This window comes from Bufo bufo, chromosome 10 (genome assembly GCF_905171765.1).
Source record: "Bufo bufo chromosome 10, aBufBuf1.1, whole genome shotgun sequence".
NCBI lineage: Eukaryota > Metazoa > Chordata > Amphibia > Anura > Bufonidae > Bufo > Bufo bufo.
Window position 1 is genome coordinate 24833653 of NC_053398.1, and position 144179 is coordinate 24977831.

Below are 144179 nucleotides of genomic sequence, written 5' to 3' on the forward strand. Positions count from 1 at the left end.
CACCAACTTGTGACTGGGTACATTTAGTAGTTTATCACAAAGTAGGGGACGGGATTAATGCAGTAGACTGCAGGATCAGACTACATAAGTTTAGTTTGTAGTCTGTTACCATGGAGACACTTAGGTCTGCATAGTGACTGTAAACACAAAATGATAGGAGTGTTTTTTTGTAAAGTGAGACAAGTTGTTTCAGTTTACATTTCTGATGCAACTAGAGCAATAAAAAATTGGTTTCCAAGGTATATCGCCCATTTAACTGTATTCTCAGGATTTGGAGCTCTGGATCGGAAAAATTGAGCTGCGAGTTGTAAAAGAAAAAAAGACTAATTAAGAAATAACTAAATATTGCTCAAGGGATCACAGAACGCAACAGACCGTAATGGAGTACATTCTGATGCACTCCGTTCTGGATATCGAAACCGGGAAAAAAAACTGCATATGTGAAAGTAGCCTTAGATCAATGGGGGTCACTCTCCTGATCAGACTGAAGAGGCCATGGCACTGGGTTCCCTTAAAGGGGTTATCCCATGATTAATGTAAAAAACTGAAAATTAGACATCATATAGTACACAACAGTTTTTTTTATAACAAAGCTCATTTATTGCTCTGCTAAATTTATTTCAGGCTGGCAGCTCAGGGGGGCATGTCCTTTCTGCTGCAGTTCTCTCCCTATCACAGCTGGGGGTTTGTGCTTTCTGCTGCAGTTCTCTCCCTATCACAGCTGGGGGTTTGTGCTTTCTGACGCAGTTCTCTCCCTATCACAGCTGGGGGTTTGTGCTTTCTGCTGCAGTTCTCTCCCTATCACAGCTAGGGGGGGGTGCTTTCTGCTGCAGTTCTCTCCCTATCACAGCTGCGGGTTTGTGCTTTCTGACGCAGTTCTCTCCCTATCACAGCTAGGGGGGGGGGGTGCTTTCTGCTGCAGTTCTCTCCCTATCATAGCTGGGGGGGGGGGGGGGGGGTTTGTGCTTTCTGCTGCAGTTCTCTCCCTATCATAGCTGGGGGGGGGGGTGCTTTCTGCTGCAGTTCTCTCCCTATCACAGCTGGGGGTTTGTGCTTTCTGCTGCAGTTCTCTCCCTATCACAGCTGGGGGTTTGTGCTTTCTGCTGCAGTTCTCTTCCTATCACAGCTGGGGGTGTGTGCTTTCTGCTGCAATTCTCTCCCTATCACAGCTCAGGGGGCGTGTCCTTTCTCCTGCAGTTCTCTCCCCATCACAGCTGGGGGGGGGGGTGCTTTCTGCTGCAATTCTCTCCCTATCACAGCTGGGGGGGGGGGGGTGCTTTCTGCTGCAGTTCTCTCCCTATCACAGCTCTGGGGGGCGTGTCCTTTCTCCTGCAGTTCTCTCAATATCACAGCTAGGGGGGGGGTGCTTTCTGCTGCAGTTCTCTCCCTATCACAGCTGGGGGTGTCCTTTCAGCAGCAGCTCTCTCCCTGTAACTGTCAGTCACAGCCTCTAGTAGTACATACAGTGGCAGTTGAAGATTTAAACTGAGCATCTGCGTCCACCTTAGTGAGCTGGACATAGAAATAAGGAAAATAGCAAACAGCAGGTGGCGCCATACATACAGGTTTTAGGTTTTACTGAATAACTCACCAGCTATACAAAATTTCTAATCACATTCAATTACAAAAGTATTCAGACCCAGGTGCTGGTTTTAAAAATGTGAAATATTTTTTGCGGGACAACCCCTTTAAATACATTGCTCACAACAGCCACCAAACGCATGGAGCTGTGCCCGTCAAACACTGAATGACAGGCAGCACTTGCCATGGCCACTTCAGTCACCTGATCACAGTGCCACCTTGAGTCAGACCTCATCGATCCGATATCAATATTATATAATAGGCCCAGAAAACTTTTCAAGTGTTAGTAACCAGATTTGTCACCACTAATAGATCACTTACACAAGTTTGTATTCTCTTAGGATGACATCATTATGAATGACATCATCACACTGGAGTGGCAGGGGTTCACAGAGACTGTTGCCAGGGTCCTGAACGGGTCAGGATTCAGTGCGGGTGCTATGCGGTCACTTCACGCATTGCACCCGCGTGGAAAACTCACTCATATGAAAGGGGCCTAATGGAGCTAAGCTGCCAAAACGGACACAAACCATGGGCCCACGGAAGAAAGCAGCCATGGGGGCTGATTATTATTTTTATTAAAGCCTTATTAATTCCATGGCGCTGTACATATGAATTAAGGGTAAAAAAAAATAAAAAATGCATTAAAAAAAAACACATTTTTGCAAATTTTCAATAAAAAGTGGTTTCTCTTTAATGTGTTCAGTTACAGCAAATTATAATACAAAAACAGTTATTTACATACTATTGATATGAATAACGTAAAATGGTTTAAATCTATCTCTGCACAGGAGAGCTGCAACCTCTGATACCCCAAGGAAAAACGGACACGTAGATGAGGGTGATAAAGAATAAATTAGGTTCCCTGATGACACGAAGAAGGGCAAAAAAATTACGTTGAGAGATTCAGAAAGCTGTACAAATTTTTCCATAAAACTGAATGTGCCAAGTAATATGTCTTAAAGGGGATGCACGTGAGCAGATTAACATGGCTGCTTTTTTTCTTTTCCAGCAGCAATCACGTCCATGGGCTATGTCTGGTAGTCACCTGAAGATGGATGGGGCTCAGCTGCCATACCAGACACAGTCCAAAGACAAGACTGGAGCCATTTTCTAGAAGAAAGCAGCCATGTTTTTTCAACCCCCCATACCCTTAATAACAGGATACAATACATTTGTTCAAACAGATTCGTCCAAATCCCATGCATAGACATGGAGTTAAAATAACATGTGTACTGCCTGCATCCACCACTAGAGGGGGCTTAGAAATGTGCTGTATACTGTGTTATGATTGGGCTCAGTATAACAGTATGCAGTAATGACCTAAGCTCCCCCTAGTGGTGGCTGCTGGCAGCTAGAATATTATCTTTTAAGGGTCTGTTTATGCAGGGTGTTTGGGGCGGTTTCGGACACTCGAGAGATTTTAAAAATAAATTTAAAACGTATTTATTATACTTGCCTATTTTCGCAAGTCCCAAAGAAATGAATGGAGAGCGCACTGTTTGGGGGCTTCATTCTACAGATAGGTGGGACCTGCACCTATCTGACATGGGTGGCTAATCTGGTGTCAGACGTGAAACCACCCCTTTAAGGGTATGTGTGCGTCGGTCTATCACGTAGATGGCACACAAGGAGCAGATAAGACCAGTAGAAAACATCTTACGAAGCCTTAATCTGCGGAGGAAAATCCATTAAAACAACATACTAAAATTTCTATTCTGGCACGGACAAGTGTGTATCACATTCACCACTCCAGTCCGCAGCCTTCGCTGTCCTCTCACCTGTGCAATACAGTCTGCTCCACCTGTGAACACTACGTCAATAAGCAGCAAAAACAAGCAGGACCAGGAACGTGAATGGCTGGAGGTCATGTTTTTTTACGATATTGATATGAAAAGGGCTCCATTGTCTCATATTTTAGGTTACCAAATGAATGGAACGTCTTGACTCCTTCTTCACGAGGAGTGATTGCCGTAGGTTTGGCACAGCTTTCTTGCTGTAGTAAATCTACAGTCTAAAGGAGCCAAAAAGTGATCTCTACAGTAGGGTATTGTAGTCTCCTCCAGCGATGGAGGAATTGTGGCACCAAAAAGACCAGAAAAGGAAAGAGCAGGGGGATAAGACGAGATCCAGACAAACCCTCCACAAGACAAAGGCTGCATTGACCAGACTTACTGACGTTCTTACTCTCCGATGAGCTCTGGATCTTGTGAAATAAGACTCTGCGAGTTGTGTGCGGTGCGGAAAGTGTGTGATCAACGACGGCCGGTGGTTCAAATCTGGACAGAGTTTAAAAAAAGGGATCAGCAACCTTCAGCTGCTGTGAAACTACAACTCCCACCATGTACACTTAATCAGCTGCACTTAGAAGGGAGTTGAGGATTCTGGGAATTGTAGTTTCAGAACAGCTGGCGTGCCGGAGGTTGCTGATCCCTGGTCTAGAAGGTTGGTCTCTAGCAAACCAGTAATGAAGATGGGCATCCTACAACTGGCACAGACACTGCCCCTGGCGCCATGCTACTAGATAAAGGTCGTCATGTGGGAAAAAACATAAGTGACAACTACATTATTACCATTCATGGTCGTCATTTGCCTTGCCTCACAGACAGAAGTACTTATGGAGAAACCCTGTCCATGTGTCCTCCACGTAGGACACCTCGTTTAGTATAGAACTGCTGCAAAGAGAAGCTCCTGCTCTGGAGGACTCAACACGACCATGTATTACATGGTTACTAATTCATTATGTAATATCACATGCCGCCTGTAGTGGTCACTGCTGGAGAAATGCGTGGCTCTCTGTAGCTTCCCTTGCAGATCACAGCTGATTGCAAGAGAGTCCTCCATTAAGAAAGACTTTATGACCATGGTGTCCCCTTTCCTCCAAGACCAGCAGCTGCACCTTTCCTCCAAACAGCAGGAGGAGGCGATGTGAACTTTTGCCCAGTATATGTTCAGTTTTAGAAGCAATTAACAGAAAAGTGGCCCTATAGATAATACTTAACTTTTAATCATTAAATTAAAAAAAAGCCCAACTAAGTAATTAATAAACAAAAATCACAGCAAGTAAACCCTGCGCAATCTAACAGAAGGAACGGTCTTACCGCTTTGTAGATTATCGGTAACAGGGGGTCTTCCAACATCGAGCCGGGAGTCTTGCCCTGAAATGCCCCTACTTGGCCTGAGCTAGGCTTTATGCTCAGGCAGCGGAGCACTCGTACTGATAAGGGCGACCCCTCCGAGCCGTCCCTGAAATCTAACTAGGGCCTCCTGCTGTACCCTAAGTAGAAAAGTTTCCCGGATCTGTGGAATGGAGAAGTGGGAAAGACCGCAGGCTAGTCCCAACGCGTTTCATCCTAAATAAGGGTTAAGATATAGTTGTCTCCTAAGCCTCACTCTGTGCTGGTGCAGATATGAGCAGGAGCACGTATGGCACTGACCACTATATCCTAACCCTTATTTAGGACAGTTAGGCTTAGGAGACCACTATATCCTGACCCTTATCATTTACAAGTCTCCTGATGAGTTGGCATATAGCCAATGAAACGCGTTGGGACATTTTTTAATCATTATCTGGGACTTCCCTGCGGTCTTTACCATTTCTCCATTCCACAGAGTCGGGAAACTATTCTACTTAGGGTACAGCAGGAGGCCCTAGTTAGATTTGAGGGACGGCTCAGAGGGGGGTCACCCTTATCAGGGCGAGTGCTCCGCTAACTGAGCATAAAGCCTAGCTCAGGCCAAGTAGGGGCATTTCAGGGCAAGACACCCGGCTCGACGTTGGGGGCGACCGCCTGTTACCGATAATCTACAAAGCGGTAAGACCGTTCCTTCCGTTAAATTGCGCAGGGTTTACTTGCACTACTTGCTGTGATATTTGTTTATTAAATTTTTTTTATTGAGCGATTAAAAGTTAGGTATTATAGATGGGGCCACTTTTTTGTTAATTGCTTTTGACTATAGGATGCCCGATCTTTGTATCCCATTAACCATATTTGACTTTGGTTGTGTTACAATCTATGTTCAGTTTTACCAGTAAGACTGAATTCAGGGCTTTGCCACCCGACCAATGCCTTTATACAGCAGCACACAAGCGGATCAACAATAGGAACCGGATGCAATAGGGAAAACTCGTTTGGCCGGCGGCCAGAGCTTCAGTCCTGGCAATGAGCCCCTGCCCTGGGAATGAGCACACCTCGTCATGTTTTGTGGTGAGCTGTGAAGCATTCAAGTGCTTCTATCGACCTAGAGCGCATGATATTTGGATACTGGAAAATATTTTGGGCCTCAGAGATGGTTGTAGTAGACACGTAGCCTCTGTTCTCTGAAAATGACTAACTAGTGGCTGGGGAGGGGGAATTTATCAGGTAGGTATAGTTTATTTTTGCTATTTTATGTTATTTCCGTCATTTTTCCCTTTTTGAACAATCCTTTTCTGTCGAAGTGTCCATTAAGGTGGTAACGGACCTGCCGTGATCAACTGTAATCTAAAGAGGAACCTGTCAGCAAGTGTTCAGTTCCCAGACAGCACCACCACAGGCAGGGTTGGGCATTACACAGTTCTCATTAAAATCATGTAATGTACATGATTAGCCAAGAACACTTTTTTTTTTGTAAGTTTTTCCCCATATTCACAGCATGTTAGCAGTAAGAAAACTCAAAAGGTACGTTCACATCTGCGCCATCCCAGATCTGGCAGAGAATTACCTGCCAGAGTTCTCCGGATCTGGCATAGTCGCATAGTGACGCACACCGCCAGACCCCATAGACCAGGGATCAGCAACCTTCGGCACTCCAACTGTTGTGAAACTACAACTCCCAGCATGCTCCTTCCACTTGTGTGGGAGTTTAGAGAAAAGGCAAGCAGCTGTGCATGATGGGAGATGTAGTTTCACAGCACCTGGAGGTTGCTGACCCCTGCCATAGACCAAAGGAATCTGGCCGTTTTCTCGTGAAATGCCGAAATTTGGCCAGACCAAAAAAAATGTTGAATGTAACGTTTTTTTTGTCCGTCCGAATTCAGACACTCATGCCGGAAAGCAGACGAATTATAGTCTATGGGGTCCGGTGGTGCGCGGCCCTATCTGGCAATGCTCTGATCTGGATACACTAAGCTGCAGCTTTCCTAAACCAGTGGGCAGGTACAGTAGACATTCGTCATACCCCAAATACCCTGCAATTTGGTAAAAAGGAAAAATACTAAATATCAAAGCATAAAAATTCAGGACCTTGACTTAAAAAAAATTAAAAGAATAATTCATATTTATTTTTTTGCTTACTGTTCCTCTGTTATTCCTCCTGGAAATGTATGAATACATTTACTGTTCCTCATCAAGCAGTGTTCCTCTATAAACAGTCTGACATTGTCCAGTTGGGGCTTACATTGTATGTAGGGACATGGGAAACACCACGTTTTCAATTTATACATACTTTCTCTGGAGGACTAAGAGAGGAATAATAGAGCAAGATGGTTTTATGGAGAACAAATGTATCTACTAAAACAGAGATGTCAGGGTGGTCCTCTACATTCTAAACTTACATTTCTTCACGATTTCCCCTCCTCTAGATTTATCACACAGGATGCCGATACGCGGTATAGTTAATATTTGATCATTTCTCTAAAATGCATCTTCATAGAAATGGATTTGCGCCATTGCAGCATCTTTTCTTCTCGACAAGCACTCCCTGGAGGATTGGACCCCCTTCCCAGGAGAGACATTACCTGCGGCTGTAGCCCTGTGGGATTGGATTTTACTCCATTCATATCTACAATAAAGTTGTGCCCATCTGGAGCACAACTCAATAAGGGGAGCCTTGCTCTTTTTCAATAATTTAATTTATTTGAACGTACTATCCTATTGTGCGCCCCTTTCTCTCTCTCCCATCACCCCACTTGTGGTTCGAGGGGAGGTTAGAGACGTCCCCTTCTACAAATACAGATATATAAAGACAGAGTATGTAGGAATTTACCATTATCATCTATGGGCGCAGCAAGGATCTATACTAAATTTATAGGATCTTCAGGTTTGGTCGTTCCCCGGCCAAACGTCTGAATTGTGAAATCATTTATAAGGACCCGTCTGTGGGTATAATATTACGACACGTGGTATATAAAAATATCAGCAGTCACAGACTACCACCCCTAAAACATAGCCTTTATTATATACCATTAAAAAAAAAGACCCCAAATAATGACAAAGAAAAAAGTTAAGAAAATATAATATAAATGAGTCAATACTCTGCACTTAGGGAAGGGCCAAATATATTTTACTATGGGCTCTGTCCCTATATCTATCATGTCCTGCCTATAAACGGACTGGCCGCCCCGATAGGGGCGATCCCGTATCGGGAACCTCCTGAGCGCCCTAGGATGGCCCTGAATAGGGGGATAGAGCTACCAGCTGATATATGCCGACCAAAAGAATCGTCACTACAATGATTAGTAGCACAATATATTCTCAAAAAAGAAAACAAAAACATACGCAAAAAAATAAAGAAACTAAAAATCCAGGTTAGTATAAACCGATCCCGATTACAGATAGATGGAAAATTGATATTATAGCAAAGTAGTGTATATTTAATATTTTTTCTTTGGGTCACTTTTTGTGTTTCGTGGTTTTGTTTTGCGGACAAGGATAGAACATTTCTAAAGAGGTTTAAAAATAAATGATAAATGGAGGCATGCACTCAGCCAGGATCTGCAATTTGCGGACCACCAAACACTTACGGCCACGTGGCATGAGCTCTAAAGCCAATTTCACACGAGTGTACACGCTCTGTGGGTCAGAGGTATTACCAGTCGTGAATACTGCTCCTATGATATGGACCCATTATTTATAATGCTGTGTATTCCTGCCCGATCCTAATGTCAGTACAAATCATTAGAGTTGAGATCGGGCAGGAACACACAGCATTACAAATCATGGGTCCACGTCATAGGAGCAGCATTCAAGACGGAAATATCTCACTTCACTTTTTACACTGGACAGGTCATCATTATCTGATCAGTGGGAGGATAGGTAATCAATTAGAAATTCTCTGAACAGACTACTTATTCGGCACAGCCAGATACCGCCGCATCCCCAAAGACTAATGGGATCTGGTGGCTTTATGGCATAAATGCCAGCTTTCAGCCAAACACTGGTGGCTTTCAACTGTTCTACTGGAACAGACAGCTGCTTTCAGACGAGTGAGTGTCACGCTCCGGACTCGCAGCGCAGCACCCATCCTGACCTCCCAGCACTGCCGGGGTCGCATAGCATTATATTGACTTATGATGCTATGTAACTCATACAGTTCTGGAATGTATTGGATGACACGGACAGCATTATGTCTGTGTCATCCAATACATTCCAGAACTGTAAGGGTTACGAAGCATCATAAGTCAATATAATGCTATGCGACCCTGGCAGTGCTGGGAGGTCAGGATGGGTGCTGCGCTGCGAGTCCGGAGCGTGACACTCGCTCATCTGAAAGCGGCCATATACAGCATGTCTATTGACTTGATGGGAACCCAATGTGGCTGATATGGATCTGCAGTGGGATTCACTATTCAGGGGGAGTTGACTGTGTTGCCCATAGCAACCAGATTTACTTCTTAGCAACATTTACAAGCAAAAATATCTGTTGCTAAGGGCAACATCACTCTTACTTTATTTTTGATGATATGTGCACCATCCACTGGATGAATGACTATAAAATTTGTACATTGTATTTTATGGCTATCCTTTGGGTATGGTCACGCTTACTGGCTTTGGCTGCATATTCCAAGACAAATGCACTTGTATTACATGTGGATTTTGTGTAGCAGATTTCACCCAGCTACATTGAGAGGGATGAAAATCTGCAGTAAGAACAGACATGCTACAGCTACAGATCAATTTCTCTGCAGTATATGAAGGACATTTGTTAGTCTCAACCTTTTTGCTGCAGATATTTCACTGCGGATTTTCTGCCTGCAAATCCAGACAAAACCTGCAGCATTTCTGCTACATGTGAATGTACACTGTAACCATAGACTGCAGAAACAATTGTTTGTGGAACCTGTAAAAGGATCTAAAATTATGTAAGAAGCAGAAGGAAACTGCCACAGCAAAGGAAAAAATTGAAGGGAGTCTGTCAGCAGTTTTGACAATACTAAACTGCTGACAGCACTAGGTAGGGGCTGGAAAGAGCAAGACAAACTTGCCTTTTGTAGAGCTTTTATGAAGAGGAGTAATGTGAATAAAGTTTTATTCTGACAGATTCGGCTCCTGCAAGTGCCCAGGAGGCGGAAATTCACTGTGAAGTGCTCTCTGCAATGAAAGGCTCCGAGGCCCTTCTCCTCTGCTTGAGTCACAGCTGTAGTGGTCTCCTGATTGGATGCTACAGCCGTCGGTCACAGCAGAAGGGAGGGGCTATGAAGCAGCTGAATGCAGAAAGCACTTCACAGTGAAGCTCCGCCTCCTGGGCACTTGCAAGAGTAGAATGTGGCAGCATAAAACTTCATATTCACTTTACTCCTGATAATAAAGGCCCCACAAATGGTATGCTTGTACTACTTTCCCCAGCTGCTGCTGACAGACTAAGTGAGTTCTAACTTGAAAGGCATTTACAAGATCACCTAGGGGTGTATTCCGGTTGTTTGAAGTTAGGGGATAACTAACTCCCTACCGCTGGGAGCACCACCAATCACAAGAACGGAGCAGCCAGTCACACATGCGCACAGCCCCTCCATTCATTTCTATGAGATTTCTGGAAATAGCCAAGCGTTGAACTCCCCCATCTCTGGAACTTGAATAAAAATGAATGGAGAGGACATGTGCATTTCAGGGGGGCTGCAGGGGTACGGGGCTCCCTATCCCCAATCCTGTGGATAGGGGATAACTTCAAACAACTAATTCCTGGAAAGCCCCCTTTAGGGTCCATTCACACGTCCGTTGTTTCTTTCCTGATCTGTTCCGTTTTTTTTTGCAGGAACAGATCTGTACCCATTCATTCTCAATGGGTCCTGAAAAAAAAAAATCAGACATTGAGCTGTCCGATTTTTTTCAGGACCCATTGAAAATGAATGGGTACAGACCTGGTCCAGATCTGTTCCGCAAAAAACGGAACAGATCAGGAAAGAAACAACGGACGTGTGAATGGACCCTAAAGGCTATGACAAGATAGAGCAGAGATTTTCCATCGCGCGTCCACTGTAAATACATGGTAAAGTATGTAAATGGCGAAAATCTGAATGGACATGATGCAGCCTCCCCAATTTCCACTCAGTGACCGTGGTTCAGAAAAACATATTGTATCATAAACTGTGGTTGATTTTGAGCCTGGAGTCCTACAATCCTGTTACGTCTGAACACGTCCTTACTCAGCATATGACACACGGTAATTCACAGTACAAAGTGGATACACCGCATTTCAGACATATTAATCCTGTGAACGTTGTGGCTGCCTCCAAGGTCAACATTGCCCCAACATATCAGCACTCCACGACCAAATTTTAAAGGAGTGCTCTAACAATTAACGCCTATGGAATAACCTAAAGCAGGCATGCTCAACCTGCAGCCCTCCAGCTGTTGTAAAACTACAACTCCCACAATGCCCTGCTGTAGGCTGTTCGGGCATGCTGGGAGGGCCGCCGGTTGAGCATGCTTGACCTAAAGTGATGCTATAAATTTGCATGGTTGGACTACCCCTTTGAAACAATACATTAGACTTTTGGAGCAGTGTATGTACTCTGTTATTTAAAGGGTAACTCATCAGGACAGATCCTTTCATCTACCGCTGCCAAATAAGTAAAACACGGTAACCGCGTGCCTCCTAGCAATCAGATCAGAACGGATTCTAAAATTTACTCTTACTCAAAGATTCTACTTAAAATGGGTTGTCTAACATATGAAAAATATGGCTGCTTTCTTCCAAGAACAGTGCCACACCTGTACAGAGGTTGCTCGCGGTATTGCACCTCACCTCAAAGCACTTTAATGAAGATGCAATAACAGAAACAACATACACCCTAGAAGTGTCAATTAAGACACGCTACCTAAAATGATCCCTTACCAGATTCTGGTCTATGTTAACGGCACGACCTGTAGGGAGCAGCAGTGTAGCTTTGGATGAGTATCTCCGGAACATGTCCATCAAGAAAATGGCTCTGCTGTAACATCTCTCCTCTGATGGGAACAAGATATGGTCTTTCTTATCTACGCAAAGGGTGCAAGGTGGTAAGACTGGGGCGGGAAGTATATTTAAAGGGTCACCGAGTTTCCAGCAAAGTTTTGATATGTCGTAGAGACATCTAAAGTTTTGATTGCTAGACGAAGCACTTGCATATCATGCTCTCCTTGCCGCAGGGCTGTGGAGTTAGTAAGCCAAAGTTCACATTTTATCACACTCATTTTGTAATACTACATTTCCTGCAGTAAAATGGCGACATTGGGATTTTTCTCACTAATCATGCGAATTAGATGGAACTTAAACCATATTTATTAGACAATACAATATCTGAAATTCCTGACATTTTCTAAATTCCTGGAAGTAAATATGTAACGCACTGTACATTTATTAACTGGAAAATACTATTATACACTTCATAATGGGAAGAAATCTATGAATTTGGCCTCAGGAACAGTTAGAAAAGCTCTGTGTGTGTGTTCTGGAAAATGCAGAGAACCCTGTGCAAGTCTGAATGAGAATAAAAGAAACATGTAAAAGGTAGAGCTGCCATATTCAGTGCTTGCCTTAGGCCTCTTTCAGAGGGGAGTTGCGGGAAAATGTGCGGGTGCGTTACGGGAACACCCGCGATTTTTCCGCGCGAGCGCAAAACATTGTAATGCGTTTTGCACTCGCGTGAAAAATATCGCGCATGTTTGGTACCCAAACCCGAACTTCTTCACAGAAGTTCGGGCTTGGGATCGGTGTTCTGTAGATTGGATTATTTTCCCTTATAACATGGTTATAAGGGAAAATAATAGCATTCTGAATACAGAATGCATAGTAAAATAGCGCTGGAGGGGTTAAAAAAAAAGAAGAAAAAAAAAGAATTCAACTCACCATAATCCACTTGCTGGCGCTGCCGGCATCTCGTCTGTCTCCTTTGCGGAACAGGACCTGTGGTGAGCATTCATTCCAGGACCTGTGGTGACGTCACTCCGGTCATCACATGATCCATCACATGACCCATCACCATGGTAAAAGATCATGTGATGGATCATGTGATGACCGGAGTGACGTCACCACAGGTCCTGGAATGAATGCTCACCACAGGTCCTGTTCACTAAAGAAGGAGACAGACGAGATGCCGGCAGCGCGAACAAGAGGATTATGGTGAGTTCAATTTTTTTATTTTTTTTTTAACCCCTCCAGCGCTGTTTTACTATGCATTCTGTATTAAGAATGCTATTATTTTTCCCTTATAACCATGTTATAAGGGAAGAAAATAATGATCGGGTCTCCATCCCGATCGTCTCCTAGCAACCGTGCGTGAAAATCGCACCGCATCCGCACTTGCTTGCGGATGCTTGCGATTTTCACGCAACCCCATTCACTTCTATGGGGCATGCGTTGCGTGTAAAACGCAGAATATAGAGCATGCTGCTATTTTCACGCAACGCACGCATCCGCGCAGAATTCTTGCCCGTGTGAAAGGGGCCTTAAAGGGCTTATCTGTGTATAAATAACTTTCCAGCTTGCCTCCCTAAGGGAGCATTCACACAACCGTGTTTTTCTTCCGCGTCCGTTACGCAATTTTTGCGGACAATGCACGGACCCATTCATTTCTATGGGTCCGCAAAAATTGCGGAATGCCTTGCATTGTCATCTGTGTGCTGTCCGTTCCCTGTGTCAGTTTCTTTTATTTTAGAACATGTCCTATACTTGGCCGCAAATTGCGGTCCGTGGCCACATTAAAGTCAATGGGTCCGTAAAAAACGGATAGCACACGGAAATGCATCCGTATGTCATCCGTTTTTTGCGGACCCCTGGACAGAAAACATTCTAGGAAACCCCATTTCAGTTCTTTTGCGGACCGCGAAAAACTGATGACACACGGAAGCACCACGTATTATACGGACTTACGGAACGGAAAGATAACTGAAGACATACGGAACACACGGATTCGTGATTTGCGGACCGCAAAACCAACACGGTCATGTGAATGCTCCCTAATGGAAAGATTTATACTTAGCTGCTATCTGCAGCTCCAGTCCTGTGCACTGGATGTAGTGTGTATTTTCCAGTCCGCAGCTTGCTTACTTCCTCTCCACCGTGGCAATGATCATTTGTTCCGCTGCAGCCAATGACTACTGTCCACAAGAGACACATCACTGCTGAGGCCAGTTATTGGCTGCAGCGGAGCAGATGATTATGTCCTTGCCAGGGACAAATGAAAGGGGTTTTCCGGGATTTTAATATTGACAACCTATCCTCAGGATAGGTCATCAATATCAAATCGGCAGGGACCGACGCCCAATAGCCCTGCTGATCAGCTGCTTGAAGAGAAGGCTTCACTCGTGTCAGCACAACCTTCCATTTATTGTTTACCTGCAGTTAACATTAAAGTGGTGAGCAGGTGTAATAACAAACTGTCCCATTCACTTCTATGGGACGGCTTTGTAATATTCAAGTATATAGGAACAAGCGGTCCCATTGAAGTGAATGAGACTGCTTATTGTATTAAAGCTGCTTGCCGCTACGGTGTCGACCAGGTAAACAATGAAGGAAAAAGTAGTGCTCCCACAAGTGCAGCCTTCTCTTCAAACAGCTGATCGGCGGGGGTGCTGGGTGTCGGATCCCCGCCGATCTGAAATTGATGGTATAGCCTGAGGATAGGTCATAAATAGTGAACTTCCTGGTCTTCAATACTGAGCATGTGCAGCACAGTTTCAGGCATTGTAACTAAGGATCTTGGTGCAGCATAAGGATACCAAGTATAAAGACAGGAGAGAACAGAACTGATTTTCTATCACCACTAGAACATCCTGCTGATTACGGTTTACAGTATAAGGGACAGGAGAGAACAAAGGAGAGGTGAGAACTGATTTTCTATTAACACTAGAACACCCTGCTTATCACTGTTTATAGTTTAAGGACAGAAGAGAACACAGGAGAAGAGAGAACCGATTATGTATCACCACTAGAACACCCTGCTTATCACTGTATATAGTATAAAGAACAGGGGAGAACACAGGAGAGGCGAGACCTGAGTATTAACACCCTGCTGATCACTGACTACAGTATAAGGGACATGAGAGGTGATAACTGATTATCTGTCACCAATAGTACATCCTTCTTATTACTGTTTATTGTATAAGGACGGGGAGGAACACAGGAGAGGTGAGAACTGATTATGTATCATCACCAGAACACTCTCTGTATCACTGTTTATATAGTACAAGGAAAGAAGAGAACATAGAAAATCTGTTTTCACCTATCCTATCACTACTAGAACACCCTGCTTGTCACTAGTATAAGGGACAGGAAAGAACACAGGAGAGGTGAGAACTGATGATCTATCACCAGTAGAACACACTGTTTATTGTATAAGGGACAGGAGAGAACACAGGAGAGGTGAGACCTGAGTATCATCAATAGAAACACCCTGCTGATCATTGTTTACAGTATAAGTCTACATGCAAACAAACATTTTTTTTTTTTCCGTGCCCGTTCCGTTTTTTTGCAGATAGGATGCGGACCCATTTATTTCAACGTGTCCGCAAAAATTGCGAACAGCACACAGTGTGCTGTCCGCATCAGTATGTCCGTTCTGTAGCCTCGCAAAAAAAATATATAAAAGAACATGTCCTATAGTTGTCCGTTTTGCGGACAAGGATAGGCATTGTTACAATAGATCCGCAAAAAAAATAAAAAAACCCGGATCACATACGGATGCGTGCATGTAGCCTAAAGGACAGGAGAGGTGAGAACTGATTATCTATCACCACTAGAACACCCTGCTTATCACTGTTTACAGTATAAAGGACAGGAGAGAACACAGGAGGTGTGAGAACTGATTATCTATCACCACTAGAGCACCCTGCTGATCACTGTTTATAGTATAAAGGACACGAGAAAACACAGGAGAGGTGAGAACGGATTCTATAAGGGGCTTAGATTTACAAAACATAAAATATATTTATGATTGACATTTCAAAACTTATCTAAATTTCTATGAAAGTTAATAAATTAATTAAAAAATTATCTGCTAATATTGTATAAGTTGGAGTCAGTACATCTCTACCATCTTCACAGCCTTGGGAGACTGAATTGGGACAGGCCCATAGACTTTCTATAGAGTCCGTATCATTTCCTTTCCTGCAGTGAGGAGAGAGTGATATGCAGGTACTTCTCTCTCCCCGTTCTAGCATTCAATGGGGGTCTCAGCACTCAGACCCCCACAGATTAAATCTTTCGATATATCTGACATATCAAAAGTATGCTGAAAGCTCAGTGACCCTTTAAGGGGAGCAACCAAATGTACATCATTCTAAGACCAAATCAACAATTTTCTAAGTTGTTTAGCCTCCTACATTCAGTACATGGAAGGGGAAAGGAAGAAAATAAAAACTTGAACTTTTTGGCAATCAAGGCTCCATTAATCAAATACATGTTAAGTAAGTCATTTATTTCCAAGGATCAGAAAATTGGTTGCATTGTCTACATTGTAAAAACTATAGTAACCCGCTATACATTTTGCCGGTTAAAACTGCCGCTAATATCTAGGTGGGGGAGGAGGAGGAGGGAGGGGATAGAAGCATTGCTTAAGATATATTGCATACAATGTGAAATCAACATGTAAATGAAGGGGTTTACTGAAAAGGAAGGACAAAAAAAAAAATAAAAGTAAAAAAATAAAAATAAAAACACAACGGGAAGAAGTGTATTATTACAAAGACCCAGGAAACAGAATTAGAACCACAATATTTTCTCTGTGAAAAATACAACTATTCGTGAGATAAAATGTACAATTGTTTTGTTTTTTTTCCTTAAAGAAAAAACACAGTATAAAGGAAAATAGTTTTCTTCAAAACAGGGAAAATAGTTAGTCATTTTTATCCATTATAATATAATTTGACACAAAAAGCAGTCAAAGGATTGCACCAACTCCGCGTTCAGTCACCTGAACCAAAAGAAACTTGTAAAAGGAGTCCGTAAAGCATAACGATTTTTTTCTACCATTTTTCTTTTTTTTTTAATCATGGTGGCTATCATAAAGTGATGTATCGCAAAACTCTGTTTTACAAAATGTACAATATTCTAAATGTTGTGGCCTGTAAATTAAAAATGCAGAGATTGTTCCTGTAACTCCACCTTATAAGTTCTTGTCTTTGTTTTTTTTTTGTTTTTTTTTTAAGCATGGGAGAAAAATCGGGTGAGGGAGAGGAGTGAATGGGGTCTTTTACATTTTTTTTTGCTTTTAATTTTTGGTGGAGAAAGAAAAAAAAATGTAGTAAAGCAGTTTTAGGTGTTAACGCTATAGGTAATAAAGTAATTTATTCTATAGTTTAGTGCATGCTGTATCATTTTGTCTTGGGAGGGGGGAATATGCAACAGGGAACAGTTTACAAAATGAATGGGGGACAAACGTGCTGCTCGTCTCCCAGGCGTTCATTCCCGACGTACTCTCCATCAGCAATCTCTGCAGTCATGTAAAGGTGGCAACCAGAGTCTCTTGTCTCCGCTTTCAATATGTTAGGCTGTTTGATGAGGGGGGGGGGGGGGGGGGGGGGATATACAACAAGGAGAACTGTGAGAGACGGGAATAAGATGGTCGTGAGGGTCCCAAAAAAAAAAAAAAAAAAAAAAGCCAGGCTTTAAGAGCAAGTCTGTTGCACCCGGCTCAAAAGTTCACCAAATTTTTCAAAGAGATCCTCCACCCACTTCATGTTTTTCAGACAGTGGTTAACGAGGTCTGCTTGCTGTAGGTCCCGGTTTGATTTCTGAACAGAGGTAACCTGAAACGGGAGGGGGAAAAAAAAATTGCAAACGGCCAGAAGGTGACTTAATCAAGATACATAAAGGAAATATTACGTAAGCTCAACGCTGCCTCCTAATGCACAAAGGTAAAACTGCATATATGTATTAGGCCTCCTGCACACGACCGTATGGCTTTTTCAGTGTTTTGCGGTCCGTTTTTCACGGATCTGTTGTTCCGTTTTTTGTTTCCGTTGTGTTTCCGTTTCTGTTCTGTTTTTCCGTATGGCATATACAGTAATTACATCGATAAAATTGGGCTGGGCATAACATTTTTAATAGATGGTTCTGCAAAAACGGAACGGAAACGGAAGACATACGGATGCATTTCCGTATGTGTTCCGTTTTTTTGCGAACCCATTGACTTGAATGGAGCCACGGAACGTGATTTGCGAGCAATAATAGGACATGTTCTATCTTTAAACGGAACGGAAATACGGAAACGGAATGCATACGGAGTACATTCCATTTTTTGCGGAACCATTGAAATGAATAGTTCCGTATATGGACCGCCTACGGAACGCAAAAAACGGCCAGTAAACGGGGGGGGAAAAAACGATTGTGTGCAGGAGGCCTTAAAGGGATTCTGTCACCAGATTTAACCCTATTAAACTAGCTGACATTAGCAATGTGCCAATGTCAGCTGAACCCAACTAGCCTATTCCTACTTTTATCTATGCCCCCGTTACTCCAGAAAGATAACTTTTATAATATGCCAATTAGCCTCTAGGAGCAGGGGGGGAGGGTGTTGTTCCTGCTCCTAGAGGCTCCGTTCTCCCACCTCTGGCCACGGCCAGCTACACTAGATTGACAGGGCCACGCAGCGTTCACCTCCAACGGACGGCCCTGTGCACTGGGGAAATTTTGCGCAGGTGCAGTGAGGAAGCCAGCGAGCGCCCTTCACTCACTGCGCCGAATACTGAACGGGATGGCGCAGGCTTGAGATTTACACGGCAGACAGTCGGCAGTAGGAGACCAACGCTGCCTGGCCCTGTCAATCTAGTGTAGCAGGCCATAGCCAGAGGTGGGAGAACGGAGCCTCTAGGAGCAGGAACAACGCCCCCCCCCTGGAGTAACGGGGGCATAGATAAAAGTAGGAATAGGCTAGTTAGGTTCAGCTGACCTTTGCACATCGCTAATGTCAGCTAGCTTAATAGGGTTAATTCTGGTGAAAGAAACCCTTTAAAAGGACAGACCAACAATATCAAAATCCCAGAAAACACCTTTAAATTAGATACAGATCAACGAAGGTTAGTGTATTCCAGAACTGGTATGTGTAGATGTTTAAAGGGGTTATCTGAGTCTTGGTAACCAATGACCTATCCTATGGATAGAAGAAAAAAAAAAAACACTAGTCGAGAGCATCCTTGACCCCAGATCCCCAGTGGTCATTAGATCAGTATTCCAATCAAAGTTGACGGCAGCATATCCATTAAAAGTTCTTTATTCATAATGGGTCCATAGAAAAGTGTACAAAAAAGCCAAAGAAAGTGCAAGCTTGAAAAAGAACACTGTGTAGTCAAAACGTTGCACTTCCTTTGGCTTTTTTGTACACTTTTCTATGGACCCATTATGAATAAAGAACTTTTAATGGATATGCTGCCGTCAACTTTGATTGGAATACTATCCCATGAATAGGTCATCAGTAACTGATCAGTGGGGGTCTGACACCCAAGACCCCTGTCGATCAGCTCTTTGTTCAGATGAATGGTTAAAAATAAAAAGCAATAAACTGCAAATTAAGCACTTACCGCATCTTTGCATAAAAGGTATATGTGGTACTTGTAATGGTGGAGTGCATGATAGAGTGAACACAACTGGGATTTTTCTGGATCTACCGGGAATTCCTGTTTAAAAAAAAAAGGGAACAGTCAAAAAAAAGACTTGAAATATTCTGCAGGTCAGTGTGATTACAGCGATACTGAATTCATATATTCATTTTTCAATTAATTTATTATGTTTCACCACTTTTTTTGCATCGGCATATTCTGACATCCATTACTATATATATATATATATATATATATATATATATATATATATATTTTTTTTTTTTTTTTTTTTTTTTTTTTCTACAGAGCTGGGTGAGGGCTTGATTTTTGCAGGGCGAGCTGCATTTTTTGCTGATAGGATCCTGGGGAACATACAACTTTTTAATAATTTTTGACAAATAATTTTTGGGTGGGTTGAAGTGGCCAAAACAAAAATGGTGGTCCGGTCATTTAGATTTTTACCGTGCAGTGTAAATACTTTTATATTTAAATAGTCTGAATCTTCTCGAACACAGTAATACCAATGACATCTATTTTTGAATTTTTATATGTAAATTTGGAAAGGGTGGCTTGAATTTTTTATACTTTTCCATATTTTTTAAAACATTTTTCTCTTACTTTTTAGTTCCCCTAGGGGGACTTGCACATGCAATCATTCGACTGCTTATACCATAGACTGCAATAGGTAACTTTTGCAGTCTATGGGCATTCTCTGTACTGCCTATTAAGCCCTGTTGCTGGCAGTTTACTACAGCAGGTCTGGGAACCTTTACAAGACACTAGGCTGCCATAGCAAAACAATCGCCATCCTGCGATTTTACTGTAGGGTGATCCAATCTGAGGTCAAAGAGAACCCCTTCCCTCAGATGCCATGGCTGCTATTGACCAGGGTTACATGACCGGGATCTGAGTGATTTCTGATCCCGATCACTGCGAGCAGGAGTCGGCTGGGAAACACCGTTTATTACATACCTGTGATTGCTTTGAAGCGGTTTTAGTGGGTCGCATGGTTTTCTTGTTGTACCATTTGCCGTGTACTTTTATTTTACACACAGGTGCCCCTCCTGATTTTCCTTTTGCATCACGAGTAATCGTGGTTATATCTGGATAATTTTCCAAGGCATTCTAAAAATCCAAAAGCAGAATGAGTTAGATGTGGTCAGTACAAAATCACAGCAGATTAATATTTGATTTAACTTTTCTAAGGTTCCAAAATAACTGTCCCATTGCAAAGCCCCCCTAGAAACTCTTCATGTGGATACCTTCAATGGCTGATCCATCTGTAGTTTTGTGAGCAGTCGCCTCCTGTTCTCATTTAACATCCCTTCGATCTTCCTCATGTGTGGCAGAAGAACTTCATCTGGGAAGCCAAAAAATACCAGCAATATAAAGTGAAGGCACCCCAACATTTCAGAGCAGATAGTCCATGTATAGTCGGGTATTTGAGCGCACAACTAAGGACTCTCACACATGGACAGGCCCACTTATGTTATCTCGCCTCAGGTGGCGACCAAACTGCCTCTGAGGGGGTTGGAAGTTTATGGCGGGCACAGGATCCCTGCTGTTCAGCCTCATAGGCTTCTAGGCACTAAGGGAGTGGGGAGGACACTATATATATGGGGGGATTACACTCTAGGGTGGGGGAATTTATATATGTGGGCATCATACTACTTTGTGGGTCGGGGGGGGGGGGGGGTCGAGCATTATATATACAGGGACATAGCATTTTATATATGGGGGCATTATACTACAGGGGGAGAGCATTATATATACTTCGCCTACAGGGGGTCATTATACTGTGGGGATAGCGGTGAGAGCATTATACATTACAGGCCATACAACTACAGGGGGAACTATAATACAGGAAGCACTACAGCGAGGGATGGCTTCAGGGGGCACTACAGGTGTGGCATAATACAGGCTAGAGCACTATACATATGGGCACTACAGGGGGCAATATACATACTGGTACTAAAGGGGGCATTATAATACAAGTGTCATTTAGGTGGCGCCATTTCAATTTTGGCCTCAGGCAGCAAAAAGACTAGAATCAGCCCTGTACATGGACTGTGTACAGCGGCACACCACAGCATCCCTATGTGTCCGCATTATGGGCCCTGAGGCACACAGTATGCCTCCACAAACCACTATATTCACCTCTGGAATACGGCATGTAATGGCGTTTTCACAGATTTTTTTTCACAGATTCATTGGCAATCCATGACAAAGTTTCTGTAAATATTGGGAGGCACACAGAGGTACCAAAGCAGGTAAGGAGCCATACTACAGGTCTCGATGATCTGTAATAAGGGGTGTGCAACTATTTTTCGGACAGAAAATAAAATAAAAGCTAAAAAATAAAAGTAAAATAAAAACTAAAGAGTTTACCATTATCTTTCTCCAGGTTTTGCATCACATCGGCATCCAACGCAACTCCTACAAGCAGCTCAATGTATCCCTTGAAGGTCTCTTTCATGGCCCTTGTGTTCAAGAAGCGAGTAACAACTGGGGGAGGCGGGGGCTCAAACTCTGAAAGAAAACAATATAATAAGATAGAAACCACGGTGGAGCCCCATAATAAGTCAATGGTGTCCACCAGGCGGCATCTGCATTTGTCGCAAGCCTGAGCCGGTATATTGGCACGTTTCTAGTTATGAGCAGAGCCTATGCGGAATTACCTACAGAGAAAGTCTGTGGCAAATGCATTAGGTTTAATTCCCCAATATATGGCTCTCCGGCAGCTGTGGGAGAAGTCACATTTCAATCAAACGCCCATAAGGAAACTACAAAAAGGATATAAAAGCGTTTTCTGCAGTGAACGTGCCGTGAGACTGATGGCTCATTAAAACATTAAAGGACTTGTCCAGGATTTCAATAACTTGGCAGCTTTCTGTCAGAAACAGCGTCACTGCTGTCCATGGCATGCCTCTGCTACTGCAGCTCAGCTTCACTGATGTGAATGGGGCCGAGCTGCAATACCGCTCACCACCTGCGGACAGGGCTGGTGCTGTTTTAAAAAAAAAAAAAAAGCAGCAATGTTTTTCTAATTTTGTGCAATCCCTTTAGGGTCCATTCACACATTACAAATGGCAATGACTATGGAGCAAGCGCCTGCACATTCTATTCCAGTTTTGAAACAATTACTGGTTTTAGAAAAAAAATGTTCCCAGAACTCCCAGCATGTCCAATGCAAGTATTGGGTATTTCGACAACGTGGATGTGTTAATAGGTATCTGAGATTGTTAATGAGCTATGCTATCAAGCCGCATATATAAAGCCATAATAACGATAAATCAACAGCAGCTAGCCTGCTTGTTGACAGTTTCCCAGTTTTTTTTATGTGGCAAAAACACAGTGAATTATACAAATCCTTTATATAGCTGGAAGGAGTATACAATCTAACTGGAGGAAGGTATACGATGTATACAGAGAAAGGACTGGAGGGGTATACAATGTATACAGAGGAAAGACTGGAGGGGGGTATACAATGTATATAGCGGAAGGTATACAATGTATCCAGAGGAAGGACTGGAGGGTGCATACAATGTATACAGAGGGAGGATTGCATTAGAGTATCCAATGTATATAGAGAGTATCAGATATACTGATGTCCTGGTTCTCAGCAGCCATGTGCAGACCCAGACTCCATGCTCCCATCTTGCTCAGGGAACTGGTAGGGACTGAAGCAGTGCACTCTACCACCCGCCTGAGGGGGCGTTACAGCGGGACCCTGGCTACTGTCAGTGCCTGCTCCCGCTGTGATCTGGAGCGCTGTATCAGTGCAGCATGTGTGGCTCTCTGCAACCAGCACCTGGATTAATAGGACGGGTAGCAGGGACCTAAAAGACCTGCAGGTACTGCACCGATTCAGCGCTCCAGAAGAAAAACCAAAAATTATATATAAGTGCATCTGACGACAGAAGGAACCCTCAGAGCTGGAACGCATTCTGGGCAATATCTGATTTGAACCTGGGGGTCAGAACGTCCCTTTGAGGTCTTCACGGTTCTTCTTTCCTTACCTTCCTCATCACTCTGCATGTCCGGCGAGGAGTCCGACTGAGAAGATGAGAACTCCTCCTTCCACTGTTTCCTCTTCTTTGGTGGAGGTTCAGCCTTGGTCTTTGGCTGTTTGGCTTTTGGTTTTGCAGACACGACTTTTGGCGGCGCGGTTTTCTGCGGAGGAGTCTCGGTGGTTGCCTTGTTACTCACGTTGACCTTTGTATGAGTGCTTCGACTGAAACGACAAGGATTAGCGAGTAAATGTCAGCTCCAATGATATACTGCCAGCCTGAAAATTATTCTGAAGGATTAAAGAGAACCTGTCAGGTCTAGCCGCGTGTCCTAACAGACTTCTATCAGAGGTTCCACTCATGCCCACAGCTCATGGCGTAGTGCAGCTGTGTATGCCACCTGACCCTTTTCAAAACTGTGGCCGATAGGAATCATGTGATACACCATGTGATGCCACCAAAACAGGAAGTGCTTTCTTTACAGCCCCTTTTTGGTCTTTGGAGGGGAGGGGGGTGCGGTGGTTCTGATTAGTGGATGCAACCATACTCTTATACTCTAAGGGATCCTCTCCTACAAAATCACATACATGCAAGTCATCAGTGGGATGCATCTGCTGCAGAATGTGGCACGTATCAGTCATCTCTGATCGTGGGGGCACAACAGTTGTACCTGAGCGATTAGTACCGGAGTGAGTGACAGCCACAATTCTGCAATAAATGGATGGGACAGGTCAAAACTTAAATCCTGGTTGTTTAACCTCTTAAAGGGGTTGTTACCCCTCCCCAACCACGCGGCCAAGGCCAGACCTGCGGAGGTAATCATACTTACCTGAACCCTGCCGCTGGGTTTCGGCTCCTTCGCTTCCCAGTCTCCCTGTTAACATCCAGTTTGACGTGGGTCACGTGGCCGCTGCAGACAATGACTGGCTGCAGCTGGTGAAGTGTCCCCCATGCATCACGAGACCCAGTGATGACACGTCACCGCTGAGGCCAGCCACACCAGATGTTAAAAGCAGGAAGACAGAGGCTTTCGCAGCGGCTGTGGGGGAGCAGGAACCAAGCGCAAGTAGGATTCCCTCCGCAGGCCTTGCCATCCTGGAGGGTCTGCCCGTTACGTCACAATCAGCACTGATCGCAGTGTGGAGAAAGGGTAGGTGTGGATTTCTATTTCTGCCAGTAGACGGCAATCGCAGAGAATACAGACACGACATAGGAAGATTTAAGCGCGTCCCCCTTTTTAGTGGCACACAGTGCTTGGATTTGTGTTTCATCCTTAAGAAATAATTAGGACAAGGTTCCCAGACAGGCAAATTTCCGTTTCAAAATATCTATAAAGGGAATTCTCGAGTAACGTCTTCAGCTGCCACCAATCGCAGCGCTCCATGGTCTTCTAGAAGATGTTTTAATCATTTAGTCAGTAGAGAAAAATAATGACTCTGGTTCTGTCCATGTAAAATATTCTAAGGGTCCATTCACACATCCGTGTGTGTTTTGCGGATCCACGGATCCACAAAGCACAGACACCAGCAATGTGCGTTCCGCATTTTGCGGACCGCACAACGCCGGCACTTAATAGGAAGTGCCTAATCTTGTCCGCAATTGCGGAGAAGAATAGGACATGTTCTATTTTTTTCGGGATCAGAATTGCGGACCCGCATTTCCGGATCCGGGCAGCACATCGTGCGGCACCATAGAAATGAATGGGTCCGCAATTCTGTTCCGCAAAATGCGGAACAGAATTGCGGAAGTGTGAATGAAGCCTAAACCTGTAGTGTGCGGGGGAAAGTCTACACCTGGTAGAGAATTCTAGCTAAAATAAAGTCCTGGAGTGTTGTTAACCCCCTGCCGACCGCCCATTGACTATATCTGTCCGGGCGGTCGGCATAGATGTCTGCACGGGTGTTTTAAAATGTCCTTGCAGAAAAAGCAGCTGCGGGAGAGGGGGTCCGGCTGTTAGCGACAGCGGGCTCCCCATAGAGAAGGCAGGAATGGGTTTGCAGAAAATGACGGTTTGGAAAAGGGACATAAAAATAAAGTTTTTTATTTGCACATTGTGCTATTAAAAAAAAATAAAAAATTTTCAGGTTACAATAATAAAAAAAAATAATAATAAAATAAAGCCCCGCATAACTGATAAATATTGCAAATAGTATTCACATAACTGAACAGAAAAGAAGTTATAGCTTTCAAAGTTGCATGTACTGCAAAAACAGAAGATGCGCCTGGTCAGGAAGTGGGTCACTATTCCCACCACCAAGGCCAACATTACGGCACTACAGGAGATTGTCACCCGGTTTTTGAAGTTTCCTACATTGCAAACTTTCATATTCATGCGGAGATATCGGATGACAACTCCTGTGGCGACATGATGATAAATTCTGTACGTGTACACGGCGCCTACTTCTCTATATTTGTACTTTCATTTATTTATGCCGCTATTATGACCCTGCCGTATCATCTTACTTTATCGGACTGGGCGAGGGGTTGTTTGCTTTATCTATTCTTTATATGAGTTACACAAGATTGTAAAATGTTCAATAAAAATAGCTTCACCTTATTCCGAAGTAAGCTGCCAAATTTCCACCCCGTACCCCACCGTACAGCTTACATAACCTACAAAGCACCATGACGGTCACTCATCACAGCAGAGGCCAGTACCTGGGAACGGGAGCAGCCTTGCTCTTGGGTTTCTTTGAGCACACTCTCACGTACTCCTTTTTGTTTGCGTTCTCCACGAATTTCACATATACGCGCTTATATTTTGTTTTGGCATCTCCAAAGTAGCCAAGGTACTGTATGAGAGAATAGAACACAAGTGTCAGCATGAACTGAATGCATCTGTCAATTATATTTCTCTGAGCTTCAACCAGAACTAATTCTTCTTGAATTCTAAGAGACCTGCTTTTCTGCTCTGCTGATCTATACGTCTCAGTATACGTACATACAATGGAGCTGCCCCCCTCCTTTTAGTAACTTGCATTCCCCGTGTAATAATTCTGGAGCCTCTATTCTTATGACTTATGTTGCGTCACCCCTTTATTATTCCTGCTAGAAGTTGTGAATGAATTACTAGCAGGTCCAGATGGGTGCTACAAGTTGGGGGGCGGGGCGGGGGTGTCCCTGCATAGTCTGACATTATCCTATTAGTGCTGCCAGTGTTGGACTGTGCAGGGTACATAGGATTTTTGGTTGCTCTATATTACACGTTTTGTGAGGCAATGTAACAAGAAATAGCTGTTTTGGCACCGTTTTTTTATTTATTTGTTATTTACAAAATTCATCTGAGAGGTTAGATCATGTGGTATTTTTATAGACCAGGTTGTCACGGACGCGGTGATACCTAATATGTATACTATTTTTTTATTTATGTAAGTTTTACACAATGATTTCATTTTTGAAACCAAAAAAATGTTTGTGTCTCCATAGTCTCAGAGCCATAGTTTTTTCAGTTTTTGGGCGATTATCTTAGGTAGGGTCTCATTTTTTGCGGGATGAGTTGACAGTTTGACCGCGCAGCCGCAGTGGAAAAGGAGAGAGGAGGAGAGTAAACGGGTGGGCAGAGGCACACGGAGGTCGGGGTTATGAGCCGTTGAGGAGGTGCTGCCTGGGCCTCGGACGATTGAGACGCCGCCCTGGGCACTTGAGAGGGCGCATTTACAGAATCTTAAAAGTTCATTTTTGGCTGAAAGAAAACTCCACTAGATACAACAAAGGTACCGTTTTTAAGTTCTGGGTGGCACATATAACGCTATTTGATCAGTCTAATATGCTCAAATGTGGTGACAGACTCACTTTAAAGGGGTATTCCCATCTCAATCATTTATACCCTATCCACAGAATAGGCCATCAATATTGAATCGATGCGAGTCCATCTCAGCCCCCGCCAAGCCCTCTCCCATCTGAAAGAGGTGACCAGAACTATGAAACAACTGAGTGAGATGTGCTATGCTATTTCTGCAGTCCCAACCACCTCAGGCTGCTGCATCCAGTCAGGAGGATGTCCATACTGAAATGGGAATAGGTTTTAGGCCGCCCGTGAGCCACAGAACAATTCAGCGCGAGCACCCAATGCCGCAGTTTTACAGCGAGTTGCAGGTCACTCCAAGTAGCTATGGAGCCCTAGCTGCTGCTTCCAATACCCCAATGCTATTATTCTCTGGTGAAGCCCTTTGAACCTCAAGAACATTGCCTTCTATGATGTTTCTAGACATCATGGAAGGCAGTATATTTTATCTAAAGGAAAAACTGGTATGCACAGAACCTGATGGCAGCGGGATTCATAGTAGGAATATTGGGATTTTGACACCCGGCCAAAAATGATTACACAACTTACACTGTTTGTGGCAGCAAACAACCTCTGTCCTTCTCGAATCTCAGGGATAAACTTCTGGAGCAAGGCCTTTTGGACTTTCCAAATGGCTGGAGGTTCCTTGCCAGTACGCAATGCTTCCTAATGTTAAAAACAAAAAACAAAATTAAAAATGGAGGTAAGGTAGATTAAAGGGGTTCTGCAGTTATTTTAAACTGATGATTTATCCTCTGGATAGATCATAAGCATCTGATCGGCGGGGGTCCAACACCCGGGACCCCCACCGATCAGCTGTTTGAGAAGGCAGCGGCACTGGCAGTAGTGCTGCGGCCTTCTCGTTGTTTACCGCAGGCCCACTGACATTACAACTAGTATAACTGGCCTGGGCACGGCTAAGCCCCATTCAAGTGAACAGAGATTAGCCCCGCCCAGGCCATTGACACTAGTCGTGACGTAAAAGGGCCTGCGGTAAACAGCGAGAAGGCCGCGGCACTACTGCCAGCGCCGCTGCCTTCTCAAACAGCTGATCGGCAGGGGTCCGACACCCGGGACCCCCCGCCGATCAGATGCTGATGATCTATCATCAGTTTAAAATAACAGTAGAACCCCTTTAATATATGTTAACAAAAGGAGCATCAGGTTAAAGAAGTACTATGGCATTTTGTTATGGTGGCACCAGTTAGCAAACTACATGAGGGACAGGGTACTGCAATGGATAACATTACCAGCCACATCATCAGACCTGCAGCCTGACCACTGAATCAAAAGGGTTGTCTCGGAAAACGTACTGGTCACACATTACTAAAGAGAGGGTCCCGCTGTGATGAACACCCCAATCGCTAAAACTACGTTCACAGGAAGGAGTCATGCCACTTCCTTTCCGGTCCACTAAGCTTTTTTTTCGGATGGTGCTTGGTCATGCCACTAGATGCAAAGATCAAAAGGTCCAAGTGATTGGACCATGTCTTCCCATCTAGGTCTTCACTTACAGAACCACCTTTAGGAGTTTTATGACCAGTATTTAGTGTTCAGTGAACTCCACAGTAAAAGTAAAAGTCTACCCACGTATCAATAAGGCTAAGCACTCATGCAGCCGAAACCATGCCCACCAGGCCAGTCTTCAAACACCATTAAAGGGGTTGTGCCTAGAGAGGAGCCAATTTCATGTTATGAAATTCGTTCACGCTTGGTTTGGTGGTAAAAGCAGAATTGCGTTATGGATTCTGTTACCATGGACCATAACGCAAGTCTATAACGGAATGCATAACAGAAGACTCCCCTGCATAACGGAAACGGGACGGATCTGTTATGCAGCCCATAGACTTATGACTTTAGAGGCATTCAGTTATGCATTCCGTCATAGAATTGCGTTATGGTCCGTGGTAACGAAATCCATAACGTAATTCTGCTTTTACCACCAAACGAAGCGTGAACTAATTTCAAAATATGAAATTGGCTCATCTCTAGTTGTGCCAAACTACTTTTCACCCTAAATTGTATTTTCATTAATTACTATAGCCCCTATTCCTCCTTGGACTGTTTTTTTTTTTGTTCCCCTTCAATTTGACCTCATTTGCAGCTCTCTCTTACCCCCCATGCTTGACAAACCAGGAAGTAGGATTCATGTGTCTGCTGTCCCATCACGCCTTAGGGCAGTGAGATGTGTCCTGACATCAGCAGATCATGTGACACTAACCACGCCCCTTGTTCTAACCAGTGACGCTTCCTACGTCATACAGTACATGGCTCCAATGCAGGACTTAACCTACAGCAACTGATTATCCAGATTTGCCGCAGGATGTAATGGTAGGCTAATAACTTTAAAATAAGGGCTCATGCACACAAACGTATTTTCTTTCGGTGTCAGTTTTTTTGGCGCACCAAATGCTGAACCATTCATTTCAAAAGGTTCGCAAAAAAAAAAAGTTACTCCATGTACATTCTGTTTACGTATTTCCGTTCTGGAAAAAAAATAGAACATGTCCTATTATTGTCCGCATTACGGACAAGGATAGTACTGTTCTATTAGGGGCCAGCTGTTCCATTCTGCAAAATACGGAAGGCATGCGGATGTCATCCATATTTTTTTGCGGACCGCAAAATACTTAGGTTCGTGTGCATGAGCCCTAAGGTAGGTTTGGTGTTGCTTAGAGAAAGTGACATAACAGTGATTTCTGGCGGCATACATATACATTAATGGGACAACTCCTTTAATTGGCCACATGATTTTGCCGGCAATAACATTGATGGCATATTGCTAGGATATGCCATCAATGAAAGATTGGAGCGGGTCCCAGAGGGGGGGACCCGCTCCCATCTCTAGAACGGACCCCCGAAGTGAACGAGAGCCCATCAAGCGATCGCAACCAACCTCTATTCACTGCTATGGGCGTTCCATAGATAGCCGAGCGCTGGCACAGCCATTTCCAGCACTCCCATAGCGAAAAATGGAGAGGTGGGCGTCCCCCATTCACCGCTAATAGGATCCTATTCGGCTATTTTCTGACTTCCCATAGCAGTGAATGTACAGCACGCCTCGCATGCACAGTGCGCTCTCCTTCACTTCTGAGGCCCCTTCTGGAGATACCCGCACCTATCCCACATTTACGTCATATCTTAGTAAATCGTTCTAAGTGTTGCCAATTGCAACTATTTGAAAACCTCAGAGCGGTTTAGGCTGCAGTGTGAACACCCGGCCTCATCAATGCAATTCGTGCATTTCCTTACCATTCCGATACCATTACAATTTATCGGTATACCGTAATTATTTAACCTTCATTGTTTATGTATTACTTTAAAAATATTCACATTTCTTAATGTTTTTAAATTTGTACATATACAAATTGCAAAAAAAAAAAAAAATTGCATTGGAAAAGTCATATGCAAATATTTTGTCCCCAAAGATCTTAGGATTTTATGGGTTTTGTAAGCCTAGTTTCAGGGGGTACTGGTTCTCATTGAGGAGACCCAGAGGGGTTAAGAAGAAATATTTTCAAGACCATGATCCATGGGGGGAAAAAAAAGTATGCAAATTAAGCTCAGCGGCCATACTAGAAACTCCTCCCAAAAGGAAGAATGACCTGACTGTAAACTTACTTTCAGCATTTCTATGTCTTCAATCTTGACCACATACTCGTCACGTTCCCTGTAGATCCCCTCTCCACCGCTTTCCGTGCCCTCGTCATCCGTGCCGCCTTCGATTGCAATGGCGTCGTGCGGCTTGGCCAGCTGCTCGGTCTGCGTGAGCTCATTTTGGGTGCTCTTCTGTGTCTCGGTCACTTTTGGCTTCTCCTGAGTGGTTCTTGGGGAAGAGACTGGAGGAGATTCCTGCTTTCCTGAAGTTGGTGCCTTTTCACCTTTTCATAAAAAAAATTAAATAAAATAAAAAATAAATAGAGTAAAATCACTCAAGTTCCTGCATGTAGAGCAGCAGTGCTAGTATTTTCTTGGCTCTGTTCCCTGGAAGATTTAACCTCATAGCTTACACTTCATTTACGGATACCACTGACAAGTGAGAGAAGTTATTACCAGTTTTAGTTTAATGCTGCAGCGGTAATTAAACAACGCAGACAACCCAAGCTGTCAAAAAGTGATGCACACGCGAGCACGAACATTCGTCATGTAAGTGTATTGCTGCCATAAATCAAGACCACTGCAGTCCTGGAGGTAAAGGAATCTTCTCCAATCGCCAAGTCACGGGCGGCCTGTGAAAATTGTGGAAAAGCATATTCCAGTACAACACCACAGATGGCGAATGCATCTGGACACAAAAGTAATACGGATTTCCTGTTGACTATACAGGCGCATCTCAATAAATTAGAATATCATCGAAAAGTTATTTTATTTCACTAATTCAGAAAGTGAACATCCCATATTCTATAGACTCATTACGCACAGAGTGATCCATTTCAAGCGTTTCTTTCTTTTAATGTTGATGATCACGGCTTACAGCGAATGAAAACCCAGAAGTCTGGATTTTTAATCCAGAAATGTTAGCCTACTGAGAAGTCTGTCCAGAACATGCAGTCAGTACTTTGTCGGGGCTCCGTTTACATGAATTAATGGCGTGGCATGGAGGCGATCAGCCTGTGGCACTGCTGAGGTGTTATGGAGGCCCAGGTTTCTTTGATAGAGGTCTTCAGGTCGTCTGTATTGTTGGGTCTGGCGTCTCATCTTCCTATAGATTCTCCATGGGGTTTAGGTCAGGAGAGTTTGCTGGACAATCTAGCACAGTGACACCGTGGGTATTACACCAGGTATTGGCACTTTTGGCAGTGTGGGCAGGTGCCAAGTCCTGCTGGAACATGAAATCACCATCTCCATAAAGCTTGTCAGCGGAGGGAAGCATGAAGCGCTCTAAGATATCCCGGTAGACGGCTGCGCTGACTTTGGACTTGATATAACACAGAGGACCAACACCAGCAGATGACACGGCTCCTCAAACCATCACTGACTGTGGAAACCTCACCCAACTTGGATTGTGCGCCTCGCCACTCATCCTCTAGACTTTGGTTTCCAAATGAAATGCAAAATTTACAATAGAAAATGGGCCGGTGCTAAAAACAAATATCGATAGGTGCTCCAAACAAAAAACGTTTTGAGCACCGGCCCATTATTATCTATTGTAAGTTTTCTCTATATCTGTAGGCACCAGATAGGTGCAGGAGCTCGGCAATATAGTGTCGATATATATGTGGTATATTAAATTTGTGTTTTTTTAGGATCTTTATCCATTTTTTGGATTTAGGTGAGCCATCTACTTCTCTTTTTTGAAATGCAAAATTTACTTTTAATCTGAAAAATTTTGGACCATTGAGAACAGTCCAGTCCTTTCTCTCCTTAGCCCAGGTAAGACGCTTCTGACATGGAATGGCTTGACACAAGGAATGTGACAGTTGTAGCCCATGTCCTGGATACGTCTGTGTGCGGTGGCTCTAGAAGAACTGACTCCAGATGCTGTCCACTCCTTGTGAATCTCCCCCAAATTCTTTATTGGCCTTTTCTTGATAAACTTTCCAAGGCTGCAGTTATCCCTGTTGCTTGTGCACTTTTTTTTCTACCACACTTTCCTCCCCGTTCAACTTTCCATTAATATGCTTGGACACAGCACTCTGAACAGCCAGCTGCTTTAGCAATGGCCTTTTGTGGCTTCTCCTCCTTGTGGAGGGTGTCAGTGACTGTCTTCTGGACAACTGTCAGCAGTCTTCCCCATGATTGTGTAGCCTACCGAACCAGACTGAGGAACCATTTAAAGGCTTAGGAAACCTTTACAGGTGTTTGTGTGGATTGGCTGACTAGAGCGTGACACCATGAGTCTACAATACAGAACTTTTTCACAATATTCTAAATTTTCTGTGATACTGACTTTTGGGTTTTCATTAGCTGTAAGCCATAATCATCAACATTAAAAGAAAAACCACGAAGTAGATCACTCTGTGTGTGACAAATCTATAGAATATTGGGAGTTTTGCTTTTTGAATTGAATTACTGAAATAAAATTAAAGGGAGTCTGTCACCTCCATATGGCCATATACAGTGCTTACATGGCTCTGTAGCACACCTACACAGGATTGTAACGGTACCTTTGTTCTTTCCTTTAGACTTGCACAAGCAGGAAAAACTGAGTTTAATTCATATTCAAGTGAGCACTCGCAAGTGCCCAGGGGCGGCGTTCAGTGTGTAGGTGCCCAGGGGCGGCGTTCAGTGTGTAGGTGCCCAGGGGCGGCGTTCAGTGTGTAGGTGCCCAGAGGGAAAGTTCAGTGTGTAGGTGCCCAGGGGGAAAGTTCAGTGTGTAGGTGCCCAGGGGGAAAGTTCAGTGTGTAGGTGCCCAGGGGGAAAGTTCAGTGTGTAGGTGCCCAGGGGGAAAGTTCAGTGTGTAGGTGCCCAGGGGGAAAGTTCAGTGTGTAGGTGCCCAGGGGGAAAGTTCAGTGTGTAGGTGCCCAGGGGCGGCGTTCAGTGTGTAGGTGCCCAGGGGGAAAGTTCAGTGTGTAGGTGCCCAGGGGGAAAGTTCAGTGTGTAGGTGCCCAGGGGGAAAGTTCAGTGTGTAGGTGCCCAGGGGGAAAGTTCAGTGTGTAGGTGCCCAGGGGGAAAGTTCAGTGTGTAGGTGCCCAGGGGGAAAGTTCAGTGTGTAGGTGCCCAGGGGGGGGTGTTCAGTGTGTAGGTGCCCAGGCTGCTCTGCCTTATTTTTACTTTACTCCTCCCCAGCCTCTTCCTTTGCCCGCCCTCCAAGTCTCTTGCCTCATCAATAGGTCTGGCCGAGGGCATGCGCACTAGGTGAGGCGATGCAGTGCCCACAATAGGCATCACCGTGCACATGCCCCAGCGAAGCAGTGCACAGGCGTGGGATCTTGGCCGGACCTAGCGATGACGTAAAGGACTTGGAGGGCGGGCAAAGAAAGAGGCTGGGGAGGAGTAAAGTGAAAAGAAGGCAGAGCAGCCTGGGCACCTACACACTGAACGCCGCCCCTGGGCACCTACACACTGAACGCCGCCCCTGGGCACCTACACACTGAACGCCGCCCCTGGGCACCTACACACTGAACGCCGCCCCTGGGCACTTGCGAGTGCTCATTTGCATATGAATTAAACTCTGTTTTTTCCTGCTTGTGCAAGTCTAAAGAAAGGAACAAAAGTACCGTTACAATCCAGTATAGGTGTGCTACAGAGCCATGTAAGCGCTGTATATGGCCATATGGAGGTGACAGACTCCCTTTAACTTTTCAATGATATTCTAACTCACTGAGAGGCACCTGTATAGCCGTACAGATACTGTAATCCCTATGGTTCTCATCCAATTTCCCCGTCTCAGACACATACACCAGGATGAAATAGCTTCCTATCAGTTGATGAAAAACCATGCAAACTCCATACAGAAATCAAACCCACAAATCTCAGTGCTGTAAGGAATCGGTGCTAACCCTCAAGCTGCCCAAAATACTATGACCAAATCATACTAGTTAAACAGGATGGTTTGGTTACAATCAGCTAAATGTGGGGTCAGCATATAAGGTGGATATAGAACCTTTCTGCCCGATCAGCCTAAACAGGACATAAACTGGTAATGATGGTGCCACGGACACCTATGCACTGAATAGTATTGTTCACTTCCTTTCAACAAGCCATATTCAAGCAGTATTACAAGTTACCCCCTATCCGCCGCACTGGAGAAATGACTTATCAGTGGGGGTCCCGTTCCTCTGTGTGAATGGAGTGACAAGTCAGGCATGGGCCCTGCCATTACATACATTCTCTACAGGACTGGCAGACAGTCGAGTACAGCACTCGGCTTTCATCGACAGCGACTGGAGTGGCAGTGCACATACCCGACCTCTGCTCCATTCACACAGGGGACAATGGGACAGACACCGGTCCTTGTGAATGGTGGAGGTCCCAACAGTTGGTCCCTAAGCACTGAGACACTGGTCACTTATCCTATGGATAGTGGAAAAGTGGTTATGGTGGCAGAAACTCTTTAATTACTTTACGATCATCGGTCAGCAGGATCAACCCTATGAAACCTGGTAGGTCTAACCCTGCTGATTAAAAGCATACCTTTCTAAGAGCTCATGCACACAGACGTAGCAGTTTCTGTGGTCTGCAGATCCACAAAACCGCATCCAGCCCATAATCCAGCAGTCCTATCCTTGTCCATAATGCGGACAAGAATAGGACACGTTCTACATTTTTGTGGATGCCACGGAATGGACAAACAGATGCGGACAGCGCATGGAATGCTGTCCACATCTTTTGCGGCCCCATAGAAGCGAATGGGTCTGTATCCAACTCGCAAAAAATGAGGATCGGATGCGGACAAATATGTTCATGAGCCCTTATGCTGATCCACTGCACAGTTCGAGGAATCAGCGTTTCATGTCGCACACAGATGGGCTTAAAGGGTCCCCGAGTTTTCAGAAAACGTTGACGTCATAGAGAGATATCAAAAGTCTTCATCAGTGGGGGTCCGAATGCTGAGGCTCCCACGGATCGCTAGAACGAGGAGAGAGAAGTGCTCACATACCATGACCTCTCACTCCACTGCAGGGGACCGAACAGAGACGGGCTCATAGACTGTCTACTGAGTCTTGCAGCGAGGAGAGAGAACATGATATGTGAGCGCTTCTCTCTCGTCAGGTTACTGATCACTAGGGATGTCAGAGCTCTGACGCCCACCGATCAAAACCTTTGATAGGTCTGTACTCTGTGACCCTGTAAGTGCACCGAGAGCAGTGTAACCACCTAGTGCACCTTTGCTCCTCCGCTCTGGGCACCCCCCTTAGTTTGATCGATAGGGCCAGGCATCAGCAGTCATCTTGGCTGTCCCTGTAATCTTGCTCTAGGACCTTACAGTTCACACTTGGTACACGTAAAGTACATCTGATTCTCCTCGCCCCACTGGAGAGATGACTACCCCACCAACGGCAAGGGATTGCGGGGCCAGATGAGATGACGTTGCTGATGCCTGGCCCTATCCATAAAACTAAGGGGAGGTCTAGTGCTGCAGAGGGGATAAGCTGAGGGGCACCTAATAGTTCTTATCTACTCATCCACTTAAGCAACCCCAGCAGCTTTTTCTAATAGAGACCTTAAAAACAGTAAGGGACTGACACTTCAACTCTGGACTTTTTGATTGCACAATGTTAAAAATCCCAATAAAAAATAAATAAAAAAAAATTGTGATTCAAAGTGAACATGGAATTAAAATAAAAACTACAGCTGCACTTTTTTTAGTCACTGTACTATCTGATCACCATCGCTTTAGTTCCTTGTGGTCCATTACTCATTATATTCCTTCATCAGAAATGAGCAATGGACTCATCATACCCTGGGGAGCTTGTGCTGAAGCACAGAAGTCAGCCTGAACAAGCAGAGCTTCAGAAAGTGGACACAGTGGCCGCCTGACGGGACACAAGATTTATTACAATCCATCTTAGGACAATTCAGCTAAAATGAAGTTGGTACTTTAAAGGGGTTACCCAGGTAAAGATAATGATGACCTATCCTGAGACCTCCACTGATGTGATGATGACCTATCCTGAGTCCGGGCAACCCCACCGATCAGCTGTTTCAGGGGCTCCTGGCAGCTTTCCCAGAACAGTGCCGTACATCGTATAGTGGCAGTGCTTGGTATTGCAGCTCAGCCCCATGGACTTAAATGGGGCTGAGCTGCAACTAGGCCATGTGACCACTGCACAGTGACATCACTGGCCTAGGAAGTGGCCGCAGTGCTCACAGAGCACCCGGCCTCTTCTAACAGGAGATCGGCGGGAGTCGGGACCCCATCGATTTGATATTGATTGCATATCCTGAGGACAGGTCATCAATAGTAATTCCCAGATAACCCCTTTAACATATATACTCCAGTGTATGCTGAAGACCAAATGTAGACCCAAAAACAGAAAGCCTTGTTGACACCACAGAGCAGTGGCTCCAGCGTTCCTGAGCACGAGCACAGTCCCCGAATGACTAGAATGAAATTCCTGCAACCTACAGGTTGTCCAAGGCAATTAATAACCTAACAGCAGGGAATGCAATTAATCTACACAGCAGGCCACGAAGGGAATAGTAATCTAGGGTTAAGAAATATCAAAAAATCTCCTAATGATGGGCTTCCAGCATATGGATTTGAACTGAGACCCCAACCTATCGGTTACCAAGTGGATCCTGAGACCCCACAGCCGGTACCTGTCTATTACAGTCTATGAAATATACCAAAAACGAAAACCCATTGTCATCTACTAAGAGGGGCAGAAAGCCCCTTTAAATAAAACAAATACATTTCCAGATTTTCCACAATCACCCTTAATTGGAAATGTGTTACATCCATGGAACATACTGCAATATGAATGGAGACTAACGCTGGCCAAGTAGGTGTCTGCCTTTTAGATTGCTGCCTACTCTCTTCACACAGCATGAAAGTAATTGCACTTTGATATCGATGACGTATCCTCAGGACAGGTCATCAGTATCAGATCGGTAGGGGGTCCGACTCCATGCGCCCCCACATTGTACAGCTCCGTACACTGCATAGTTGCCCTGTGGGATTACTGGAGCGCTGCTCGTGAGAACTACGTCTTAGAAGAAACACAGCACATCGAGCTCTTCGGGACATGTGAAACACTCACCTGCTTTATTCTTTTTCTCGCCGTTCTCATCTAAGGCGGACAACGCTGTGGTGATGCTCTTCTGAAGATCATTATTGCCTCCAACAGAATCATCATCATCAGAAGAAAAAGAAGGCAACGCTTCCAGGTTCTTCTTAAACTCCTCCTCGGTCTTTTTAGGAGAGCCACCCATCTCAGAACCTGCCGACTGCGGCCGAGGTGGTGGGCCAGGACAAGGGCTCTTTATGACTGGGGTACACGGCCTCCTGATTCGATTAGGTACACGCACTGCAGGGGCTGAAAACTGCTGTTTTGGTCCAGTCTTTAAAAAGTCCAAGAAGGAGGCAATAAAACCAGTTTTTACTTCCGGTTGCTTCTCCTCCACTTCCTTTATCTTCTGCCTCATCCTTTCTTGGTGCTGGTAACTATCATAGTAACCCTCAGAAACGTGTGATGAATACTGCATCCCCGCGTCGGGGCCTTTAGACAAGGGCCGTTTCATTTGCACATTTCGTTTAGCTTGCTTGACGTTTGCATTTTCGTCTTCTGTAAAATGTTTCATTGGCATTTTATCTTTTCCCTTGAGTTTTTGAAGGCCGTCTTGGGCTAGATCTTGGCAGTCTTCGTCCATTTGGCCACCAGAGCTGCTGCCTGCTTGAGGATCATTTTTTGACATGTGCTGGACTTGGACCTGTCCAGCAACAGCTGCAGGGTCATCCGTGTTCATAAGAAAGTCTCTATCAGATGCGCCATTGTCCTCATTGAGGCTTTTTGCACTGCCCAAAAATTCTGAATCTCCGATATCCCCCGCCACGTCATTAGTGTCCTTAGAGTCATTCTTCTTGCTCATTTCAGAATTCTTCTCATGGTCATCCTGACTGGTCCCTAGCACCGGTGAACCCATACCGCTTGGCAGGTCTTGCTCCAAAGGCTGGATCTGGTTTTGATCAAGACTCGGGTTTTTGGAATGAGTCGTAGAAACAGTAGAAAGGTTTATTGCTGTTTGGCCACCATTTAATGAAAGCGTGTTTAGATTCTGCTGCTGTTTTGAGGGAGTAAAGTTTGTAGGTGTATTCCTTATATTTAGGGACTGGAAGCGGGACTTTGGGTCATCTGGTTTGACAGACAAGTTATCCTCGCTCGAAGACTTGGCAAATTCTTGGGCTGCGGTTGCTGCTAAAATGTCATCAACATGAGACAAAAAGTTCCTTTCATCGCTGAGCAACATGGACTCTGTAAAACACATGGGGTTCAAAGACTCAAACTGATTCTTTGAGTCTAGCCGTGGTCTCTGGCCAAAATCTTTTGGCTGCAAGTGTTGCTGCAGATGCTTCCCGTCGGAGGTGTCCATTTTTATCACGTCGGAGCTTTGAGAGTGCAGCGATGGCTGAGGCTGCCCTCCGTTGCTCTGGATAATGTGTCCGTCCATCTGAAGGAACTGTGGCGCTACTTGTTGAGGACTCTGAATGCGCTGCATTGATGCAGGTGCCTTTGCTTGGCCCAAGCCGGACTGTAAAATGGACTGCTGAAACATTTGCAAATCTGAATCCAGAAGTACCTGCGTACCTTGCAGCTGAAGGTGCTGAGGATGCCTTAAAACCGCTTGGAGCTGCGGGGACGTGCTTGGCTGCTCCGGATGCTTTGTTTCGTGCACTTTGTGTAACATGTTATGCTGGCTCAAGTCCTTAGCACTAACCTGTGTGGGCTGTATCAAGTCAGTGGAATTTTTAGCATCGTGGCCAGCCGAACTGTTCATATGACCAACATGCTGAGACATATGACCAACAGGGCTCATCATTGGCTCATCTTTTTTTGGCCCTTGAAGGCCGAGAACTTGGTCTTCCAGACGAGAATTGCTTTTGATAACACTTTGAGAATATCGGTCATCCGCCTTGGAAACACTGTAAGCCGTCTCTTGTGTGCTCATCTCCCTGTCGTTTAGTCCTTGAGCAGAAGACTCAATATTGGCTTGCTGTTGTAACGCCTGCAAATCAGACATCTGGAATTTCTCCTCTTGCTTTACACCTGCATACAGGTTGGTCTCGGACTTCCTCTTGACGTAGGATTTGGAGTCTGCAGTCGTTCTACTGTTTTGCAACGCTTGCGAGTTAGGAGGGGATGAAAAGGAGGACGAGGGGACGGTTGGCAAAAACTTTTGGGACTGTGGGGAAGTAGAGTCTTGATTAGCCTGTGATGAATGCATAGAAATGTAATTTTGGGTAGGACTCGAAGCAGGCAAATTCTGCCCGCGAGAGGAAGCCGAAAATGGAAGAGATGGGGATGACAGTGGTAGGTTCGATCCTGAATTATAACTTTCTGAAGGACTGACTGGTGACATCACCTGGGACTGAGATGAATAGCTAACTTGTGATTGACTGACTGGAGTTAAACCCTGAGTGTTACTGGAAGAATAACTTTGAGTCTGGTTAGCTGAAGACAAATCTCGCGTTTGATCGGAGTAGTTCTCGCTCGTAACTGAAGACAGCGCAAGCGACTGACCCGTCGAGTAACTTAGTGTCTGGCTGCCGGAGGTTATGGTTTGTGATTGGCTAGAGAAAGCAGTCAGTGGTTTGTATAAAGGAGGCAGCTTTTCCGATTTGATTGTTGAAAACACTTGCGATTGACTAGCAGATGGTAGGTTGGGGGACTGTGTCGAGACATAGCTGGGGGACTGGCTTACAGGTAAAAGGCTACTAAGCTGTGCTGAGGAGAAGGCTTGTGCTTGGCTTGAAATGACAGAACTCTGATTCTGAGAAGACTTTATATAACTTTGGGTGTGCCCAGGAGACGCTACACTCTGAGATTTGGGGGTCTTTGAGGACCTCGGGGGTGCCTTTGTGGGACAGTTCTTTGATTTCGTAGAAGAGGGAGGGAAACCAGGGGATGGTATGACAGATGGGTAAGATTGAGATAATTCCACAGAAACTTGAGTAGTTTTCTGTACCGGTCCACCATTGCTCACCTGAGTAAGAGCTCCGAGAGGAGCACATAGCAGAGCGGACTGTCTTGATGTGTCCTGCAAGGCAGCCCCAGTTACACTTGTTAAATAATTCGGTAAGGAATGCTGAGTACCAGATAGCTGTGCCTGTACAGACTGCGTACTAGAAGGCCTCTGATGGTGTTTTATAACACTACATTCCCTCTGAAGTGCTCTTTCTATGGAGGCGGTAGAACCAGTAAACACTGATGTACTGTATGGCTGACCGGTCTGTTGGGTCCCACCGAGGGCCGACGGCAACAAACTGAACTGAGGCTGTAAGAGATGAGGCGCAGATTCCTGGGCAGACCGATATGTTGAGGACTGGGGTATGCCAGTACTAAGCACAGCGCTGCCAAGACGTTCAAATGTCAAGGCGGTAGGAGTCTGTGATGTCTTGAGTTGCAGCAAAGAGTCGTGAGGAGAAAGCAGACCATTCGTCGTAGCGCTGAAAGTCCCATCTTGAAGAGTTAAAGATGGAGTTGTGGCAAAGTTTCTAGAGCTGAATGTGTTTGGGTGTTGATAAGCTGAGAGCGCAGATGTTGGAAATGTTCCAGAGGTTTGCAAAGCTCCAGTAACAAACAGTTCTGTCGCTGTCGAGGAATGCATGCCTGGAAACAAGAGACAGAGTAAGACGGATGGTACAACTGTGCAAAGCAACAAGAAAAAAAGGTCCTTACTACTGAATGTATATAGACAAACCAAAAAGAACATCCAAACCGACTTAATTTGCAAAATCAAAATCAAAATCGGGTGCACGCTCAATGGGGACAAGCTTACCCAATATATAAACTGTAAAAGCGAGCAGCACTCCAACACGTAATAAAGTGTTGGAGTACTGCTCGCTTTTACAGTGTGTGTGTGTGTGTGTGTACATATAATATATATAAGAAAGTCCACGGCACTCCTCTGTAGATGGTGAAAAAAAAGTGTATTTATCCACACATATCTCACAGCGATGTTTCAGTCCCCTCACGGAACTGAAACGTCACTGTGAGATAGATGTGTGTGAATAAATACACTTTTTCACCATCTACAGAGGAGTGCCGTGGACAGTTATATATACATACATGTTTCATCAAAAGGTGGGTAATCAAATTCCCTAATATGCATATTTTGGGGGATTTAAATAATGATGACGTAATAATGGACGTGACATCACAGGCCGAGGAAGAGACCGCAGCAACGGCCTTGGTGCAGCAGGCTTTTCTAACAGCTGATCTGCGGGGTGCTGGAAGTCAGACCTCACCAACCAGATGTTGGAGACTTACCCAGAGGATAGGGACATCAGTATTTAAGGCCAAAAACTCTGAAAAACCAATGATTGAACAGAGTCAGAGTACACAGGGACAAACCTCCATCCGGTAACACCCGGATATCCATCTGACTCTTATTCTTCCTAGAAATTTATGAACAACGTCATAACACTTCTAAGAGAAAGTGCTCCAGAGCTGTAATTCCATGGGGAATTTAGGCATCTACAGTACTAACATATACATGTCAGGAGTGGTGACAGGTCTTCTTTAAGTAAATAACCTAAAAGTCCCATGTACAAAGTCCAGTAGTGATAAGGTTATGAGTTGCTATTACCAGTTTGCCATGATGGAGCCCTGAACTGTGGCAGGAGGGTGGTGCCCGACGACGCTGCCTGAGCTGTCCGAGACTCTATTGCAGATAGAAAGTTCATCACGGACGTTTCTGTAGTGTTCCCACCGGCCACGTGGAGGCTGGTGTCAAAAATGCCAGATAAACCTGCAAAGAGCAAAAAAAATAAAAAATATATTTTTATCTTAGATGTTTATTTTAATATACGCCCAATGATAACATGAAGGATACAGTCTCATTCCATAGGAAACTGGGAACAGTATAAAAAGACACAAGACACGTAAAAGGGGTTTTCTCGACACTTTTATACTGATGACCTATCCCCTGGATAGGTCATCAGTATCTGATCGTTGCTAGTCCAAGACTTGGGACCGCTGCCAATCAGCTGTTTGAGAAGGCACCGGCACATGTAGTAGCGCAGCAGCCTTCTTGCAGCTTCGCCCTGCCAGTGACATCACGTTCAACGGTCACATTGCCTAGGCGCAGCTCAGTCCCATTGAAGTGAATGGGGCTGAACCGTGATACCATATATATCTAAACACCTAGCCACTATCAAATGCACAGCGCTGTGCCCGGTGAGCTGAGAGAAAGCTGTGGCACTACTGTGAGCGCCGGTGCCTTCTCATACAGCTGATTGGCGGGGGTCCTGGGTGTTGCAGCCCCACCGATCAGATACCGGTATAAAAGTCTTGGAAAACCCCTTTAAAAGGGTTCTCCACTTTGGACAACCCCTACTTGTCAGAAGGCTCTACTGATATAAAGCTGATCACAAAGGGGGTCATTTATTATGGGAAGTACGCCGCTATTGGGCGTACTTTTGTCGCACATTTGGTAGCAAAGGGGATTGCAGCCAAATCTGCAACTTTTCCTCTCTCACGCCATTTTTCCAAGGTGGCGGGGAAAGGAGCATGCCCGTCTGATTCATCATTTTCTACACCTGTTTTGGCGTAGAAAATGGCTTAAGGGAGCTGGCGTAGATTTAAGCAAGTCGCATGGCCGCCGGCAAAGCGATTAAGTTATGTAGAGGCAGGTGCACCTAAGTTATGTAGAGGCAGCGGGCATGGACTAAGACGGACGTCTAAATCGCCAGTCTTAGTAAATATCCCCCCAAAGTGTCTACCAGAGATCAGCTGTTTTCTGTAGGGAAAACTTGCAGTAACTCTTCAATTTCACTGCAGCCCCACCACGGAAAAATGAAGCATTACCTAGGGGAAATCTGATCAAGCGGGCTGTCTGTGTAATGCAGAACAGGACAGGTCCTCCAGACATGCTCTTTGTAACCGCTCTCAACTCCAGCGTTTTCTCAAGTGGACAAGTCCTTTAAAATGTGTTTGCATCTCAAAAGAACCTTCTGAGAACCTCCCTACTGTTACAGCAGATCTGTCAGGTCTCCTACTCCACACTGCTAAGAGTTATAGAAGACAGAGGAGGAGACGCTGTGCTCAGGGATAAATGACAAGTAACTTATGGACATCACGGGTCTGACCTGTAGGATGGTGCGTGGTGGCATATCCAGGGAGCTGATGAGTGGCTGCATAGGTCTGTCGGTGTAGGAGCTCGGTTTCTGAATGAGACGGATGCCCACCTCCATAGCTCAGACTGTAGGGACAAAACAAATGATAGTAGTTAGAATCCAGGACTGTCAAAACGTCGAGCTGCTGCATCTCTTCAAACAAGTTAAATCGCTACTGACATCTCAATGATCTCTGCATAACAGCTCGTGTACGTGACCGCTGCCCGTTTTGCTGTCTGCAAAATACGAATACCAGCAGCGTATTTTGTGGAACACACCGTTCGGCCATCTATAGAACTGTCCTCTCCTGGTCAGTAAAACGGACAAGAATAGGGCATGTTCTATATTTTTTCTAGGCCACGGAATGGCGGTGTGCCCTCTGCATCTTTTGCGGCGCCAATGAAGTGAATGGGTCTGCATGTGACCCCCCAAAAAAATTATGCGGATAGGATGCGGACCAAAAATACATTTGTGTGCATAAGCCCTAAATCAACATAAAAATCCAATAGAAGAAAACTTTGTAATAAATCATATTAGAGAAAAATGCCTCTCTCTCCTTCTCCTGCAGTGATTACCGACTCTGAATCGATCTTGTGAGGGGCATAGACAAAACAGATTGTCGGCTTCGCTGGGAGATCAGGTTACAGCTGCCGCCCTCAGAAGTCCATAGAAAAGGGAGGAGGAAGGAGCAGCTTCAGTGAGAGAGGACATGCCTCTGCCTTTACTTCTCCTGTTACCCTCCGCAGTGACCACTCTTTCTTAGACTACTTTAACACTAGCGGTTCTATTTTCCGGTACTGAGATCCGTCATAGGGTCTTAATACTGGGGGAAAAAAACACTTCCGTTTTGTCCCCATTCATTGTCAGCGGAGACTAAACGTAACTGAACAGAACAGAACGCTCCAAAATGCATTCCCTTCAGTTTGGTTGCGTTCTCATACCGGAGGGCAAACAACAGCATGCTGCGGTTTTCTTTCCGTCATGGGATGTGGAGCAAAACGGATCATGACCCACAATGCAAGTCAAGGGGGCCGGATCCGTTTTCTCTGACACAATAGAAAACAGATCCGTCCACCATTGACTTTCAATGGAGTTAATGACGGATCCGTCTTGGGAATGTTAAAGATAATACAACCGGATCCGTTCATAAACGGATGCGGGCGGTTGTATTATCAGTAACGGAAGCGTTTTTGCTAGACCCTGCCGAATCCAGAAAAAACGCTAGTGTGAAAGTAGCCCTTATCCGGGCATCGACAAAACCGTTTTTTAGCTTCACTGGGAGATCAGGTTACAGCTGCTGCCCCCAGAAGTATATGGAAAGGGGAGGGGGGAGGAACAGCTGCAGTGAGCGAGAGACACAGATGTTGCTGGTTTCACCGCGAGAGAAAGGGGAGCAGGATCTCCTCTTGTGTGTGTGCTGTGTATGGGAGACCTCGTAGCAGCTACTCTACTACCTCAGGGAATGCTGACAATTAGAGATGGAGCCTGCAGAGAGGCAGTGATAAATGCAGGATACCAGTCATACAGTGGTCAGATATAGTACTCCTCCTCATTAACCCTTATACAACAACTTAGTCTGAAACAATAGGTATGCTTTAAAAGCAGGGATGCCCAACCTGCGGCCCTTCGGCTGCTGCAAAACTACAACTTCCAGCATGTCCTGATAGCTGTAGGCTGCCCAGGCATGATGGATGCTGTAGTTTTGCAACAGGTTGGGCATCCCTGCTTTAAAGTATCAGCCAACTATATTTGCCAAATGACTTGACATCTACAATATAAAGTTATTTTCTATTCAAAAATAAGGAAGGCAGTAGCAACGGCGTGAATAGCTTTGCTTAGACATCCAACCTAGGGGCCGCGCACGGTACAGACAATGATTCTGCGAACTGCTGAGCGGAAGACGTAACTGGTTTCTGAAGACCTCCATCTGGAAGAGATGAGGCATAAAACACTGAAAATAGCACCGGCGCACAGTTCTGGCTGGGCTTGAAATGCGCCTGCACAATAAAACTGTAAAGTATTGCTCGTTATAGTCAATAAAGAAGAAATCCCCGGCTGCTGATGACAGTCAATGTGGATGCTCACGAGCTCATACCGCGTGGCACACTTCCAAGGCTTATAAAATACCGAGAGTCATTCTCGCGGGAAGCCCTTCACCAGCCTGAGCTTCGCAATGATTCACAAAGGCAGCGAGGCACTTGTATACAGGGAATATATCGTCTAAATGGTCTTTTACAGATTTAACCAGGGCCATTACTTTATTATAGAGCGATTGCTTTCAGAACATGGACGTTTCAGATGCTAGACAGATAGGCGAACCCGTTCCCTTGGTAAAGGAAGAGAAATGGAGATCTGTAATTGAAAGCTCACGCATTTTGCAGTCGGATAGGAAAAAGAGTTGGGGGGAGGGTTCTGGTATGTGGAATCATCTCTAGAACGATGCAAAATGTAGCCTCCAAATTGACATGCGGACCATTTTATATGCTGGATACAAACACGGCCAGGACGTTACGCAACCAGTAAATATCCTTAGTCTTTAAAAAGGGTTTTCCAAGACTTTTATACTGAGGATCTATCCTCTGGACAGCTGATCGGCAGGGGGTCTCAGGTGCTGGACCCCCACCGATCAGATACTGATGACCCATCCAGAGGATAGGTCCATCAGTATTAAAAAGTCTCAGAAAACCGCACAACAGCCCATGTTAAAGTCAACGGGGTCCAACAGTATCCATTTGGATTAGTTAGTAATGAACCCACCGGCAGGCATACCTCCATTATAAATTGGCGCCATGATGCTAGTCTGTACATAGCCTATGTCATCGGCAGCTACACCTCCAGAACATGCACGCTTGACCGAGAATGCATGTGCACTGAATGGGGAGAGAGGGGTAAGCGGCGGCCATACACCTCTGAAAGGTGGTTTATCGCCCTGGAGAACACAAACGATTGAGCATGTAAAATTCAAGATGGCCGATGCCTCTTCCCCACGACAATCATGTGTCAAGAGAGAGTCAGACCCTCCCCCCACACACATAAAATAGTCGGTAAATTTAACGCGTAAGGCCGCCCTAATACAAGTCTGATAAATCTACCAACTAAGGCCCGTTTCACATATGTGTTTTGGTTTCTGGTTTTGAGGTCCAGCAGAGGATCTCCCAACCGGACCCAAACTGTTCCTTTTCATGTTAAAAACATCCGGATGCAGCCGTTCCATTAGGATGCGGTTGTGTTACAAAGAAACGGAGTAAACCGGTTTCGGCATTAAAATCTCATAGTCAATGGGTGACAAATTTTTTTTTTTTTTCAGATCTGATTTTAAAAAAAACAGATCCGGCATTATTGTTGACTTGGGGTACTTTCACACTTGCGGCAGAGTGATCCGGCAAGCAGTTCCGTTGCCGGAACTTACTGCCGGATCTGGCAATCTGCCGGATGCGGATCCATCTCACAAATGCATTGCAAGAACGGATCCGTCTGACTGTTTGTCATACGGACAAACGGATCAGTTTCTATATTTTATTTTTATTTTTTTTTTAAAGGAGGACGGATCCGGCACTAATACATTTCAATGTAAATTAATGCATTCCTGCAAGTGTTCCGGAATTTTGGACGGAGATAAAACCGTAGTATGCTGCGGTATTATCTCCATTCTGAAAAGTCAAAAAGGCTGAACTGAAGACATCCTGATGCATCCTGGACGGATTGCTTTCCATTCAGAATGCATTAGGATCAAACTGATCAGTTCTTTTCCGGTATTGAGCCCCTAGGACGGAACTCAACACCGGAAAAAAGAAAACCGCAAGTGTTAAAAGTACCCTTACATTGATTTTGCTGCTGGATCCAGTTAGTTCTGTTTCGCAGACCGGACACAAAACCACAGCTTGCAGCGGTTGTGTGTGCGCTCAAAAAAAAAACAAAACACCACAACAAAATTGTACGGGATGCATCCTGATCAGTTTTGTCCCCATTGACAATGAGTGGGGACAAAACGGAACCGGTTTGGAGATCCTCTGCTCGATCTCAAAACCAGAATGCCTCAACGCAAGTGTGTAACAGCCCTAAGGGAAAAACCTCAGAGGACGTTATTTTAACACCAATGATAATGGTTTTGCTTACTCTTAATTGGGTGAATCATCAGAAACAAGAAGGGAGGATGCCATCGAAGACAAGACATTAAAAAGATAAAGAGATACCGGAAAATAAATAAAAAAAATGGTAAAAAAAAAATCACTAGTCAGATGGTCCCCACTTCTAAGAACGGATGGACGTAATCTTTAGGCAGGCCAGGGACCATCGGGAGGACTCAGACGTACAGATTCTAGCAGACCGGAGAACATGGCCAACAGCTACAACGGCACAACCTAATCCTTACAGATGATGGGAGAAGACCCAATGTTCTTACATCACTAGGACACACTATGGGGGAAAGGGGGGTCCCCGCGGTATCCTTCACTATACCACATGTAGAGAGAATTACCAGTACAGGACCAAGTATAGCAGGATAATTATAGAATGTGGATCAGACTGGAAATCCATAAGGCGGAGAAAGGGAAATTCTCAGCGGCAGTGATCTAAACCTATAGCTACATTGTCTGAACGTCTTGGTCAACAAGGCATTCTGTTTTTCAAAAGGAACCTAAAATTCATATACGAGAAGGAGGAGATAAAAATGGAACGACGTGTGTCCACCCTTAGGACGTCAATTTTGCACAACACAAAATTAAAAGGGGTTCTCAGAGACTGGGAATCCATGTTTAGGGGGCCGTGGATTCCCAGTCTCTTCCACTTCCAGTCCCTGCAGGACTGAAAGTGTGACATGCATCGATCTGCGCGTCACTACTGATGGCCAACCAAAAGCTTCAACAGTGATGTGACCCGTGTATAGTCACCAATGTACCCACCGACTGGCTGGTCACACTGCCCGTCTGCCAGGTACCAGAAGTGGTGGAGATGGGAGCCAGGCGCCGAACCTAGAGCGCCGGTGACAGGTGAAGTTTTTTTTATTTAAACTTTGGCACCCTGCCTCCTGGTCTCGGAGAACCCCTTGTCCATTCACACGTCCGTAGTGTATTGCGGATCCACAATACACCCGGCCGGCACCCCCCATAGAACTGCCTATTCTTGTCCGCAATTGCAAACAAGAATAGGACATGTTCTATTTTTTTGCGGAGCCGCGGCCCAGAAGTTCGGGGCCACGCTTTGGAAATGCTCTCCACATCTCTTCCGGCCCCATAGAGAATGAATGGGTCCGCACCCGTTCCCGATATTGCGGACAGTATACCCCCCGGCCAGGGTCGCTTGAAATCGCTTAAGGAAAAAGGCAAATCTTGTATGTCAGTTGTTACTCACTTCACTGGGGGGTTGTCAAACAGGTATAGTGTATAACACCTGAGACAGTACCCCCCCCCCCTCCCCCCGGCCGAGTCTGCCTATCGTGCCAGGGACGATACTGACTTTTTCCTTAAGCGATTTCAAGCGACCCTGGCCGGGGGGTATACTGTCCTAGGTATTTGTGACCACTGACCTGTGTGACAGCCCCCCCAGTGAAGTGAGTAATTTTGTTCACTTCAGTATACAGCTACCGACTTTTGTATTTGTTTTTTTTCCTTGGCAACCTTGGTTGGGGGGTCACAGGTGCATTTATACCTGTTCGACAGCCCCCCAGTGAAGTAAGTTACTATTTATGGTTATTGCTGATCATTCGGTTGATCATCCTTTTTTACAAATTGTCACATCGCTTTGTGCATATACATTTGGTTAGTTTTATGTTTATGGGGATCAGGCGCTTTTTATGTGTATGTAGAAGTTTCAAAGGTCATTAACACTATAGACCAAATCCTACACATACCTTCTCTTTATTAAGACAGGCCGGTCTGAATAAATGTGCCCCAAGTGTAGGAGATTGTATTAGGTCTCGGGCACACGACCGTGTGCCGGCTGTGCCCGTATTGCGGCCCGCAATATACGGGCACCGGCCGTGTGTGCACCATTTCACAGATGCGGACCCATTCACTTGAATGGGTCTGCAATCTGGAAGATACGGTGCAGAGGCACAGAAGCACTACGGGACATTTCCGTGGCATTTCGGTGCGGGTAGCCTAGAGGTTAAGTCATTTCTTACCACACAGTGGACACCGTAAAAATTGCTTTTTTTATTTTCCACCACGTTCATTTATTCCAGTTTCTCAATAGTGATCGTGTCGACTGGCCCTGTCACTTTTGCGCCTGCGCCGTTGCTATGAGAATCTGCTTCTGCTGCCTGAGGGGCACAGACACCGACTGCGCATGCGCCGCCGACATCTGGGCACACCTGGAAGAGGAGCAGTGCATGAACAGTCGGCATCTGCGCTGCTCAGGTAGCAGCAGAAACTCCTCTGCGCCGCTACTTTGAGCGATGGTGCAAGCGCGAGACTGACAGGATCAGGAAAGATGTCTGCCCCCGTCAACCCTGGGGGAATCTCTTGAGCGGCGGGGCTGGCCTCCGGCACATTTTTAAACAGTCGCTCATTTTTAATCTTGATGCAAGATTGTGTATGAAGTTTGCAACGTTCACGAGGAGACACCTTTACAGCTGGTGTTCGGCTGAGTCCATTACCGCAGCTCCGGATCCTCGCCAAAGGTAGATAAACACTCCGGGTCAAAACAGAAGATGACTCAGGCTTTTAGAAGGACAGCTGTATTGTTAAGCCACCCTGATCTGATCACACCCAAATATTTTCCGTTATGTTGGAAAACTGCACAATGACCCAACCTTTCTTTGTTATAGGCCAATGAAGGGGAACCGAATTCTCACAGCCTGTACAGGGGACTCCTCAAGCCTCGCACCAAACACGTCCTCAAATGCAAGGAGCAATTAACAGAAGAAGCAACTTTGCACTTGGTCTGCAACCATAGGTCCACATAAGAGCTGTAGACACTAAGACTGCCGCGCCCTGCGTTGGCGCTTGATGCGCGTAAAGTTATGTAGAGGCGCTGGCCATGCAACTTGTTTAAATCTACGCCAGCTCCCTTTAAGTACTTTTCTACGCCAAAAACTTAGAAAATGATAAATGAGAAGGGACGGCCAGCCCCCTTCCCTGCACCTTGGAAAAGTGTTGGGAGTGGAGAAAAGTGGCAGATTCTGTCACAAATCCCCTTGTGATGTACTTTATCATAAATGACCCCCTAAATGTTAGGAAATTTTACTGCTCCCCGTTGCTGGCTCCCTGCACCTTCGCCTCCAGGCCTGCGATGCTCCGCTGGGCTCCCTCGCTGAAAACCTGCAGCCAATCACTGACCACAGCAGTGACCAGCTTCGTTTGCATCATGTGACCATTGGTCATGATCTAAGGGGAGCCATTGGTTGGCTATAGGTGGCATCAAACCAGATGTGTTCAGCGAGGGAACCCAGCGGAGCATCGCAGGACGGGAGGAGAAGGAGCGGGGAGCCAGCGCCAGGAACCAGGTAAGGGCTCTTTCACACGAGCGGATCCAGTGCTGGTAATCCTAAAAGTGCGCACTTCTCTGTGGAGTTCATTCAACCCAAACACCTTGTTACAAAGAATGGTGAGACAATTGAAAAGCCGAAGACGCTCCCTGATGGAAAGCACAGGCCGTTCTCATGAAGGGGTGCTGGACGGCAGCCAACGTTTCTCACACACACACACCGGCAGCGCTGCCAGCTCTCAAGCCGACGTGTCAACCGGCAAGCCACTAAGTGTCACTAGGATGTCAACGACAACCACGGGCTGGCTTGATATGAAAACCCCAGGCTTCCTCCCGAGTTGTGCACACGGAGCTGTCAATGGCAGACACTAGGAGAAGACTAGACTAGAAAACAAGGCTGCGCTCAAGATTTCTCTCTCCTTCATATGGACTATAGAATGGCGGCAACTTAACGTAAAGTTATATTAAAGGGGTATTCCAAGACTTTGTAACTGATGACCTATCCTCCGGACAGGTCATCAGTATGAGATCAGTGGGGGTCCGGCACCCGGGACTCCCACCGATCAACTGTTTGAGAAGGCACTGACACTCGCAATAGCGCCACGGTCTTCTTGCAGCTTCCACTAGGCCAGCAATGGCTTGTTAAAAGGTCACGTGTTTAAGGCGCAGCTTAGACCTATTCAAGTGAACAGGGTTGAGCTGCGATACCAAGTACCGCCACTATACGATGTACGGCGCTGTGCTTGGTGAACAGAGAAGGCGGCAGCCCTTACAACAGCTCTGTGTACCTTCTCAAACAGCTGATTTGGCGGGGGTCCCCAATGTCAGACCCCGACCGATCAGATACTGATGACCTACCCAGAGGATAGATCATCAGTTAAAAAGACTCTGAACGCCCTTTTTTGTCTAGGTTCACATCTGCGGTTTTGTCTCCAGCAGAGGAACAGACTGCTGGAGTTTACCATATCCGGCCCAGCCGGATACCACTGCGCACCGCCGGATCCCCATTATGTGCCCGCTTCCATGTATGTAGCATTTATTTGTCCCCCCAACGGAACAGACTGCCGGAATTAAGGACGCAGACGTGAACCCAGTCTTAAAGGGGTATTCCAGCCACTGGATAGGTGACAGATGCTAAACTGGTTGGGTGCAGGTTGACTGCTGGGACACGCACAGACTGCCAGAGAACAGCCATGGTGCCATTTTTCCTAGTGGGGTCCCAGTGGTCGATCCTGGGAGAAAGGGACCTCCAGCGGTTTCTATCAGATCAGTCATTTGAACGTAACCTCGAGACGGTTTGCTTTTCCTGTCCCTGTAGACGAGAAAGATGCAAATGTCAAACGTACCATGAGAATCGGCGCTCTCCATGTTTATTTAATGACAGATGTCTCCGTATATGCAAATAGGGAAACGTCTGGCATCAGCCCACATTACTCACACCGAGGTGGTGGCACCAGTCAGGGCTGCCGATTTATGGGTCCTGGTAATGGAGAGGTGTCAAAAGTTAAAAACTAAGGGTCACGCAGACGGAAAAGCCTTTGGGGTATTGCTGGGTGCTTCCGTACAGGATCGCAGAATGAGATGTGAACAAAGCCGAATAATAATCCTCATTTAGCCAGCACCGACATAGTCCGCAGCTCTTCACAATTGGGGAAGTAAACAAGAAGAGGGGGAAATAATCAGACATTTCCAGGCACGGACAGGGGTCATGCTCGTCGCTGCAGTGGTTGTGTGTCCCCCAACTTGCAGGACACTGGTTCACATAAAAAGCTGGACAACCCCTTTAAGACAAAGAGTTTGCTGCCTAGAAGAGCTTACAATCTAATGGGATGGGAGGAGTCACACAATTGGTACATGGCGCCGTTTGCCCAGGAGAATATAAAGAAAGCTGGATACTCCAGCCAGTCACGTTAGATCAGCGATGGCCGAACTCGCCATTTTCGGCCAACCATCTAATGTGTATGGTGACCTCACAACTTCCCCCTGATGCCTGGAGAAGTTAAAGGGGTTTTCCAAGATACTGGATAGATCATCAGTATCTGATCGGTGGGGGCCCGATGCTGGGACATAGAAGTGAATGGGGCTGAGCGCGATGCCAAGTACAGCCACTATACAGAGGACGGCGCTGTGCTTGGTGAGATGAGAGAAGACCACAGGAGCTTAGGAGCCTTCTCAAACAGCTGATCGGCGGGGGTCCCGGTGTCGGACCCCCACTGATGAGATACTGATGATTACCTATCCTGAAGATAGGGCATCGGTGCAAAGATTTCAGAAAACCCTTTTAAGGATTGGGCATGTTGAATTTCAATCACTACATACACATGCTCGAGGGTGATAACCATCAGCCGTCCGTTATCTTTAAACCTCACGCACACGGCTGTATTACAGTTGCTTACAACCTTCAAGGCATAGGTGGGGTGTGGGGCACCCATATATTTCTGAGGCTCCACTGTACCCCCACATGCCTCTGATGGAGGCATACATACGTTTTTTGTTCTGCCAGACTCCATAGAATTCTGACATTCATTCAACTGAGGAAGGACTGACGGTATACACAGCAACAAAACTGAACAAGCAGAGCTGCAGTGTAAAGCACAGAATTACAGAGCAGCAGCCTGAGCTGAATACAGACAATGGATCTAACCTACAGACTAAGGAAACTAGATCACAGCTACATATCCCATCATACGCAATGGGTATTCTTGCTTCATTAGCGGACGCATCTCTAGCACCCTTATTACTAGTTGCACACGAGCAGAAGGCATATGAAAAACTTTTACAGTAGAAAAACTGCACAAAAAAAAATTAAATCTCTCTCTATTTCTTGAGTTGCTTACTGAGGCAGCGATGCCAGTGCCGAGCCTCACCTGCTTCCAGGCCGTCTATTCTGCCTACGATAGATGGAGAAAGTCCCAGCGGTGGCCGGCTCAGCTGGACAGAAGGAGCCTTCTCCATGAGGAACATCTGGGGTGTGGAGAAATGAGCGCGTCGGCACATTTCACTATCCACTTCACAATGTGAAAATTGTGTAACGTCAGAGCACAGAGCTGAATGGTGCCAGGGGGCACAGGGCACCTGATCCATCAAGTAAAAGACATCCAGATCTCCGGATTATATGGATTAGACTGCCCAATGGCGGTCTACTAGAGTAAAAATCGGAATTAGTCTAACCGGTAATTCTGTTTCCATGAATCCACCATGACGGCATACAACTGGAATAGTGCTGTCGTGGTGGTGAAATGGAAAAAGGGGCTTCCTATCAGACAACTGCTGCAAAGACCGTCCTGCTTTCTGGACGACAACATGGAAAGACCATTATTGTCAATGGCCGCCATACAATGCTTCACTTCCCCTGCACTGCCTGCAAAGTCCCATCACCGGCAACTGCTGATAGGGCGAGTGGTGGTCACAGCGGCTGCACGCCCCATAGTCAACTTGTGGTTTGGGGACCTTTGGGGTACATTTTAACTATTAACGTTTGCATGGTATTCCCTGTATTCATAAGAGGCAACGTCACTCTACCCACCTTTTCTCGTCCTGCGTGTTGTCTACGTGCATGCTCCAGGAATCAGGAGACAGATGGCGGTAGAACTGTCGGTCTAATGCTATCTGCAAGGTTCGGGACTTTCTAAAGGGTCCATTCACACATCTGTGTGCGTTTTGCGGATCCGCAAAACACGGAAACCGGCAATGTGCGTTCCTCATTTTGCGGACCGCACATCGCCGGCACTAATAGAATAGGCCTATTCTTGTCCGCTATTGCGGACAAGAATAGGACATGTTCTATTTTTTTCGGGATGGGAATTGCGGACCCGGAAGTGCGGGTCCGCACTTCCGGATCCGGGCCGCATAGAAATGAATGGGTCCGCAAAATGCAGAACGGAATTGCGGATGTGTGAATGGAGCCTTATTGATTATCTATCCTCAGGATCGGTCATCAATATGAGATCAGCAGGGGCCTGACTCCCTGCACCGCAACCGATCAGCTGTCTGAGGAAGATGCGGTGCTTACTGGAGCCCCGATGCCTCATCGCAGCTCAGCTTCATTTACTTGAATGGGACTGAGTTGCGCCTGGGCCACGTGACCAATGAATGTGAGGTCCCATGGCCTAGGATAAGGGCTAAGCACTCACCGGTGCGCCTTGGCCTCTTCGTACAGCTGATTGGCAGGAGCTGCCAGGAGCCGGACCCCCTGCCAATCAATCTCGTATTGATGACCTATTCTGAGGATCTGTGAAAATCCAAGAAAACCCCCTTTAAAGGGGTTGCCAGTCTCAGGAGGAAACCTGACAATGTGCAAAAAGTTGTCCGGTACTCGGAAACACAGCCATCACTTCTTTATGCCAACAGATCTTACTCATGGAAACCTAACAATACCGAGTGTCCACCTGCAATTAGGAAGTGATTGTTACTTACCGGGCAGATCCCACGCTGCTGATCCAGTTCTCCTGGTAGGGTTCAGTGGTGACGTCACATTGACATGTGACCACAGAAGCCAATCACTAGCCTCTGTGCTGTGAGATCCGGCAGGTAAGTAACGATCACTACTATTGCAGTTGGATCCCGTCTCGTTGTCCTGATACCGGACATCCCCTTTAAAGTAAATCCGTTCTATGGGACCATACAAACCCTTTTCTTCTGCAGTGACGAGACGTTTACATCATTTTGTGGCCTCAGAAAAAAACGGGACAATCAAAGCCGGGGCACGAAGGATCCGAAACACAGGACGTTCATCAAGAGAGATTAAAATGTCTAAAATATTTACAGCTCAGCCCCATAAACTGCCCCGGAGAGCAGGGGGCGCCGTTAGATCACAGTCCTGGAGAGATTATATATGTATACATACGCGGGGGAACGCTGGGCGCTATTACGTTACGGCTCTGGCGAAATTATATGTTTGTACAAAAGGCTTTTATACGATGTGCAATGTGCTACATGGCAAAATTTATACAAAGGAAACCCAAGCTGATGATCCGTCAGAAACGCGCTCGAAGGAAAGTGTGTGTGTGGTCTGTGGTGGAGGCGGCTACGTGATAAATCACACATTTGTATCACATCTCATGGATAGTTTTTATTTAAAGGGGTTGTTCAAAATATTTTTCAAAAGAAGGAGACATAAGCCACTAAATGAGATATATATATATATATATAAAAAATTAAAATACTATCCTCCTGCTTTTTCCAGTGCTCTGGAGTATGTTTACATGGCTGCAGAGGAGACACAGCAGTATAACCCCTGTGACCACTGCAGCCAACCACTGGCCTCTTTGGTCTCATGCCATATACCTCTGAAGCCTGCGATTGGCTACAGCGGTGACGTGGGATATATGGTATGTCACTATAAACATATCCTGGAGGGGAAAACCAAAGTAGCGGTGCTGGAAATGGCAGGGATTAACTGGCGGGTATAGGACCTTTTTTATTTCATCAGATTTGGTGGCTTAAATCCAGACAACCCAGGATAGGGTATAACTATTAGATCTTGTGTGTGTGTGGTGGTGGGAGTCGGGTGGGGTACGGTTTTACCGCCGGAAACCGCACCGATCATGAAAATGAAGGCCCTGCACCTGGCAGGGCCTTAGAAATAAATAGACTGGCAGGCTCCATTCATCTCTATGGGATCTGCCAGAGATCGTCCAGTGCTGCACTCTGTTGTCTCCGGCAGTCCTACAGAGATGGACGGAATACAATATTTTAAGGCATTTTGGTAGGATTCTGGCAGTCGCTGCTTGGAAGATCAGCGGGCAGGACCAGCAGCGATCGTCCTGCACTCTGAAAGGGGTCGTCTCTGATAAGACGACCCCCCCTAGAGTTTTGTATGTGGGCTTCTCGTGCATTTATCTGGTAACTGCTGCGCTGAAAGGCTGTGACATGCGAGAGCCGACGTGCCAAGGCTTCATGCGATTCAACTGAATGACTCCTGGCACAGAGAAAACCTCGAGAACAGAAAGCTGACCACATAACCCACTGCTGCAACTGTGGGGACGCCCTACAACAGGGATGCCCAACCTGCGGCCCTCCAGCTGTTGCAAAACTACAATTCCCAACATGCCTGGACAGCCTACAGCCATTAGGGCATGCTGGGAGTTGTAGTTTTTCAACAGCTGGAGGGCCATAGGAGACAGTCACTTCCATTACAGATGAGGCAGGGCTCTTCGTTCCTACAGATGGAGCGGTAGGTGGGAGGAGGCTCCCGCTGCAGCCAGTCGTCTTACAGGTAAGCGGAGGGGAAACAGGCTGAACTCAAGACACATACAGAAGAGTAAGAATACTTTCTAGATTTCTCCTACGAGATGGCATGAAATGAGGAAGATTTGCGATATGTACATATTTTTACAACGTTCCGCACATTTTCTCCCCGAATCTCGGCGTTATCTGCATTCATATCTCCGGCAGCCTCACTCCGCTCAGAGATCTTCTATATATAGTAAAGACTCAAGGTGCAAACATGTCCATCGATCGCCATCTAACGCCGAAATGTTTGGGAATGTGTAGAGAACAGAGAGGGAAAGTGATCATGTCCTGCCTGCAACACAAATCTCAGGGGATTAATCTGAAATACACTAATATTCCAGGCACCCCGGGTATTCCCGTATATGGAAGATATGACATATCCGCACTCAGCCTCTGTAGAGCCCTGAAGAAGCTGCCAAGTGCAGAGATAGGCGCGGGACTCAAGCTGCGGAATCATTCATACGGACACGTCGTACTTATGGCAGCCCCCTTTCTGGATGGAGTGCATTCCGCTATCACTTTGGATTTCCCATTATTTTGTTGTTATTTTTTTACATATTTTGTATGTTTATAACTAGTGATGAGCGAATCAATGTGTTCATTATAACAAATTAATTATAAAATGCTGGACATCTTGTGACTGCCGATACCGGAGCAGCGACTGCGATTGTGCCACATGAACCTTGTGCTTCTTAATGGGGTTGTGCAGGAACTATATAGATTGATGACCTATCCCCAGGATAGGCCATCAGCATCAGAATGGCGGGGGACCGAAACCAGGAACCCCCGCCGGTCAGACGTTTGAAGAGGAGGCGGTACCCCGTGCGAGTTTTGTCCCTATTCACTGTCAATGGGGACAAAACTGAACAAACCGGAACGGAGTGCACCAGAATGCATTCTGTTCCGTCGCGTTCTGTGACCGGACACAAAACCGCTGCAAACTCCAGTTTTGTGCACAGTTTGCAAAACTGAACAAGCCGGGTCTGGCACTAAAAACAATGCAAGTCAATAGACAGGAAAAATAAAATAAAAAATAAACACGGATCCGGCGCCCATTAACTTACAATAGTGTCAGTGCCGGATTCGGTTTGTTTACTTCTGATTTAATACAGAACCCCCACCCCCAAAGAAGCCCTTTAATTAAAAGGGGTTGCCCTGGCTTTTACTATTGATGACCTATCCTCAGGATAGATCATCAATATCAGATTTGCGGGGGTCCGACACCCAGGACTCCTGCCAATCAGCTGTATGAAGAGACGGCACGCAAAGTGCGCAAGTACCGTCTACCTTCTCTCCATGTCCGCTGCTGCCGTAAAAAGTCTTTGCCATAGACAGCAGCGGTAAACAGGAAGAGAGACGGGAGACGGCGTGTGTGCATGCCGTCTCTTCATACAGCTGATGGGGGGGGTCCCAGGTGTCGGACCCCCACTACTGTACAATTGATGACCTATCCTCCAAGTCTATCACCCCGTGCTACACAAGACCCCAGAGGCAGTCTGCTATATAGCACTTCTGTACACGTGGAGCTGGGTGGTAGTCAATAGGCTACAAGGCAACCTGAACACCAACACAAAGTACACCACGTAACATGCATGTCATACTAATGAAGGATCGGTGATTTAAAAGGGTAGTCCAGGATTAGAAAAACATGGCTGTCTCAGCACCACGCCTGTACACAGCTTGCAGCTCTGTCTCATCGACTCCAATGCAGCTGAGCTGCAATACCACACACGACCCGTGGACGGGGTGGTGCTGTTTTTGGAAGAAGAAGGCAGCCATGCTTTTCTAATCCAGGACAACCCCTTTATGCATCGAACCCCCTTTTTTTTAATGCAACGTACTTCCTGCATTACCTTAAGAAGCTGCTCGGGATTTATTACAGCTTCACAGATTGCTATTGCCGTCAGTGATTAACCAATTTTACAGAAATGGAAGGCGGGGGGAGCGAGAAGCGCAGCTCCATTTAATGGAGGGACATAAATACATTGCATTGTATGCAGCAGAAAACCGACGGGAAGATCTTTATCAGCCATTAGAGAACCTGTTCTGCTTCTAAACGACTCCGTTCTAGTCTCTTCCAAGAAGTAATAATGAGGGGCACGCTGGCTGCAGAAAGTAAATGATATAACAATAAGTCTTACCTCCCATGCGTAATTGCAAGGATCATGTAAAAAATACCTCATTCCAAGAAGCACAAGGCACCAAGCGTCTCAATCCCTGGAAGGCTCCTCGAGACATATGACATGATGCAGAACACTGGGCATATGGCTCCGTATGCATCCGATGCGGTCACTAAGACAGAAAGCTCTTAAAGGGGCATTTCCATCACATACAAAGGGGCCATATTGCTAAGATATGCCCCCAATTGACTGATAGGTGCGGGTCCCAAGGAGAACGGAGCCGGGAGAGCTGTGGCTGGAGGACCCCGGATTTCCCGGGGTCCGTCCACCACCAAGCTCTGCTCCCATACAATTGAATGGGAGCGCACCGTGCACGTGCGGCCCCTGCTCCCATTTATTTGTATAAGTGCTTGGCTATTTTCGGCGGCCCCATTGAAATGAATGGAAAGCGGCTGCACATGAGCATTGCGCCCTCCATTAATTTCCCTGCTCTGTTCTCGTTTGTAGGTGCGGGTCCCAGAGGTGGGACCCGCACCCATCAGACAATGGGGGCATATCCTAGCGATATTCCCCCATTGTATGTGATGGCAAAACCCCTTTAAAGGGCATCTGTCAGCAGTTTTGTCCCTATGACACTGGCTGACCTGTTACATGTGTGCTTGGCAGCTGAAGGCATCTGTGTTGGTCCCATGTTCCTATGTGCCCGCATTGCTGAGAAAAAAATTGGTTTTAATATATGCAAATGAGCCTCTAGGAGCAACGAGGGCGTTACCATTACACCAAGAGCCTCTGCTCTCTCTGCAACTGCTGCGTCCTCTGTGCTTTGATTGACAGAACCAGACAGTGAAAAAGTCATCACCAGAAGTCGCAATAACGCCTGTACGAGCGTCATAGGAGCCAACCTATTTCCTTTAATAACAAAAGGATCAGGCACTGAAACTCAACATGCCAGATCCCTCTTACCAGAGTCGGAGGCTCCCATACACATAAAACAGTCGGTGGTCCCACCAAAAATCTGTTAGTCCAGTTGACTTATGTATGGGGGCCATCATATTCCATGGTTCTAAGATGTGAATATAAAATCCATGGGCCCAACCCTCACGCGTCATGGGCCCAACCCTCACGCGTCATGGGCCCAACCCTCACGCGTCATGGGCCCAACCCTCACGCGTCATGGGCCCAACCCTCACGCGTCATGGGCCCAACCCTCACCCGTCATGGGCCCAACCCTCACCCGTCATGGGCCCAACCCTCACCCGTCATGGGCCCAACCCTCACCCGTCATGGGCCCAACCCTCACCCGTCATGGGCCCAACCCTCACCCGTCATGGGCCCAACCCTCACCCGTCATGGGCCCAACCCTCACCCGTCATGGGCCCAACCCTCACCCGTCATGGGCCCAACCCTCACCCGTCATGGGCCCAACCCTCACCCGTCATGGGCCCAACCCTCACCCGTCATGGGCCCAACCCTCACCCGTCATGGGCCCAACCCTCCCCCGTCATGGGCCCAACCCTCCCCCGTCATGGGCCCAACCCTCCCCCGTCATGGGCCCAACCCTCCCCCGTCATGGGCCCAACCCTCACCCGTCATAGGCCCAACCCTCACCCGTCATGGGCCCAACCCTCACCCGTCATGGGCCCAAGCTCTTTTTAGCATGGCTGATCTTCAAAGAAAAGAAGAGTCAGACATGATGATCTAGAAGATGTCAGCCCCAACCCAATATCTGTCATCAGGGGGCTGCTGTAGAGTCCTGGATTGGTCAGCTGTGATCTAATGAAAGTTTTGAAATCAGCATAGAGCAAAAAACAAAATCTACATCTTACTCAAGAAGTCAGACAACCCCTGCACGGTCCTTCTGCACAACCTGCTGCCTGCAAAAAAACATAAATGGCCTGCGGAACCAGAATAATCCATCACGTAAAGCCCAGCAATACACCGACTGACGCAAACATGTAAAACACAAGGACAAATGGAGGAAAATAACCAATCCAGACATCAGCTCTGCCCGGTGACAACTGAACAGGGTCTCATCCATGAATACAAATGCTGCTGCTGACGAAGCATCTCCAGGATACTAAATAATCACAGGGCATGTTCACATGGGGCTTTATCAGAGGTGGCGCCGCAGAGCGTGAAAAAAATAAATAAATACATGATTTATTCTATGTGAATAGGAAATAGCATGCTGGGAGTTGTAGTTTCACAACAGGTTGCAGACCACTTGGTGAAAGATCGGGCAAAACAGCAGCAGGTAGTGCTGGGTGACGGCTCCTAACAGGAGAGTCACCCCGCTTTCCAAAGACCCTGCATGGGGCTGTTCACACAGCGTCTTTTGCAGGCAAAATTTGGTGAGGATATCACCCCAAAAAGCCACCAGGCAGCCACGAAACCCAGCTCCATAGTTTTTAATAGGAAGCCGAAGTTTCAATGGGAGACCGAGTCTACATTTTTTGGTGTGGTATCCGCACCAGCTTTGTCTGCAAAAGCCACCACATGAACGGCCCATTAGGAAGAGTCATAGCCAGTGTTAGTGTCAGTCTATACTGCACCCCTAGCATTATATACATCAGAAATGTAAGGATAAACCGGCCTGCAGGTCTAATAACCAATAAGCTATGTGGTATCTGCAATGTACAGAGATCCCTCATATTTCATCACATACCTTATGTTTTTCAATAAAAAAAAAAATAATAATTTTAATGGCGTCTGATTTTCTATGGATGCTCAGAAAGTCAAGAGCCGCAGCTCCCTATGCCGTGCACCAGGCGAACCCTCCCTACGTAGGGGCATTGTTCTCGCTGCCTTCCGAAGACACGTGGACCCGACTCCGGGGCATCTTAGTCACTTTCTTCTTTTACGGGATCAATGTTAACGCCGTGTGCCGGAAGGAACAGATCTGTCTTTATGAACTCCTGGGGAGTGAACCTGAACTACTGAACCGCGGAGAAGCCCTGCCCAAATCCCTACTATTTTTAGCACAGGAAAAAAATATATCTTGTGCTCTGGTTCCTGATTTCTTTATTTCCTCCTATGATCCGAAATGTTAGAAAGGGTCATAACAAAGCAATAGTGCCGCCATGCTGCATGGCACAGCCGGCTACATACATACCGGAAGACTAATGTCTGCCAAACGTGTCAGGTGTCTGGGCCTTTGGGGGAAGAGGGATAAGGATCAATTAGTTGGATTTCAACATGTCTGATCCTTTTGCTCTCACGGAGATAAGGTGCCTGGCAGCGCTTTACTCCCCTCCCCCATTTAGAAAACATGCGTGCTCGGACAATATGATCCTACATGTGTATGAAGGGGTTGGGAGTTTTAAAACTTAAAAGGAGTTGTGCAAAAATGGTTATTTATTTATTTTTGCAAACCCCCCTGTTCCCCGTTCCCCCCCCTTACCCGACCTGCTTCCTGGTGCCAGTGCCCCGCTGGCTCCCTCACTGTAAACATCCGATTTGACATTGCCCCACCTAACCACGGCGGTGACCGGCTCCCCTTACGTCATGACAAATGGTCACATGACACAAGGGGATCAGGTCTGCAATCACTGGCCACGGCGATGTCAACCGGATGTGTACATCGAATGAGCCCAGCGAAGAATCGTAGGCCTGGAGGAGAAGGAGCGGGAAGCCAGCACCTTAAAGCAGGTAAGGCTACTTTCACACTGGCGTTTTAGTTTCCGTTCGCGAGATCCGTTCGCGAGATCCGTTCAGGGCGCGGTCCAAAATGGATCAGTTTTGCTCTAATGCATTCTGAATGGAAAAGGATCCGCTCAGAATGCATCAGTTTGCCTCCGTTCCGCCTCCATTCCGCTCTGGAGGTGGACACCAAAATGCTGCTTGCAGCGTTTTGGTGTCCGCCTGACGATGCGGAGCCAAACGGATCCGTCCGGACACACAATGTAAGTCAATGGGGACGGATCCATTTTTACTGACACAATATAGCACAATAGAAAACGGATCCGTCCCCCATTGACTTTCAATGGTGTTCAAGATGATCCGTTTTGGCTATGTTACAGATAATACAAACGGATCCGTTCTGAACGGATGCAGGCGGTTGTATTATCTGAACGGATCCGTCTGTGCAGATCCATGACGGATCCGCACCAAACGAGAGTGTGAAAGTAGCCTTAGTCATCTTCCCTTTAAGGGTCCAGTACAGTGGGGTCACTCTTGACCAACCCCTTTAAAGGGGTTCTCCGGGAATGCACAATTCTTAACAGCTGCCAGCAGCCTGTCTCCCCTACTGAAAGCATTATAGTCACCTGCCCCATGTCGCTCCGGTCCTCCACGCTGGCTCCTGCGCCTCCACCTTGCGGTGCCAGGTTTGTTTTCATCCTCCCTGCCATGGGCATAGTCACACAATCCTCTTCAGCCAAACGCTGGCTTCAGCTGTCACGTGTCTCTTGTGAGCACTTCAGTGATTGGCTGAGGAGGATCAGATGACCATGTCGGGGAGGAAGAAAAACCCCAGACCGGAGGATGGAGACACAGGAGACAGCGGGGAGGATCGGGGCGACGGGGGCAGACGAGTATGATCCTTGCAGATTGGGGGGCAGACGTTAGAAATTGTGTATTCCTGGAGAACCCCTTTAACACTCCAGATACCATTGTACATTTTGGACACTTGTACCCCTGTACAAAATGGCTCAACTGCAGATCAGATCCAACAAAGCCCACATGGTCACATGAACCAGGATAATGGTTGACAAAGAAAGCACAGGAATCCAGTAGATGCCACTACTGCCGATATGGTGAAAACCGCCATAAGCTCCACAGAGCAGTGAGCGCATTAGCTGAAAAGCAACCGGTTGGAGACTGCGTTCCCTGCAAAGTCCAGGCCGCCATAGTTAAGTACAGGACGTGCAGTGATACAAGTCATCTACTGGCATGTAAAGTTCGCATGCATCAATATTGCATCCCACAGTGCACCCAAAGGGAAGAGCATGGCATAACCAGCTCTAAAGCACGTGGTCCGCTGCGGTGAGCCTCCGGTCAACTGCAATGCCATAGCGGGATAAATGGGATAAGCCAATTGGATGATGTTGTGTCTGGGCAAAAATTAGCATCGATCACCTGCACCATTATATGCCATTTATTGCCCTCTTGTGTAACATTGGGGAGAGGGGGGTCGCCCTCTTTAGGCTCCAGCATGTAACTACAACCTCTGCCATGTGCTCACCCAGGGTACATGGAAAACCAGCCCACCCCCAAGACCAGACGGCCGCTTTGCCAGTCACTAGACCCTGCCATGCCCGCAGCAAGTTGTATCGCAGCCAGCCTGTCGCACTTCGTGGAGAACGATGGAAACGTCATCCGGTGCGGTACGTCTACTCACTACGGGGAGAAAATGAAAGCTGCGTCCTGCTAAAAAGGCACAAAATACCAAAAAAAGCCCAAACCAAAAGGAAACAGAAAACCAAGCAGGACATGAACATGGTGGTGCTGCTGCGAACAGAGGGTTAAGTAGAGTTTGACCCCTCGAGATTCGCATTTCTTATAGAGGGAACCTAAGTGGGCTCCAAGTGCAAGCCCAGGACCCCCCCGCTGTTCTGCGGAAGAAATCTTGGATGATGAAGGGGGTTCTGTGGGTGAGATCAAAGCTTGGTTGGGAAGAAACATAATGGATCTGGGTCCGGCAGCACTCCGGCCCAAGGATGTATCAGTAGTGGCTCTGCTTTTTCTTTTTTTTAGCAGGTCGGCGATGACAACATTTAGGAGATGGAGATTTTTGGGAGCGGGTTTGAGTGCAGATTTGGTGCCGAAAATTGCACTGAGAGCACCTCCTGTTTTCTGCAGTTCATGCGGCCAAGGATTTTTGCTGCACGGTTTTTCAGGTCCTGTCTTGGTGCGGTTACTGCGCAGAATCCTCACAAAGCTGCGGTGGATGGACTAAAGCGAAAACGGGTCTGCGCCATCCAAAACGAAAACCCACAGTGCTTTCTGCTATGGGATCTGCTACGAATTTTGTCACAAAATCTCTCGTGTGAACCTACCCTTTCAAATCCGTACCACGGGTTTCTGCTGGGTATTCCTTTCTGCCATGTGTGAATGAGAATTGCTAAACAGTCATTCACTTTGCTGGTGCTGTAGAACGCTGCACGAAAAATCTGCTACAGCGAATCCGCAGCTAATCAGTCATGTGTGAACCCAGCCTTAGGGAGCTTTCACTCTACCTTTTTTTGGCATTTTTCGCTTGTTAATAACGCCATGAAATGAGAGTGTTTTCTTTAGAAGTTTAGGCCCCTTTCACACGGGCAAGTTTTCCGCGCGGGTGCAATGCGTGAGGGGAACGCATTGCACCCACACTGAATCCGGACCCATTCACCTCAATGGGGCTGAGCAGACGCATCACTTGTGCGTTGAGTGAAAAATAGCAGCATGTTCTATATTCTGCGTTTTTCACGCAAGAAAGTGCGGATGCGGTGTGATTTTCACGCATGGTTGCTAGGTGACGATCGGGAGGGGGACCCCATCATTATTATTTTCCCTTATAACATGATTATAAGGGAAAATAATAGCATTCTTAATACAGAATGCTAAGTAAATGAGGGATGGAGGGGTTAAAAAAAAAAAAAATAATGTTTAACTCACCTCATCCACTTGTTCGTGCAGCCCGGCTCGTCGTCTTTCTTCTTCTTTGATGACCTGGGAGGAAAAGGACCTTTGGTGACGTCACTTCTCTCATCACATGGTCCATCACCATGGTGATGGACCATGTGATGAGCGCAGTGACGTCACCAAAGGTCCTTTTCCTCCCAGGTCATCAAAGAAGAAGAAAGAAGAGAAGCTGGGCAGCGCGAACAAGTGGCTGAGGGGAGTTTAATTTTTATTTTTTTTAACCCCTCCATCCCTCATTTACTTAGCATTCTGTATGAAGAATGCTATTATTTTCTCTTATAATCATGTCACGCAACCATGCGTGAAAATCACAACGCATCCGCACTTGCTTGCAATTTTCATGCAGCCCCATTCACTTCTATGGGGCCTGCGTTGCGTGAAAAAACACACAATATAGAGCATGCTGCGATTTTCACGCAACGCACAAGTGATGCGTGAAAATCACCGCTCATGTGCACAGCCCCATAGAAATTAATGGGTCCAGATTCAGTGCGGGTGCAATGCGTTCACCTCATGCATTGAACCTGCGTAGAAAACTCGCCCGTGTGAAAGGGGCCTTAGTCTTTCCCCCGCCACCCTATAGAAAAGCCTACGGAAAAAAATGTCAGAAAAAAAATAGCACACTCAGAGCATGCCGCGAATTTTAAAAATATTCAAAGGGGCCACAAAATACCAGAAAAACTTTACAATAAACACTGTGGGGGTCATTTACTAAGACCAGCGTTTCAGACTCCGGTCTTAACCCCTGCGCTGGTGGTGGATCTGCCGGAGTTATGAAGAGGAGCAGGCCTCACCTTAAAGGGAACCTGTCACCAAAAAAAAAAAATCGCCTATTAAGCTGTTCAGAGTACCTTATAGTGCTACATAGTTGTGTCCTATAGCACTTTTTCGTCCTTTTCCTGCATTTATCGTCACTGAGAAATCGATGCTTTAATCAGCCGCTGCCCCGTGTTTCAAGTCAGGCTTGAAGTCAAGGGGGCAGCGGCCTAGGCGTCTCCAATCCTGCTTTTCCGGCCTCTCGCCGCCTTGATTGACACGCCGCATCTTAGTGCCGGGACCGCGCTCTCAGCCCGCATGCGCAGTAAAGGGCTACTGTAGCGCGATCCCGGCTCCGGGTCGTACACTCAGCCGGCTTCAGTCTCACTACTGCGCATGCGCCCGCCAGCCTTACATACTCGCGCCCGGCATCTTCTCTTCCTGCGCATACAGAGCGAGAGTATGTAAGGCTGGCGGGCGCATGCGCAGTAGTGAGACTGAAGTCGGCTGTGTGTACGAGCCGGAGCCGGGATCGCGCTACAGCAGCCCTTTACTGCGCAGGATTGGAGACGCCTAGGCCGCAGCCCCCTTGACTTCAAGCCTGACTTGAAACACGGGGCAGCGGCTGATTAAAGCATCGATTTCTCAGTGACGATAAATGCAGGAAAAGGACGAAAAAGTGCTATAGGGATAGGACACAACTATGTAGCACTATAAGGTACTCTGAACAGCTTAATAGGCGATTTTTTGGTGACAGGTTCCCTTTAACTTCGGCGCATCCAGAGCCAGTCTAAATGTAAGACGGCTTCCTTGCTGTCTTACATTTAGACCATTTTCTATACCTAAAACAGGCTTAGGCTACTTTCACACTAGCGTTCAGAGCGGATCCGTCTGGTGTCTGCACAGACGGATCCGCTCCTATAATGCAGATGTTTGTATCCGTTCAGAACGGATCCGTCTGCATTATAACTTAGAAAAAATTCTAAGTGTGAAAGTTGTTCAGACGGATCCGTCCAGACTTTACATTGAAAGTCAATGGAGGACGGATCCGTTTGAAAATAGAGCCATATAGTGTCAACTTCAAACGGATCCGTCCCCATTGACTTACATTGTAAGTCTGGACGGATCCGTTTGCCTCCGCACGGCCAGGCGGACACCCGAACGCTGCAAGCTGCGTTCGGGTGTCCGCCTGCTGAGCGGAGCGGAGGCTGAACGCTGCCAGACTGATGCATTCTGAGCGAATCCGCATCCACTCAGAATGCATTGGTAGCTGGACGGATGCGTTCGGGCCGCTTGTGAGAGCCTTCAAACGGAGCTCACAAGCGGAGCCCCGACGCTAGTGTGAAAGTAGCGTTAAAAAATGACTAAGGAGACGCGCCTGTCGGCCTGTCCCCTGCCACGCCCACGTTTTTTAGACCTGGTGTGAGCGGTGGAAAAGTTGCAGACTGAGGTGCAAATAACCCTTGCGTCGCAATCTGCACCAGAAATACGCCTAATATATAGTCATATTTCTGGATGCTAAATGACCCCGTGTTTGTGGGACGTTTTATAATTTCCTACTGTCCAGCACATAACATCTGACCGCAGCTGTTTTTGCTCCAAAAAAACCCCCCACAGAATTAAAAAATAATAATGGCAATTTTGGGAAAAAAAAAATTTAAAAAAAGTGTGAAACCCCCTTAGCCACACTACAGGAGTGACATCCGCAGAGGTCAGAGAGGGCTGATGGATTTACCACACACCGCGTCCTGGAGCCAAATTGTTAATAAAAACCTATTACAAAAGTATTTTAGCCCATAGTCTTCAAAGAGGTCGGCCACCATAACATAATTTTTCCAAAAATGATGCAAACAGCAAGGTGACGTTGTGAGGGAATCTGCCCCAACGTCCTCACAGCTGAAGCCCTGCGCCCTTCTTTCAGTGCCGTCTCTTACTGACTGTACCGCGCCAGGAACACGGCCATCGATGAGGGCGAGCACGGGATCAGATGCATGCATCAGCCATGTCGCTTCTAGGACGCAACTCAATGCCGGTAAAGAAAAACGCTAGTATGAAAGTACCCTAACTGGTGTGACAGATGGCTAGCCTCATAATATACACACAAAGATGCCACGTGCTGCATGCTAATGAGCCGATACGAGTCCAGCGGTTTTTCTATTCAGCGCTGTAGCCACTCCCCTATTCACTTGTTCAGAAGCTCAAAACCCCGCGCATGCGCGCTGTCTGATCAGTGTAATGACGCACATTCATAGCTGAAAGTAAACTGGGCCTGCATCGGCTCATCCTCACTTCCAGTGGACCAGTACAAGCTGGAGTTATTTGGCGGGCAGAGTGTACATCTCGGGTAAGCGTTCTCCGACTCGACAGCAGCCGGCCTCACTGGTCACACAGACTCTCTCTGCTGCCCCACACTTTATTTGGTTTTGCATTTAGAACATTACACTGATCAGACAGCGCGCACGCGCGAGATTTGAGACGAGAATTTCGTGGCCAGAAAAAAAAAAAAAGAGACCTGTAGATGATAAAAAGGGGCGTGGTTTATGAAGTCCTTCATTTTAATAATTTGTGGGAAAATGAATAACAGGGAATGCAAAGGTACTATGTTACTAAGGTAAAAAAAGGGGGAAGAACATACTATTGAAATTAGTAATTGTAATAAGGGCTAGTTAGTTCATGGGGTGATAAACACATGACAGGATCCCTTTAGGATATGCTGGTGCTAGGAAGAAGTTGTCATCGGGGTCTGACCTTAGGATATTCTGGGGCTAGGAAAGAGAGGCTGTCATCGGCGTCTGACCTTACGATATTCTGGGGCTAGGAAGGAGAGGCTGTCATCGGGGTCTGACCTTAGGATATTCTGGGGCTAGGAAGGAGAGGCCGTCATCGGGGTCTGACCTTAGGATATTCTGGGGCTAGGAAGGAGAGGCTGTCATCGGGGTCTGACCTTAGGATATTCTGGGGCTAGGAAAGAGAGGCCGTCATCGGGGTCTGACCTTAGGATATTCTGGGGCTAGGAAGGAGAGGCTGTCATCGGGGTCTGACCTTAGGATATTCTGGGGCTAGGAAGGAGAAGTAGTCATCGGGGTCTGACCTTAGGATATTCTGGGGCTAGGAAGGAGAGGTTGTCATCGGGGTCTGACCTTAGGATATTCTGGGGCTAGGAAGGAGAGGCTGTCATCGGGGTCTGACCTTAGGATATTCTGGGGCTAGGAAGGAGAGGCTGTCATCGGGGTCTGACCTTAGGATATTCTGGGGCTAGGAAGGAGAGGCTGTCATCGGGGTCTGACCTTAGGATATTCTGGGGCTAGGAAGGAGAGGCTGTCATCGGGGTCTGACCTTAGGATATTCTGGGGCTAGGAAGGAGAGGCTGTCATCGGGGTCTGACCTTAGGATATTCTGGGGCTAGGAAGGAGAGGCTGTCATCGGGGTCTGACCTTAGGATATTCTGGGGCTAGGAAGGAGAAGTTGTCATCGGGGTCTGACCTTAGGATATTCTGGGGCTAGGAAGGAGAGGCCGTCATCGGGGTCTGACCTTAGGATATTCTGGGGCTAGGAAGGAGAGGCCGTCATCGGGGTCTGACCTTAGGATATTCTGGGGCTAGGAAGGAGAGGCCGTCATCGGGGTCTGACCTTAGGATATTCTGGGGCTAGGAAGGAGAGGCCGTCATCGGGGTCTGACCTTAGGATATTCTGGGGCTAGGAAGGAGAGGCTGTCATCGGGGTCTGACCTTAGGATATTCTGGGGCTAGGAAGGAGAGGTTGTCATCGGGGTCTGACCTTGCAGGGGCTAGGGAGAAGAGGAACGTCACATCTCATCACTGTCATTCTGTTTCCATCTCCACTGGCAGAAATACGGACCATCCTTGGAGAACAAACTAAATTCAGAGCGGTTTCTGCCGCTTTCTAGGACAAGACGACTTCAACCAACGCACTCGCCACTGATGCCCGCACTAGATGGCACAAGGAACCACAGACCCGAGGGCATCTGCCATGCCGCCCTGAAGTTTTAGAGGAATGTAGTAACGTACATACGTCTGTGCCGCCATATTACTTCTGGTCCCGCTTTCTAGCAATATTATAAAGTCGCAGGATGTCCTCCCCCATGAAGCAAACTTAGAACGACACGTAAATAACATTTTCACACAATTTTTTAACGAGAAGGGAGAAAATGAAATGAAGGAAGGCTCCCAGCCCTGTAATGTCCGGCGTTGTGCCCGCTGCGCCAGCTGTCACCGGGCACACTGCTCTTCCTATACAGGTCTAGGGCACATCATGTGGAGAACAAGGGGGCAGACAAAGGGTTAACAACTCTGCAACTACAAACCCCAGCCGACCCCCGAGGTCACAGGCTGCTGGGAGTTGTAGTTTTCCAACAGCTGGAAAGCCACAGGTTGCAGGGAGGGGATGACAGCAGCAGGGCTGGGAGGACATGTGCCATTCTCGGGTCACAGCCTGTCTGCACGCCCGGATCGGGTGTCAGGCCTGCTGCTGGGGTGGATCCCCGGGCTGTGGTGAATGTCCTCCCCTGGTACAGTGCGGGAGCCCCTCCCTCTGATCGTCGGCTGGAGGAGATCCGGCCCTGAAGGACTAGGCCTCGCATCCCCGGACTTTCCTACGCCATCTCACCGTCCCAGGCGCCGTTCTTACCTGGGTTTAATCCCGGCCGCGCTCCGCTCGTAGGCCCAGGCGGCAGAGGAGGCTGGGGCCAGCGGGTCGGTAAAGGTGGGAGTCGGGTAGTTCCTGTCCATCATCCGGGAGAGGCTGCGGTTCTTCGCTTCCAGCCCCCTCACATCGTCCCCGGGAGGCGGTGACGCAGTGGGCCGTGTTATGGCGGCGGCGGGGGGGGGTCACGTCAGGCTCTCACTCCGTGGGATTGAAGTGCATGGTGGTGAGCCCGGAGCTGCTCCCCATGTTGGTTTATTTCCCAGGATGCACCGGGCACGGCGCCTCCTCCCTCTCCCCCTTCTGGTAGCAGCGGCCTAGTGCAGGCCTCCCAGCCAGCAGCCCCGCCATGAGAGCGGCCACATCTGGAGGGACGTCACCCCCGTCATGTGCGGCCACACCACACATACATGTACCACACATACATCACATGTACATATACGCACATACATATATACAGCACATGTACACAATAAATAAACATACAACACATGTACATAAGCATCTACATACATGTACATATACGCACATACATATATACAACACATAAATGTACACACCTCTACATACATGCATACCTACATATACAGTCATATATACACACCTACGTACATGCATGCAACCCATAGTACATACACAGATTTAGTCTGGTATAAACACTGCGGTCAGTCCATAGTCTAGTGCAGGGATCAGCAACCTTCAGCACTCCTGCTGTAAAACTACAACTCCCAGCATGCACACTTACTCAGCTATTCTTGTAACTCCCCTAGAAGTGAAAGGAGGATTCTGGGAGTTGTAGTTTTAGAACAGCTGAAGTGTCTGAGGTTGCTGATCCATAGTTTGGTGTAAACGCTGCAGTCGGTCCATAGTATGGTGTAAACGCTGCAGTCAGTCCATAGTCTGGTGTAAACGCTGCAGTCAGTCCATAGTCTGGTGTAAACGCTGCAGTCGGTCCATAGTCTGGTGTAAACGCTGCAGTCGGTCCATAGTCTGGTGTAAACGCTGCAGTCAGTCCATAGTCTGGTGTAAACACTGCAGTCAATCCATAGTCTGGTGTAAACGCTGCAGTCGGTCCATAGTTTGGTGTAAAAGCTGCAATCAGTCAGTCCATAGTCTAGTGTAAACACTTTCAGAACAGCTGAAGTGTCTGAGGTTGCTGATCCATAGTCTGGTGTAAACACTGCAGTCAATCCATAGTCTGGTGTAAACGCTGCAGTCAATCCATAGTTTGGTGTAAACGCTGCAGTCGGTCCATAGTCTGGTGCAAACGCTGCAGTCGGTCCATAGTCTGGTGCAAACGCTGCAGTCAATCAGTTAGTCCATAGTCTAGTGTAAACACTTCAGTCAATCCATAGTCTGGTGTAAATGCTGCAGTCGGTCCATAGTCTGATGTAAATGCTACAGTCGGTCCATATTCTTGTGTAAGCGCTGCAGTCAGTCCATAGTCTAGTGTAAACACTGCAGTCAATCCATAGTTTGGTGTAAACGCTGCAGTCGGTCCATAGTCTGGTGCAAACGCTGCAGTCGGTCCATAGTCTGGTGCAAACGCTGCAGTCGGTCCATAGTCTGGTGCAAACGCTGCAGTCAATCAGTTAGTCCATAGTCTAGTGTAAACACTTCAGTCAATCCATAGTTTGGTGTAAACGCTGCAGTCAGTCCATAGTCTAGTGTAAACGCTGCAGTCGGTCCATAGTCATGGTGTAAACGCTGCAGTCGGTCCATAGTCTGGTGTAAACATTGCAGTCAGTCCATAGTTTGGTGTAAACGCTGCGGTCAGTCCATAGTCTGGTGTAAACGCTGCAGTCAGTCCATAGTCTGGTGTAAACGCTGCAGTCAGTCTATAGTTTGGTGTAAACGCTGCAGTCAGTCTATAGTTTGGTGTAAACACTGCAGTCAGTCCATAGTCTGGTGTAAATGCTGCAGTCGGTCCATAGTCTGATGTAAATGCTACAGTCGGTCCATATTCTTGTGTAATCGCTGCAGTCAGTCCATAGTCTAGTGTAAACACTGCAGTCAATCCATAGTTTGGTGTAAACGCTGCAGTCAGTCCATAGTCTGGTGTAAATGCTGCAGTTGGTCCATAGTCTGGTGTAAAAGCTGCAGTCAATCCATAGTTTGGTGTAAAAGCTGCAGTCGGTCCATAGTCTGGTGCAAACGCTGCAGTCGGTCCATAGTCTGGTGTAAACGCTGCAGTCAATCAGTCAGTCCATAGTCTGGTGTAAATGCTGCAGTTGGTCCATAGTCTGGTGTAAACGCTGCAGTCGGTCCATAGTCTGGTGTAAAAGCTGCAGTCAATCAGTCAGTCCATAGTCTAGTGTAAACACTTCAGTCAATCCATAGTCTGGTGTAAAAGCTGCAGTCAATCCATAGTTTGGTGTAAAAGCTGCAGTCAGTCCATAGTCTGGTGTGAACGCTGCAGTCAATCAGTCAGTCCATAGTCTAGTGTAAACACTTCAGTCAATCCATAGTTTGGTGTAAACACTGCAGTCGGTCCATAGTCATGGTGTAAACGCTACAGTCAGTCCATTGTCTGGTGTAAACACTGCAGTCAATCCATAGTCTGGTGTAAACATTGCAGTCAGTCCATAGTTTGGTGTAAACGCTGCGGTCAGTCCATAGTCTAGTGTAAATGCTGCAGTCAATCAGTCAGTCCATAGTCTAGTGTAAACACTGCAGTCAGTCCATAGTCTGGTGTAAACATTGCAGTCAGTCTATAGTTTGGTGTAAACGCTGCAGTCAGTCCATAGTCTGGTGTAAACATTGCAGTCAGTCTATAGTTTGGTGTAAACGCTGCAGTCAGTCCATAGTCTGGTGTAAACATTGCAGTCAGTCTATAGTTTGGTGTAAACGCTGCAGTCAGTCCATAGTCTGGTGTAAACATTGCAGTCAGTCTATAGTTTGGTGTAAACGCTGCAGTCAGTCCATAGTCTGGTGTAACTGCTGCAGTCGGTCCATAGGCTGGTGTAAACGCTGAAGTCGGTCCATAGTCTGGTGTAAAAGCTGCAGTCAATCAGTCAGTTCATAGTCTAGTGTAAACACTTCAGTCAATCCATAGTTTGGTGTAAACGCTGCAGTCAGTCCATTGTCTGGTGTAAACACTGCAGTCAATCCATAGTCTGGTGTAAACATTGCAGTCAGTCCATAGTTTGGTGTAAACGCTGCGGTCAGTCCATAGTCTAGTGTAAATGCTGCAGTCAATCAGTCAGTCCATAGTCTAGTGTAAACACTGCAGTCAGTCCATAGTCTGGTGTAAACATTGCAGTCAGTCTATAGTTTGGTGTAAACGCTGCAGTCAGTCCATAGTCTGGTGTAACTGCTGCAGTCGGTCCATAGGCTGGTGTAAACGCTGAAGTCGGTCCATAGTCTGGTGTAAAAGCTGCAGTCAATCAGTCAGTTCATAGTCTAGTGTAAACACTTCAGTCAATCCATAGTTTGGTGTAAACGCTGCAGTCAGTCCATAGTCTGGTGTAAACACTGCAGTCGGTCCATAGTCATGGTGTAAACGCTACAGTCAGTCCATTCTCTGGTGTAAACATTGCAGTCAGTCCATAGTCTGGTGTAAACATTGCAGTCAGTCCATAGTTTGGTGTAAACGCAGCAGTCAGTCCATATTCTAGTGTAAACGCTGCAGTCGGTCCATAGTCTGGTGTAAACGCTGCAGTCAGTCCATAGTCTGGTGTAAACGCTGCAGTCAGTCCATAGTCTAGTGTAAACACTGCAGTCAGTCAGTCCATAGTCTGGTGTAAACGCTGCAGTCAGTCCATAGTCATGGTGTAAACGCTACAGTCAGTCCATTGTCTGGTGTAAACACTGCAGTCAGTCCATAGTCTGGTGTAAACGCTGCAGTCAGTCCATAGTCTGGTGTAAACGCTGCAGTCAGTCCATAGTCTGGTGGTATAAACACTGCAGTCAGTCAGTCCATGGTCTGGTGTAAACGCTGCGGCCAGTCAGTCCATAGTCTAGTGTAAACGCTGCGGTCAGTCTATAGTCTAGTATAAACACTGCAGTCAGTCTGTCCATAGTCTAGTGCAGGGGCGGATTGGCTATAGACCCTACAGGGAAATTTCAGGGGGCCACTCAAGCTCTCCTGATGGCTGCAGGCCAGGTCCATAATGATCTGATGCTCAACAGCAGCAGTTGCCCTCCTGAACCTTCACTATATTACAGTCCACAGGACGGTGATACTGTTGAATACTGTAGAGAGGGTGGCAGTATTTTGTGCTTCACTGTGGTATTTGATTCTGTTGGGGCGGTACTTTGTGCTGCACTAAGGTGTCCACTTCTGTTGTCCCTTTCTACTTGTGTTAGCCCTGCCTACTTATGTTGCCCCGTCTTCTATCAGTTTAGGCTACGTCTACACGACGACATTTGTCGCACTAATGTCGCGCGACAATTTTTATAATGGCAGTCTATGGTGTCACAATGCAACATGCTGCGACGCAACAGTCGCAGAAAATCAATTTGAGATGGATTTTTCTGCGACTGTTGCGTCGCAGTCGCAGCATGTGGCATGTTGCAGTGCGACACCATAGACTGCCATTATAAAAATTGTCGCGCGACATTAGTGCAACAAAATGTTGCGCTACAAATGTTGCAGTGTAGTTGTGCCCTATCTGTCGCGCGACTTATTGTCACGCGACAAATGTCGTCGTGTAGACGTAGCCCAAGTCCTGCCTACAACATGAGACTTTTAGGTTTGTTTCCAGGGCCACTTTAAGTTCCCAATCCGCCCCTGGTCTATTGTAAACTATGCGCTCATTCAGTCAATAGTCTGGTGTAAACGCTGCAGTCAGTCCATAGTCTGGTGTAAACTATGCGCTCATTCAGTCCATAGTCTGGTGTAAACGCTGCAGTCAGTATATAGTCTGGTGTAAACGCTGCAGTCAGTCCATAGTCTGGTGTAAAGGCTGCAGTCAGTCCATAGTCTGGTGTAAATGCTGCAGTCAGTTCATAGTCTGGGGTAAATACTGCGGTCAATCAGTCCATAGTCTGGTGTGAACGCTGCGGTCAGTCTATAGTCTGGTGTAAATGCTACAGTCAGTCAGTCCATAGCCTGGTGTAAACTATGCGCTCATTCAGTCCATAGTCTGGTGTGAACGCTGCGGTCAGTCTATAGTCTGGTGTAAATACTGCGGTCAATCAGTCCATAGTCTGGTGTAAATGCTGCAGTCAGTCAGTCCATAGTCTGGTGTAAACGCTGCAGTCAGTCTATAGTCTAGTGTAAACTATGCGCTCATTCAGTCCATAGTCTAGTGTAAACGCTACGGTCAGTCAGCACACCATACATACAGTGCCTTGAAGTATTCATACCACTTTTCCACATTTCTTTTACTTAACACCCACAAACTGTATTTTATTGGGATTTTATGTGATAGACCAACACAAAGTCGCAAGTGTGTGTGAAGTGAAAAGAAAATGATACATGGTTTTCAAAATTTTTAATAAATAGAAATCTGAAAAGTGTGGCATGCATTTGTATTCAGCCCCCTTTACTCTGATACCCCTGAATAAAATCCAGTGTGACCAATTGTCTTCAGAAGTCACCTTAGTACTAAATATAGTCCACCTGTGTGTAATGTATTTTCAGTATAACTACAGCTGTTCTGTGAAGGCCTCAGAGGTTTCTTAGTGAACATTAGTGATCAAATAGCATCATGAAAACCAAGGAACACACCAGACAGGTCAGGGATAAAGTTGGACAGAAGTGTAAAGCAAGGTTAGGTTACATCTTTTGCAGCCTCATTGAAGTGAATGGGTCCGCATCCGAGCCGCAAAAACGGCGGCTCGGATGCGGACCCAAACAACGGCCGTGTGCATGAGGCCTAAGTCACAAAACGAGGTAGCAAACTTTTTTTACACCAAAAATTGTCATAGAGATGTTAATAAATGACCCCCACTGTCCGGTTTCCAATGTATTTCTCACTTGGCCCAGGCTCTTCCTCTGGGTGGTCTGCAGAGGAGCAATTTGCAGCTACACTGAGGAGCAGAGAGACTGAAAAACATTTGGTGCGATGATCATAAAGATGCAATTAGTCAGTGCTCCCGAGAGCTTGTGATCTAATTCTGAGCCTGGAGGCACAATCAGAGCGTCTCTGGCAGTATTTCAGGTTTTGGCTGTTATCTGGAATCTGACAGTTTACACCCCTCCACCTGAGGAGCACATCACCCGCAGGATCAATATCCCCCACTCAGAGCTCTTATGCGGATGGGAGTCTGTGTAATGTGATTATAATGATCTCTCACTTTCCATGTAAGGATAAATCAGGATTGCGTGCGGAAAATCCGCACTGTAGGTCATGTACATTGTATTCTATGAGAATTTGAAATTCTCAATGCGCACGATGCAGATTTTTTTTTCTGCACGGATTTTGACCTGCGGTGCGGATTTTAAAATCCACAGCATGTCAATTTATTTTATTTTTCCTGACCGGATTTTCTTCATTCACTTAGCAAAATCCGCACCAATTGATGCAAATAGACCGCACAGATTTGCCTGCGAACACCTGCGGATTTCAGTGCGGATTCTCCGCACATGAACCCTGAACGTGTGCATGTACCCTTAGGCTTTCTTGTTATTTCAGATGTCACATGATTTGTCTATGCACTCCTGAAGATACAGTCCTGATCAAAAGTTTAAGACCACTTGAAAAATTGCAAAAAATCATATTTAGCATGGCTGGATCTTAACAAGGTTCCAAGTAGAGCTTCAACATGCAACAAGAAGAAATGGGAGTGAGACAAAACATTTTTTGAGCATTCAATTTAATGAAAACAACGAATAAACTGAAACAGGCTGTTTTTCAGCTGATCCAAAGTTTAGGACCACATGCCTTTAAAAGGCCAAATCTGTGCAAAGATGTGGATTCCTTGTCATTTTCTGTCAGGTAGTCACACGTTGTGATGGCAAAGGCCAAAAAAACTCTCCCTTTTTGAACGTGGTCGGGTTGTTAAACTGCATAAGCAGGGTCTCTCACAGCGCGCCATCGCTGCTGAGGTGGGACGCAGTAAGACAGTCATTTGGAATTTCTTAAATGATCCTGAGGGTTATGGAACAAAAAAGTCAAGTGGAAAACCCCAAAATAATGTCATCAGCACTGAGCCGGAGGATCCAATTGGCTGTCCGTCAAGACACTGGACGATCCTCGACCCAAATTCAGGCCCTTACTGGTGCTGACTGCAGCCCCATAACCATCAGACGGCATCTGAGACTGAAGGGCTTCAAAAACAAAATCGTCTTCAAAGACCTCGTCTCCCTGAACGCCACAGAACTGCTCGTTTGGACTTTGCAAGAGAGCACCAAACATGGGACATTCAAAGGTGGAAGAAAAATGTAACCTTGATGGTTTCCAACATTACTGGCATGACAAGCAGATCCCACCTGAGATGTTTTCTACGCGCCACAGTGGAGGAGGCGCCATAATGGTCTGGGGTGCTTTTTCCTTCAGTGGAACAATGAAGCTTCAGGAAGTGCAGGGGCGTCAAACGGCCGCTGGCTATGTCCAGATGTTGCAGAGAGCATTCCTCATGACTGAGGGCCTCGTCTGTGTGGTAACGACTGGGTTTTTCATCAGGACAACGCTACAGTACACAATGCCCGCAGGACAAGGGACTTCTTCCAGGAGAATAACATCACTCTTTTGGCCCATCCTGTGTGTTCCCCTGATCTAAATCCAATTGAGAACCTTTGGGGATGGATGGCAAGGGAAGTTTACAAAAATGGACAACAGTTCCAGACAGTAGATGGCCTTCGTGCGGCCGTCTTCACCACTTGGAGAAATGTTCCCACTCACCTCATGGAAACGCTTGCATCAAGCATGCCGAAACGGATTTTTGAAGTGATAAACAATAACGGCGGAGCTACTCATTACTGAGTTCATGTTTGGAAGTTGGATTTCTGTTTTGGGGGGGTTTAGTATTTTTTTGGAGGTGTGGTCCTAAACTTTTGATCAGCTGAAAAACAGCCTGTTTCAGTTTATTAGTTGTTTTCATTAAATTGAATCCTCAAAAAATGTTTTGTCTCACTCCCATTTCTTCTTGTTGCATGTTGAAGCTCTACTTGGAACCTTGTTAAGATCCAGCCATGCTAAATAGGATTGTTTGCCATTTTTCAAGTGGTCTTAAACTTTTGATCAGGACTGTAATACATCTTGGACATTGATGGCATATCGATAGATGCTGGTTCTACCCCTGGGACCCACTCCTGTCTCCAGAAGAGGAACCTCGAAGTGAAGGAGAGTGCACCGAGCAAGCGCGGCCACCCTCCATTCCAAAAAAAGCTGACCACTGGCTTGGCTATTTCTGGCAGTCCCATAGTGGCGAATGGAGAGGTGGCAGTGCATGCGATGTGCACTTTCCATTCACTGCTATAGGACTTCCGAAATTAGTCAAGTGCAGCCACTCGGCTGTTTTCGGAACTCCCAAAGAAGTGAATATAGAGAACGCCACGTATGCATGGTGTGCTTTCCTTCACTTCTGGGGCATGGGGTTTCTTCTGGAGATAGGACCTGCACCCATCTGACATTGATGGCATATCCTAGCAATATGCCCAGGGGTGCACAGCCAATGAGGCGAAGTGAGGCGATTGCCTCAGGCAGCACCAGGTTAGGTGGGGGGGGGGGGCAGCAGAAAGGCCTTGGGCATTGAGTACTTTCATTGTGGAAGAGTTCATCTCTGCATATTCAACTGTACCGCTATATTAACAAGTATGTTTTGTAGCACTATATATAATGTTTTCCAAGCATGCATTTAACAGTAAGGCTGGAGGGAATGGGTTAGGTTCAGAATTTGGCATGGGGGGGGGGGGGCTTCATTTTTCAGGCAGCAGAAAGGCTAGATGCACCCCAGAGTATGCCTTCAATGGCCGAGGTGGACCAACCCCTTTAAAGGAGTTGTCTGGTTTAAGCTGGACATACACATTAGATACAGTTCTGCCCATAATTATTTATACCCCTGGCAAATTTTGACGTAAAGTTACTTTTATTCAACCAGCAAGTAATTTTTTGATGGGAAATGACATAGGTGTCTCCCAAAAGATAATAAGACGATGTACAAGAGGCATTATTGTGGAAAAAAACATTTCTCAGCTTTTATTTACATTTGAGCAAAAAGTGTCCAGTCCAAAATTATTCCTACCCTTCTCAATAATCAATAGAAAAGCCTTTATTGGCTATTACAGCAATGAAACGCTTCCTATAATTGCAGACCAGCTTTTTGCATGTCTCCACAGGTATTTTTGCCCATTCATCTTTAGCAATGAGCTCCAAATCTTTCAGGTTGGAGGGTCTTCTCGCCATCACCCTGATCTTTAGCTCCCTCCACAGATTCTCAATTGGATTCAAGTCTGGACTCTGGCTGGGCCCCTCCAAAACGTTAATGTTGTTGTCTGCTAACCATTTCTTCTCCACTTTTGCTGTGTGTTTTGGGTCATTGTCATGCTGAAATGTCCACTGGTGCCCAAGGCCACGTTTCTCTGCAGACTGCCTGATGTTGTCGGTGAGAATCCTCATGTATTGCTCTTTTTTCATGGTGCCGTTTACTGTGATTAGGTTCCCTGGTCCATTGGCTGAAAAACACCCCCAAAGCATTAGGTTCCCACCACCATGTTTGACAGTGGGGAGGGTGTTCTTTGGGTTGAAGGCTTCTCCTTTTTTACGCCAACTGGACACTTTTTGCTCAAATGTAAATAAAAGCCGAGAAATGTTTTTTTCCACAATAATGCCTCTTGTACATCGTCTTATTATCTTTTGGGAGACACCTATGTCATTTCCCGTCAAAAAAGTAACTTTAAGTCAAAATTTGCCAGGTGTATGAATAATTATGGGCAGCACTGTAAATGTTGGGCAAATCCACCAGATTCGACCACGGACCCATCCGATTCTCCACTGACAGATGATGTTGGGGGAGATAAGAATCATGCACATTGGAGGGTCATTTATCAAGGGACTTGTGACTATTTTAGTAGTAAAAATTGTTGCAAGTCCCCTTTTTACACGGCCAGTGTCAAAAAAATATTGACAGTTGGGCGGGAGAGGGGAGCGTCAGGGGCTGTAGATGTTGGCAAAAAACTATCTGGGGCTGGTGTAGTTTTTCCTCCAGACGCACGGACTGCCTCAGATTAGCCTAATTTATGACGAGGAACATGCAGAACGGACATACAGATGCAGACAGCACACGGCGGGCTGTCCGCATCTTTTGCAGCCCCATTGAACTGAATGAAAGTACAGTTGTGGTAATGCACCCTAAGGCTGAGTTCACATGGGCGAGATTCTTCTTACTTCTTTAATCATGAGCTGCCGGCTAAAGGACCTGTGGTGACGTCATATCACATGGTCCAATCACATGATCCATCACCGTGGTGATGGACCATGTGATTGGACCATGTGATATGACGTCACCACAGGTCCTTTAGCCGGCAGCTCATGATTAAAGAAGTAAGAAGAGACTGGCAGCTACGCGATCAAGAGGAGAAGGTGAGTTAATTATTTTTTAACCCTCAATTGACCACCTACTAAGCATTCTGTATTAAAGAATGCTATTATTTTCCCTTATAACCATGTTATAAGCGAAAATAATAATATCTACACAGCACCTAACCCAAGCCTGGACTTCTGTGAAGAAGTTCGGTTCTGGGTACCACAGTCAGTTTTTTATCACGCGCGTGCAAAACGCATTGCACCAGCGCGATAAAAACTGAACAACGGAACGCAATCGCAGTCAAAACTGACTGCAATTGGGTACCTACTCGCGCGGGTTTTCCGCAACGCATCCGGACCTTATCTGGACACACTCGTGTGAACTCAGCCTAAGGGTGTCTGCACATGCGGATTACGTGCAGTGTGGGCGAACCGCAGCATAATACAGTACCAGCAAAGTGTATAAGATTAGACAATCACTTTGCTTTTTTTTTTCGTTGCGGATTTTGAAATCTGCAGCATGCCAATTTTTGTTGCGTTTTTCTTGTGCGGATTTCACTCTTTTCAACGGAAGGTGAAGATCTTTGGAAAATCTGCATCAACTTCACACCAAAAAACACATTAAAAAAATGCACCAAAAACACAATACATAATGCAGATTAAGGGCTCATTCAGACGGCCGTGAGGGCTTTGCAGTCTGCAAATTTCAGGATCTGCAAAACACAGATACCAGCCCAACGCATTCTGCATTTTGCGGAACACACACATGGCCAGCCCTACACAGAAAGTGCCTATTCTTGTCCGTGGCTGCGCACAAGAATGAGACATGCTCTATCTTTGTTGCGGGGGCTGCGGAGCGGAACTACGGATGCAGACAGCAAGATTGCAGAACGGATGCAGACCCGTTCATACCGTCGTGTGAATGAGCCCTTACGTGAATTTTTGGGTGTGGATTTCATGTGTGTAGCCACCTTTAGGGTCCATCAGAGCAAGAGATTCTGTTACAGAGCTCAGAAGAGGGTCCGGCGTGGGAGACCCTTCTCTCTGGCAACCCCTTTACTAATTGTAACATACACAAATGAGAAGGGTAATGATATTGATCGCGTATGACTATTATGTCATAAGAATAAAAACATTGCCAAACACATCCAGTGCAGCAATATCATTACATATTAGCATAGAAAGGGTTATTTTATACATAATAAGAGAAACCATTCACATATGTTTTTGTCCGTCCGTCCCCCCCCCCTATATCTGCAGAAAGAAAGAAAAAGTGCAGCGTTGTTGCGGAGCGGGTTGTGTGGCAAGTCTGTGCCTGCTATTTGCTTAAGAACAAAAACATTCCAGATCATTAAGCAGTTTCTGCTTTTTCAATAGAAGGTAGACAAATAGTGGGAACGCCACATACGAGGGATTTCCTAATACTTCCTTCCATGGAAGGAGAACTTTACATGTTGTAGTTCATAGTTGTGCAAGAAAATGTAAGTGAATCCTCTGGAATGACCTTGATTTCTGCATTGATTGCTGATAAACGTGGTCTGATTGTTATCAAAGTCACAATTGTAGACAAACACAATGTAACCAAACTAACAACACAAACACAGTGCCCCTCCCGTCTTTTATTGAACACGATGTGTAAACATCCACAGGCAATGGAGAAAAAGTAAATGAACCTTTCAATTTAATAACCTGTAGAGCCCCCTATAGCAGCATTTTCTGCAAATAATTTTAGCACAATGTTGAGGAGGAATTTTTACGTTTTGCCCATTCCTCCCTGCAAGTGTGTTCCAGTTCATCAATATTTCTGTGATGCCTTAGGCTACTTTCACACCTGCGTTCGGTGCGGATCCGTCTGGTATCTGCACAGACGGATTCGCACCGATAATGCAAATGCTGGTATCCGTTCAGAACGGATCCGTCTGCATTATTCTGTCTAAAGAAAAGTCTAAGTGAAACGGATCCGTCCTGACTTGCATTGAAAGTCAATGGGGGACGGATCCGTTTACAATTGCACCATATTGTGTCAATGTAAACGGATCCGTCCCCATTGACTTACATTGTAAGTCAGGACGGATCCGTTTGGCTCCGCATTGCCAGGCGGACACCAAAACGCTGCAAGCAGCATTTTGGTGTCCACCTCCAGAGCGGAATGGAGGCGGAACGGAGCCAAACTGATGCATTCTGAGCGGATCCTTATCCATTCAGAATGCATTGGGGCTGAACTGATCCGTTTTGGGCCGCTTGTGAGAGCCTTGAAACGGATCTCACAGGCGGACCCAGAAACGGCAGTGTGAAAGTAGCCTTATGTGCTTTTCAGGTCATGCCACAGCATCTCCAGGGTTAAAGAGGCCGTTTGCCTTCGGTAAGCTTTTTGGACGATGGACAACGAAACTGTGGGAGCGGTTTGTGCTTGCCAGCAGGTTAAACGGTCTATCTGGGCTGCCCGGATTCTGTTCGCCATGTGTGCGTGCCCTCAGAAAACAGCTAGGTCAGAATGGCCAAGAGGGTGGAAAATTTATTGAACCTACCATCCTGATGATGCTCACCCTCTCATAGACTGAGTGTTTCTGAGTATGTAGTAGAGGCAGGTCTAGCAGTCAATGATCTCTCACCAACCCAAAAGTTGCCTCTGAGAGCCTTTTTGTAGTGCAATGGGGAAGCACTTTTACGCCCTCTTGTGGTCAGACCCAGTGTCTAATCAGACCACACCTGAAATCATTTAACCCCTTAGTGACCAAGCCTGTTTGGGCCTTAATGACCAAGCCAAATTTTGGAAATCTGACATGTGTCATTTTAGCTTAGAATAACTTTGTAACGGTTTTGCACATCAAAGTAATTCTGACATTGTTTTCTCGTCAAATATTGTACTTTACTTAGGTGGTAAAATTATACCGATAAAATATGCGTATCTTTATTAAAAAAGTGAAAATTTATGAAAATTTGTAAAAATTGGCACATTTTCCTATTTTAAACTGCAATATTTCATATACATACATAAATACTATTCAATATTTTTTTATCAGAAATATATTTCCACATCTTTACTTTATTTTGGCTGCACTCACAATTTTTTTTTACTTTTTATTTTTTTATTTAGGAGACTTTACATTTTAACATAAATTTTAACATTTTTGAAGTACATATTTTTTCCTGCAACAAGCCAAGTTTGCAGAGGCTTATAAGTGTCAGAATAATAGAACCGCCCCAAAAGTGAACCCATTTTAAAAACTAGGCCCCTTAACGTATTTATCTATGGGTGTAATGAGTTTTTTGACCCACTAGTTTTTTAAAGAAATTAATGCTAAGAAGGTGAAAATAAATGTAATTTTCATTTTTTACACAAAAGTGTCAATTGAAAGACAGATTTTTTTCTACAGAGCACATGAAAATGAAGATGTACATTCCAAAATGTATCACCCCGTTTCTCCTGTCTTCAGAAATACCCCCATTGTGGCCCTAATCTTATGTCTTGACAAACGGCAGGGCCCAAACATAAAGGAACACCCAGTTGTTTTCAGAACACAAAATTTGCTTGAAAATGGTTCAGGCCCCATTGCACACTTGTAATGGCGTTGAGCTGCCAAAACAATAGAAAACCCCCATAATGGACCCCATTTTGAAAACTAGACCCCCTAAGGTATTCACCTAGGGGTGTAGTGAGCATTTAGACCCCCTAGTTTTTTGTAGAAATTTATGCAAAGCAAATCAGAAAAGGTAAAATTTATTCTAATGTCTCTACGACCCATCCCAAAGGGATCCCTCCCTCCCTGGAAAGCCCACAAACTAAACAGAAAATGAGAATAAATTGAATTCGCAACCGTATGGTATGTTTCAAAGCAGGGGTAATTACAGAGGCCTGGTTGTGATGGGCAACTGGAGCAGTAAATCCGGGTGTCCCTCCTCCTTCCATGTTTGCTACACACCCGGCATCTTTTCTGGGGATACGTTTTGCTGGTAGTGGCAGGGACGGGGTGAGGGAAATGGCGTTCTGAAAGCCTTCGAACGTCCTCCGATTCGAAGGCTTGCCTAGGTGCGGGGGACTCAAACAGGAGACTCTCAATCACCTTCTCCTGGTATTCGAGGAAGTTGAGGTTTCCCTGGGACTTTTTAAATAAAATAAAACTATTGTAGGTAGCAATCTGAATGAGGTAGATTGCTACCTTTTTATACCAGGCCCTGTTTTTTCGCTTCACCAGGTAGGGGTGAAGCGCCTGGTCCGAGAGGTCTACACCTCTCATAAATTTATTGTAGTCTGTCACACAGACTGGTTTGTGCTTGTCCGCCGTAGCCCCCCTCTCCCTAACTGCCACTGTGGTGTCTGCATGCAAGGTGGTCAGCATGTAGACATCCCTCCTGTCCTTCCACTTCACAGCAAGCAGCTGGTCACTTGCGAGGGCGAAGGATGTTCCTTTCTCCAAACGTTTGGAGACCAGCGGTTGTGGGTATACAACTCTATTTTTGCGGACTGTCCCACAAGCCCCTGTGTTTGCAGCGTGGAGGGATTTATAAAGGGGTATACTAGTGTAAAAATTATCGGTGTACACGTGGTACCCTTTGTGCAGGAATGGCGCCAATAAATCCCACACAATTTTTCCTGATGTCCCAATATTTTCAGGGCAGCCTGGGGGGTTAAGTTGGGAGTCTCTGCCCTCATAAATAGACAGACCACAGGTGTAGCCGGTTGTGCTCTCGCACACCTTATACAATTTTACCCCATATCTGGCACGCTTGGAGGGAATATATTGACGGAAGGAAAGGAGGCCTTTAAAACTAAAAAGTGATTCGTCAACGGATACATTTTTCTCAGGGGTATATAATTTCAAGAATAAATCTGTAAGGAGAGAAATAAGGGGTCTCAATTTATTTAGGCGGTCGAAGGCTGGGTCAGTTCTGGGGGGGACTTGGGAATTGTCTGAAAAATGCATGAACCGCATTAGAACTTCATAGCGGTTACGGGACATAACTGCTGCAAACACAGGGGTTGAGTGGACAGTACTCGCAGCCCAATAGGATCGGACAGAGGGTTTTTTTACAATGCCCATGTCCAGGGTAAGCCCCAAAATTTTTTTTATTTCAGGGACACTTGTGGGGGTCCACCGTCTTACATAAATAGACGTGGGCTTTTGTACAGCAAACTGTGTGGCGTACAAATTAGTTTGCTGCACAATTAACTCAAGGACGTTATCGTCCAAAAATAAATGAAAAAAATCATAAGGGGTACAATTGCCGACATCCACATTAATTTGGGGAGTGGATAAAAATTGGGGTACTTGGGGGGAAAATGAAGTGGCAGGAACCCACGTAGCAGAAGGGACGGGACCGCTGGGTGGAGAATGAGAGGAGGTGGTGACTTCTACCACCATAGGGCTATGGGGTCTGGGGATGGAATCGGAGTCCCCGCTATCTGAAAATATTTCCGCCTCTGAAGCGGTGCCAGATTCAGAGTGGTCAGAGCAGAGAAATTCGTAGGCCTGCTCCGCACTTAACAATCTCCGAGCCATTTTTTTTTTTTCTGTACAGCTCAGAAATAACTGACCGTCCCTAAAACTGACTGACACCCACCGACTGATTGACACCCACTGACAGAGTGACACCCACCGACTGACGGAGTGACACCCAACAACTCACTGACACCCACCGACTGACTGACACTGACTGACCGCCAGTAACAGACGGACACAGGGTCCCTAATAAAAATAATTGACCGTAACTAATAGACGTCTAATGACGGACGCCTAATCACGGACATCCACTGACCGCCAGTTACTGACGGACAGTTTATAATTTGATTTTTTTTCTTTTTCTTTTCACAGTATGTATTCACAGAGCCAGGACAGAAGTCTGATCTCTCTCTCCTCACAGAAAACTGCGCTGAGGGGAGAGAGAAGCACAGCCCCTGTCCTGGCCATGTTTTGTAAATATAATGGAGGTGATCTCCATGATAGGTTTATCATGGAGACCACATGATCAGGGACCATTATTATTGGTCCCTGATGGTTACTGTGCTGAAGGCAGATCTTCAGCACAGTAACCAGTGCGCATGTCTGTGGCTTTTTTTTTTTTTATTATGGGGGGGGGGGAGGCGCCCTAATAACTTTATTATTACATATCTTGGGGCCATATTGCCCCCGATCGGGGTGCTGGGGGACCCGATCGGGGCATAATTCAAACTTCTCTCTCCTCTCCTGAGGAGAGAGACCTTACAGAGAGCGGCGGCGGCCGGCTTTAAGTCTGCACATGCGCCGGGCCGCCATCTTCCTTGAGGGTAAGGGGGGGGGGTGGGGGTGAGGATCGGGACCCAGCTTAGGACCTGCAGCGCTGGGGGACCCGATCCTAGCACCGGAGACTTTCTCCCTCCTCTCTTACATGAGAGGAGGGAGAAAGTTTAGTGCGGGTAGATCCGCTGCCGGCATTTTCGGTGATCGCCGTGATAAAGTGTATCACGGCGATCACGTGATCAGAGACCGCTTGTCACGGTCTCTGATCACTGCCCCGAGCCCTCAGCTACCTCCGGTAGCTGCGGGAACGGAGCTACAGAGCTTGATTTTAGCGCTAACTTGGGCTAAAGTGCCGCCGAAAAAAGGCGGCGCTCCAGCCCAAGGCCCCTTAGTGACCGCCGTAAAAACACGTATGGGTGGTCACTCAGGGGGGTTAATCATTACCGAACTCAATCCCTTCTGCCCTACTGTCAGCCGAACACTAATCAGAGCTCAGCTTTCACCTCTTAAACTTCTCTGGGTAACACATTTTATTCATATTTTCAACCAAATGAGTTAAAATAAACACTTACCTGCTCTACACTCCATCACTGCTCTCTTGCATTGACAGAAAGTGACCAGTGAGGAGCCAATCAGCAGCCGCTCTCAGGTGATTTTCTTTCCAACAATTTTACCCTAGAGTGGCATGAAAAGGTGGAATATGGACTCCTGGCCGTGCAGAGGATTTATCTACCTTCATATGAGCCAATCAAAATGTGGCTTCACCATAAACCCCCTTCACTGCCCTAGACCACCAGGGAAGTCACAATTGTTTTACTACTCTAGACAACCAGGAATTTGGAAATTACAAAAAACTATCTAAAATGTCAAGTTTTGCTCGTAGCCCAGAGCCCTCCCTCCAGACATAATAATGGTCAGCTGTTTGCTGTGGGTCCAATTATGCTGATGGAAGCCTAGACATTTCAGGGGGGATTGTAGTAGTACATGACAGTAATTCAGATGAATAGCAAGCCGTGTAATATACAGACGCTTAAGTCCACCAGAACAAGAACTACTCTTAGGCCCCTTTCACACGGGTGAGTTTTCCGCGCGGGTGCAATGCGTGAGTTGAATGCATCGTACCCGCACTGAATCCGGACCCATTCATTTCTATGGGGCTGTGCACATGAGCGGTGATTTTCATGTATCACTTGTGCGTTGCGTGAAAATCGCAGCATGCTCTATTTTGTGCGTTTTTGATGCAACGCAGGCCCCATAGAAGTGAATGGGGCTGCGTGAAAATCGCAAGCATCCGCAAGCAAGTGCAGATGCGGTGCGATTTTCATGCACGGTTTCAAGGAGACGATCGGGATGGGGACCCAATCATTATTATTTTCCCTTACAACATGGTTATAAGGGAAAATAATTCTTAAAATAATTTAACCCTTAATCCACTTGTTCGCGCAGCCCAGCTTCTCTTCTGTCTTCTTCTTTGCTGTGCAGGAGGAAAAGGACCTGTGGTGATGTCACTGCACTCATCACATGGTCCGTCACATAGTCCATCACCATGGTGATGGATCATGTGATGGGCCACGTGATGAGTGCAGTGATGTCATCAAAGGTCCTTTATCCAGGTCCTGAAGAAAGAAGAGATGCCGGCTGCGCGAACAAGTGGATTAAGGTGAGTTAAATTATTATTTTTTTAACCCCTCCAGCGCTATTGTACTATGCATTCTGTATTCAGAATGCTATTATTTCCCTTATAACCATGTTATAAGGGAAAATAATACAATCTACACAACCTTGAACCCAAACCTGAACTTCAGTGAATTAGTTCGGGTCTGGGTACCACATTCAGTTTTTTATCACGCGCATGCAAAACGCATTGCACCCGCGCAATAAAAACTGAATAACGGAACGCAATCGCAGTCAAAACTGACTGAAATTGCGTACCTACTCGCGCGGGTTTGCCGCAATGCACCCGGGACGCATTCGGAGCCAAAACGTGACGCCCGTGTGAAAGGGGCCTAAGGAGCGAGTTTTCAGCGCGGGTGCAATGCGTGACGTAAACGCATAGCACCCGCACTGGATCCTGACCTATTAATTTCAATGAGTCTGTGTTTGTAAGCGTTTTTTTTTCACGCATCATTTCTGCGTTGTGTGAAAAACGCAGCATGTTCTATATTCTGCGTTTTTCACGCAACGCTGTTCCCATAGGCTGGGTTCACACGGGCGAGATTTCCACGCGGGTGCAATGCGTGAGGTGAACGCATTGCACCCGCACTAAATCCAGACTCATTCACTTCTATGGGGCTGTGCACATGAGCGGTGATTTTCACGCATCACTTGTGCGTTGCGTGAAAATCGCAGCATGCTCTATACTGTGCGCTTTTCACGCAACGAAGGCCCCATAAAAGTGAATAGGGGTGCGTGAAAATCGCAAGCATCCGCAAGCAAGCGATTTTCACGCATGGTTGCTAAGATAAAAGTATATTCACTGTATTATTTTCCCTTATAACATGGTTATAAGGGAAAATAATAGCATTCTGAATACAGAATGCTTAGTAGAAGGTCAATTGGGGGTTAAAAATATAAATAAATTAACTCACCTTCTCCTCTTGATCGCGTAGTTGCCGATCTCTTCTTACTTCTTTAATCATGAGCTGCCGGCTAAAGGACCTGTTGTGACCACATCACATGGTCCAATCACATGGTCCATCACTGTGGTGATGGACCATGTGATTGGACCATGTGATGAGCTCAGTGACGTCACCACAGGTCCTTTGACAGGTCCTGAAGAAAAAACAGGAGACCGGCAGCTACGCTATCAATTGGAGGAGGTGAGTTAATTATATATTTTTTTTTAACCCTCAATTGACCTTCTACTAAGCATTCTGTATTAAGAATGCTATTATTTTCCCTTATAACCATGTTATAAGGGAAAATAATTACATCTACAGAACACCGAACCCAAACCTGAACTTCAGTGAAGAAGTTTGGGTCTGGGTAACACATTCAGTGTTTTATCACGCGCGTGCAAAACTGAACAACGGAACGCAATCACAGTCAAAACTGACTGCAATTGCGTACCTACTCGCGCGGGTTTGCCGCAATGCACCCGGGACGCATCCGAAGCCAAAACATGACGCCCGTGTGAACCCAGCCATAGAAGTGAATGGGGCTGCGTGAAAATCGCATAGCATCTGCAAGCAAGTGTGGATGCAATGCGTTTTCACTGATGGTTGTTAGGATATGATATTTGTAAACCTTCAGTTTTTTTATCACACGCATCAAAACGCATCAAAACGCATTGCACCCGCATGGAAAAAACTGAACAACTGAATGCAATCGCAGACAAAACTGACTGAACTTGCTTGCAAAATAGTGCGAGTTTCCCTGAACACATCCTGAACGCATCCGGAGCCAATCCGTCACGCTTGTGTGAAAGGGGCTTCAGGCCTCCTGCACACGACCGTAGTTCGGGTACGCATCCGAGCCGCAGTTTTTGCGGATCGGGTGCGGACCCATTCACTTCAATGGGGCCGCAAAAGATACAGACAGCACTCAGTGTGCTGTCCGCATCCTTTTCTCCGTTCCGTGGCCCCGCAAAAAAAATATAGCATGTCCTTTTCTTGTCCGTTTTGCGGACAAGAATAGGCATTTCTACAATGGGCCGTCTGTTCTGTTACGCAAATTGCAGAAGGCACACGGGCAGCTTCCGTTTTTTGCGGATCCGCGGTTTGTGGACCGTAAAAAAACGCCATGGGGCCTTAGGGTACGGCCAGGCGGTCAGGTTTCTGCATGCAGTTTTGGAAACCAGAACCAGGTGTGAATTCCAAAAAGAGGAGAAGTTATATCTGTCTTTTATACTTTCTCTGTTTTTATGATCCACTCCTCATTTTGGCTTCCAAACCTGCATTAGGAAACCTGAATGTGTGGTTGCACCCTAAGGGCTCATGCACATTGACGTAGCCCGACCGTGCTCGTATTGCAGCCCGCAAACAGAGGGCACCGGCCCTGTGCTCACCACATCACGGATGCTGACCCCTTCACTTGAATGGGTCCGCAATCCGGAAGGTGCGGTGCAGAACGGAGGCACGGAACACTACGGAAGCACTATGGTGTGCTTCCTTGGGGTTTCTCTCCGCACCACAAAAAAAATTGAATAAGGCCTCATGCACACGACTGTTGTGTGCATCCGTGGCCGTTGTTCCGTTTTCCGTTTTTTTTCGCGGACCCATTGACTTTCAATGGGTCCGTGGAAAAATCGGAAAATGCACCGTTTTGCAGCCGCATCCGTGATCCGTGTTTCCTGTCCGTCAAAAAAAATAAGACCTGTCCTATTTTTTTGACGGACAACGATTCACGGACCCATTCAAGTCAATGAGTCCGTGAAAAAACACGGATGCACACAAGATTGGCATCCGCGTCCGTGGTCCGTGGCCGTAGGCTACTTTCACACATCCGTCTGCATAAAAGCTTCGTGAAAACTCAGATCCGACAGTATATTCTAACACAGAGGCGTTCCCATAGTGATGGGGACGCTTCTAGTTAGAATATACTTTGAACTGTGTACATGACTGCCCCCTGCTGCCTGGCAGCACCCGATCTCTTACAGAGGGCTGTGATCCGCACAATTAACCCCTCAGGTGCTGCACCTGAGGGGTTAATTGTGCGTATCATAGCCCCCTGTAAGAGATCATGTGCTGCCAGGCAGGAGGGGGCAGACCCCCCTCCTTCCCCAGTTTTAAATTCATTGGTGGCCAGTGCGGCCCCAAAGCCCTCCCCTGTAGCACTGTAGATTCATTGGTGGCCAGTGGGCCCCCCCTCCCTCCCCCTCCTAATTAAAATCTCCCCCCCTATCATTGGTGGCAGCGGAGTGTTCCGATCAGAGTCCCAGTTTAATCGCCGCACAGACCTGTCACTTACCAGTAGGAGGAACGCCCGGCCGATCACAGACATCGCAGCTCGCAGGTAAGTATAATGCTTCTAAAAATTGCTAAGTAACCATGGCAACCAGGACTACAGTAGCGTCCGGGTTGCCATGGTTACCGATCGGAGCCCCAGCGATTAAACTGGGACTCCGATCGGAACTCTCCGCTGCCACCAATGATAGGGGGGAGCCCACTGGGGAGGGAGGGGGGGCCCACTGGCCACCAATGAATCTACAGTACTACAGGGGAGAGAGGGGGGGCCCACTGGCCACCAATGAATCTACAGTACTACAGGGGAGGGATGGGGGGCCCACTGGCCACCAATGAATCTACAGTACTACAGGGGAGGGAGGGGGGGCCCACTGGCCACCAATGAATCTACAGTACTACAGGGGAGGGAGGGGGGGCCCACTGGCCACCAATGAATCTACAGTACTACAGGGGAGGGATGGGGGGCCCACTGGCCACCAATGAATCTACAGTACTACAGGGGAGGGAGGGGGGGCCCACTGGCCACCAATGAATCTACAGTAATACAGGGGAGAGAGGGGGGGCCCACTGGCCACCAATGAATTTAAAACTGGGGAGGGAGGGGGGTGTGCCCCCTCCTGCCTGGCAGCACATGATCTCTTACAGGGGGCTATGATACACACAATTAACCCCTCAGGACCTGAGGGGTTAATTGTGCGTATCACAACCCCCCTGTAAGAGATCGGGTGCTGCCAGGCAGCAGGGGGCAGTCATGTACACAGTTCAAAGTATATTCTAACTTGAAGCGTCCCCATCACTATGGGAACGCCTCTGTGTTAGAATATACTGTCGGATATGAGTTTTCACAATCTAACTCAAATCCGATGGTATATTCTAACATAGAGGCGTTCCCATGGTGATGGGGACGCTTCAAGATAAAATATACCATCGCATTGGAGAAAACTCCGATCCGATGGTATAATAGGGACTCCTGACTTTACATTGAAAGTCAATGGGGGACGGATCCGTTTGCAATTGCACCATAATGTGTCAACGTCAAACGGATCCGTCCCCATTGACTTGCATTGTAATTCAGGACGGATCCGTTTGGCTCCGCACGGCCAGGTGGACATGTCCGTGGATCCTCCAAAAATCAAGGAAGACCCACGGACGAAAAAACGGTCACGGATCACGAACCTACGGACCCCGTTTTTGCGGACCTTAAAAAAAAACGGTCGTGTGCATGAGGCCTAAGACGTAGAGAGTAGAGAAAGGGCGGCACTCCCCAATGCTGGTAAAAAAAAAAAAGTCCTTTATTCATCCGGTTGAAACATCAGGACAGGAGCATATGGTTGCAGTGTTCACAGCAAGGATAAGCGGCGAAGGCCGTTTCGCGCTAGATTGCGCTTCGTCTGGCCACTGACCTCATTGCGCTGCTACGCGCAGCATTTATCGTCATTGCGTCTGGTTACCATAGTAACCTAGACGCCTTTCCACCAAACATCACAAGTACAGACAACATGGATGATGGAATTAGTGAATTCTAAATGAACACACTTAAATCGTTCCTATCGCTGAGTCCCAGGGGACCTAGAGCGGCAGCTTTCGTTATCCACCTGGCTTCCCTCTGTAGGAGTGAGCGGTGCCTGGCGCCGCCTTGGGGCATGTTCGGCACTAACTCTATTCCGGCAAAGGTAAGGCAGCGCGGATTTACCTCCATGTGTATCACGGACATGTTCAATGAGTCTTGTGCAGCCCTTACCGTTTTTTAAAGAGTTACTATGGTAACCAGACGGAATGACGATAAATGCTGCGCGTAGCAGCGCAATGAGGTCAGTGGCCAGACGAAGCGCAATCTAGCACGAAACGGCCGTCGCCGCTTATCCTTGCTGTGAACACTGCAACCATATGCTCCTGTCCTGATGTTTTAACCGGATGAATAAAGGACTTTTTTTAACCAGCATTGGGGAGTGCCGCCCTTTCTCTACTCTCCACGTCTTATTGTTATTGGCACTTATTCTGGGCCGAGCACCACGTACACGTGCTGGGAAAAGGGACAGGAGTTAGAGGACCCAGTGCATTAATATAGGACACACGGCAGTGCCACCTGCTTTTATTTTTTTACACTACCATAAAAAATAAAAAAAAGGGCGGTGCGGACAGATCAGTGACCCATTCAAGTTGAATGGATCTGAATCCGTCGTGGCAGCCGCACTGGCAGTGCCCATGTATTGGGGACCGCATGTGACCATGTGCATGAGGCCTTAGAGGGATCTTAAGCAGGTGAATCCCTTCTATGACGTGTATATGCCCTAAGAAGGCAAATAGACAGGGTTTTTTTTTTATATGATCCAATTAAAGGGGTCCTCTCACTTCAGCAAGTGGCATTTATCATGTAGAGAAAGTTAATACCAGGCACTTACTAATGTATTGTAATTGTCCATATTGCCTCCTTTGCTGGCTGGATTCATTTTTCCAACACAGTATACACTGCTCATTTCCATGGTTACGACCACCCCGTAATTTAGCAGCGGTGGTCGTGCTTGCACAGAATATAAAAAAGCGCCGGTCTCTCTGGTGACATGGGAGCAGGCATAGTCCAGTCTATAGTGTGAAAGCCCGGCCCCTGCTACAGACATGGACGGGCTATAGATTTAAAAATCTGCACCACAAAATTTCTGCAGCAAAAAGGATGAGATTTGAAAACCCTGCTTGTTACTGCATTTCACCACGGATTTTACCTGGGCCAATATGCAGGTAAAATCTGCCGTTATTCCAGTATGCGTGAACATATCCTGAGACCACCTGCATATATTGCGGATTACGAACGGGTTTTTTTTTCCACAAGGAAAAACCGCAGCGTAATCCATTACCAGCAAAGTATTTCAGATTAAACAAATCTCATGTACACTTTGCTTTTTCTTTCCACGTGGAAATTGACCTACTATGCGGATTTCGTAATCCGTAGCATGTCAATTCTTTGTGCGGTTCTTTTGTGCAGATTTCCCCCTTTTCAATGCAAGGAATGAGATCCACATCAAATCCGGACCAAAACAAAAAAAACTGGTGCGGATTTGGTGTGGAAATGCACATGGAAATTTGTGCAGAATTTCTGCAAGACAGCCCGCACCCCTGTGTTATTTACGCCAACTGGACACTTTTTTCTCAAATGTAAATAAAAGCTGAGAAATGTTTTTTCCCACAATAATGCCTCCTGTACATCGTCTTATTATCTTTTGGGAGACACCTATGTTATTTCCCGTCAAAAAAGTAACTTTAAGTCAAAATTTGCCAGGGGTATGAATAATTATGGGCAGCACTGTATATCATTTTCCTCGCACAGTTAATACTGTAAAAACAAAACAAATAACAATGGCGGAATTGCGCTTCTTTTGCATTCCACTAGAAAATTTTTTTTTTTTAACTTTCTTAATACATTATATAGAAAATGAAATCTTAAAAATATGACAGCTCTTTTCTGGAAACTGCACGACACGAGTCCATGAGTTGTTTCTGGTATTACAGTTCATCTTCACTGCAGTCTTGAGTTGCAATACCACACACAACCTGTGGTCGGATGTAGCAGTGTTTCTGCAAGAATGAAGCCATGTTTTTATTTTTATTTACGTAGAACCCATTTAAATAATGCCATTAACAAATAAATCCAGTCTCACAAAAATATGGCTATGTAGATGGAAAAATAAAGTGTAGGCTGTTGAAAGGTGGGGAGGAAAAAAAAATCAAAAAGTCACCACCAAAATTGGCTTAGTTCTGAAGTGGTTAGAATTTTTTCTGAATCTGCTCCCCTCTTTCTACCTTAGGCCTTATTTACGGAGGCGTAATAACGGACGTGGAATACATTTAGTATTATGTGTATTATTTCTGTATCTATGTCCATGGGTATTCCAGGATATTGATGACCTTTCCTCAGAAGAGGCCATGAATATCTGATCGGTGGGGGTCCGACGCACTGCACCCCCGCCAGTAGCTACACAGCTCCATCCATTGTGTCGCGGGCCAGATCGCCGCAGGCCAGCGTTTTAAAGGCAAATCAGCGGGAGGGGGGGCAAGGAATAACCTAGAGGGGCAATTGCCCCCCCCCCTTACCCCCTGTAGCGACACCTATGGTGTAACTGCAGCACTACTTTCATTCACTTCAATGGGAGCAGCGCTGCGGTTCCCAGCTCCATCCACAACCCAATGGATGGAGTTGTGTACTTCCGGTGCAGGATCTACTCTGGAACAGCTGATCAGTGGTGGGGGGGCAAGGAATAACCTAGAGGGGCAATTGCCCCCCCTTACCCCCATGTAGCGACGCCTATGGTGTAACTGCAGCGCTACTGTCATTCACTTCAATGGGAGCAGCGCTGCGGTTCCCAGCTCCATCCACAACCCAATGGATGGAGTTGTGTACTTCCGGTGCAGGATCTACTCTGGAACAGCTGATCAGTGGAGGTGCGGTGTGTCAGACCCCTGACGATTAAATATGGATGGCCTCTTCTGAGGATAAGACTTCAATATTAAAATCCTGGAATACCACTTTAAAGGGGTTATCCAGAAAATAATAATGAGGATAGGTCCTCATTATCCCATCGGTGGGGGTCCGAGTCCCAGCACCTCCACTGATCAGCTGTTTCAGGGAGCCACAACGCTTAACGGAGCTCTGGTCAGCAATGCAGCCTCCCACTTGTTTACTAAGCACAGCGCCGTACATAGTATAGTGGCTGTGCTTGATATTGCAGCTCAGCCCCATTTGACTTCAATGGGGCTGAGCTGCAACTAGGCCACGTGACCCATGTACGGCATTGGTGACATCACTGGTCAACTCATATAAAGGACAAAGGAGGGATGTGAACCAGGACACTGTGTTATCATGCACTCTTAGGCCTCCGACATACAACTGTATTCATTTTGCGGTCCACAGATTACGGATCCGCAAAATACAGATGCAGTCTGTGTTACATCAGCCTTTTTTGTGGACCCATTGACTTCAATGTGTCTGTATTTGGTGGACAAGTAGAGGACATGTCCACATTTTGCGGAACAGACATACAGAGGCAGAAAGCACATGGATCATCCGAGTGCTTTCTGCATCTATATGTCGGTTCTGCAAAAACATAGACAATATCCGCAAACTATGGACCACAGACCCATGGAAAACAATGGTCCCGCAAATAAAATGTGGATGGCACGTGGACCACATCCGCAGACGCAAGTTTTCGCAAAATGCGTCTGTGTGCATGGGGCCTTAGGCTGTGTTCACATCTGTGTTGGGGGTTCCATCACAAATCCCTTAAAAAAAATGACAGATACCATGACCGGAACCCAACAAACCCCATTATAGTCAATGGGTTCCATCAGGTGCCCCTGCTACTGGATGCAGCATGTCCATCATTTTCGTTGTTCTGTTCATTGGCACAACATAAATCAGAAGAGGAGATGTGAAGAGAGCCTGACCCTGTATAACACTTGTATTACAAAAGCAGGACTAGCATACGTGCTGTATAATCATTTACTATTATTTCACGGTGCTTTCTACATCGCCATATAGTCTTCATTCTCAGGATCATTTTTTAGTAACGTGTGTATTCATTATAAAATTCTCTGCCGCTTTATGCACCCCAATGAAAGTACAGGAATACAATACGTGTCCAAACCAACAGGCCGTACAATATCTCCTGGCCGTAGAGCGTATACTCCAAGAAGAGTCACACACACCTTGTGTGTCTTCAAGTTCTCATTTGTGCTCCATCCCTTCTCATGGAACCTTCTCATCATCTCAGTCTATAAAAGAAGATCCAGAATCCATCAGGATAATCCTAAACCTCAATTCCATTTTATGTTTCGTTCATGTTTTCAGGCATTCCCTCAGAATGTCACCTTATAAACCAGGAAAATGATGAATTGTTAAAAAAAAGTTCCATAATCCACCATGGTTTCACATACACCGCTCTTCTCATTCCCTAAAGGTAAAAGGGATTCTTATACTTTCCTCCATCCTATAGGTTTTCTACTGTGTAAATTGTAGCTCCAACGCACTCTTTACCTACTCAAAGCCCTTGAGAAGCAGGAATCGAGAGGGACTTTTTGTAGAGTTTTGGGTCTACAGTCCCGGGATAAGGCGGTGGTGGGACATCATAAGCCGCATCCATTGCCACAGCTTGTGCATAGGAGGGTGGTCCATTCTCCGTTGAGGAAGATACGGTATTCTGTAATGGAAACGACTCTTGTGTCCTGGAACTGTTGCATGTAGTTCTACAGTCATGGTCTTCTTCTGGACTATAAATGAAGTACATACCATAGTCAGGAACATGGACTTTATTTGTAGAAATGTCATGTATATTACAATAAATTCAACTTCAATTTCAAATCTTAAGAACTATCGAGGTGAGTATAATCACAGTGTATGCATATGGTGAACCTAAGATGGTAGTAGATGGACACATTCCTCAACAACTGTTGGGGAGTCATCTGTCCATCTACAGAACACCAATGTACCACTAACCCACTTTACCTACTGAAAGCAGTGGTAAAAAATAATACAAAAATGTGCTCGCCAGGGAATGCTACAGTGGGGCCCTCATAGCTCAGTCTCAAGTTGTGTGAATGGAACTTTTTAATGTCCGTTCCTCAGTATCTGGTTACTGTAAAATGAAGCAGCAACCAAAATACCCCAAACTAGAACATGTCCTAAGTAGAAGTCTCTATTGGCATAAACTATTCCCCATGGTTCTACATAATGAACATCCTACATTCTCTTCTCATATTCATCTCTGAAGAAGGTTATTTATCCAACTGGAGTGGTCTACCATTGACAACTCCTATCAGAGTCTTGGCTGTGCAGGACTTACCTGCCTAGATAGGAGCCCAAGGGGTCTCCTCCCATTACAGGAATCTTCTGGAGATTCTGAAAGATTAGCGAAGCATGGATCATCCTTAGGGCTCATACACACGAGTGTAATGGCTCAGTGCCCGTGCACTGGCACCAGTTGTGTGCACTCTGCTTGCGGATGTGCACCCATTGACTTGAATGGGTCCGCGATCTGCAAAATACTGCCAAAGATAGAACATCTTCTATCTTTTTGAGGTGCAGAGGCTTGTCCGCTTTGTAGTGCTTTCATGGGCTTCCGATCCGTGCCTCCACTCAGCAAAACATAGGTGAAGTCCTATCTTTGGTTGTATCTGGCAGATTGCAGACCCATTCAAGTCATGGCTGTTTGTGGTCCGCAATACGGGCACCATGGCCATATGGTCGTGTGCAGGAGTCCTTATGGAGATTTATGCTTTTCACACCATGAATATACCATCCGTGGGCCTGTTGTATGCTTGTCCTTTTGACCTAACTTGAAGCTCCTGAGCCTCAATGCAAAATCTTTAACAGGGACCTCACCTACCATGTGCCATTTATATACTGGGGGGCGGGGGGGGGGGGGGGTCCTTTTTATATGGCAAAAGAACCTTTGGGCTTCCTAGGGCGCCAGGTGCAGCAACTATCTCTGCACCCCCTTTTGGCATACGTTTGGGTGGTATGCATCGGCATGCCTTTTATTTCACTTTATTGAAAAGCATGGTGGACTACACTGTTCACAAAGGGATATTGGAACTGATTTACGGTACTTATCCTTAAAAATATGCCAGATTTATCACAGTGCCTGATACTGGGTGATAGATCTGTTGCAATTTTAACTCTTTAAGGACCTCTGCTACACATGTACGGCAGAAGTATGCCTGCTAAGAGGCTAAGTGGGCACCGTCCCTGCCAGGTCCTGCTGTTTCACACAGCACACGCCTGGAGACATTGTCTTTGATGTACGATAATGCTGATCATGGACTTTTAACTCCTCAGATCCTGTGGCATCTGAATGGAGAAATACCAGGAGCGCTGTGCAAATGGCTCCCCGTGCCAAGATGAAAAGAGACGTTTAAATGCTATGTCAGCCTTGGGCCTTCTGAAGGCTCCGAGGCCTGCCACAGCTATGTTCCTATGGAGCCCTGACTGTGGCAGAGCTCAATAAAAACATAATGAATGTCCCATAGACTGCCATGTTAGATTATTGCAGTCTATGGGAGAAGCAATCAGACGATCACATGAAAAAAAAAAAGCTTTTCAAATATAAACAAAATTTAAAAATACCCCATAGGCATTGCCGCATCCCAAAACGCCAGAACTATTCTAAACATATTTATCCCGTATGATGAATGCTGTCACAAAAAATATATATATAAATTTCAAAGCAGATTTTTCAACGCTTCACCCCTTTCCCACAAAGCCACTCCTTCTCGACACAAAAGGCACAGAGGTTTATTCATTTTGCCTTACTTGCTTTAGAAATATGTCTAAAATGAGTGCTCCAAATTTTGCTGCAATTTATGATAGAGTTCAGTGGCTGCCATAACAATTTTTTTTTTTTTGGGGGGGAGAGGTGACATATGTAACTATATGGCACATGTGGGGCTATACATTGGCCAGATATGTCCGGAGATTTTCCCAGCACAAATGTGGTATACTGTCCTAAAGATGGCCGCTTCTGACATTACATTTTTCCGCTTTGCGTTTAATGCTTATAAGGAAACATTTGGCCCTACGTTAGCGAGTAAAAGGAGGAAAATATTAGCTATTCAGTGAGATGTCCCAGGCTCTGTAATTACAGGGGGATAATTGCAGGCTTTATATGTTTTCCCAGGCAGGCAGAGCTATTATTCTGCAGTAATTACATGGTCCTGAATTGTCTTACTGCAGGAGTATTAAGACACCAAGGAATTTCTTTGGTAAACTGCAGAAATTTGGGATGTTACCTCTTTTGTGAGCTTGAAAAAGGGAACTCAATGCTCTGCACATTTCACGGTCGCTTGCATTTGTATCCAGATCATATGTCCCTCCATAAACTCACCCGACTACTTTTCTATGTGAAGAAGAAAAGGTTGTAACACAGTTTGGCCACTAGGGAAGCTAACGCTCTCTTAGGAGAGAAAGGTCTCACTTGTGGTTAGCACTGAGCAACTGTCCAGATAGAATAGATAGAAGAGCACAGATTTCATGGTTTTGCTAAGGGTAGAGCGTTTTGAAATCCGGCAGAGGAACAGCTTGCCGGAGTTCACCGTATCCGGCATAGCCGAATAATGCAGTCAGTTCCCCATTGACTACAATGGGCATGCATTCCGGAATAAATGCAGGCTTTTGGACAGAATAAAAGTCGTACATGCACAACTTTTTGACCAGCCAAAAGCCACCATTATGCTGGAAATCAGCAGGATCCTGTCAGATGCCATTGTAGTCAATGGGGATCCGGTGGTTCCTGGCATTATCCGGCTATGCTGGATACGGTGAACTCCGGCAGTCTGTTCCGGCAGAGGAACAAAACATTTTCAAATAAAACTACATTTCTATATAAATTTTTCTCTAAATTTATTGTTCTACATGTCTTTGATAAAAAAAAATGCAATAACTGTATATTTATTGGTTTGGGTAAAAGTTATAGCGTTTACAAACTATGGTACAAAAAAATTAATTTACACACTTTGACTTTCTGAGCACCTGTCATGTTTCCTGAGGTTCTACAATGCCCAGACAGTAGAAACACCTCACAAATGACCCCATTTCGGAAAGTAGACACCCTAAGGTATTCGCTGATGGGCATAGTGAGTTCATGGAAGTTTTTATTTTTTTGTCACAAGTTAGCTGAAAATGATTTTATTTTTATTTTTTTTCTTACAAAGTCTCATATTCTACTAAATTGTGCCAAAATTTTACATGAACTCGCCATGCCCCTCACGAAATACCTTGGGGTGTCTTCTTTCCAAAATGGGGTCACTTGTGGGGTATTTATACTGCCCTGGCATTTTAGGGGACCTAAAGCGTGAGAAGTAGTTTGGAATCCAAATGCGTAAAAAATGCCCTGTGAAATCGTAAAGGTACTCATCGGAATTTGGGCCCCTTTGCGCACCTAGGCTGCAAAAAAGTGTCACACATGTGGTATCGCCGTACTCAGGAGAAGTAGGGCAATGTGTTTTGGGGTGTATTTTTACATATACCCATGCTGGGTGAGATAAATATCTCTGTAAAAGGCAACTTTTCCAATTTTTTGAAACAAAGTTGTCATTTTACAGAGATATTTCTCTCACCCATTCACTTTAATGGCAGGCGAACCTGAAAAACCTTCAGGTCATATTTGCAGCCATTTTTATGCGTCTTAAAGGGAAACTCTCAAAAATGTGCCCTGCTGGAACCTAGATAATTTTTGTTTTAGGCCACGGGAGTACAGGCCCCAAAAATTAGGCATTTACCTGACAGAAAAGAACAAGTGATTATGTGGCTGGAGGTACATTAGGCGGTCACTGAATAACAATGTTACTGTAGGCCACTGGAGTAGAGGCCCCAAAAATTAGGCATTCACCTGACAGAAAATGCCTTTTATGCCGCTGTATACCGTACATAAGACAAGGACCATTCTTTGTTCTGTGTGGTGGCGGATATGTGTGGGCTGGCATGAGGAAATTCAATTACATGTGGTCGTCACAGGTGTTGAATTCCTCAGAGACCCATGCCTCATTCATTTTTAGAAATGTGAGGTAGTCGTGAGCTAGGCGAATGCGCTTATCGGTCACGATCCCCCGTGCTGCGCTGAACGTCCTTTCGGACAGGACACTCAACGAGGGGCAAACCAAGAGTTCCATGGCAAATTGTGCCAGCTCTGGCCACAGGTCAAGCCTGCACACCCAGTAGTCAAGGGGTTCCTCGCTTCTCAGAGCGTCCACATCGGCAGTTAACCCGATGTAGTCAGACATCTGTCCGTCTAGGCATTCCCTGAGGCTGGATCCGGAGGGCGGCTGTTGATGGGTTGCTTGCAAGAATGATCTCATATCCCGAGTGAACAACAGATCTTCAAACCGCCCTCTTCTTGCAGGCGCGGTAGGATTGGTACCCGCACCTGTTTTGCTGTGGGTGGAAAATCTCTCGCAGCAAGGCCTGGAAATGCTGCATTCTGCCAGCCCTCTGTGATGCTGGTAACATGTCGGCCATTTTGTGTTTATACCGGGGATCTAAGTATGTTGCCACCCAGTACTGGTCCTTGCCCTTTATGTGTCACCGCCAGACATCTGAGAAGCTCTGACAGACGTTCTTCAGAACCTCCTGCTTGAGGTTCTTTTGTTTTGCTTTCGTTTTGTCATCTCGTTTCCCTCTCTCAGCTGTCATCTAGTTGCACTGATTGCATCCCTTTAAATCCCCTCCCATACTGCATCACTTTGCGGTTTATACAACTTCCTGGAGTGTGCTGATGCTAGAAGCTGTTACTGCTGCATCCACAAGATAAGTCTGTTTCTTTATTTCTGTTTTCCTGTGGGCTTGATCCTAGGTGAACCTGACTCCCTCCGTATTAAGTGTAGGGAGCCGGTGGTCGTGTCCCCTCACTATTATAGGGTGTTCAGGTGTCATACAGTCGAGGAAAGAGGGTATGCAATTTTCTACCATTGAGATTTTTGCATAGGCTGAGCAGTAAGGGAGAGAGCTAGGGTTGTTACAGGGCTTACCCTTTTGTTCCTTAGTTTTGGATCAAGTCAGTCGGATCTTCATTTGTGTTTTCTAGTTTTCTGTAACACCATCCGTGACATTATGCTTTTTATACGGGGGTCCCTCTTCAAACACCATAGCATGAAGGCCCCCATTTGCACTAAATTGGAAGCGGTGGAGCGCCCTGGCTCCTGCTCATCGCCCAGGAGAATGTCGTCCTCTGTCTCCTCCCCCCAGCCACGGACAACACCAGGGTGTCACGGCCATGGCTATGACCGTGACTCCTGAACCGCATGCGGTTGTCAGCGGTTTTCATTGGTGTTCAATCACAGGTGAGGGCTGTGGTATTGGCCTCACCTGTGGTTGCCGCTGGCAACAGTTTGTATGTGGCAGCGTAGCAGGCTGAGCTGTGCCATGCAGCTCGCTACGCTGCGCATGCGGTTTTGTGTGTGATGTGTGGATGTGTGCACTGTGTTTTATGTTATTGTGTGCACGTTCCCTTTAAGTGGTGTTTTCCCTTCCCTGGTGTTGGAAGGGTTAATCTCCTTCCTAGTGTGTGTGTGCACTGGGTGTGTCCGACTGTGGGGTGTGGCTTCTTGGCCTATAAAGCCTCACTGCTTTTGCAGGCCTTGAGGTTGCTTCAGCCATGCTTAGCTGAGAGCAGCCTCATGTATTTGTTACCTGCCAGTAAGAGCCACCCCTGTGGTCATAAACCTTAATGTCATAACCATATTGTGCTTTAGTTATTTCCAGTTATGTGTGATGTCCGTGTGATGTTTTATATGTGATTTTGTGCAGCTATGGATCTGGGTCCCTGTGTAGGGATGCGCTTGTGATCTGCACCCTGCTAACACAGGGATCCAGTCAGCAAGGCTGTGGCAGGTAGGTGGAACTCCTTGTTCACCTGCCATATCCATAGAGCTGTTTATGTCTCCCCTTTTCCTGCAGCTTGGCCGTTGAGACTCCTGCTCCTCCGTGTCTAGGAGGAGTGGGCTTGTCTTACTTAGCTCCTAGGTGAGGGTCATCTTGAGGGCTAGCAGGGACTTTTAGGTTCCGGAGCATGGGCCCTCCTACCATCAAGGTTGGCCCATGCAGCTAGGAGCTAGGGTCAGGTTAGGGATGCCTTAGGAGGTGACCTGCTCCCTAATCCTGTCTTCATGGCCAAGCAGCCGAAACATCATCGGGCTCCACACGGCTGAGGATTTCCCCCATCCTCAGCCGTGACAGTATGACCACAGTCGCTCTTACGTGGCGTTCCCTCGAAAGAGGGTAAAGCATGCACCGCTATCTGCGGATGGGGTGCATGCGCGTTCTCCGGAGGGAGAGCGTTATGGGGCTCACCATCTACGGCGCGGTGAGTGGCATTCCCCGCCATTCCTCGCTCACCGTTGTCCGTGTTGGTGTCCCCTTTTGTTTGTCTTTCCCCTCCCCCCCCTCCCACTGTTTTTTATGCCTCACCAACTTTCCCCTTTTTGTGGTTGGGAGGGGCTTTGAGGGGTGGGAGTATGCATTCCCTCGAAAGAGGGTGAAGCATGTACCGCCGTCTGTGGAAGGGGTTCATGCGCGCTCTTCGGAGGGAGAGCGTTCTGGGGGTTTCGCCTCTGACGGCGCGGTGAGTGGCGTTTCCCCGCCATCCCTTCACCGTTGCCTCGTTTGGCGTCCCCCTGATTTTATTACACGTGGTGTGTGTCTGGTATGCGGTATGCATACCTTCGAAAGAGGGTGCAGCATGCAGTGCCATATCAATGTGGCCTGCATGCGCGTTCTCCGGAGGGAGAGCGTTTCTGGGGGTTCTCCGTTAACGGCACGGTTGGTGGCTTATTGCCCGCCACCTTACCTTCCGTGTCCGTGTTGGGGATCCCTCGTCCCTCTCCATGTTCCCATCTCTGGTCGTTTGCTGGCAGCACTCCGTAAGTAGTCCAGCTGCGTGCTGGTTAGGGGTGTCTGCTGGCAGCGACTGGAGTGGGGACGTGTGTGGAGAGTCCCTTCGTCCATCTCTCAGTGGTTCTTTCCCCTTTGTTGCTGGTGCGGGCTGCAGTCCTCGTCGGACTGGCTAGTGTGAGCCGGGAGAGGATGCAGCTGACAGCGACCCCTTTTTAGAACCGGCACTGAGAGTGGACGTCCCCTTCTCCTATCCCCTTGTCTGAGTCCCTCACGTGTCTTTTTTTGGTGGGGGGGCTTTGAGGGGTGGGAGTGTCACGGCCATGGCTATGACCGTGACTCCTGAACCGCATGCGGTTGTCAGCGGTTTTCATTGGTGTTCAATCACAGGTGAGGGCTGTGGTATTGGCCTCACCTGTGGTTGCCGCTGGCAACAGTTTGTATGTGGCAGCGTAGCAGGCTGAGCTGTGCCATGCAGCTCGCTACGCTGCGCATGCGGTTTTGTGTGTGATGTGTGGATGTGTGCACTGTGTTTTATGTTATTGTGTGCACGTTCCCTTTAAGTGGTGTTTTCCCTTCCCTGGTGTTGGAAGGGTTAATCTCCTTCCTAGTGTGTGTGTGCACTGGGTGTGTCCGACTGTGGGGTGTGGCTTCTTGGCCTATAAAGCCTCACTGCTTTTGCAGGCCTTGAGGTTGCTTCAGCCATGCTTAGCTGAGAGCAGCCTCATGTATTTGTTACCTGCCAGTAAGAGCCACCCCTGTGGTCATAAACCTTAATGTCATAACCATATTGTGCTTTAGTTATTTCCAGTTATGTGTGATGTCCGTGTGATGTTTTATATGTGATTTTGTGCAGCTATGGATCTGGGTCCCTGTGTAGGGATGCGCTTGTGATCTGCACCCTGCTAACACAGGGATCCAGTCAGCAAGGCTGTGGCAGGTAGGTGGAACTCCTTGTTCACCTGCCATATCCATAGAGCTGTTTATGTCTCCCCTTTTCCTGCAGCTTGGCCGTTGAGACTCCTGCTCCTCCGTGTCTAGGAGGAGTGGGCTTGTCTTACTTAGCTCCTAGGTGAGGGTCATCTTGAGGGCTAGCAGGGACTTTTAGGTTCCGGAGCATGGGCCCTCCTACCATCAAGGTTGGCCCATGCAGCTAGGAGCTAGGGTCAGGTTAGGGATGCCTTAGGAGGTGACCTGCTCCCTAATCCTGTCTTCATGGCCAAGCAGCCGAAACATCATCGGGCTCCACACGGCTGAGGATTTCCCCCATCCTCAGCCGTGACACAGGGATCCCCGAAAAGTTTAAAGTCCCCCTCAAAGCCTGCTCTTCTTGCTCCTCCTCCTCCCCCAGCCACCATCCTCCTCTGACTACTCTTCACACTCCTGCTGACTTGTCTCAGATGGAGTAGCCCCCCCCTGGGAATTCATTCAGCATTGAGACTTCCTCATCTTCCTGCTCCTCGACAGCTTGATCAATGACATGATGCAATGCACGCTCCAGAAAGAAGTCGTAAGGTACGATGTCACTGATGGCGCCCTGGCTACGACTGACCAGTTTGGTAATCTCATCAAATGGCCGCAGAAGTCTGCATGCGTCGTGCATGAGCAGCCACTGGCGCGGTGAAAAGAAACCAAACTTCCTAGAACTTGTCCTGCTGCAGAGTTCATACAGGTAGTCGTTAACTGCACGTTTCTGCTGGAGCAGCCTATCAAGCATATACAAGGTGAAGTTCCAGATCGTCGGGCTGTCACAAATCAGACGTCTGACGGGCAGGTGGTGTTGCCACTGAACGTCAGCAAGGCGAGCCATGGTCTTGTAAGAGCTTCTAAAATGGCCAGAGATTTTCCTGGCCTGCCCCAAGACGTCCTGGACCCCGGGGTATTTGGCAACGAATCGCTGCACGACTAAGTTCAGGACGTGTGCCATGCATGGCACGTGTCATTTTGCCCTGTTTCAGCGTGCTCAGCAGATTGGCACCCTTGTCGCACACCACTTTACCAACTGTCAAATTGAGCGGGGTTAGCCACTGATCGGCCTGTGACAGCAGAGCTGAAAGCAGTGCAGGACCGGTGTGGCTCTTGGCTTCCAGGCACAACAGCCAAAGCACAGCAACTTTTTACGCTTGAATATTTGGGCCACAGAACCCTGCCTTCTGCCAGATAAACGAGATGACGGCACGGTGGAAGGTGGAGTGGAGGACAAATGGGAGTAGAGAAGAGATAGAGAAGAGGCAGGACGTGGAGCGCCGGGAGTGTGGCTTTGTGGGTTCTGACGGCGTTGCTCCCACTGGGCTCGGTGATGGGAGGCCAGGTGCCTTCTTAAGGCGGTCGTCCCTAGGTGAGTGTTGGGCTTACCGCGACTTATGCGTTGACAGCACAGGCTGCAGATGGCAATACCATTGTCAGCAGCTGACACGTTAAAAAAAGCCCACACTGCGGAGCCATGTGCCGACGTCCTGGGAGCGCAAGATGTGACTGTGCATGGTGGATGGCTCGCTCCAGATACATTTGCAGTCTGCTTTTTGCCTAAGGTGCACTGCGAGTTCTGCCTTCTCCTCCTTATCTGCTGCTTCGTCTCTCTCTCTGAACTCCCCTCCTCTTCCTCTCTTGTGGGCACCCACGTGACGTCCATCGACACATCATCATCGTCACCTTCACCACCACTTATATTAGAGATCTCGGAGTAGGCAACAACAGCGGGGACCACCCTCCTTGGGCTGATCTGGGTACTGTCATCAGACCGCTGGGTGGCGGCCGTTGCTACCTCCTCTTCCTGATCCGATGCCAAGAATGGCTGCGCATCGGTAAGGTCTGGGAATGGATGGGAAAATAATTCCTCTGACTCGAGTGGAGTGGCTATGGAGGTGGTGGTGGTGGTGTCTTTGGGGGTGCACACAGCAGAGAGTGAGGCGGGTGCTGATACAGAGTATGAGGAGGGTGCAGAAGCGGAAGGCTGAGTGAGCCACTCAATCAACTCTGGTGTGTCCTTTGACAAAATCACACGCACCTTCTCCAACTTCCCACTTAGGCTCAGGCCTGGTGTACCTGCCCGACTCCTACCACCCCTGTGGAATGGCTTGCCTCCTCCTCTGCCTGTCATTTTCAAAATGACCCTGTGCCAAAGTCCCTAGAGAAGAGCAGTATTTGTGGAAGCAGGTATATCGCAGACCTCAATTAATATTTGGTGGAAGCAGGTATATCAATCCCCTTAATCAGTATTTTGTGGAAGCAGGTATATATCTGTAAGGAATAAATCAGAGCAACTGGACTTGCTGTAGATTTCTTGAAAACGTTTCACTCGTTCTTCCAACAAGCTTTCTCAATTCTGAGTGACTGTACAAGAATTCTCTGGGAATAAATATGTAACTGAATCAACATCTAGTAATTATACCCAGTCAGTAGGTGATAATGACCTCCCAGAAAAAGGTGTCAAGACAGCATTGTATGTGGCAGACAATAGATGTCTAACCCCCCCGCCTCTATTCAAGCTTGGCTTCTCCATTTTTACGTAGATCGCCTCCTTCACACCTCATTTGTACTGGGTATAATGACCTCTTACCCCATGCTGGGTATAATTACCAGATGTTGATTCAGTTACATATTTATTCCCAGAGAATTCTTGTACAGTCACTCAGAATTGAGAAAGCTCGTTGGAAGAACGAGTGAAACGCTTTCAAGAAATCTAAAGTAAGTCCAGTTGCCTTGATTTATTCCTTACAGATATACCATGACCTGGATAAATGAGAACCTTCACAGACAAGCAGGTATATAGAACCCCTTAATTAATATTTGGTGGAAGCAGGTATATCGCAACCCTCAATCAGTATTTTGTGGAAGCAGGTATTTCAAACCCCTTAATCAGTATTTTGTGGAAGCAGGTATATCAATCCCCTTAATCAGTATTTTGTGGAAGCAGGTATATAGAACCCCTTAATCAATATTTGGTGGAAGCAGGTATATCGCACCCCTCAATCAGCATTTTGTGGAAGCAGGTCTATCAAACCCCTTAATCAGTATTTTGTGGAAGCAGGTATATAGAACGGCTTAATCAATATTTGGGGGAAGCAGGTATATCTCACCCCTCAATCTGTATTTTGTGGAAGCAGCTATATAAAAAACCCTTAATCAGTATTTTGTGGAAGCAGGTATATCGCACCTCACAATCAGTATTTTGTGGAAGCAGGTATATCAAACCCCTTAATCAGTATTTTGTAGAAGCAGGTATATTGCACCCCTCAATCAGTTATTTTTGGGGCAACAGGTATATCACACCCGTTGCAAATAGTTGTTCCAATAGCGCTTGTCCCTCTATATACCTGTGGTTTCACAGCAGAATCACACACAACTGCTGCACAATACAAATGCACTATATACTTTCTATGTTAGAAAGTATATTATAGGTATATCACACCCCTCAATCAGTTTTTTTTGGGGCAACAGGTATATCACACCTGTTGCAATTAGTTATTCCAATAGCGTTTGTCCCTCTATCTAGCTGCAGTATCGCAGCAGAACCGCACACAACTGCTGCACAATACAAATGCACTATAATATACTATCTATGTTAGAAAGTATATTATAAGTATATCACATCCCTCAGTATATCACACCTATCCCACCTGATGGATGCGTCATGGGTCAAAGTTCGGCGCAATGCTAAATAATATGGCGCATGCGAACATCGCCATATGTTCGCATGTTCGGCAAATCGCGAATGCGCAAAGTTCGACACGAAACGACTGCCGGGTGAATCACAAGGCCATTTCTATCTCAGAATACCTCAGACTTCCTGTAGGCAGTGGAGGCAAACTGTAGTCACAGATCATAGCGCTGCCCTACCGGAAGTGAACTAAAAAGCAGCCGAGGAGCGAAATCTGAGGAAAATAAGTAACAGGATTGTTGGGAAGTAGATGAGAAGTTTTGTCTGGACCAAGTTATTACTTACATTGGAATATGTCTTCTTGGGTAACAATAGACTGTGTACCAGTAATAACTAAGAAGTCCAAATATGACCAGTAAGGTTCCTGCACAAATTAGACCCGTGAGAAGCCCAATGACGTCAATCTTTATTTCTGTACCTAAGGGAAGAATAAATATGAATACAATGTACATTGCTGACAGATAAAAACAAGAGAGATCAATAGATATGAGATAGATAGATAGATAGATAGATAGATAGATATTTCAGAAGAAAGCAGCACACCTTCAAGTTGGCAGATGATATCATCCAAAACCCAAGGCTGATATCTTGCTGGCAATACTCCAAGAAAATGAGGCAGCACTCATTGAGTGAGTGTTTAGTGCTGCCTCATTTTCGGAGGATAGATAGATATGTTAGAGGTGGAAAGAATTGGGTACAATACCTCCAAGACTGCAATTGGTCCAATGGATAATAAAAAAATAAGAATGAGGCTGCACTCCAGATAAAATGAAAATGGGTGGTGGACCCTCTTTATTCACCCCATTTAATGTTTTGGCTCTGCCCAATGAGACCTTTGTTAACCCCTTTAGGACCCTGCCATTTTTCTTAAGACCAGGCCATTTTTTGCATATCTGACATGTGTAACTTTATGTGGTGATAACTTTAAAACGCTTTTACTTATCCAGGCCACTCTGAGACTGTTTTCTCGTCACATATTGTACTTTTTGACAGTGGTAAATTTGAGCCAAAATATTTCATTTTTATTTATAAAAAAATACCAAATTCCAAATTTTTCTAAATTTTTTGTAAATTTTCTATTTCTCTGCTTTTAAAACAGATAATGATACATCCTAAAATAGCTATTACTTTACATTTCCCATATGTCTATTTCATGTTTGGATCATTTTGTAAATTACATTTTCTTTTTTGGGGACGTTAGAAGGCTTAGAAGTTTAGAAGCAAATCTTTAAATTTTTCAGAAAATTTCCAAGACCCACTTTTTAAGGACCTTTTCAGGTCTGAAGTCACTTTGTAAGGCTTACATAATAGAAACCACCCATAAATGACCCCATTTTAGAAACGACACCCCTCAAGGTATTCAAAACTGATTTTACAAACTTTCTTAACCCTTTAGGTGTTCCACAAGAATTAAAGGAAAATGTAGATGAAATTTCTGAATTTCACTTTTTGGCAGATTTTCCATTTTAATCCATTTTTTCCAGTAACAAAGCAAGGGTTAGCCAAACAAAACTCAATATTTATTGCCCTGATTCTGTAGTTTACAGAAACACCCCATATGTGGTCGTAAACTGCTGTACGGGCACACGGCAGGGTGCAGAAGGAAAGGAACGCCATATGGTTTTTGGAGGGCAGATTTAACTGGGACAATTTTAAGTTGCCATGTCACATTTGAAGACCCCCTGATGCACCCCTAGAGTAGAAACTCCAAAAAAAGACCCCATTTTGGAAACTACAGATAAGGTGGCAGTTTTGTTGGTTCTATTTTAGGGTACATATGATTTCTGGTTGCTCTATATTACACTTTTTGTGAGGCAAGGTAACAAAAAATAGCTGTTTTGGCACCGTTTTTATTTCTTGTTATTTACAATGTTCATCTGACAAGTTAGATCATGTGGTCATTTTATAGAGCAGGTTGTTACGGACGCGACAATACCAAATATGACATAATAAAGCATTTTTAAAAAAAAAATTATTTTTTAGTGTCTCCATATTCTGAAAGCCATATATATATTTTTTTTTTGGGCGACTGTCTTATGTAGGGGCTCATTTTTTTCAGTATAAGATGACGGTTTGATTGGTACTATTTTAGGGTGCATATGACTTTTTGATCGCTTGGTATTACAATTTTTGTGATGTAAGGTGAAAAAAAAAGGCTTTTTTGACACACTTTTTATTTTATTTATTTTTTATGGTGTTCACCTGAGGGGTTAAGTCATGTGATATTTTTATACAGCAGGTTTTTATGGACGTGGCAATACCTGATATGTATAGTTTTTTAATTTTTATTTCAGTTTTACACAATTATATCATTTTTTAAACAAAAAAAATAAATCATGCTTTAGTGTCTCCATATTCTGAGAGCTATAGTTTTTTTTATTTTTTGGGCGATTGTTCTAGGTAGGGTCACATTTTTTGTGGGATGAGGTGACTGTGTTATTGGTACAATTTTGGGGTGCGTATGACTTTTTGATCGCTTGGTATTACACTTTTTGTGATGTAAGGTGACAAAAAATGGCTTTTTGGCACACTTTCTATTTTTATTTTTTTATGGTGTTCACCTGAGGGGTTATATCATGTGATATTTTTATAGAGCAGGTCGTTACGGACATGGCAATACCTAATATGTCTACTTTTTTATTTATTTTTTACATTTAACACAATAAAAGCATTTTTTAGTGTCTCCACAGTCTGAGAGACATAGTTTTTTTTATTTTTTGGGCGATTGTCTTAGGTAGGGCTCATTTTTTGCAGGATGAGGCGACGGTTAGATTGGTCAAATTTTGGGGGGCATACACCTTTTTGATCACTTGGTGTTGCACTTTTAGTGATGTAAGGTGACAAAAAAATTATTTTTTTTAGCACAGTTTTTATTTTATTTTTTTAGGGGTTAGGTCATGTGATATTTTTATAGAGCTGGTCGATACGGACGCGGAGATATCTATTCCCTATTTTTTTAACTTTATTTTGGGAAAAGGACGCTTTTTTTTTTTTACTTGAAACTTTAAATTTTTTTGTAAAACTTTTTTTTTTTAACTTTTTTTTTTCACTTTATTTTTTGTCCCACTCTGGGACTTCAACTTTTGGGGGTCTGATCCCCTTTACAATGAGTTACAATACTTCTGTATTGTAATGCATTGGCTGTAAGTGTATTACTCACTGTAATACACTTACAGCTTCCTGCCTGTGATATCTAGGGGGCTGGATCTCACAGGCTGTCACGGAAGCTCCTGCACCCGCCCGATCAGCCCGCCGTACATGTACGGCTCTGGTCCTTAAGTCACGTCCACCAGCGCCATACATGTACGGCGCGGGTCCTTAAGGGATCCCTAAAGGGGTTCTGCACTTTGTTTAAACTGATGATCTATCCTCTGGATAGATCCTCAGCATCTGACCAGCGGGGTCCGACACCCGGGACCCCCGCCGATCAGCTGTTTGAGAAGGCAACGGCGCTCCAGCAGCGCTGCGGCTTTATAACTGTTTACCGCTGGCCCAGTGACGTCACGACTTGTATCAACTGGCCTGGGTGCGGCTAAGCTCCGTTCACTTGAATGGAGATTAGCTGCGCCAAGGCAAGTTGATACAAGTCGTGACGTCACTGGGCCAGTGGTAAACAGTGAGAAGGCCGCGGCTCTGCAGGAGCACCACTGCCTTCTCAAACAGCTGATCGGCGGGGGTCCCGGGTGTCGGACCCCCGCCGGTCAGATGCTGATGATCTATCCAGAGGATATATCATCAGTTTAAACAAACTGCAGAACCCCTTTAAGGTTTCTCATTAGGAGAAACAAAATGGCCGCTGTCCTATCAGTACACACAAAACCTGTCCTAATCACGCAGGAGGACAAGTTACTTCACTACTTCACATCAATGAGCCATAGTGCTGCCTCATCCTCCTCTCTGCTCTGCTTGTCAAGGATTATGATGCTAAATACGTTGATAAGATCTTTAGCTGAATCTCTGTAGGAATGGAGTTCATGAGCAGATGTGGCTAATAAGCAGCACATGTGTGCAGTCTCCATTACCACAGTCTGTCCTCTCTGTACTTCATGTCTCCTGATGAGTTCCATTCCCACAAAGATTCAGCTAAATATCATATTAAACTGTAGTCAGGATCATTATTCCTGACAGTCAGAGCAGAGAACAGGATGAGGCAGCTCTTTACCTCAGTGTTGTAAAGTAACTTGTCCTGCTGTGTGATTAGGACAGGTTTTGTCTGTACTAACAAGACGGCGGCCATTTTGTTTCTCCTAATCATTGCTCCCCAGACAAAACGAGCCATTATAACTAATGAAAGGCATTTGGGAATATATTTATAATAAAGTAATATTTGCGTATTTTCATTTTCTCAATTCCCGGAGAACCCCTTTAAGCTTAACAAAGGTCTCATTGAGCAGGGCCAAAACGTTGCATGGGGTGAATAAAGGGGGTCCCATCTTCATTTTACCTGGAGTGCAGCCATACAGTGGAAACTGTATATATACAAAAACTGATGCACCCTGCTCCATGTGCCACTACATGCTGGCATTATCTGTGATCACTATTTATTGTATAGGGAGAGGCATTACTAGTAGAAAGAGGGAGGTGCTCATGCCGCTCTACAGAGCACTAGTGAGACCTCATTTGGAGTATTGTGCTCAGTACTGGAGACCATATCTCCAGAAGGATATTGATACTTTGGAGAGAGTTCAGAGAAGAGCTACTAAACTGGTACATGGATTGCAGGATAAAACTTACCAGGAAAGATTAAAGGAACTTAACATGTATAGCTTGGAAGAAAGACGAGACAGAGGGGATATGATAGAAACTTTTAAATACATAAAGGGAATCAACAAAGTAAAAGAGGAGAGAATATTTAAAAGAAGAAAAACTGCTACAAGAGGACATAGTTTTAAATTAGAGGGGCAAAGGTTTAAAAGTAATATCAGGAAGTATTACTTTACTGAGAGAGTAGTGGATGCATGGAATAGCCTTCCTGCAGAAGTGGTAGCTGCAAATACAGTGGAGGAGTTTAAGCATGCATGGGATAGGCATAAGGCCATCCTTCATATAAGATAGGGCCAGGGGCTATCCATAGTATTTAGTATATTGGGCAGACTGGATGGGCCAAATGGTTCTTATCTGCCGACACATTCTATGTTTCTATGTTTCTATGTTTCTATAAAGTAATACGTATGGTTAAAAAATGTTTGACTTCACCTTCCTTTGACATCCGTTGTGAGTAGTCCTTCCAGAATGCCACCTTTCAAAAAGTGTATAAAAGAAAATAAATTATTGTAAGGCAATTATAAAGCAGTCCACCTAAAGGCACATCACTATGCTCATAGCCCCCTAACAGTCACATTCAAATTGGACCCCCAGAACCCCCCCCCCCCCACACCAAAATGTCACTTTTTTAATGAAGATTTTGTATGTGTGTCCACAGTAAATCCTGATGCCACACAACTCAGGGGACACAAGTGCATTTTTAACCCCTTAGTGACATCATTCATTTTAGCCTTAAGTGCGGTTCTCTCGCTTCAGCAAGTGGCATGTATAATATAGAGAAAGTTAATACAAGGCACTTACTGATGTATTGTGATAGTCCATATTGCCTCCTATGCTGGCTTGATTCATTTTTCCGTCACATTATACATTGCTTGTTTCCATGGTTACGACCACTCTGCGCTCCATCAGTGGTGGCCTTGCTTGCACGCTATAGTAAAAAGCAGCAGCCTCTCTGGTGGCCGGGACCGTGGGAGCGCACATAGGCTGGTGCTTTTCCCTATAGTGTGCAAGCACAACCACCACTGATGGATTGCAGGGTGGTCGTAACCATGGAAACGAGCAGTGTATAATGTGATGGAAAAATGAATACAGCCAGCAAAGGAAACAATATGGATAATAACAGGGGCGTAGCTAGAAATTACTGGGCCCCATAGCAAAAAAAATGTATGGCCCCCCCCCTCCCGGATCTCCCACCCCCACATCCCCACACCCCACTATTAAAGGGATTCTGTCATCAGATTTAACCCCTCTAACCTAAACATATGCTCATGTCCAGACTAATAAGAAGAATCCTACGCTGGCCTTATTAAACCTCACTGTGGCTCTATTTGCCCAAAAAACAGTTTTTTATAACTTACTTAAGGTGCCCAAGGTGAGGTCTGTTAATACAGGGTGCCCGGCCGCACCTCTTGCCGTTCGTTGCCCAGCGCCGCCTTCCCTGTCTTCAGCGCCGCCTTCTACAGCTCAGCGCCGCCTCCGCAATCCTCCCCGTCCCTCTGCCAGATCCCGAGCCTGCCGCTGCAAGGAGTCCGCACGGGCGCATCAGGCTGAGCCTAGTGCGCAGGCGCGGGATCTGGCAGAGGGACGGGGAGGATTGCGGAGGCGGCGCTGAGCTGTAGAAGGCGGCGCTGAAGACAGGGAAGGCGGCTCTGGGCACCAGACGGCAAGGGGTGTGGCCGGGCACCCTGTATTAACGGACCTCCCCTTGGGCACCTTAAGTAAGTGATTGACAGGTTATGAAAACCTGTTTTTTGGGCAAATAGAGCCACAGTGAGGTTTAATAAGGCCAGCTTAGGATTCTTTTTATTAGTCTGGACATGAGCATATGTTTAGGTTAGAGGGGTTAAATCTGACAGAATCCCTTTAAATAATGCAGCTGCGCCTGCCAGGCTGGAGCAGGTATATGTGTGAATAGGGAAGATGCTGAAATAACTCCGGTCTCCTCTACTTGAAATAGTAGACCAGTGTGGCACACTTGGTGATGATGCGTGGAGTCGGGATCCCACCCCGTATACACGATAAAATAAACTCCAGCAAGATTTGCTTAGGTGTACCAATCGCATGCAGTTGCATGCTATACCCCCTCTCAGCGCAGCATTATCTGGCTCCTTCCACCAGAGCAGCATGTGTTTGAAAAAGGCAATTGTGCCGAAACGTCACACAAAGTGTTACTTTGCCGCATTACAATAAATACCAACAACACCTAAGCAAATCTCGCTGGAGTTTATTTTATCGTCTCCTCCACTTGTCCACTACACTAGTCTCCAGAGTGACTCCAGTTACAGTACTCCAGTCTCCACATCTCTCCACTGACTGCCGCTGCCGCCCCCCGCTTCGGTCGGAGACTCAGTCAGACTCAGTCCCACTCCCTAGCCAGCCCTCACCTCAGCCACTTGAAGTTGAACCAACCGAACTGTACCCCGTACTGCGCATACGCCGCCTGCCGAGCCAGCCAGCCAGCCACCGACACTCCAGCAGCTCAACTCGCAGCTTCCTATTACGTGCCGCTCCTAGTCTGCGACCCCGCCTCCGCCACTTCCGGCGAACCGCCGCCCAGACTGCCTCTCTACCTCCGCCGGCTCTAAATCCGACCGCCCCCTATCACAGCGCCACGCCCAGCCCACTCGCCACATTTTTTATTTTTATTTTTCAATCCTCAGTCGGCGGCGGGCCCCCAGTGGCGTAGGGCCCCATAGCCATTGCTATGGCTGCTATGGCGATCCCTACGCCACTGGATAATAACAATACATTAGCAAGTGGCTTGTATTAACTTTCTCTACATATTAAATGCTATTTGCTGAAATGACACAACCCCTTTAAGGACCAATAACATTTTCCCCCTTCGTGTTCCAGCAGTCATAACTTTTAAATCACTTTTTTCTTCTAAATGTTTTTTTTTATTTTGCGGGATTAGTTGTAGTTTTTTTTAGCAACCATTTTATAGTGTATTAAATAACTTTTATTATTTTATTTTTAGGGGAAAAAATGTATTATTTTGTGGATTTTTTTTACGGCATTCACTGTGTGGTACAAATAACATAACTTTATTAGGTGGGTCACTACAATGATGATACTGACAAATTTCTATACATTGTTTACTATTTTTTCTCTCCTCCTGCAGCTGCTCCCTCATTCTCCTTCAGACTGAAGGGGAGGGGGTGGCTGCTTTAGCGTCTCATATCTCTGGATTGGTAGCAGCTAGAGATATGGGCTTTGTATTGTTTGAAAGCTGCATTTTCTTATTATATGGGAAGATATCGCTGTTAGGACTCGATATGTAGTGAATGCAACTGAAAGTAAAAGCAGGTTTTACGGTGTTTATTCCCAACTCAATTTCTAACAATGATATCTCCTGCTGAAGTTGTGCTAGTGCTGTCATCCTGGAATGTCAGCTTTCAAACAAGACCAGACCCATGTCTGTACATGCTACCAATCAGGAGATATCAGCAGCTAAAGCAGAACCCCCTTCCCCTTCTGCCCAGCTGGTTTATACCACCACATAGTGCTCATCAGGGACATAAAGGAGACAGCGCAGCTCTAACCCCTGCTTTATTCTTCCCCTTTAATGGCAGGCTGTGCAGAATTAGAAAAACATGGCTACTTCTTCTAGAAACAGCGCCCATGGGTTGTGTCTGATATTGCAGCTCAGCTTTCTTAAGGTGAATGTGGTTGAGCTGCAATACCTCTCGAGACCTGTAGGTCACTGTTTTTGGAAGAAAGCAGCCATGTTTCTCCAATCCTGTACAACCCCTTTAATTATACATAGTTTCAATTCACAGTATCACATAGAAAGGCTTCTTAAATTACCAACGAATTGTCTTCTTCAAATATCTCCCTGGCTTCCTCGTAGTTGCATTGCTCCTCATAACACTCTCTCTCCAGATTTCCCATGATGAACACCTCGAAGTCAAACTGGTTGTAGTGCAGTCGGCGACCCAAGAAGCTGCTGGCGTCCTCCTCATTTTTAAACACTACAATGAACAAAGTGAGGATGTCTTCAGCACATACAATGTAAGTGCAAATGTGAACGATAACTTAGATTCCCTTTCTTATCAGATGTCTGGGCTTTTGCACTATACCCCATGCTTTATACTACAGCTCTGCCTTTCCTGCTTGGCTTCTGTGTAAAAGCACATATGTCCATCAGAACTTACTGGGGGTGTGCCACCAATAAATGCTATTTTAAAATAATTTAGCATTGAACACTAGTTACTTTTGTAGTTTACTTTATGTTACAAATATGCTCCAGTAGTGATATATTCTATTTACTTCACTTAATAGCGCCACCTGGTGTTTATTCCATTTGGTGATGTGAATGTCCACCTACTGAGGTGGACGCACATGCCCAGTTCCATTCTTCAACTGCCACCAGCCATATCTACTGCTAGAAGTTGTGGCAGTTACAGGGAGAGAGCTGCTGCAAAAAGAACACCCCCCGAGCTGTGATAGGGAGAGAACTGCAGCAGAAAAGACACCCCCCTGAGCAGTGGAAGGTAGAGAGAGCTGCAGCAACGCCCTTCCCCTAAGCTGTTATAGGGAGAGAGCTGCAGCAGAAAAGACCCCCCTCCCCCCGAATCTGTAAAATGGAGAGAGCTGCAGCAGAAAAGAAGCACATCCTGAGCTGTGATAGGGAGAGGGCTGCAGCTGAAAGGACACATCCCCTAAGCTTTGATAGAGAGATATCTGCAGCAGAAAGGACATTCACCCTAAGAAAGGACACGCCCCCTAAGCTGCCACCCTGAAATAAATCTAGCTGAGTAATTGGAGCAATGAATGGGGAGATCTCTGGACCCATGTGAGGTACAGGGCTGGTTCTAGCTTTGTTAAAAAGAGATTATCATGTACTATATGATGGCTGATTTTAATTTTTTACATCAGTCATAGCATAACCCCTTTAGGTGCACAGAGAAATGCAGGAAGATGATGGATGGGTGGGGGGGGTCACATGCACTACTGCAGCCAATGATTGTCTTCAGCAGTGATGTGTCCCTACTGTGGGTCATGTACAACTTGGGGACATGTCACCACTGAGGAGAGTCATTGTTTGCATTTGTGCACGTGACCCACCTCCAGTATTTGTCCCGAAATGTACATGCCGCAAACTGGATGACCACCGAAGGAAGCCAGGAATCCAAGGTGCATCCGGGAGCAGGCGAGTCAGATTTTTTTTCTTTTAATAGGTACAGCTGGCTGGGATTGACAATTAAAAAAAGTTCAAGAAGTGGACAACCCCTTTAAGGGTCCATTCACTCATCCGTGTATGTTTTGTGGATACGCAAAACACGGAAACCGGCAATGTGCGTTCCGCATTTTGCGGACCGCACATCGCCGGCACTAATAGAATATGCCTATTCTTGTCCGCTATTGCGGACAAGAATAGGACATGTTCTATTTTTTTCGGGATCGGAATTGCGGATCCGGAAGTGAGGGTCCGCAATTCCGGATCCGGCCCGCACGTTGTGCGGCCCCATAGAAATGAATGGGTCCGCAGTTACGCAAAATGCGAAACAGAATTGCGGATGTGTGAATGGAGCCTAAGGGTGGTATCACACACAGCATTTTGTGGAAAAACACATGTTTTTCCGCAAAATGTTTTTGTGGCATTTTCATGCCATTTTTAGCACTGTTTCTTTCAGTGGCTCTTTTGGACAGGCAGATGTCAATGGGGGCATTTATCAAAACTGGTGCAAAGGGAAGCTGGCTTATTTGCCCATGGCAAACAATCCAATTCCACCTTGCATGCAGTACTTTTAGTCCGGCTGCTTCTCGGCGTGCGCTGCCGTGCTGCCGCCGGAACTCCGCCCCGCCCCCATTATAGTCAATGGGGACGGAGTGGCAGTCCGGGGGCACACGTGAACTAGCGGCAGGACGGATCCGACAGGCTGTTCACCCGCCGGAACAGCCTGCCAGAGTCCCCTGCCGCTAGTGTTAAAGTACCCTAAGCCCGTTTCCTTAGCACCAGTTTCGACAAATGACCCATGGCGTGATTTTTTTTTGTGTGTGATTTTTGCTTTTTTGGGTCAGTGGTGCTTTTAGCAAAATGTAGCATGTGCTGGGTATGGCACTTTTTCTGTTAGGCTTCTGTGTACTATCTTTTTTATGCATGCTACAAATGTTACAAATTAAAAATGCCACAAAAGCGCTTCTGAAATAACAGAAACAAAAACTCGTAGCAAACAAAATGCTGAAAAAAGGAAGTCCCGTTTTCTCTTTTACTGGCTACATGTATCTGACCTTGTCACAAAGCAGTGACCCTCACCATGTATCATATAGATAAGTAAATTGTAGGCATAACCTGAAGCTCCTGCAATATCTGTAATAGGGCCCCCAGAGACCACGTGCCATCTATTATACTGGTCCCTTGTGGCATACAGGACTTTGGGCCCCAGGTGCAGCTGCTACCTCTGAACCTCCTATAGCTATGCCCTTACTATAAAGGTCGTCCCCATTCATACCTCCTTGATTCCTGGCTCCCAGCAAATTTCTTGCACAGGGTGGAAATCCGAACGCGGCAGTTATTAGCGGGTAGATCAGGAGTAAATTCAGAAGGAAGCTCGGATATCTGCAAAACAGAATTTCGACATGATAATTCTTGTGCCTTTGGGCTGTAGGGAGAGTCCTTCTTCTATGTGACTATGTCATTGCATTTTTATTTTTATTATAACCTCGGACAGACAGGGTATTCAGCGGAGGACGGTCGCGGTCTCCTCCGGTCAGGTTCTCGCTCAGGTTATGAGGAGTTGGAACCAGATTTCGGCGTTACATGTAGGTTACATTTTTCTTGACACGTTACGTGAGATTCTTGACTTATTTTGGAAACATTACTGTAAAATGTATATGACAGAAAGGTGTTTTGGCCCCGCAGACACCAGGGCCCGTTTGACACAATAGCTCGGCACTTCCTATGGTAAAACCAGTCCCTGTGATGATCTGTTTCCAAGACATGTAAATTCTATTCTATAAAGGGGCTTATCTGGACGGGTGCGTTCATGTAAAAAGGATCCCCCGATGATCACAGAGTATCGAACTGCTGGGATCCCCCAACTATAGTCTGCGGAGGAACCCAACAGCAAGGGTTCAGTCTCCTGCAGCGCCGCCACAAAATGAAGCGTTATGCCATACCCATTAAATCAATGAGCCGTCCATCTGTGGCCTCTTACTAACGTGAATCGTAGCCACGTGCTGCCCATTACACATCCATTGACTTCAATGTGTGCATTTAAACACCAGTGGTTGTCCATGAACCGTGGTGATCCCGTGGAAGCACCACGCCTTATTTTTGGCCGTGATTATGGACCCATCACACACATTATAGTCTATAAGTCCATCCAAACCATGGACACAACATGGATGACATCCATGTTTGGTCTGTGGTTTTCACAAACCATTGGTAGAAGTTGCGCTGGAAACTAATTTTCAACCTAGCAGTGTCCGTGGAATATGGATGACACGTGGAGGACAGACGGACCAAACACAAATCCTTCATGGATGAACCACTGATCATTTTGGCACAGATGTCAAAACGGACATGGACGTTTGAAAGAGGCCTAAGGCCTCTTTCACACGGGCGTCATGTTTTTGGCCCGGGTAAGATGCGGGTGCGTCGCGGGAAAATGCGCGATTTTTCCGCGCGAGTGCAAAACATTGTTATGCATTTTGCACGCGCGTGAGAAAAATCGGCATGTTTGGTACCCAGACCCGAACCCGGACTTCTTCACAGAAGTTTCGGGTTCGGGTTAGGTGTTGTGTAGATTTTATTATTTTCCCTTATAACATGGTTATAAGGGAAAATAATAGCATTCTGAATACAGAATGCATAGTACAATAGTGCTGGAGGGGTTAAAAAAAAAATTAAAAAAATTTAACTCACCTTAATCCACTTGATCGCGCAGCCGGCATCTCTTCTGTCTTCTTCTTTGAGGAATAGGACCTTTTGATGATGTCACTGCGCTCATCACATGGTCCGCGCAGAAAAAACGCAAACATGGAACGCAATCGAAATGAAAACTGACTTGTTTTAGTGTCAAAATCGCACCATTTTCCCTGAACGCATCCGGCCCCAATCCGCAACGCCTGTGTGAAAGGGGCCTAATAGTTCAATAAATTCTAAACTTTTTCTAATGAAATATAAAAATAAAAAAAACTAGAAATAATCATTCCTTATTTGTGTTCTCGGTCTCCTATTTGGATGACAGGTGCTAGTACATGGCCCACAGGGTTCGTTACCCAGCTTTCCACAGACCCTGAATGCCATACAAATCAGTTCTGGAATGTATTGGATAACACTGACAGCATTATGTCAGTGTTATCCAGTACATTCCAGACCTCTAAGGGTTACATAGCATCATAAATCAATATAATGCTATGCGACCCCGGCAGTGCTGGGAGGTCAGGAGGTCACGCCGCGAGTCCGGAAGGGTGACATTCGCTCGTGTGAAAGGGGCCTTAGGCCTCATGCACACGACCGTTGTTTGGGTCCACATCAGAGGCGCATTTCGGATGCGGACCCATTCACTTCAATGGGGCCGCAAAAGATGCTGACATCACTGTGTGTATTTGTCCGCATCCGTTGCCCCGCAAAAAATAGAACATGTCCTATCCTTGTCCGTTTTGCAGATAAGGATAGGCATTTCTATAAATTGCGGATTGCACACGGGCGGTATCCGTGTTCTGCGGATCCGTAATTGGCAGACCACAAAACATGGCACGTTCGGGTGCATGTAGCCTTAACTACAGAATTCACTCTTTTCAATGGGAGAGCGAGATCTGCAGCAAAAGCGCATGAAATTTGCACCAAAATCCGCCATTTAGAAATTGCGGATTTTGGTGCCGATATGCGCAGAGAAATTCATGTGGATCTTCTGTGCGTCCACCAACACTTGTGTGCAGGTGGCCTAAGTGTCGCAGAGCTTTTCTAGTGTATAACCATTTGTTCGTGAACCAGGAGGCTCAGGATGAACAATGCATTCCGGCGAAATTTGCGCCCGAAAGAGCTGATCAATAAAACGGAGGCATCTGAAGTAAAAGCGGCCAACAAAAATAAAGGGAAAAAGCAGCTGTGACGTAATCCACGCGACCTATGCAGTCAATGGCTGAAAAGCATGTGACCACATCGGATAATCGTCCCTACGAGGATGACTAGCGAATTAGCATACATACTGTACATTCCATAGGCTGACCCCTCCTTGAAGTGCATTGTGGGAATATTTCTGACAGGGGCGCAGAATTATATAAGGATTCTGTCTTCTTTCGGTAGTCGGTGACTCATTTCGTCTTGCAAGAGACTGCAAGTCACGTATATATAACTGCCCAAAAATGAAGAATCTTTATTTTTATTTTATTGTCACAATGCATTCTTGGAAATTCAATGAAACGGAATCAATTCCAAAAGTGCTGGAAAGGAGCCAACAATTGCACCACAGCCAAAAAGTTATACTACATATGAGTACATGGGGGGTATCACGTGGCCAGGCCCTATGGAAAACAATATTTAAAGGGAATGTGTCGCCTACAATTATTTCTGCTAGTTATGGGGGTAGTCCGACTGTTTACTGATAATCAGCGGGGATCCAACTCCCGACACCCACCGCTGAACAACTCTTTGAAAAGGATGCGGCGCTTCGTTGAGAGCTGCGGCCTCCTTGCCGCTCAATAAGCACAGCGCCATCCGCTGGATAGTGACTGTGCTTGGTATTACAGATCTTCAAAAAGCTGATCGGCAAGGAGTCGGACCCCCACTGATCAGATGCTGATGACCTATCCCTGAACGACATAATAATATATTTTATAATAACTAAGGGTAATTTCACACTAGCGTTTTTCTTTTCCGGCACTGAGTTCCGTCCTAGGGGCTCTATACCGGAAAAGAACTGATCAGTTTTATCCCCATGCATTCTGAATGGAGAGCAATCCGATCAGGATGTCTTCAGTTCAGTCTTTTTGACTGATCAGGCAAAAGATAAAACCGCCACATGCTACGGTTTTATCTCCGGCGAAAAAAACTGAAGACTTGCCTGAATGCGGCATTTTTTTCCCATAGGAATGTATGAGTGCCGGATCAGTTATTCAAAATACCGGAATGCCGGATCCGTCCTTCTGGTCTGCACATGCGCAGACCGAAAAAAAAGGTGAACAAAAAATAAATGCCGGATCTGTTTTGCCGGATGACACCGGAAAGACGGATCCGGCATTTCAATGCATTTTTCTCACTGATCAGGATCCTGATCAGCTTAAGGCCCCTTTCACGCGAGCGAGTTTTCCGCGCGGGTGCGATGTGCGACGTGAACGCATAGCACCCGCACTGAATCCTGACCCATTCATTTCAATGGGTCTGTGTACATGAGCGTTGTTCTTCACGCATCAGTTCTGCGTTGCGTGAAAATCGCAGCATGTTCTATATTCAGCGTTTTTCATGCAGCCCTGGCTCCATAGAAGTGGATGGGGCTGCGTGAAAAACGCATTGCATCCGCAAGCAAGTGCGGGTGCGATGCGTTTTTCACTGACGGTTGCTAAGAGATGTTGTTTGTAAACATTCAGTTTTTTATCACGCGCGTGAAAAAACGCATCAAAACGCATTGCACCTGCGCGGAAAAAACTGAACAACTAAACGCAATCGCAGACAAAACCGACTGAACTTGCTTGCAAAATGGTGCGAGTTTCACTGAACGCATCCGGACCTAATCCGTCGCGCTCGTGTGAAAGAGGCCTTACAAATGCCATCAGTTGGCATAGGTTTTGCCGGATCACTCTGCTGCAAGTGTGAAAGTAGCCTAATATAATATAAACTAATAATAACATGTTATAATAATTAATATAAACTATTATTAATATTAATAATAATAATAATAATAATAATAACAGTTGGACAAACCCTTTAAAACCAGACAGTAACACGTATTATTTTTATTAGGCCTCATGCACACGGCCATTGTTTGGAACCGCATCCGAGCCGCCGTTTTTGCGACTCGGATGCGGACCCATTCACTTCAATGGGGCCGCAAAAGATGCGGACAGCACTCCGTGTACTGTCCGCCTCCGTTGCTCCGTTCCATGGCCTCGCTAAAAAAAAATATAACATGTCCTATTCTTGTCCACGCTTTGCGGACAAGAATAAGCATTTATATTGAAGGCTGTCCGTGCCGTTCCGAAAAATTGCGTAACGCGCACGGACGCCATCCGTGTTTTGCGGTTCCGCGATTTGCGGCCCGCAAAACACACCACGGTCATGTGCATGAGACCTTAATATGTTTTTATATTCTGATTGTAGATTTTTAATTCTATTTGCTGAACATGATTATGGGGCAGACATCTTGCCTGAGCTGGGCAGAGACACAATGGGCAGGAGCTTTCCCCACTGACTTCTAATGGAGCGTTTTCTAGCTCTGTGACCGGTACAGAGATCAGGAGGGAATAGATGAGCTGTGATATCACCTATTGCAGGGATCCGCAACCTTCCGCCCTCCAGCTTCTGTGAAACTACAACTCTCAGCATGCACACTTTTTGGGCTGTTCTTGTAACTCCCATGGAAGTGAAAGGAGGATTTTGGGAGTTGTAGTTTAAGAACAGCTGGAGGTTGCTGATCCCTGACCTGTTTTGTATGGTGGATTATCTGCCTTAGGGCTCATTCACACGACCGTGCCGTGTTTAGCGGTCCGCAAAACACGGACGCCGCCCGTGTGCCTTCCGCAATTTGCGGAACAGAACAGGAGGCCCATTATGATTTAATCTATGAAAGTGCTAGATCCTAACGGCAAATGATCACGGGAAAATAGTCGCTTCACATGGGGTTGTCTTTTTCCGTAACCTCCTTACTGACCCTCAGACCTTATATAACCCCATGCTTCGAGATCAAAGTGACACATAAGGTGGTTAACATCAGATCTTCCCTTTTGTTCTCCCAGACATGGCTTCTGCAGGGGTAGTGGGGGAGGGGGAACATGACGGTACAGAGGTGTACTCTGGAGGGGGAGGTGAGGATACACAAGTAATATTTTGGGTTTAATATATATGAATTGTGATGGACCAAGGCTTGACAGTGCATGCTGGAGCCAGTAGTACTTCAACTACTAGAGGCTCAAGTATTGCCTAGCTGCGCTGGTAAAGAGGTTTTGCATGATTGGAAAAACATGGCTGCTTTCTTCCAAAAACAGCACCACCCCCGTCCACAGGTTGTGTGCGGTATTGCAGCTCTGCTCCATTGATTCCAATGGAGCTGACACAACCCAGGGTGCTGTTTTTGGAAGAAAGTAGCCATGTTTAGCCAATCCTGTAGAACCCCTTTAAGGCTGACAGGGCATGTCAATCCTGCAGAGACTGTACCACGCCTCATATGTTAAATTATACGTATACGTAAGATATTTTGCTTGCGTCATTGCAGGGAGTCTCACTGTTAGCCGGTGAACTAAGACCCCTTCTCTCGTCCTTTTTAGACAATTTTTCTCAGAATCTGAATATCTTCATTTATACATTTTTAGCTCAGAAGATGTATTAATGACGCTGACTTACCGCAATGTAGGGGCCCCATTTACATTGTTGAATAGATTCATCAGTACCTGGGGTCCTATGGTCTTAAGAGGGGTGAACAGACTTCTTCTCTCCAACTTTACTGAAGCGACCAGAAACCAAAGTCCAAGCAAGGGAGCGACGACGATTGCAAAGCAAGTAGACTTCTATATGCCATCGACTCGGGACCAGCCCATGGAAATCAGATTCAGCCCACGTAGCTGGAGCTCGACAACGTCCCATCTACTTTTACACCAGGAAGTCAGGAGGCAGGTGAGACTCCTCCTTCAGGTACCTGCCCCGTCTTGTGTCACTAGATAGGTATCTACAGGACAGGCACGTCTGGTTTCTCAATCTTCCCACTGATGACTCTGTTAGGAGTAACGAGCAAACAACGCCGTCCTGACGAAAAAGCAACAACGTGAGAAAAAAAGGCAAATAGCGAAACCCCAAGAAGAGAAAGCAGAAACCAGACTCTTGGATGGCAAATCCCTGGTTTGGCGGTTGTCCCATCAGGATGTCCTCTGGGGTGTCACCCTCTCAGTAATCACCTCGAGTAGAGAACTTTTAGGGCTCATGCACACGACCGTATGGCTTTTGCAGTGTTTTCTGTTTCAGTACTGTTTCCGGTTCCGTTTTTCCGTATGGCATATACAGTATACAGTAATTACATAGAACAAAATTGGGATGGGCATAAAATTTCCAATAGATGGTTCCGCAGAAACGGAACGGATACGGAAGACATACGGAGTACATTCCGTATGTGTTCTGTTTTTTTTTTTTTTTTGCGGACCCATTGACTTGAATGGAGTCATGGGATGTGATTTGCGGGCAATAATAGGACATATTCTATCTTTTAACGGAACGGAAATACGGAAACAGAAAGCACACGGAGAGACACTTCAGGTTTTTTTTGCTGACCCATTGAAATGAATGGTTCCGTATAAGTAACGCATACTGAACTGAAAAAATGGCCAGTATACTGAACGCAAAAACGTTCGTGTGCATGAGCCCTTAGGGTCCATTCACACGTCCGTGTGTGTTTTGTGGATCCACGGATCTGCAAAACACGGACATCGGCGATGTGCGTTCCGCATTTTGCTGGCATTTAATAGAAAATGCCTGTTCTTGTCCGGACAAAAAAGGGACAAAACTTGCGGACAAAAAAGGACATGTTCTGTTTTTTTCGGGAACGAAATTGCGGACGTGTGAATGGACCCTAGGGTACATCCACAAGTGAAACTCTGCTGCGGTGTTTTCTGCATTTCTGCAGCAAAAACTGCAGCAGAACAGCATGTATTACATACGTTTTTTTTGCCACGGAGAAGCCAGCGGATTTCACCTTCTCCTTTGCAAAGGGTGAAATCTGCAGGAGAGATCCGCAGTATAAATCGACATGCTGCGGATTTCGAATCTGCAGTGCCGCACCTTTTCCGCTGTTTTTAGAAATTCTCATCCACTTTGCTGGTACTGTACAACGCTGCGGCAACTATTCCGTCACGTGTGAACGCACCCTTACATCTGCAGATGACCAGACCAATTTTCGGGAATGATTCCTGATAATTTGCCCGTGTAAATGTGTCATCGATCACCTGACAAACTAGGTGATCTCATCTTTCTAAGGCCCCATGCACACGGCTGTGTCCGTTTTGCGGACCACAAAATACCGATCCTCAAAACATGGACACCGGCTGTGTGCATGCCGCATCCCAATGCAGACCAGTTGACTTCCATGTGCTTCCAGGTCCGTGTGGCGGCAACATGTGGATGCGGACCCATTGAAGTCAACGGGTCTGCACCGTGATGCAGCATGCACACAGCCGGCGTCCGTGTTTTGGGGATCCGCAGTATTTTGCAGTCCGCTAAACGGACACGGTCGTGTGCATGGGACGTTAGTCCTCATCCACACGACCATATTTTGAATCCACGTTTTTTGTGGAACGTACATGGACCAATTTATTTCTATGAGCCTGCATCCGTGTGTCCGTCCGTCCGAGTGATAAATCTGAGGCATGGTATCCGTATTTTGCAGATCCGTGGTTTGCAGACCACAAAATGAATATGGTTGCATGCACGAGGGCTTACGGCACCATAAATCGTTGTTTGTGGCAGCCCATCGCCTTGTGTGAACAGGGGATGTGCTACTGACAATAGGCAAACTGAATGGGGCACAGCAATCCATATAACAATTGTTTGTCCCCCCTCATTTTAGGGCGCTGACTGAGCGGGCAATTATCGGGAAGGGACTGTTCCTTCCCGATAATTGCCTGCTCGTCAGTGGAGGTTAAGAGCTGGATTTACATGCAGCAATCATCTCCACTGTATGGAGATGAGTGATGGCTACTTCCCGACAATCGCCTGCAAAACTGACCCATGTAAATGGAGCCCTTTAGGCATTATATTAAATAAACTAATTTTGACCTATATATATTGTTAGCTTTTTTTTTTCTTGGGAGAAACATAATTTACTTCCTTGTCCTGGATTGTTATGAAGCAGTTGGTATTTGTTTGGTCTCCTCCTGTTTATTATTGCACAATTAATAATGAAGCAGATATATATAGGACAATGAAGCTGTCAGCTACCTAGTGTGACCCAGCTAGGAGACACAAGTGTAATATGTACACAATATAATAGGGAGGCCCTACACAGACAGAGGACACAATACATCAACAGATCACTGGCCAAGATAATCCAGTTACTCACCAGGTATTCACTATACAAGTCAAAGGAAGCACAGAAATATGAAGCCACAGTCACATTCTGGGTGTAGAAGCAGCACGGCAAGTCAAGCCTCAAAAGCCATAATAAATAAGAAAGGATTGCCATTGTATACAATAATAACATACCTCCCGACTTAAAAAAAAAGGAATAGGGACAGTATGTGCGGCAAATTTTTTCCGCACAAAGCCACGCCTCTAACTCTGCTCAAAACATAACTAAACACCTTATCCCACCCAGTCCCCTAAATGCCCCCACATAATAATTATTCCCCCTTTATGCCACCACACAGTAGTTATATGCCAGCATTGTGCCTCCTTCACAGTAGTTATGCCCGGATATGTGTCCCTCACAGTAGCGATGCTGATATGTGCCCCTCACAGTAGCGATGCCCAGATATGTGCCCCTCACAGTAGCGTTGCCCAGATATGTGCCCCTCACAGTAGCGTTGCCCAGATATGTGCCCCTCACAGTAGCGATGCTGATATGTGCCCCTCACAGTAGCGTTGCCCAAATATGTGTCACAGTAGTTATGTCCGGATATGTGCCCCCTTATAGTAGTTATGCCCAGATATGTGCCCCTCACAGTAGCGATGCCCAGATATGTGTCCCCCCACAGTAGCAATGTCCAAATATGTGCCCCCTCACAGTAGCGATGCCCAGATATGTGCCCCTCACAGTAGCGATGCCCAGATATGTGTCACAGTAGTTATGTCCGGATATGTGCCCCCTTATAGTACAGTAGTTATGCCTAGATAGATATATGCCCCTCACAGTAGCGATGCCCAGATGTGTGTCCCCTCACAGTAGCAATGTCCAAATATGTGCCCCCTCACAGTAGCGATGCCCAGATATGTGCCCCCTCACAATAATATGCCCAGCTGTGCCCCCTCACAGTAATATGCCCAGCTGTGCCCCCTCACAGTAATATGCCCAGCTGTGCCCCCCTCATAGTAATATGCCCAGCTGTGCCCCCTCACAGTAATATGCCCAGCTGTGCCTCCTTCACAGGCAGTAAAAAAAAAAAAATGAATAAACTCCACATACTCACCTCATTCCCCAGCAGCAGTAGCAGCATGATATTGATACGCGGAGTCCCGGCCTAGCTCCCTGCCCAGACCTGCAGTGTAGAGCACAGACAGGAGAGGAATGATGGAGCAGAGAGCGGACAGACGGCTCTCTGCCTCATCATTACAGGACTGTCTCTGCTTCCTATGGAAGCAGAGACAGTTGCCAGAGAGAGGGACATAACTCCCCCGTACCGGGACCACTGGACAGCCACTGAAATCCAGGATGGTTGGGCGGTATGTAATAATAGTATCTTCAATTCCTGACACTTGTCTTGTCACCAGCAGACTCTACAGACTAGGCTGCCAGAGGACTCCAGGATATAGGCAATGCAGAAGTTGCAGTCAACTAGTGCTCGACAGGGAACAGCAGCAAGTAAAGGGAGACATAAAGCTAAAAACAACTGTTCTTATATATGTACTAACTATGACATCACCACCTGTCAACCCAAGAGCGCCAAGTTTATTAAAAGGTATTAAGAGCGGCAGGTCTGTTTGAGGGAAATGTTCTTCTATGTATAGGACGCGATATATTTTGTGTCACCGCTGATCTTTCTTGTAATGTTCTTTGTCCTATATCTCAGTGAAGGTTATAGCAGTGTATAGGATCAGTATAAGCTTACTGTCACACACCTATCCTCCAGTAAGGCCTCTTTCACACTGGTGTGTGCGGCCCGTTGCCGTATTGCGGCCCGCATTTTGCGTCCTGCAATACACGGGCGCCGTTCCGTGGGCATTCCGCATCACGGATGCGGACGCATTCACTTGAGATGCGGAATGGTGCGGAACGGAACCACGGAACGGAACCCTACCGAAGCACTACGGAGTGCTTCTGTGGGGTTTCGTCCCGTATTTCCGTTCCGCAAAAAGATAGAACATGTCCTATCTTTTTGCGCAACGGCCGGATCGCGGACCCATTCAAGTGAATGGGTCCGCGATCCGCTGCGGCTGCCCCACGGACTGTGCTCGTGCATTTTGTGGGCCGCACACGCCAGTGTGAAAGAGGCCTAAGCTATATATACATAGTTTTCTTTGCTTATATAGGTCGGGGGCCATGGCACTGTGTGTTGAGCAATAGCTGCAGGAAAAAAGGGATTGTGTAAGAGGAGTTCACATGTAAACATAGGGCGGTGATCTATCGACAACCATCTGGTTCAGTCACATATTTAGGGACATCAGTCTTATGGCTGCGAGGGTTGTCAGGTACAGAGGTGTAAGATCGGCATAAAGTATCTACAAGCAGTACCCAAGTACAACAGGGGCTATCTGCAATTGGTTGCAAATGGTTTGTAATGTTAATATTATTATTATTATTATTATTATTATTATTATTATTAATAATAATAATAATAATAATAATAATAATAATGTGATGCACCTTGTACTCAGTATGTTCCGGCATGAGCTAGGTGTGGCCAGAACTAACAATCCTGGCCTAGCCCTTTATGGAGCTGAAGGCATCCTTAGAGCAGTTGTGAGAAAGGTGGAGGTAGGAGGCACTCCAGCTTCAAGCCCTGGAGCTTCCTACATCACCAAGAGCTGTAGTAGATGAAAGAGAGGGAGTTTTTGAGGGAGGATTTGCATGGCTGCAGCATTAGTCGGCAAGGTAATCCAGCTTGATGCATTCCAGACCCTGCTGCTGCAAAGGGATAACATGTTAAGACTATGCGCCCCCCAGATGAGTGGGCACTAAAGCCACGGTTGGCAGAGTGTAATTGCTAGCCATTAGCCAGAGATCCTAGACACAGATATTATAGCCAGAAAAGGAGTCACTAGAGGGCTATGGCTACAAACTCCTTGCTCAGATCAAGCTTGGACATCTGGAAGGAATTTGCGCTGTGTACAGATAATGCTGGATGTCCTACGACTCCTATTGTGCACTCAGTAAAGAAAGACTTTGGTTTGGTTAATCTGGTCTGGTTACTGACTCTCCTAACACCACATGCTGGCCATTGCACTTCCATCAAGTGCCCTGCCAAGCACCCATGCCTACATTAACATCAAGTGCATACCCAAGCTACCATCAGGCAGGGAGCCCACGTCCACAGTGAGTGCCCAAGGGAACACAGGGTGCCCCTCCATGACTGCACCAACCCCAGGGGAACTCTGCATATAAAAAGGCAATAGTACCCTATTGTGCCAAAAGGACCCTGCACTTATAGGCCCCATTTCAACATCTGTAACAGGTCCCCAAAGCAGCACTTATCTGGGTCACGTGATGCTTGGGCAACATCTCACTGCTGCTGCCAGTTATTGGTTGCAGCAGTCCATGTGACCCACTGTCCATGCCAGGAGTTTGCATACAGGGACTGGAGTGCGGTGATGAGAGTGGTGGACCAAAGGAGCCAGAACCGAGTGGCGGTTAGCAGGTAAGTATGCTTCACTCCACAGGTCCAGCAGGAAGGGAGAGAACTTAAAAAGCTGGACAGTCCCTTTAAAACTTTGCACAATCGCTTTAAGGCCTCATGCACACCACCATATGTTTTTTGCACCGGCCGTATGCATGCCGCCATTTTCTTTTTTCCTTCTATAGAGATGTCTTATACTTGTCCACAAAATGGACAAGTATAGGACATGTCCTTTTTTTTTTGCAGATCTATGGCATGGACATCGTGTGCTGTCCACATTTTTTGGGCCCCATTGAAATAAATGGGTCTGCATCCTATCTGCAAAAAATGAGGATCAGGTGTGGACCCAAAATACATGTGCATGAAGCCTAAGACTGGAAATGCCAGTGAGGCTGGACTGGGGCGGAGCTGAGGGGACGCCAGCATGATGCTGGTTTGGTTGGCGAGGAGTCAGGAAGTTAAAGGGTTTATTGCCCAGTAGCTGGAAGGTGGAGGGAATTGCTAGGGTAACTGGGGGGGGGGGTACTAAAAAGGGGGAGTGAGGCAGAGTTAGGTGCCATTTTCTAGCTAGAAATCAAACTCCCACCCTCCCGCCCTTTATGTGTAGGATGGCGTGGAGGCAAAAAAAAAAAAAAGAAGAAAAATGACAATAAGGGTTTAAAAAAAAAAAAATATGTGTTTGCAAATTTATGGTGGGAGGTCCTAGAAGTTGGTGGATATGGCGTTAGTTGAGAATGGGAGGGCTCCCACGGGTGGGGCTGGACTCTCACCTGTGAACAGGAATTGAGGTATTAGGCGTGCATCAATTGGTGCCTCCAAGCTGGCATTCATCGGCTGGGGGCAAGATGGAGTTGCCAGTTTGTTTTGGTGAATTTATTTTATTTGGGCTTCGTTCGTCATTTACTCAGGTTATTGGGGGTTAATGTTAAGTTATTCATGTCTTGTTATCTATATTTATTTAATAAAACGGCTGCTGTGGCCGAAATAATCAGAGTCTGGCTCTTATTCGTCAATGGGGATCAAGAAGGTCAAGGGGTTAGGGAGACCCGAACAGTCTAACCAATACCTTAATGCAGCTGCACACTCACTGTTTGACAAAGGCACATGTACGTGCCGAAACGCTCGTCCCTGTATCTATGAGTGACCAATAAAAGAATCATTCAGCAACTTATTGGAATGCCGGTTTTCTTCTCATTGGTTTATCTGGGATGACACCCACTGACCGAGCACCCATATTGTGACGCAGTGCCGCCCGACATCTTCGAACAAGTAACCAATACCTTAGTCAAGTGATAATACCCGTGCCGGAAGAGTGTGGACTGGCAGCTCCCTCTGCCAAGCCTAACTGCCAGTCCAAGTAAAATCCAGCCCAGAAAATGTATACAAAACTGTCTCAGCAAACTATGCTTTTGCTGAGACCACTGCCACTCTCTGGATTTTATCTGTTTCACCCATCTGAGGTACCCGAGTGGGACAACACGCCTTCCAGCACGGTACACCTTACCACATACTGTACGGATCAGGAGCTCCGTACAGTATTAGAATGTATTGGTTCCGATGAGCCAAAGTTTCAGCCCCCCTACTGTAAATTTAAAAGAATTAAAGGTATTAGGGTCCTTTCACACTTGCGTTAAAGTTTTCCGGTATTGAGTTCCGTCCTAGGGGCTCAATACTGGAAAAAAAAAAAAATCAGTTTTATCCTAAGGCCTTTTTCACACGGGCGTCGCGTGTGAGGGCCGGATAGGATGCGGGTGCGTCGCGGGAAAAAGCGTGATTTTTCCGTTCAAGTGCAAAGCGTTTTAATGAGTTTTGCACGCGCGTGAGAAAAATCGGCATGTTTGGTACCCAGACCCGAACCCGGACTTCTTCACAGAAGTTCGGGTTTGGGATCGGTGTTGTGTAAATTTTATTATTTTCCCTTATAACATGGTTATGAGGGAAAATAATAGCATTCTGAATACAGAATGCTAAGTAAATTAGGGATGGAGGGGTTAAAAAAATAAAATAAAAATTAATTAAACTCACCTCATCCACTTGTTCGCGCAGCCCGGCTTGTCTTCTTTCTTCTTCTTTGAGGACCTGGGAGAAAAGAACCTTTGGGGACGTCACTGCGCTCATCACATGGTCCATCACCATGGTGATGGGCCATGTGATGGCTCCGTACTCATCACATGGTCCGTCACATAGTCCATCACCATGGTGACAGATCATGTGATGAGCGCAGTGACGTCACCAAAGGTCCTTTTCGCCAAGGTCATCAAAGAAGAAGAAATAAGACAAGCCGGGCTGCGTGAACAAGTGGATGAGGTGAGTTTAATTAATTTTTATTTTATTTTTTTAACCTCTCCATCCCTAATTTACTAAGCATTCTGTATGAAGAATGCTATTATTTTCCCTTATAACCATGTTATAAGGGAAAATAATAATGATCGGGTCCCCATCCCGGTCGTCACCTAGCAACCATGCGTGAAAATCGCACCGCATCCGCATTTGCTTGCAGTGATTTTCACGCAGCATTCACATCTATGGGGCCTGCGTTGCGTGAGAAACAGAGAATATAGAGCATGCTGCGATTTTCACGCAATGCACAAGTGATGCGTGAAAATCACCGCTCGTGTGCACAGCCCCAAAGAAATGAATGGGTCTGGATTCAGTGCGGGTGCAATGCGTTCACCTCACGCATTGCACCCGCGCGGAAAACTCGCCCGTGTGAAAGAGGCCTAATGCATTCTGAATAGAGAGCAATCTGTTCAGTATGCATCAGGATGTCTTCAGTTTAGTCCCTCTTATGGTATTTGGCCGGAGAAAATACCGCAGCATGCTGCGGTATTTTCTTAGTCCTAAATTTCGGAACACTTGCCGAAATGGCGGATCCTGCATTTTTTTTCCATTGAAATGCATTAATGCCGGATCCGGCACCAAGTGTTCTGGCAAAACGGATCCGCATGCAGACCTTTAAAAATGCAAAAAAATAAAAAATACAGGATCCGTTTTTCCGGATGACACCGGAGAGACGGATCCGGTGTTTCAATGCATCAGTTCATAACGGATGCAGATGGTTGTATTATCATGACGGAAGCGTTTTTGCTGATCCATGACGGATCCAGCAAAAACGCAAGTGTAAAAGTAGCCTAAGCTGCAATACCAAGCACAGCCACTATCCGACGGACAGCGCTGTTCTCGGTGGCCTTCTCAAACAGCTAATTGGCGGGGTTGACACAGGAAAAAAAAAACATCTGCCACACATGGCTTCTTCAAGAAGCGATAAGCGGCGCCCGTGTAGCACCACTCAACTCTACATAATTGCCAGGTTTTAGACAAAGATTATTTGCTGAAATTGGAACATTTTCATTGATGTGCATTATAGAACGGTATTATAGTACTTTTTACAATTAAGTATTAAATACAATTAGTACCTTTTAGCAGTAGGAACGCCTCCGAGAATTAAATCAGACTTCCCTGTGCTCTCTAATTATGGAGGTGACTACTACCCATGCTGATTGCAACAGCGAAAGCAAAATGCCAATTGCTTATGTAAGATGGTTGCACAACAATCCCTGCACATAGAGGTGCGACCTGACAGGTCCTAATGTGAAATCTGTCATGGGTTTCCCCACCGGCCATGCGCCATTTATAACAGTGGTGTCTTCTTATGTGGCAGTGGGGCTTATGTGCACCTCCGTGCACCAGGGCCCAAGGCAGGATCCCTGCTACCTGAATATTCAAACCATGACTTTAAGGGCCGTTTCACACGAGCGAGTCCATTGCGGGAATCGCGCTCCGTGTGTGAGTGTGGTCCTCCGCTCTGGACTTGCAGGAGCGCACGGCGTTATCATGATTTATAATGCTGTGTGTCTCTGCATGACCTTATTTCTACAGAATCATACTGACAGCTTTATGTCACTATGATTATGTGGAAAAAAAAGGCCATGCAGAGACACACAGCATTATAAATCATGATAATGCAGTGCGCTCCTGCAAGTCCAGAGCGGAGGATCACACTCACACACACGGAGCGCGATTCCTGCAATGGACTCGCTCGTGTGAAACAGCCCTAACCCTTCACTAAAATCCCATAAGCCTCGTTGTCTTCCTTTTTAACTCTTAAAACCCCGCGTTATCCTACCAGCGCTCATCTCGTTATATTCAAGATGCTAAACATATGCCCGCTGCACATATATAATTATTCACCCCGATGCTTCGGTGATCGCTGCATGGTCTATGTCATCACTGCAGATATTCCTCCCAGTTAAAGGGGTTGTGCCAAGTATGAAAGTTATCCCCTATCTACAGGACTGTGGGACTATTGATGTATTAAAGGGGTTGTGCTTAGTATGATTGGGGAGGATCTAGTCCAGAGGTGGGCAAACTTTTTGACTCATGGGCCACAATGGGTTCACATATTAGACCCGGGGGCCGGACCAAGAGTAGATGGATGGGGCGTTTGTGTGAATTAATATAAATTACATTTAAATTTCGTAACATTAGGTTTAGTTTAATTCAAGGTAGTAAAGCATAAAAAGAGTTATTGTAAAAAACTTTTATGCAATGTATTTCTTTCATAACATAGTATGTATAACTCACCTTCAATTTTAGTGGGAACAGTGTTGTTGGTCTCCCTTTTTTGCTAAGGCATCAAAGTCCCCATAGTGCCCCCCCAATATTGTGCCAGTATATAGGGCCCCCATAGGGCTTCCCCTCTTCTCCATAGTGCCCCGCCATATTTTGCCAGTATATAGGGCCCCCATAGTGCTTCCCTTTTTCTCCATATTGGTCCCCATAGTGCTTCCCCCTATTCTCCATAGTGGCCCCCATAGTGCTTCCCCTCTTCTCCATAGTACCAATCCATATTGTGCCAGTATATAGGGCCCCCATAGTGCTTCCCCCTCTTCTTCATAGTGCCCCCCCCCCATATTTTGGCAGTATATAGGGCCCCCATAGTGCTTCCCCTCTTCTCCATAGTGGCCCCCATAGTGCTTCCCCTCTTCTCCATAGTACCAATCCATATTGTGCCAGTATATAGGGCCCCCATAGTGCTTCCCCCTCTTCTTCATAGTGCCCCCCCCCCCATATTTTGGCAGTATATAGGGCCCCCATAGTGCTTCCCCTCTTCTCCATAGTGGCCCCCATAGTGCTTCCCCTCTTCTCCATAGTGCCTCTCCATATTGTGCCAGTATATAGGGCCCCCACTCCCCTTCTTGCCACAGTATACTATAAATAATAGAAACAATAACCACATATACTTACCTTATGCTGCTGTCAGTAATGCGATGCAGGCCTCTTCCGGCCTGTGTCCCGCTCTGTATGGCTCAGGCGGCGCGATGACGTCATCTCGCCGCCTGCACCGGCCTCTGATAGACTAGAGGCACTAGACCTGTAGCTTATCCCCTGCTCCTCCGCAACATTCATCTGTATTGCTGTCCTCAGGACAGCGATACAGATGAATATGGAGATGAGCGCTTCCACAATGGAAGCGCTCATCACTCCTGCTGCCTCCGGACAGCACTGCGGGCCGGGTAAAAAAGGTCCGCCGGGCGGTATACGGCCCGCAGTTTGCCCATCACTGCTCTAGCCACAGGGACGCTCACGGATCCTGAGAATCGGGGGTCATGTTCCTGTCTTGATGTGGCAGCAGGCCGAGCATGCGCCCTGCCACTCCATTCATTCTCTATAGGACTGCTGGAGTACAGGGCTCGGCTATTTCCATAGAGAATGAATGGAGGAGCAAGGCGCATGCTCGGCCTGCTGCTCCATCAGGACAGGAACATGGGATCCCAGCGGTCAGACCCCCCCAACCTCCACAATCCTATTTGGCACAACCCCTTTAATATAACAGTCCATATGCCTACTGTATATATAAAGCGCTCATGATGGTCTATCTGCTGGGACAAGCCGATTGTGGTGGTCCTGAACCTTGAAGCCCCCAACCTTAAAGGATTCGCTCCTCAGCCTCAATGCACAATCTGTAACAGGGCCCCCAATTACCATCCACGTGCCATTTACATTACTGGTGTCTTCTTATGTAGCAGAGGGGCTTTTGGACTTGCTACCTCTGGACCCCCTATAGTTTTTTTCCCTGCCTAAAGTCTAGGATTTTCATCATACAATCTTTACATGAAGGGCTCTCCTACATGGACCGGATGAATAGATTTGTTCCTCCTGATCTTTGAATCTGACCAAGGACAACATCTGCATGGACTTTGTATGTTCTCCCCGTGTTTGCGTGGTTTTCCTGCGGTTTCCTCCCACACTCCAAAGAGGACCTTAGATTGTGAGCCCCATTGGGGACAGCTTGATGCCAATGTCTGTAAGGCGCTGCAGAATTTAGTAGCGCTATATAAATATGTAAAATTTATAATATTGCACATTTTTCTACTAGAACTGGGTATTCACAAAACAAAAATAGGACATGTTCTATATTTTGCGGAACAGCCACACAGATGAAATTGCAGATGCGGACTCAAACTACGGTCGTGTGCATGGGATCTAACCGGCATAGGACAGACTGTAGTTACCTGAAAACTGCCAGCAAGCTGCTGCTGACAGATCTTTTATCATTACATTCGGTCTTTTATATGTGTTTTGAGTAGAAATGAAACAAAGTATCCTTTATTATGATGATTATTTACTGTTATTATTATTATTTTGTCTCCATGTATTACTCAGGGCTATTAAGCTACTGTATGTTGTTTACTGCATAGAATAAGAGAATATCACCTGGAAAGGATTCAGAGAAACATTTTATCTGAATGATTATTACAACCAGGAAAGAACAATCTCGCATCCCTATCACTCATCGCCAGCAGCAGAACAAAGCTCTGAAGGATCTTCTGTTGAGATGACACATTTAGAATTCTTTGAGGAATAATTCACCAGGCTTGTCACAATAGACGTCTGGAAAATAGACAACGTTGGCTTCTATCACAAGGACAGAGCTCTGTAAACAGAAGCATCTATCAAATCCCAAACTACTGGGCGCAACGGCGCCTCTGAACTGGGGCTGCACGATGCATCGATATACAGTACAGACCAAAAGTTTGGACACACCTTCTCATTCAAAGAGTTTTCTTTATTTTCATGACTATGAAGGCATCAAAACTATGAATTAACACATGTGGAATTATATACATAACATACAAGTGTGAAACAACTGAAAATATGTCATATTCTAGGTTCTTCAAAGTAGCCACCTTTTGCTTTGATTACTGCTTTGCACACTCTTGCCATTCTCTTGATGAGCTTCAAGAGGTAGTCACCTGAAATGGTCTTCCAACAGTCTTGAAGGAGTTCCCAGAGATGCTTAGCACTTGTTGGCCCTTTTGCCTTCACTCTGCGGTCCAGCTCACCCCAAACCATCTCGATTGGGTTCAGGTCCGGTGACTGTGGAGGCCAGGTCATCTGGCGCAGCACCCCATCACTCTCCTTCATGGTCAAATAGCCCTTACTTTCAAAGTTTTCCCAATTTTTCGGCTGACTGACCTTCATTTCTTAAAGTAATGATGGCCACTCGTTTTTCTTTACTTAGCTGCTTTTTTCTTGCCATAATACAAATTCTAACAGTCTATTCAGTAGGACTATCAGCTGTGTATCCACCTGACTTCTCCTCAACGCAACTGATGGTCCCAACCCCATTTATAAGGCAAGAAATCCAACTTATTAAACCTGACAGGGCACACCTGTGAAGTGAAAACCATTTCAGGGGACTACCTCTTGAAGCTCCTCAAGAGAATGCCAAGAGTGTGCAAAGCAGTAATCAAAGCAAAAGGTGGCTACTTTGAAGAACCTAGAATATGACATATTTTCAGTTGTTTCACACTTGTTTGTTATGTATATAATTCCACATGTGTTAATTCATAGTTTTGATGCCTTCATAGTCATGAAAATAAAGAAAACTCTTTGAATGAGAAGGTGTGTCCAAACTTTTGGTCTGTACTGTATATGGATACTATTTCAGTATGTCCATGATTGAAATTCATTACTACGCTTTGCAGCACTAGTAACTTTCAGTCCCAACGTAGTCCCAGTCAGCACAATGACAATGAAGGGGGATGCCCTGGGGAGGGTCTCTTCAGCATTCTTACACGGATACCCCCGTATATTCTGTTTCTTCTTTCGGATTGTCTCTGTCTGGTTTCAAGGCCAAGAACTTCTTGTATGAGAGGCGGCAGCACTATCAGTGAGCGAGAAGGCCAGCTGTTAACCGCCGTAGGGCTCATGTGCGGCCTGTGCCCGTATTGCGGCCCCGCAAACGGTGGGTCTGCAATATACAGGCATCGGCCCTGTGCACTCCGCAATCAGAGATGCATACCCATTCACTTGAATGGGTCCACAATCCACAAGATATGGAGTGGAGGCACGGAGCGGACGCGTGCAGAAGCACTACGGAGCGCTGCCGTGGGATTTTGGTCCGTGCTTCTGCACTGCAAAAAAAAAATATAACATGTTCTATTTTTTTGCGGTGCGGACTGAATCTTGTGGATCACGGACCCATTCAAGCGAATGGGTCCGCAAGCGGCAGGCACACGGCCACGCCTGACATGGGAGGAGAGGCGTAGCGGAAAGGAGGCAGAGCTTTTGGGAAAGGCGGCGGGGCTGATTGCCATTCACTGGTCCCTCTCGACACACAGGGGATGATGGCTTCGCCCATCTCTACTCCAAGTAATTGGCCGAGTGGTAAATTTCTGTGTGTCAAGACCAGGAAGAAAGACAAGCAAGGAACCAAAAAGCACCATAACAGGATCGGTGAGATGATTATGAGTTCTTTTGCTTTTTATGCCATTGTGACCCTTTCACAAATCTACATTAAAATCTACATGTGGAGATTCCCTTTAAATATGTGTGCAATGAGCTTCCCCTAGTGGCAGCTGTAGGCAGCCACACTTTTCCTCATGTGGTATAAAAGGGAAGTATTAGGATTTAGCTCTTTGTATCAAAGCAACAGCGTTTTGACCCTTACGAAGGTTTATTAAATTAAAAGAAGAAGACCAGAATTTGGATTTATATTGGAACAATGATTAGCTCACAGACTCCATGTGATGCCATGACCTCAAACCCCACCCATATAAACATGGCAGAAAAGTTGGCAACCGTCCCCCCAAGTCCCCCAGAAACATATCCGCTCACTTTGCCTGAGCATTCAGGTTTACTGATGTTGGAATAAGCAAGTGTCAGACAGATGTCAGCGGAAGGTGGGATTCTCCTATAAATATTAGATAATATTTAGGCCTAGTTCTCACGTCAGTGTTTGGTCAGTGATTTCTATCAGTGATTGTGAGGCAAAACCAGGTGTGGGTCAAAAAACGCAGAACAGGTGCAAATTACGACTCCGGTCCTCAAAAAATACGGATGACGTCCGTGTGCATTTTGTTTTTTGCGGAATGAAACAGCCGGCCCCTGATAGAACAGTACTATCCTTGTCCGTTATGCGGACAATGATAGGACATTTTCTATCTTTGAACGGAACGGAAAAATGGAAATATGGAAAAAGGCATACGGAGTAACTTCCTTTTTTTTTTTTTGGATCCATTAAAATGAATGGTTCCGTAGAACGCAAAAAACGGAAAAAACTAAGTTTGTGTGCAAGCGG

The 144179-nt window shown here is 46.2% G+C and overlaps 2 protein-coding genes and 1 long non-coding RNA gene across 3 annotated transcripts; all 3 read right to left on the bottom strand.

Moving 5' to 3' along the window:
- Positions 1-2046: 2046 nt before the first annotated feature.
- Positions 2047-10179, bottom strand: LOC120980849. Its single transcript, XR_005774584.1, has 3 exons — positions 8873-10179; positions 6807-6811; positions 2047-2077 (listed from the first exon to the last, which is right to left on the bottom strand). It is a non-coding gene; the product is annotated as an uncharacterized LOC120980849 (long non-coding RNA).
- Positions 10180-16323: 6144 nt separating this feature from the next.
- QSER1 (glutamine and serine rich 1) lies at positions 16324-71947 on the bottom strand. Its single transcript, XM_040410054.1, has 13 exons — positions 71616-71947; positions 43786-43898; positions 42285-42446; positions 37739-41305; positions 30714-30973; positions 27642-27758; positions 25967-26100; positions 23318-23532; positions 21687-21827; positions 20561-20658; positions 20271-20423; positions 19278-19373; positions 16324-17507 (listed from the first exon to the last, which is right to left on the bottom strand). Exons 1-13 carry the CDS (start codon positions 71717-71719, stop codon positions 17367-17369), a joined length of 5301 nt encoding a protein of 1766 aa, XP_040265988.1. The 5' UTR covers positions 71720-71947; the 3' UTR covers positions 16324-17366.
- Positions 71948-97407: 25460 nt separating this feature from the next.
- PRRG4 (proline rich and Gla domain 4) lies at positions 97408-128703 on the bottom strand. Its single transcript, XM_040410055.1, has 6 exons — positions 128463-128703; positions 122413-122519; positions 119765-119928; positions 116390-116432; positions 111479-111611; positions 97408-99422 (listed from the first exon to the last, which is right to left on the bottom strand). Exons 1-6 carry the CDS (start codon positions 128501-128503, stop codon positions 99194-99196), a joined length of 717 nt encoding a protein of 238 aa, XP_040265989.1. The 5' UTR covers positions 128504-128703; the 3' UTR covers positions 97408-99193.
- Positions 128704-144179: the final 15476 nt, after the last annotated feature.

Excerpts from the sequence above, each read along its gene's own strand:
- QSER1 (XM_040410054.1), bottom strand. The coding sequence starts at position 71,719 with ATGATGGACAGGAACTACCCGACTCCCACCTTTACCGACCCGCTGGCC. Across the intron at positions 43,899-71,615 it reads GCGGCCGGGATTAAACCCAG|TCTGAGCTATGGAGGTGGGC; the intron begins GTAAGAACGGCG and ends TTGTCCCTACAG. Across the intron at positions 20,424-20,560 it reads AGATGGATCAGCCATTGAAG|AATGCCTTGGAAAATTATCC; the intron begins GTATCCACATGA and ends TTGGATTTTTAG.
- PRRG4 (XM_040410055.1), bottom strand. The coding sequence starts at position 128,503 with ATGAATCTATTCAACAATGTAAATGGGGCCCCTACATTGCG. Across the intron at positions 111,612-116,389 it reads ACAACGGATGTCAAAGGAAG|GTACAGAAATAAAGATTGAC; the intron begins GTGAAGTCAAAC and ends TTCTTCCCTTAG. Across the intron at positions 99,423-111,478 it reads CCAAGAAGACATATTCCAAT|TCCAGAAGAAGACCATGACT; the intron begins GTAAGTAATAAC and ends CTTCATTTATAG.